This window comes from Columba livia, chromosome 10, assembly GCF_036013475.1.
Source record: "Columba livia isolate bColLiv1 breed racing homer chromosome 10, bColLiv1.pat.W.v2, whole genome shotgun sequence".
Taxonomy (NCBI): Eukaryota; Metazoa; Chordata; class Aves; order Columbiformes; family Columbidae; genus Columba; species Columba livia.
In genome coordinates this window covers 15,725,484-15,869,662 of record NC_088611.1, presented here as the reverse complement: position 1 = coordinate 15,869,662, position 144,179 = coordinate 15,725,484, and the positions used below count along the sequence as shown (strand labels likewise).

The window sequence follows — 144,179 nt, the reverse complement described above, 5'->3', positions numbered from 1 at the left end:
TCAACCACTCCCCTGGGCAGCCTGTTCCAATGCCTGACAACCCGTTCTGTCAAGATGCTTTTCATAATATCCAATCTAATTCTCCCCCATGCAACTTGAGGCCATTTCCTCTTGTCCCACCATTCATTACTTGGGAAAAGAGACCAACCCCCACCACGCTACAACCTCCTTTCAGGTAGTTGTAGAGTGGATAGAAAATTTCTCTCTTATCACTCATTGTCTCATAGGAAAACACTCCAGTTTATGTCCAGGAAGAGTTACTTGGTGACATGGGAATTTGAGTCTGATAGTGTGCGCAACACAAATCCACGTGACAGGGGTTCTCTGTGCGTATGGCTTTGGGCACATGCACATGTTGTCGATGCCCTTTGCATTTAAAATGGAAGCTTGTGAGTGTCCTTCGGACCCAAAGGTGTCGGGCTTCTGGTGGGGATGTGTTGGGCTCAAAGGCCACAACCTGCCTTTGGTAGGAAAACTTTTAGATCCAGGTCCTGTACCTGCGGCAGGTGCTGCTCCACAGGTGGGGGTGCGGAGCTGCCCGGTGCCCTCGCTGCCAACGGCCCGGCCTTTGTAGTACAGCAACTACTGAAACAACCTGCACGAGCGCTGCCAACTGGTGCTATTTGAATGCAAATTACCGTTGGTTCGTTATTATCACATTCTGCTGCAACAAATAATCAAGCACACGTGGCTTGTAGGATCCACCATGGGGCTCGTAATTTGACCGAATGCTTTTCTCAGTGCTTTGGCTCAGAACTGCGTTAGCTGCTGGATTTGTTCCTAGCAAGCAGCATGGGATCTTTGTCATGGAAAAGCAGCATATGCCTGTGTGTTTGTTTGGTTGGGGTTTTGGTGGTTGTTTTGGTGTGGGGTGTGTGTTTGGTTTTTTAATCTAGTTGGTTTGTTTGTTTTTATTCTGGCCCACCAAAATTTAGAGCAGTCTCAGAAACCTTTTTTGAAGTTGTTCAAACTAACCTGGATTCAGACCTTCTGGCAAAGGATGAAAACTGGCCTGATAAATGCAGTAAAAAAGCTTTCTCTGAGCCAACAAGAAATGGCTGGAGTTGACATCTGCAGCCAAGTGGGTACAAAACCTTTGTTCAGCATCAGCAGGGACAGTGTGTTGCCGCTCGGTTTAGGTGCTCTCTGCCAAAGAATGTTTGCACACAAATTCGATTTCAACCACTTTGTAGCAGCGCTTTAGTAACAAGCCCTGCAACACCCCATGTCCCATCCTTCCCTCCCCTGTTCCTGCAGCTTAGTAGTCGGTGTATTGCGGAGTGAGGGGGAAAGTGTCTCTGTGGTGTGGCTGCATCTTGAAATGTGTCTGGTTCTGGCCACCTTGCTGCTGGTGTGAAGTCAGCCTTCCAACATGAAACTGGAGAATGGCATTAGTTCAAGCAACCGCACGAGCTTAAATGATGAGAGAAGAAGGTACAGCTTTGACATGTGGACTATAAATCCAGGGAAAGGTGTCAAGACAGAGGAATGAACGGGTGTTAGCAGTATGGTGTTACTCCCAGGCAGTCAGCAATAGGACAAGGGGGCATGGGCTTAAACTCTGCCAGGGGAAATTTAGGCTGGATATTAGAAAGAAATTCTTTCCAGAGAGAGTGGTCAGGCATTGGAATGGCTGCCCAGGGAGGTGGTGGACTCACTGTCCCTGGAGGTTTTTAAACTGAGATTGGACATGGCACTTAGTGCCATAATCTAGTCAATGGGTTGAACCAAGGGTTGGACTCGATGATCTCTGAGGTCTTTTCCAACCCAGTTGATTCTGTGATTCTGTGTGTCTGGAGTGCCACTCACAGAGTTAAATACATGGAAATCCTGAGATGAAATAAACCAAAGGTAAAACTAACATGCCCAGGGGACAGTGAAAGGTAACTTGAAGTTACTTCAGGGTTTAAAGGAAGCAGAAATCCCATTGCTTCTGATTTGATATGGAAATTGAAGTAGGTGGTTAAAAATGATAGAATAGAAAAAATTGTTGCCTTGACCTGGTCACCTTGGACCCCTCTTTGGAAAAGACTATGTACCAGCTTGCTTTTTCTTCTTTTTTTTTCTTTCAGGAGAGCAGTGTCAGCAGCTGCTCTGGCTGTACTTTGTGTAGCCAGCTGTGCATTTCAGGAGGTGTTGATTTTCCCTACAGCTGTCCAGAATTTTATCCCACTACCTGGCACGACCGAGAGGCCAAACTGCTGCTGAAAGCCTGAAAATTATTCAGGTAAAATTGCTGCAACTTTCTTGCCAGGACTTACCCAAAAATATTTGTCAAGAAGTGCTGCAGGTTCCTCCCAGATCCTGCTTCACAGGGCATGTGTGAGATCAGAAAATGAGCAAGGCAAGGTGGGACCTTTAAAAATTGTCTCTAGTACAATTAACATTTTTTTAGATGACACTGAGATTTTGACGAAGATTCTCACCAGAATTAATGTATTGGAGGCACACTGAAAATGACTTCTCATCTTGCTCCAGTAGAGTATGTGCGTTTCTCTTTTGCATGTCCTGATTTTTCACCTACCTGAGCAGACGACACCAGATCCCGAAATGCTTGGCTCCCACAGGTGAGAATAAAATAAGAAGTGAAAGGTCTACAAATATCTTACAGCACACTAAGAATCTTTAGTAAGACTTTTATTTTCCTCACAAAGTAGACATTTCTGGGTTTTTTCTGTTGCTTTTACCTACACTAACAAGCAGCAAGATTTCTCTTGAGTGACTGAAGCCTATGTTAGGACTAGTTTTCTTAAGTGTCTATTCCTTTCCACTGACAGCTAGATTATATATGGTAATATACAAGCAGAATGGCAATACTGAGAATCATCTCAAAAAACTTTGATATAGTTAATTAAGGCCAGTTCAAGTGTAAATATGTTGGAAAGGAAAATTAATCTGTGCAGCAGAAAAGCAATCTCTCACTTCAGTGACGCCTATGGCCCATAGTGTCTGTAGTATGTATGGTCTTCTGAGATGCTTAACATTTGCATGTATGGAAGGTGGAAAAGATTTTACCAAACGACAGCCAGAACTAAAGTCTTCATAGCTGTTTGTACTTTATCTGATATGGAACAGATCTACAAAAACTGAGAGATTATTGCAGCTCTGAGAAGTCTGAATATTGGCCTAAATTAAAATTAAAAGATTATAAGAAGCGATATGTGTGTGAACGCACAAAACACAGAATCACTAGCTGACCGCATGGAAAGCAAACCAGGGTTCTCTTTTATTACTCACATTATTCTAAAGAAAGTGAAGATCAAATTTTTTTTGTAATTAGTAGTTTGAAATTTAAATCCTTAAACTTCCGTTAAGTAGCTGCCACTTGGAAACAAACCAAAAAACCCATCACAGCTTCTGGTAAGCAGTGAAAGAAAACCAAAATCATCGGGTTGTATTTTAGGTTTCAGAACCGTTCAACAGAGAATATTAATGGACCCTCAATGCTGTGGCTGAGGAGTCTGACCTCAGGCGGGCAGCAGTGACCCAGAGACAGGAGGTGCCCTGTGATGTCCCCGCAAGAGGAGCAGGCAGGTGACATCCAGCTGTTCTGGCTGCTGGGTGGTCGCCTCCAACTGTCAGGGTCACCCTGTGGGCACAGCTACCTGTTGGGGTTACTTCAAGCGCGAGAAGTCGCATTGAATATAGACAGTAAAGGGATCCTGTTGCTAAGTGCCGTGGCATCAAACAGCCAACAGAGCTAAGTCACAGACTTTAGGAGGAAAAAAGAAACTGCAAGCCAAAGCAGAGGGGTGAACAGCTGCGGCCGTAGGCTCTGCTGCGGCCAGAGACCGTGTGTCATCAGCATGGCAGCAGCCGACTTGGAACATTTATTCCTCAGCAGCTGCGAAGACAGAAACCGTAACCCCCTACAGTATTTGATCAATTGTGTCAAACTGCAACAGTATCTTCCACTGCTCCTACCATCGTTTTGACATCTGCAAATCTAACAGAAGTCATTTCAACTGTTAACGCTTTGCTAATGTGCCAACTTTCTTTTCAACAGCTAGCAAAAAGGTAGTTATAAAGGAGAGGCTACTTAAGAGAAAAATGTTCCGAAAGTTGTAGTCCTTACAGTTTTCGTGGTTATGTTACTGCTTCATCCTTATTCCTTCTCCCTCAAGCTGTAATCCTCTTGTAACAAGAATTCGTGCTGGCTGGGCAGCACACTATCTCAACAGAATTTTTTGGCTACTTTACTATTGTGCAACTGATTCCTTTCACCTTTGATTCAAATACAGAATCCTTAAAGAAGCCAGTTCTCTCTGTTCACAGCTCTTGACCCTGCTTTGCTATTAAATATTGAATGCTGTATACACAGTCGAGTAAAGGAACAAAGTATATTACAAGAGATCACCAACTGTATAATACATTTAATAAACGAACTGGGGTCCATACACCAAAAGAGAACATCGTTTACATAATGAGGTGGAAAGTAAAAACTCTACCTCTCTCGCTAGTAGTTTTTTTACCTACAGTATACCAAGTTATACAATATATTTATAGGTTACTTCCAAAATGTTTTAAACATCTAAATTTTGCATTCCCTTGCATTAAAAAAATTACATATTAATTACTCTGGAAAGTTTCTGAACTCTGTTTAGCAGCAAATCTCCTTTCTTGATGGTTTCTTGGTACTGCCAATTCTTGCTATCAGGCCTAGGAATTGTGGGGAAAGAAAAAAAAAGGTTTAGAATTGAGAATACGTTTTACACCAGTGCACTTGTCTAATAAGCGTAATAAATATAAAAATGTATAGAATTCAACAGGGCAGTCACAAACAATTTTGAGGAAGTGATAGCATACCTGTTAGTTTCTACAATCTCATTTACTTTGTCTATTTTGCAATGTAATCGCCCAGCTGCAATAAATCTTGAAAGCTCCCTAAGTAAAGAAGAGAAAAAGGCAGTTAAATCATGTTTCACCAAGGACTTGTCGGCCTACCAGCACTGAACCTGCTGGTACGAAACAACAGTGTCACCACTCTGTATTTCTGAAACAACAGCCTATATATTTTCATAAGGTATCTTATGCATCCTCATCTTATTAAAGCGTGGACATTACACAAAAGAATAATCATTCTAGCGATCTGCATACAAAACCTCTTAGAACCTTCTTCTCAGGCCAAAGTGTCATACTTGAGTTAGTGCAATTTATCACTCAGCTGAGCATCAACTGCTCTTCAAGCTCAGAGGCAGCAGGCATGTCCTGTGCCTATTTGGAATTTGGCCTGAGGTAAATACCTTCATGCCAGTGTGTCCATTAGATAAGTCTCTTAAGAGCTCCCCACTCTCTAGTAGCTCTCAATATGCTGCTTTTTTAATTATCATTATTTTGCTTAATCAGCTGGTGGTCCACAGTATATGACTGATGGTAGAAGAAAACATTACTCTGATCAACAGTAAGACAAGTTACAACTAGTAATAAATGACTGGATGCATAAGAACTATTAATAGTATGACTTTAAAACATTTACCTTTGAATTGAATGGTATTTAGTTTATCTTGAAACCCCTATTAATTAATTTCTGAATATTTCAAGCAGTATTCATATTTCTGTAACACTTTTCTCTGTGGGAAAATCTGAAACCTCTCTATGAAAGAAGAATGACTCTTGTGAAGGCATTTGACACAAACTGTTTCATGTACATAGAGAAAAAGTCAATTTCTCACTCCGAGACAGTTCTCATCATGATCTGAATATGTTTGTTTTACCCTAGAAAAGAATTACAAATTGAGACCACAGTCTATGTTTGATTTAAGTGAAAAGCAGCAGATCCTGTCCACGTACTAGAAAGAAAACAAAACTAAAGGAGGAGACTTTTGGGGTACAGATCCCCAAAGTTGTAATAGTTAAGTTTTTGTATAGTTGTGAATTAAGTCATCCTCCAAAATCCTAAGTTGCATAGCACATGGAGGTCAATAGATAAAGCACTATAAAAAGTTACTAATAAAAGACTACGTTCTCACATGGCATTTATAGTGAAAGATACACTGGAAAAGCTGTCATAAGAAAATGCAATTAAATTATTTTCTTTACTGAAACATAAGGTTCACTTAAATTCAGCCAAGCTCTTCCATAGAAATGTAACTTGGCATGTTTAAAATCAAAGTAGAATATATTCATAACGGGATCATCATAAATAATTACAAGGTGTAAAGTGAGATCTTTATGAACTTAAAAAGCCAAATAACTTACTGATCTATGAATTCTACACTGACTCCAAATGCTTCTGCCATGTATCCCAGTGTCAATGACCGGTAAGACTCTAGGAGCTGGCTATACGCGTGAATCCTCATTTCCCGTACGTAGTATCGATAGTGAGGTGCAAACAGCCAATCCTTTTTCATCTCTTGCTCTACAATAGCTAGGAAAAAAAAGTCAGTAATATCTAAGAAATGTAAAATATCAGTTAAGTAAATGAAACACAGAACACCAGTTAATACGTAATCAGTGTGAACGTAACAGTATTGTATTCTTACATACTTCAGAATCTGAAAGGTATTTTACACTGAAGAGAAATTCGTATAATCCGCATCAGTTCTAGAACCAGAAACAGCAATAACATGCAAACAAGATTGTGGCAAAGCTAATGACCCTGTTTGTCAGCAGCGAATCCTCCTTTCAGGGTGTTGGTTCCCCCTCCTGCTCCTACGCGACCACCTCCCAGAGGGCAAGTGCTGGGATCTGCTGTCCCACAGGAGCAGCGTGGTGCTGGGAACCAGCAGTACTGGGGATGTAACTACTTGAAGAAACATTGTTACCCAAAGCTGCCTAAGGAAATACCATTACCTTTCTGCTACTAGCTCTTAAATTAGTTACAAGCATTTCAAGGCACTGAAATAACTTTTTCTCCTGTTCTCAGCTAGTGAGAGGGTCAGGAATAGAGAAATGTCGCCCTTAGCTCTTAATCTCAGCAGGCCAAACCTACCACAAACTGAAGGGATCTTATTTTCTTGTATTCTAAAATCTCACAGAAGAAAAGCAAGCAGTCTGAGAACTGGCATTTATCTTACAGGTTGAGATTTTGGGGCCTTTAGACTACAGGTCATATAATTTCTATCAAGCATAAAACCCTTTAGAGCTTTCCCATCTGACCTGTCTCTTCAGGTGAGACAATGTTACAAAACCATTTTCAAAATGCCTTCCCACCTAATCAGATGGGACCTTTTGAAAGCTCACTGGATGCAAAGGTTGGTTGGTTTGCTTGAAAAATCAAACAGCTGCAAATTTTAAGTCACTGTTAAAAAAAAAAGAATCTTGTTTTTTTTCCCCTGCATAAAGTAGCTTTAGACTGCAGCTACTCCCTGAAAGTTGTGGATGATTTGAAAGAAATAACTGAAGTACCTGCAATAGTATTGTAGAGAAGAACACAGCCTTACCTAATGACTGGAAAAAAGCAGCGTAACGGCATTCGTACAGCGAAAAGAGATACTGCCGTACAGCTGGCAAACTGTGTAAGACTTCCAGAATCTCTGCTCCTTTAATAACCTGAAAGCAAACAAATGTATTTAAATGGCATCATTTTCAGCCCAGAGATAAAAATGTTAAAGAAAGGCTGTGTCTGTTTGAACCGGTCTTTCCATCTGCTTTCCTTACCTTTTCTCTCAGGTCAGGCCTGTCCAGTGCAATCATGCTGACATAGACTGTATATGTTACAAACGTTTTGTAATCCATAAGTTCATAGGATGTAAACGTTGAAACGGTATCAAGGAAGAGCTCTGCTGCTTGTTTGAAATCACGAATAGCTACACAGTAAAGGCCCTGGTACACTTTGAGACGATTTCTCCTGTCCCAGTCTCCTCCTTCTTCTATTAGACTTAAAACAGAACAAAATGAAATATTTACTTATGTAAATGTGTTATGTAGTAAGTTGTAAGTAAGTAAGTACAGTAAACCAACTGATACCATGTGATTAGAGAAAGAATAACATGTTATGTTACAGTTTGTATATACACCTCTCGGGTAGGAAAGTGGCTTCCTTGGGACAGGAGAGGCCAGACACTTTTGCACAGTGCAAGTTTCAACTGAAAGGAAAAGTTTATAGCAGCTAAGGTTGTGATAACAGTCTTTTGAAATGTGCAGGTAAATAGTACTGTCAACCTCAGCTGTGGCAACATATTTCCACTGCCTATGCTGCTAAAATCTAAGCCATCCAACTAGCAGAACAGAGGAAATTAAAAAGTTGCCACTTTTGCACCGAAACACATGGTGCTGAGAAAGGGCTCTGGCTTCTAAAGGAAAAGATATCACTTCACAGAGCCAGCCGGATGCATTGGGAGCAGCTGGATTCTGCTGCCAATCCTGCACTACGCTTTATTGTACAACCTAATAACAGCCAAAGTTATTTGTCTTCCAACAGTGACAGAACAGAAATGTGGGAGCAGGGGTGTGGGCTAGAAATTAAAATCAAGTCAGCTGCTAGAAAATAGCTGACACAAAATATTACTGTTTGTTTTCTTTTCCCTCTCATATAAAAAAATCCAGAAACAGGAAGCTCTCTTGTACAAGGTAACATGCACCCATCACTCTGTGATTCTGTCTCACAACCAGTCTTAGTCATTTCTTGACAGCAAGGTATTTATCTTCCATCTCTTTTGTTAAACTTTGTCTCGAAAGTGCTTTGGTGCACTCAAAGAACCCAAGCGGTACCTTTTTGCCTTTTCAATGTTCCGTGTGATGAGGTCATTATCCATATAGAACAAGCCAATCCTTAGAAGATAGAACACGATATCCAGACGATGCCCCAGTGCCACAGTTTTGTCATAAGTCTTGCGGAACGCAGTCAGAGCTCCCTCCTAGCAAGACAGCATTTTCTATGGTAAGAATGTTAAAAGCACCCAGAATATTTACAAAATGTCTGTAGTAAGTACACGCATTGTCTTCTGCTGATAGTTGTGACTTCATTAGTTTCTTAGGGAACTTTAACATTATGTATTCTGAGTAATCTCAAAGAATCAGAGTTTAAATAAAGTTAAAAGCACTGATCCTCATATATCTTTTAAATCTAAGGACTATGAAAATGTACTCTGTAATTTCAGTTACACTCTGTAAACAACTTAGAAAAGTCTAAAAACACAAGGAAAGTGAAAAATAACCCTGCAAATAGAAAATATATTTTCTTTCAAGGGCTACTTCCTTTTTTTTTCCCTAGATAACTTATGTTTCAGTAACACCCTCCCCTATTTTCTGCCCATATCTGAATCGTGCCACAGAGAAAACACACTGTAAGTCACCCAGTGCTCACTGGAGCCTGTCCAGGCAAGAGGATTACAATGAAGTGTTTTTAACAGGAGTCTACAAAGCCTCTGCCATGAACCCACCTTGTCCCCAATCCTGCACAGGTACTCAGCTTTGGCCATCATTGCATCCCGGATTTCACTCTCCCCCAAGATCTTTTCTGCATCTTCTAATTCGTTGTCAAGACGTTTCAATTCTTCCTCATTAGCTTTCTTCATTTTGTTCAGCAGATCTGTGTCTATCTGCCATTCCAGAGACTTGCAGAGAGCTTCATAATACGGAGCCATATCTGAAAGAAACACAGGAAGGGTTCTGCGATTAATTGCTGCAACCAGTGCGTGCGTGTTTCTAGAGCAGAGTGCTGAAGGACAACACGACCGACTGTCGATGCCAGCTACATCCCTTCTATGATCAGGTACCTATTAAAACCAGACATGGCAGAGCTGGTGTTTCAGCAGGCCTTGCCTGTGACGCTTCTTTTTGCTGACTCTTTTCTATCTCTGCTTTTTTTCCACCTCTCCCACTTGCACTTCCCTTACTATTTACATGACTCTGAGCACACTGGACCCTGGTGCTCAACTCCTACCTCTTAAAAAGCAGCACTATGTAACAGTGGCTAAAGCTGGGGACATGGCACCACCCTGATGTGTCCAAACCCTCCCTACCCCAAGTGACCCCTAGCACTCCCTGTTCTCCTTTGCTCCATGCCCCTGGGAACTGGGCACACACACAAGATAACAAGTCTGACAAGGGAGCTGGGGCTGTTCAGCCTGGAGAACAGGAGGCTGAGGGGAGATCTTATCACTGTCTACAACTACCTGAAAGGTGTTTGGAGCATGGAGGGGGTTGGTTTCTTCTGCCAAGTAACAAGTGACAGGACAAGAGGAAATGGCCTCAAGTTGCACCAGGGGAGGTTTAGATTGGATATTAGGAAAAATTTCTTCACGGAAAGGGTTGTCAGGCATTGGAACAGGCTGCCCAGGGCAGTGGTGGGGTCAGCATCCCTGAAGGGGTTTAAAACATGCGTAGACGAGGTTCATAGGGACGTGGCTTAGTGCCAGTCTGAGCTTATCGGCTGGACTCGACGACCTCGAGGGTGCCCCCCAACCACAACGATTCTCCGACTCTACAAACACTCCCCCGTTCCACACGGCCCCAGGGATCAACGATCACGGCCAGACCCGCTCCCTGCCTGCACACTCGTGCCTTCGGACAGGCAGAGCCGCCCCAGCTTGGCGGGGGGAGGCCGAGCCCCCTGCCCCGCACACCCGGACACAACCCGCCCCAGAGGCCACACTCACTGTGCAGCCGCACGGCCGCCATCAGCTCTTCGCGCGCCGCGGGGTCGGGCGCGCGGGGCCGGAGGCTGAGGAGGAAGCGGAGCTGGGCGATGCGGAGGTCGGGGTTCTTGGGCAGCCCCTCCTCCTCCAGGTTCTCCAGCGGCATGGTGGCGGCGGGACGGGACGGGGCAGCTCGGCTCCGGTGGCGGCGGCGGCGCGGCCCAGTGACTCAGCCGCGACAGGCGGAAACGGCGGCGCGCTTCCGCCTCGCAGCGCCCCCTGCCGTCCCGGAGGCCCGCATGTGCGGAGGGAGACGCGCATGCGCGGGGCGGTGCCTTCGAGTCTGCGGGGTGGTACGCGCTCTGCGGCGGGCGTGCGCAGTGCGTTCCGTAGGGAGGGTGCGGGCTATAAGGGAGCGATGGCCATAGCTATGGGTCTGAGCGTGATGTGCGGGCTCTGGGCTTGGGCATGCACCGTGTAGGTAGAGAGGCTGTGCACAGCGTGCGGTGTATAGAGGCTGAGCAGGCGGAGGCTCCAGGGGCAGTGCCAGTGCATAGGGCGAGCTATAGGGGCTGCAAACGTGCTGGCGGTAGCGGCTGCATCGGAGTTGTGCGGGCTATAGGAGCTGGGCACACACAGCCTGTGCTATAGGAGCTGGGCACACAGGCTATAGGAACTGGGCACACGCAGCGGGCTGTAGGGGCCGCCCCTGCACAGTGCAGGCTGTAGGGTCCCTGCACGCGCAGTCTATAGGGTGCAGATGCACGGCTCGCTCTCTCCCGCTGCCTCGGGGCGGGCCGGGGAGCGGCGCTCCCTGCCCGGGGGTTCCCCACTGTGTACCCGGGACCGCGCGTTCCTTGCGCAGCTGGTGCGAAATGGCTTTTCGGATGCTTGGTGCGGTGGGCACAAGGCAGGGAGAGATGCTTCAACGGGATCTCAGCTTTCACTGGGGGAAAATAAAACAGTAAAAAAAATTGTAAAAGTAGATCTGTAACCTTCATAGTTGCAGAAAAAAGCTTGCCTGCGTTACCTGAAAGCATACCAGTGGCTCAAAAAGCCAAGAAGACAAGTAAACAGAGCTTTTAAAACCCCATATTTTTATTGTATCTCATGCTTGGGGCAGGGGGGGACTTCTAGCCCACATTGCCATGTATTTTTCGTTTAGTTTCTCTTAACATTTCTCCACCTCTTTATTAACTATCTTTCCTTTTTTCTGACCTCATGCAACACGTGCTGCCAGTACCAGGGGCTGGAGCATGTTCCTGGCAAGTGTTCTCTCTCCCTTGACGATGACAAACCACGACGGGTGGTGGGTGTCAGTGGGGTCAGCTGGTCCCCATGTCACACCCCAGCCCATCAGTTCTGCTCTTGCCCCGCTCACCCTGCCTGAAAATTATCTGTGCCAAATTTTATAGATGGGGCATAAGGGCACAGTATCGGATGTGTCGTCATTAGTTTATGTGCGTGGACTTGTTAAGGTGGGGCAGGCACGGGGCACTTGGCCCCTGCAAAGGGCATTTTTTGGGTGCCCGGGGCCATCCTGTGGGATGCAGGATCCCACCCAGCCAAGCTCCTCCAGATTCTTTTTGGTTTTAAATGTCTTTTGCTGGAACTGGGTTTTAAACACAACACTTTTTTTTGCTGGTGCCTCTATTCTGGGGTTGGGTTTTTCATCTAGGTCATGGGAGAAACTGTTCCCTTGACTGCTTTGGCACAAGTCCAAACAAGTCCCACAATCCTAAGATTGACTTCTTTATATTGGGCATGAATTATTTAGAAGTTTGCTGGAAGGAACAGTTGTCTGCTGCATTTTTGATAAGTGCTAATATTCCTTGTGTTAATTCTGTGTTGCGTGGTTTGGAGTTTTTTTGTTTGGTTTTGGGTTTGTGTGTTAATTTTTTGTTTGGTTGGTTTTTGTTTGGATATGGTTGTGTGGGGTTTTTTTTTTATGTGTGTGGTTTTTTTTCTTCATTTAAATCACCAGCTTGTAGTTTTTCAGTTGCTTTAGGATAAAGGAGAATCTATATTTCAAGTTGGGCGCTGCTTTGTTGCTGTAGGAGCGGTCTTTCTATTTTGTCTTTTGTCTATCTTTTTTTTTAATTTTAGTTTCACTTTTGTATTGATTGCACGATAAGAAATTGCTTTGATGCTTTGCAAAGAACTGCACGTAGACCTTTTGCAGCAGTGTTTATGTTATTTGCCTGTTGGCCTTTGCGTTTGCTCAGAGGCCTATTAACTAGGGGGTTTTATGACAGATACTTTTAGTCCTCTTGCATATTTTTCTTTTGAATCCTGTCCCCAGCTGTATTTTTTGGGCAGCGTGCTCTGGTGCTGTGGTATGCTGTTTATTCTTAGCGTGCCTTGTTTAGGAAGAAAAGGACGGTTGCATTTTTGCTGCTAAGTAAGGCTGATGTTTCATACACTCGGGCACTGTGCACATGGGTGAGCAGCATCTGTGAGCAGACAAGCTGGAATAGATCACAAAAAATGAAGAAGAAAAATAAAATCAGCTGCGACATGCAGTTGGGGGATTGGACTAGATGATCTTTTGAGGTCCCTTCCAATCCCAAACATACTGTGATACTGTGCAGTTATTGCAGCCTGTCTCTCCAGTGCTGGGTGGAAGGTGGAAAGTATGTGCAGCTCCCTTGCAAGTAGATAACTTGGCTGTCACCCTAGCTCTTTTCCTAATTCCTAATAAAGATTGGTTTGCAACCACAACCGGAGGTCTGCCTCTCTTCCAAAATTCGTGTCATTCATAACTGTTGTATCTCTGGCCATTCTTGCTGTCCATAGAAATACCCACGCCCTTTCAACATTGCCGCGTTTTTGGCATCCACAGTTTGTTGTGGTGGTAAAAGCCACAGTTTCATTATGTACTGTGGGAGAAAATGCTTTTCGTTCTCCCATTTCTGGATTTGCCACTTTTTAATTGGCCCCCAAATAAGTTGCTAAGTGTGAGAAGAGAAAGGGAGACGAGTTTTAATTTTCCTCGGTTCAGTTATTGCTAAAATCTTGTGTTTTGTTTTGTAACCATATGAAACACTAGTTAATTAACCCTCCCCCCCAGCATTTATTGTCTGTAAATATTTGCCCACATTTTCATATTTATGTATATTTAAGCAATAACTGGGCGTAAGGGAGCTGGCTACACACAAGTGACCTTCACTGCTAAACATGAAAGGGAATTTGGAGATAAAATTTATATCTCACATATTTATATGAAGAAATAAGTCCTTGTGGTGATCATAATTCTCACGTGGCCTTACAGCATTCAAAAGGATCCAAAGGAATAAACACTTTTTTTTCCATTTCCTTTCAAAATGGACCTCAAATGATTGCTTCCTTCCCTGAAAGATGCGGCAGGGCTGTGAGGAGCCCTGTGGTGCCTCCTGGTAACTCTAATGATGCTCTCACTTGACGAATGACAGTGTGACAGTACAGATATGCTGCAGGTTGTTCTTGTGGCGCATGACACCCTTGAAGTAGCAGCCAGCCCCTCCAGCAGCCAGCAGGAGCTCCTACAGCTCTGCACCCCCTATACACTGACCCCAGGAGTGGCCCTGGTGGCATCCGAGGAGGTCTCCTCTGCCTGATGGTGATTTTGGAGGGGGACAGGTTTGTCAGTGCCTATAGCCATGCAATCAAGCTTAAAAATAGAGAAACATAGTGGTATTTGCTGTTGATAGGACAGTGCTGCCTGTTGTGCAGCTGATGGCTGCATTCTTCTCGTGGTCTGCCCTCTGCTCGTTAAATCAAGGGGTATCGCGGCTCTCTGGTTTTTAAGCAGATCAGACACGTTGAGTTTTTCTCCCCATAGCCAAGGGTTCCCTCTCCCAGGGCATTGCAGGGGACAGTGCACATGGAGAGGTTTGGTTGCTCCTTGTAGTTCGTGGGTGGACACCTCTTGCATGGTCAGTACCCCTGGCAGTCACAGGTGATCTTGGGCACCCCAAGTAATGCCACCCTCCCTGTTATCATTTTTGCATCCGCAGGAGGCCACAGACAGAGCTGGAAGTGCAAATACAGGTTTCCAGACTTCCTCCTTTCCTAGTAGCAGCTGTTACTAAACACTACCCAGAGCAACGTGGCTTTCCATGCCCCTGTGTGAGGTTGGTCACTGTTGTGTCCTGGCCAGTTCAGAGCTGTGCCCAGGCCACCACGATGTTCAGCGAGACGTGTTGGCTGCAGTATGTCTGACTGCAGCTGAGCTACCACGAGGTGACAGTATTTCAGAGCAATAGCTGTGCTGTGTCTCTAACTGCTGGCTGTTTGGTTTGCTGGGTTTTTTTTTCCCCATCGGGCAAAGTGAAGCCCCGATATCACTAAATGCTGACCAGAATCTTTGGGGACTGCCAGCCTTTTGCAGGGACACTGCTGGGACAGACTACCCGAAACCTACCATGTCCCCTTCCCCACCCACTGCTGGGTGTCCCGACCCCTGTTCCCAGCCAGACGCTGACTTGATGTGTGCAGGGGCCACCCACTACGGTAGTGTCAGGATCTGAGCGTTTTGCTTTCAAATGCCATCAGTGGAGCCAGGCACCCCAGCTGTCACTTCCTTCTCTGCTCATCCAGCCCCACCAGATGCAGGGGGTCCTCTTTCCCAAACTGCAAAGGGCAAAGCTCATGTCACATCAAGGGTACATGACACTTGCCAGCAGCAGCATGGCCCCGGATTAGATCCGCGTGCTGCTGTGTGTCTCTGATTTCCCAGTGCAAAAAGCCTGAAGGGTCCTGGGAACTGCTTGGCATATCCATGCTGTAATTAGGAGCTCTTTGTGCACAGCCATCACACTGTGAGCTGCAGGCTCACCTCAGCTATACCAATTATGCTTTCTTACCTTGCCATGTTGCTCAGATGTCTTCAAATCTGATGCATTTGTTTCATTTGCAGGACTGGTTTAACTTAAATTTGGAAAAGATGGCACTTGGGTTATGTCTGGCTTCGTTGTTCATCCTTCAGTAGTGGAAGTGTTGACAGCGATACTCACAGCTGCACTGTATAAACCTACAGGTGCTATGGATTGATTTATTCCCAATAAGCTCCTAGAAGTTATCTGTTTCCAGCAGTAATTATTGTTGCCATAGATATGGCTTTTGCCTCTGGAAGTCTGGCTCTCAGAAATCACAGTCTGTGTTACTGGGAATGAAAGGCACCAAGTCAAGCCCTCTGCCAGCACAGCTCCGCTGGCCAGCTGCACTCATACAAGCCCTGGCACAAGTGTAAGGACAGGTAGAAAATTCCCTTGGAGTGGGATTTTTGCATATCTTGATGTTGTTTCATCACCCTCTCCCTGTTGCTAATTGCATCTGATCAGCCAGGTATCCGTTTCACTGTAATTAGTAGTGTATTTTTGTTTATTCATCTGGATATTTTCAAATCAGTAAATCCTTCCCCACTAGCACATCAGGATGCTTCGGAGGACAGTATTTCACGCAGTCCCCAAACTGAGCCTTTTACAGCGTTAAATCTGTTAAATGGGGTGTTCCAACAAGCGGCCATGTTAGGGGGAGTTTATTACCCTGGGAAGACGGGATGAAACTGCATTGTTAATTAGAGACCTGAAAAGCTGTTAATATCTAAAGGCCATGAGAAATCACACTGACAGGTAGAAAGGGATGGCGAGGGAGCCTCTTCCTTCGCCCCGTACCTGCGGCAGCGCTGGGTGCAGGGAGGGTGATGGCACACTGCCACCTGAAACTGAACTTATTTAATGCTGTTGCTTCAGGAAATCTTGGGGGGAAAGCTCTTTTTTGAACAGGTGAGAATCTGCTTTATTTGGTGCCAAGAAAAGAAGAGACAGCTCCTGAGTGAAACGGCTTGTAATGAGGAGTGGGAGAGATTGCCGCCAACATGGGGAGGTGAAATTCTGTGTTGTGTTTGTGCCGTCATCAAACCAAGAGACACCAAAAAGATGTTTATAGAGATGCATAAACATATACGCATGCAACTGATTTATGCTAGAATCTTTTATTTTGGGTCCTTTATTCCAGCTCCCTTTGTTTCTAACACAGACTGGTGGATCCAGATGTTGAATGGTCTGTACAAAACAGTAGCCTGTGAGCCTGAATTTCAAAGTGCGGTCTATTTACTGCATCTTTTCTCCTAAGTACAGGTTTATTTTCAGAAAATTCATACTCTAGACCAACCCACTGGTGTATTTGTTTCATACACAGCAGAGGCACCCAGGACATAGCCAATGTTTCCCATGACAAAATGGCATGTCACAGCCTGTGCTGAATCTGGCCCTTGCTTCCCCACATGGACCAAAAATACTGATACCTCCTCCAGACTGATGTGACAATTTTTGAGGGGTACCATCTATGCGGTAAGATCTGCTGCTTTTCTAAGGTGTACTATTGCATGTAGAAATCCACAAATCTTTATTAAGGTTTGTCAGCTCCAGCTGTGTGTCTGTATCTGCCTTTGTTTTTTAAGTAATTTGTGATGTACGCATTCACCACACGATTGCTTTTATTGTATGCGGTTCCTTCTGTTGGGCACTTCTCTGTTGACTACAATTACTACTACATCGACTGAAAATGCTCCTGTACTGTATAATTAACTTTATCTGCTTTGCTACAATGCCTCTCACTGGTAATTATACACACTTCAGCTCTTTCACTACGTTTCTAAGACTTTAAGAAGTGCTGATTATTCTTGCCCAGTCTCTGTCCAAACTGGAGGGTTTTTACATGTCTACAATTATATCTCTTTCCTTGCAACAGCCCTGCTGTAATCTAGATATTGATTATAGTACATATACTGTGATCTGTAAATAAACCATCTGTTTGGAATTCACTGGGGTTTACATGTGCTGGTAGCAAAACGTTTATTTAAAACCTCAGGTTGTTGGCCGGTTGATGTGACAGTTATCAGTTTGCTGACATAATTTGAAATGGAGAACAAGGATTTCTGAAATCTTTTAGTCCTCTGAGGAGTTACTCCATTTTCCTCCTCCTTAGTTCAACCTTGTCAGCCTCCCCTGTGGTGCCCTACTCACTTTCGTCCTTTGATTTCTTTTTAAACCTCTTTTTCTAAGGTGATAGTCTCCTGTGATTATACCCTCTGCCCATCAGTCTATGTTTCTGTGCCCTAATGCATTTGAACCCCTTGGCCCACTGGAACCAAATTTGGTAGATGTCGTGAGCTCTCAGTAATGTCCAATTCCTTGAAGTTATGTTAAGATCAGGTAAAGCAGATCCAAAGGACCAACTGTTTTGGCAAACCCACCCTGTCCTGCCCGGCAGCACCTGTATTTCTGTGCTCCATGATAACAATGCCTTTTGCTTAGCTGGTGTTTGGGGAACGTGGCCAGCAGCTGTGTGGGCATTGCAGGGTGCACAGAGGGACGGGAAATATGTGGTGTGAGGCCAATAGGAAGGAAGAGCTGGGAGTATTGTCGTGGTGGGAGTGGGAGTGAAGTGGGGAGAAGGGGTATGAGATTGGTGGGAACTGTGACTGCTCGCAGAGCAGCAGCTGCCACTGTAATTACGAATATTGATGTATACTCCACAGCTTCTTGTCAAACACACAGCCTTCTTTATTTCATTTTTTTTTTTCACTCTTTATAAGAACAAGTTGTTTTCACATTGTGCAAAGAATAGTGCTTAGCAGAGAAGTGTTATATAATTTCTACTGAGATCTCCTAGCAAACCGGGCACAGTTTTATTAACCAAGGGAAGTGGTACTTGATGAAAACACCAGTGTGATGTTTTAACATTGTGCTGTCTCCTAAAATAAACCCAATGGTGGAGCAGATGCAGTCTGAAAATCCTGCTAAGTTCACAGGGCCAGGCACTTCTCTAGAACGTGTGGGAATGTAGCTCTGGCCATTGCTGCAGGCTGTTGGTGTGCCTGGAGAGCATCTACCAAATGCCCGTTGACTTTAGCATCAATTTAACTGAAGAGGCTACTCTTGTTGCCTTTGCCCAAGTGCCCTACGAGTCCCCAAGTGAGTGGAATGTGAGGGTACACGCTCGCAGCACTGAGCTCTACTGCCCGGCGCTGATCTCCCCAAGTGCTGCACTTTAACAGGCAATTTGTTAGCCCAAGAGACTTCAGTTTGAGTGGGAATAGCTGGATTATTACTTTAGGGGGGTTTGTGTCCATTTTAATAAGGATGTGGGAAATTCAAACCTCTCTGTGCAGTGCTGGAGGGCGCTCCTCGGCCAATGGAAACTGCTTTGCCATGGCACAGAGGTATCAGAGTCACTTTGGGAAGCAGAGACTTCTGATACCCAAGTACTGCCAGTATCTATCTTTCTTTTATTTGGAAGACTAACCCTGCTTTCCCAGAACAGGAATATCCTTCATCCGGTAGAGGTGATGAAAACTCTACAGATGATTTACATCTTGTCTCAAGATCAAACCTTCAAAGGTCAGAGAGAACAGTCATAAGCAAGGAAAGCGTGATTTAGCCCTTTATAAATGCTAGTGTTATTAGCGGTATTACGGCAACATAGCTAACTTTTGGTTGCATATTTAATCTTCTTCAGCTGCAATTTGACATTACTGAGTTAAAACCAAACCAAAACAAACACATACACACACAAAAAAAAAAGGGCAAAACCAACAAAACAGTGCAATTAGTTCCTTTTGATGTCTTTCTATGTTGTAGCTGCTCAGAAGTAGAGCAGCCTGTGCCTCGACGGTATTTAATAAATACCCGGTTAGTGCCCTATCAAGCCCCAGCGGGCTGCAGCATCCAGCCTCTGCTGCCGTGGCAGTTGTCTGCCCATCTCCACGGCACAATGCTCTGCAGCTGGAGCTCTGTTTGTCTCTGCTTTTGTAGCTGATTAGAATTACCTCTTAGGTGGGATTATTTTTCCCTTGATTTCCATTTTCTTTCACCTCTCCTTGACTTTCCTCTCCTCATCTCTTGCTCTCTGTACTTTTCTTTTTTTCCCTGCATTACCTCCTCTGGTAGTTGAGATGGTTCTCCCATTGTTGTCTTGTTTTGGAGTTCATTTTGAATTTCTGATCATTATATCTTGCATGGTGTGGATATGACCAGCTTCTAAAATCCTCCCCCACAACTCATATGAACCTGGTGCAATACCAGAGCACTTCTCAGGTACTCACCCTTGAACCAACCTCTTTTTGTCTTGCCTGCTGAGACACACCACTTGGCAGTTACTAGCACATGGACACCATTCACTGTCGCAGGATTAGTCCCATTTATTCAATGCTTATTCCAATGTGGCATAAAAATGGAGTGGGATTATCCTGGCCCCAGCCAGCCCAGTGTTGCTAGCGAGTGACAGTACATCTATTCTGCTGCTTCTTGCATCTTCCTGCTAACATTTTTCCCTGTTGCAACTCAATCCTTTCCTCTCAAAGTGCATAAATTACCCTTTAATGTTTTCGTGGTGTGACCTGCATGACAGTACTTCCATGTCTCATCTGCTTTGCTCTGTGTTCATGCTAACCCTGCTCTGCCATTCCCAGCGCCGTCCTGTGGAGGTTGTACCCGCAGCTCTGCTCCCCGGGCTGGCACCCCTGCTCCTTCCCCTGCAGCTCACATGCATCAGCCCACTGGCAATTTTGGCTGGAAGAATAACTCTGAACATGCCACCATCCGTCTGGCACAGGGAGGTGTTCCTCACAGCAAAGAAAAGGCACTTTGTGTTATGTGTTTTGCTGCCTTTGTGAGCAGAGACAAAGGTGTCCTGGTCTGTGGCCATCGTTGCTGATAATTGCAGAATATCTCCCGTTGGCTGGGGGGTGCACCCCTGCTTTCCACCTATCAGGGCTCTCTGCAGACACGCTGAGCTCACTATTTCATGCATTTTATGATTATTTTAGCTCTCTGGCACCCATCCATTCTGCTGTTGGGTAGCTGGATCTCACCCTCAGTGTGTGTTTTCTGGTCATAGCCATCCTTGGTCAGATGCCATTTAGACACCAGTCCAACTCATCAAACAGCTTGCTTTCCAGCTCAAGGCCTTGGGCTTCAGTCAAGTTAACCTCTAAAAAACCCTCTCATCTTCAGTTTGATCCATAAAGTATTCATTGCATGCTGGCTTCTTTTTTTCACTATTATTTTTCCAGTAGTGTATATATCTATAGTGTGTACTATAGATATGTATCCATGCTGTACTCTACATAGTTACATATATAACTATATATGCTGATGGTACTGTATATATGTAATCATACACACATGCATGAGTTTATCTGTCTATACAAATGAAGGTATGTATGTAATAAATCTTGTAGGAGTCTTCCTTGCATCCATTTTCCTCTCAGAGCTTTTTTCTCCTGGAGTTTCCGCTGAGCCGTAATTTTCTGTTTTGCCCCATTTCGCCCTTTAAAATCTATTTTCCAAGAAAATCTAAAATTGCTAAACTGTTTATTCAATTGACTTTTAATGTTTAGAACCTTCACAAAGCAACAATCCTGCAGCAGCTATTTTCAGCTACCTTTTTCATACCTACTTGTGTTTTGTGCTACTTTCCTGGCAGTTTCCATGACAATTATCCTGAGAATTAGAGGCAGATTTGCCCTTGGTTGGTGTTTTGCAAAGCTGCCCTTGCTCTTGCCCATCTGAGAATCTGACTTTAGAAGTTCATGGTGAATTCAATGTTTTATTTTCATATCTCCTGTGTGTGCCACTAGCACTATAGAGGTGCTGCAAGCTACAGTAATATATATTGCACTCTGCATATTGCCATGGAAATATAATAATTCAGAGGGCAGAGCCATCTCATCCTCAAAAGGAGCAGCATATTCTGGCTGGTGGAAGAGGACACATCACCCGCAGAAGAATAACAGCCCAGTGCAGCCAGGTTTGGTACCTGCTAGAATGAAAGGAGGGTGGGAAGAGCAGGTTTGTGCTGTGTGTGGGTGCTGTTTGGCACAGACCTGAGCCTCTGCCCAGCCACATCCCTCCTGCACACGGTTCTTGACTGCTGCTTTCCTAACTGCAGAGCTGTCCAAACATGAAAAAAAGTATTTTGAATATTTTGAACTGTATATTGCCTATTTAATCATCTTTTAATGCTTTTAGCATTTTCTTGGTGCTTCCTGCTCACTCATTCCCCTTTTTCTGTTTTCTCCATCCCACCTCTAGTGATTCTCAGCCATTCCTGAAGTACCGAGCAGTAATCCTTTCATACATTATCTTTACATATGTCCTTATTATCCTTATCTACTCAGGTTGGTACCTATAACTCTGTGCCTTCTGTATGATCTATTCATAATCATGCCCGCACTTCCTCACCCTTTCTATGCATAGTTTTTTTTTCTTTAGTTGGCCATTTCCTTCTATTTTTCCATGTGCTCCCTCTTTTCTTACCTACTCGCATCCTTCCCTCCCGCCACCCCCAGCTTCCTCTCCTGAATCCACTTAAGTGTAATCTGAAACATGCTCCATGAAAGTGAAAGCCCAGAGAAATATTTGCTCTGGCTCTTGCTAGTGCCTCGCGATGCCAGTGAGCTCTGAGACAGTGGATTCTCAGCCCTACAGTAAAATGAGCTTTTCCCGTAAGTTCAAAATTTGAGCCTTTCTCACAGACTATGGTCAAAATTATTGTCAGCTCAAAAAGTGCCTTTTAACTAAATTCAAAGGAACGCATTCAGAGCAGATTTTTGAATTTCCACCATGATAAAACTAATAACAATTACCAGCCTGGTACTGAAACAGAAAACATCCAGAATGCTACAATATTTGATGTAATATTTTAAGGAACAAACATACCAGATCAGAGAAAAAAGCTTCAAAGTCCAAAGTGATTGTCTCTTAAAGAGTCTTAATTGCTTGTAAGATAAATGGAAATGAAGAATTAGGAAAAAGGAAGAACCTTGCAGATAATCCACATGGAGAATATGATACACTAGATCAAATGAGCCGTGTGTGATTCAGTACTGAATCATCCCAAATTACCAACCTGTCTGCCCAAATGCCACCACCTACCAACCGACTGACTCGGCTCATAGTGTGCGATGGAGACCGAGATGTCCCATTTCACATGACTGTGGGACAATGGATGCTACTACTGGCTACTGAAAGCAGTTCTTCAAAGCTCCTGAGGTGTTTATTTATCTTTGCATTTCGTCTAAGGATGAGATGAGGAAGAGCAACTACAGAGTTTTGCAGCAGTGCTGGGTGAGTTGCTCTGTCCTGTGGGAACAGATTATCCCAGTGCTGGGAAAACCTTTGGGCGCTTGCCAGTGGTGTGTGGCCCTTCTTGGGTGGGGAGGGAGATCTCAGTGATACATGAGATTGAGCTGCACTGTGCATTTTTTTCCAGTTAGCTCAAAAAGTCCATTTCTCCCTCTGGAAGGCTTTTTGTTCTGGAAATAAGTTATTTTAAAATAACCAACCGATTAGCATCTTGACTTGTTCCACTATCTGCTGGAGATGTTCTTCAAGGGTGCACTTTGCTAGTCTGATCCTTGCAATATGTATTGTTCACCATCAGGTCCAGCCCAGCCACACCGGAATTCAGGGTGACATGTCTTATCCGACATGTCTCACCAGAACCCGGAGACCCCCCATTGTGGAAGTTAACCTCACTTTCCCAAGGGTTGCTAGTGTTTGATGGGCTACTGTCGTCATGCTCTGCCGTGTGTCCAACCCCAACACCTTGGATCGAACCTTGGTAAGAGCTGCATTTCCAAAATGCCACGTGCTTGGGGCTGTGCCCAGCAGGATGGCAGCCGATCATGTTGAGATGCCCAGTTGGGCTCCTCCATGTGCAGCGGCCAGTTGCCTCATTTGCATAGTGTCTATTTGCACTGCCAGCCTGGGTGGTGGGATGGGCTGTGAAGAAGTCCAAGGGGTGGCAGGAGAAATTAGAGGAAAGGAGGCAGTGAAGGACCAACTCCTACACTCACCACCACGCCATGCACTGCAGCTTTGCCTCAAAGCATGAGCCAGGGCTGGGCATGAGACCCCTAAAAACAGGGAGGGGGTGAGTGACGTGGAGCAAGAAAGACAAGGAGAAAGCAGGCGGGCTGGTGAGATGGGCCTGGGAAATGCGGCCGGAGCTGGAGCTCCCAAACTGAGTCTTTCCATGCGTAGTTGACTGGCCGTGGTGCGCCGGGAATGTGGATTTTGGGAGTGGTCATGGCTCGCTTCCTCTCAAGCTGGGGTGTTTTTGGCCGGCTGTGGTTTTGGCACACGGTTCCTGTTCCAGCTTCTCCCCAGATGCATGGTTTGGATCTGATCATTCTCTGTGGCACACGGGTCTGTTCCCAAAGTCCCAGGGCTGGGAGGGTATTGTCACCCATGGCTTCCCCAGGATCCATTTCCTATGATGATGGAGCTGAGGTGTGGCTGCTCTCCGATCCCCTTCTGTCATTGTAAGGTATTTTATTCCAAGCTAGACTAACCGTGAAAATGTGCTGGACACTGGAAAGAGATGTCTTGAGCACACAAAGCAGCTTACAAGCCTGAGAAGAGAGGAGGGAATTTTTCATTTGGCAGAACGACACGCATAGCGAGCGCTCTTGTTTTTAATAAGCTCACAAAGCTTTCTTGAAAGCCAGGGATTTTTTTTTTTCCATCCTGAACACATGAGGTATTTTCATTTCATAATGAATGCATGTTATGTCCAACTTCCAGAAAGCCTTTCAAATGAAAAAAAAAATATAGCAAGACTTTTTCAGATGCTAAAGCGAACAGCGTGGAAATAATAATGAAACAAAATACTGGAATATTTGCTCTGTGCTCAGAGATTGTGTGGCATCTTGTGTTGTCTGAAACAGCACCAGATAATAATCATACGTGCAAATCTCTCAGACTGGGGCAACAGGGAGAGGAGCCAATCTCTGTGTCTCCATAGAGCTGGAAGAAATCTCAGATATTTCTGTTTGTCTGCAAAACAGCTGGGGACTTCTCAGACATGAATCTAATTAAGCATATTCCTCGCCACAAACACTTCAAGCCCTATTTCTGAGATCCGAATGTCTTTCCAAAATGAAGCCTTAGGAATATTGCTTTCATACAGCATGTTCTTTTCTTTTTTTCTCTCAGTCTAGGGAAAATTAAATTACAGTTATAGGCTCAGAGCAAAATTTAGTGAAGTCAATAATATTGATTGATATCTGGGTATCAGCAGAATGTCATGCATTAATAATAGCTGAATTTAATCCACAGGCCCAAGAGGGCTCCTGGCAATGATGTGGGTATTGGAATCAGACAGATTGGGATGACATTCAAAATGCCTGATTCCCTCTGCCCAGCGATGGATGTCCTCCCTGCCATGGGTACCAGAGCCCTGTCCTTGCCTCCTGCCCTGCCTTGCCCTGGGTTTGCAGGTGATCAGTTTAGGACCAAGCTTTAAAAACAGAGCTTCTATTTTCTTGGGGGAGAAAATGGCTTAACTGCAGCCTTTTCACTCTGCCTGGGACGTGGAGCAGTACCAGCCTGGCTGTCCAGGTGCAGTGTGAGCAGGGGGGGCTCCAGCCCGCAGCCTGTGCCTGCTCCCCCTGCACTGGGCAGGCTGAGCTCCCTCAGCGGTTTTCGTGGGACAAATTCCCTCTGCGTGGCCCTGTGGGCCACCTGCCCAGCAGGAAACTGTGCCCACATCATCTCCACTGCCCCCTTAACATGACCCCATGGGAGCCCCAGCCCGGCTCTGCAAACCACTGATTTCCAGTCTTGCAGCCAGTTTGTTTTCAATCCTGGGTTTCAAATCAACCCAAAGCAGAAAGAATATATTGCTGCTTGCTTCAGTCTGCTTGTTTTGTTTTGTTTTGTGGCACAGGATTACCACCAACCTCTCTGCTATGTATGAAAGCCCTCTCTGGATTTTTTGCAGATTTAGAGGAAGCTTGTCCTACTGATATTCCAGTGAATGAATTAATCTGAGGAAAATACCTGTATTGATACACTATAGTTTTCATCCTTCTGCCTTTTTTCCTTCCTCTCTTTAATTCCACTCTTGATCCAGTTGATGCCAAGCACAAGGCTGGCAGGAGGCTGGTCCTGGGCTTCAGGTCCCGCTCTCTGATGCAAAGTACAGCCATGGCAAGGCTCATCAGCAAAGCCACATGCCCTAAGACCATCTAACACAACTGGAAAAGAAAGATAAACATTTGCTTGTGTAAGCTTTTCCTTGAGTCTCTTATATGCAAAGTTATTTGTCTGTGCCACTCAGATAGTTTGATTTATATTCATTTGCATACACCAAGGATAGCAAAACCTAGTGAATTCTCCTGATATGTTTTCACTCTTGTAAGAAACATGATGGGAAGTGGAAGATGTGATCATCTCTCTCCCTAGTGGCATCGGTAAATATCACACATATCAGATTAAACCCTTGACATTTTTCCAACAGTGTGAAATTTGCTTGAAGATGTTGGAAAATGAGTTATAGATGTGAAAGCAAGGCTTGCAATATGAATGCAAACATGTTAACCCGAAAACTGGTGTAATTTGCTTTCCCCGATACCCTGGCATGTGGAGCTGGAGGGGCTATGGGGGAGAACTCCCACCACGGCAACTGAGACTGGGGGTGAGCGGGATGTGAGCCGTGAGACAGAAGTGCTGTTTGGCTCCTGAATACTGATGGGCAGCTAAATCCTGCCCAGTGATCCTCAGGGATGTGCCCCAGCAGCAAGGTGCTGTCAGGTGTGTTCCTGCCCCAGGGTCGGGGAGAAAACACCTCCCACAGCACCACAGCCCTCAGGGAGAGCTGCCCAGCAGCTTGGGCATGAAAATACACTTTTCAGTTAGCTGGAAAGACAAAATCCCTTAGGGGTTACTACAGCACAGTCAGCCACCTGCAGAAGATGTCAGGAAAGGTGAAGGTTGAGGATTTGAGGTGGCAGGGTAGAGAGGGCTTAGTCTTTGACCTGAAAGTTAAGGTCAGGACTCTTATATGTCTCATAGTGAAGCTGGATTTAGGTTTTTGACTGCAAAAGCCCTCCAGCAGGTTTTCAGATGCTTCTCCCCCTGGTATGCCACAGCTGAAAGGTGCATTAAGTTAACAATATTGGATTTTTCCATGCTTGCATTTGGGGTCTTTCACATCCTGCTGGTGAAACCCAGTGCTGGTACAGTGAGCACATCTGAGGGAGGCACATCCTGCTCGGTCCCCTTCATCCTCCTCCATGGACGTCTGCAGGGCATCAGTGAGCAGTGGTAGCTGAGAAACACCCAAGAGACAGAAAAAATATTGAACATTTTAAGGAAAAGACTAATTTTAATCCAGAGGAATTGTTGTGGCAATTACACTATTCAGAGTGCTTCTGATGCCTCTTATTACTTTCTTCTGCGTTATCCTCTCACCCCCTTGGAGATGACCAAGACAGAACTTGATTGCAACTGCTGCTTGTGAGTGTGGCGGTTCCTTATGAGCAATTAGGAGTGCAGCATCCGCTGGAGTTGCCATGGAGATGCCAAGGCTGATTGTAAGCCAGGTCAAACCACTCCTGCCGCAGGCGGCAGAGCACTGTTCACCTCTCCCCAGGGACATGGGCTGCTTGGAGAGATGGTTGTTGAGATCAGAGTGTGGACCAGGTGCTGGGCAGCTTGAGAGAGACCCATACACCAGAGTGGTGGAACTGTTGGGAGCAACAGAGATGAGCCGGAGACCTACATCTGCAAATGGAGGTGTCTGGTCTTTCAAAATTTGGCAAGTGTGGTGTACCATGAAGTACAGTATTGCCATAAATTAGCTGAGAACACGTTTCTCTGTGGCAGAGGGAAGGTTGCTGTTGGCAGCAGGTGGCTTGCTTGTATGCAACAGATATTCTGTCTTCACTTTATAAACATCTATCAGATAAAAAGGTGATGTGGTTGACACGCAGCTCATCTATTCTCAGATCTGGCATTTGAGAAAGTAGTTTCACCACTTGGATCTGACTAGAAGCATGTACCATTTCACAGGCAGGAAGGTTCTTCACTCTTAATAAATTTTTGGCTCTGATTTAAATGTAAGATAAGTATATGTCCTCTCTGCCTCAGCTTAAGGCTGCAGTGTGTGCTCAGCCACCACCTGCATTTTATATGCTTAGGTTTTCCCAAAAATCAGACTTGCACCCAGTACTGCTCCATGGTGTGAGGATCCCTCTTCTTCTCTAAGGTCCAATTTTGAGAGAGCCCATCAGACTGCCAGGTCACTGACTGGGGTGTATAAAGTACCATTACTTTATATGTATCTTGCTTTATATATATATATATATATATATATACATATTTATAACTATATATATATATAAATATATATCTATGTCTCCTACTTTATAGATATCCTGTTCTGACACCATGATTGTCTCCCTCAAAATACAAAGTTAGACTGAATTTTTACAGATTTCAGTCATCTGAGGAAAGGTCAAGAATCCTTTTTTCTTTCTTCTTTTGAGAACAGTAATGGAAAAAATATCACCAGATATGGAAACAGGGTCAGAAAGCTGTGGATAAATGGGGCAGAGCATCAAGTGACAGGAGACCTAATTATGTGATTGAAGCTATGGGATGAAATAGGTAAAAATCTCACAGGAACTTATATCTCCTTGTATTTTTTTGCAAGAGCTTGAAATGCTCTTTCTTCTTCTCACCTAAGCCTTTTATAAATCATACGTTTTTAGCTCAAAATCGGAGACAAGGACCAAATGGCCTTGGAATTAATCAGCACATTTCAGTTGCCCAAGAACAGCTGCAGAGGTGTTCGCATTTTCCTCCTCATATTGAGGACTGGGTGACTGCCCTTGGAAATGTGGGTGAAGTCCAGGGAGAGAGTTGGGCTTTTTTCCCCACTTTTTCAAATTGGAGTTTGTAATCACCACCACCACCACATGTTCAATTGTACTTTCTACCATCTACCCACTTCATGTGCTTAATTTAGAAGGACAAAATTATGTAGTACCAAGATATTATATTGTGATGGCTGCTGTCAGTTCACCCTAGCTGCTTGCCCTACCTGGGTGGGATGGGCAGAGTCATGTTTATATGCCTAGTAATGAGAGTTCATGTTTCTGCCCAAGTGTTTGCCCATCCCAAAGTTCAAACTTGCTGGTGCAAGTGGCATTTGGCAGGACAGAAGGGTCAGCCAGCCATAAACCTCAGAAATTCAGGCTTCTGAAAGTGTGAAATACAGGGAACCACAATCTGAGTGAGGGAAATGGGGATCGGGTTGAAGATGTATTGAGCGAATGTCCCCACACCTTGTGCTGCGCTCTGGGAGAAGAATAAGGAGTGTGTGCTCTGCAGGGTTGGGATGCTGCTGCTGGCTGGCAATTCGTCTGCTGGAAAAGTAACAGTGATGCATGAGTGAGAGGAAAATATCAGTTTGCAGGTATGTAGTCCACTCCCACTGTTCATGAGGCTCTTCCTTTCCCAATGCACTATGAATAAATCATGTGGCATGAAAATGAAGGCAATATGGTTATCGGGGCTATTAGACGAAAGCACATTGGGGGCTGATTTAGATCTGGATATTCTGCCTATAGTTTAATGTAGTGGCTATTAGAGAAATTACTTCTCTGGAAGCCCATGCATGCCGCTGGGGAAAGGGTATCTCACCAGTCCTGCCTGGGATGTGCTTATCTTTAAGAAAGAGTGTTGTGGAATGCTGGTGAAACTTGATTACTGCCTTGTCATTCAGAGCTTGAGGGATATACTCATGCTGTTATTATAATATGCTGTTTCCTCACAGTTCCTCATATAAATATGGAGGCTGTGATGCAGAACTGTGTGTGTGTGTGTGCATGTGCAGGAAAGGGAGACCCTTTTGTCTCTGTAAGTGAAAATCCATCTGCTTTCTGTGCTGGAGGTGTTCAGTGCAGAGCAAGTGCTACTGGCTTTGGCTTCCATGGTGAGCAATGGTCAGTGACGGCTGGCACATCCCAGACCTCCCAGTCCTCAGTTGAGCACAGAGCAGGGGCCAGAACTGGAGGTGCATTTTTTATTTTGATGATTGTGCTAAAGCTGTTCAGTCTTTACCTGTTTCATCAGTGAGAAATGGATGAGCAGGAATTTGTTGGGAGAGCTTTTTGCCTTGCCTACTTAGAGTGACAGCCCCCATGCAGGGACCTGGGGGAACATCATGAGCTCTACAGCAGATTGTTGAAAAATCATTTTCTCAGCAGAAATCCCGCTGCTGAGAAAGATTGCTTCATGTGAGCAGATTTGGGCTTGCTAACCAGTGTTTTCTACTTCTGGTCAACCCAAGTCACACAGAGGATGCTCTGGTTGTCTTGCCAAAAGATGGGCTCAGGCCACACCAAGGGAACAATGTTCCTGTGGGCAACAGCCCTTTATATTTTTAGCATGAACTAAATTTCAGACCTCTGGAGTCCATGTGCACAGGGACAACGCCATCATTTTCTCTCTGGAGAGGGGACTTATGTCCTGGAGAGGACCCTGTGCCCAAGCGGTTGGTGCTTAAGCATCCCTGCTCACTGCCTCCAAGCCTTGGCACAAGCTCCCACGCAATTTTCTATTATTTTTGCCCATTCCTTAGCTTGTTCCATTCCTCATCCCAGTTTCCTCCTGTACAAATGATCAAATCCAATACTGCTCACTACCCAGTTATGGAGAACTGAAATATTGCATTGATTTTCAAACTTTGTCACCCGTGAAAAAAAAAAATTACATTATGGAAGGAAAATAAGAATTAAAACTTCATTGAAAGGAAAAATGGTTTTGAATAATTTTCATTTGACTCTTCATGTCTTTAAACTGCCTCAGTATTCCAGTAATAATTTTGGGTTGTTTTGACCTGAAAAAAATCAAAGTCTTTCTTTTCTGACAAGGCTGACAGATGCTTTGACTAATGCTAGCTAAGAATCAGGTCTTTCAGTCTAAGAAATGTTACAACATCATTTGCATACAAACAGGCACCTAGACAAGCACTTGAAAATTTCTTGCACTTGCAAATCTTGACACTTGAGACGAATAAAAGGAATTTTACTCCCTGAGCCCAGCGGATGCTCAGCAATAATGACGATCTCATCAACATTAGTTTGAAACTTCAAATTATGAAAGTGATACTGGGAGATCTTTCTTCCTCCCCCCTTCAGACAGGGTCTCCCGACAATCTCTTGGCTGTTAACAAGCAAGGAGCATTAAAGGCAGCGATCCCTGGGGCTGCAATAAAACCTCCACGGGGAGCAATCCTTGTTTGCTCCAGCTCTCTGTGCATCCAAAATCAACTTCGTCTCTTTGTATCTTTTGCCACAAACGATTACGTTCATAAATATGCAAAGATTTGCTTCCTCTGAGCAAAACCCTCCACTGTCACAACTGGCCAGGTGGGGAAGTCAGGCGTGCAAATTCCGAAATGAACTGCTGGAAGCCGCTGTGTCAGGAGAGGAGGCTGCGGAACAGGGCAGGTGCTCCCTGTTTCCTCCCCTGTAGCTGTGCAAAGAGCGTGATGTGATATGCAAATATATCCCTCGGCATTTTGAAACCTTTTTTAGTAAAAATTCCTGTATATTCGTAAACTGCTCACCAGCCACGTGAGCTGATGAAGGCTGGAGTAGACTGGGGGGGACTTACTATTTTGAAGAGTCATCACATAAGTTGTTCAGCAGCCCTAATCTGACCAGCTGTATCTACTGTCATGGGCCAAGAGCTCTGGAGGCTGCTGCCTCCCAATGCAGATGAGAAATTTTGCTGTTTTGGCTTTTGGTGGTGAGTCAAGGCGAGACTTGACCTGGGCGGATGGGGTAGGGGAGAAGCATCCAGCCTGACGGCAAAAATCTCAGTCAGGCCAATATATTAATGTCCTTTCCAACAGGCACTCATTGGAGCCCTTGTGCATTGAGAATGAGCAGTGATAATTACAGAATTGCAGTGTCTCCAGATGTTTTGTATATGTTTCAGTCTTCATTTATTTGTTTTCTGCGCCGAGTTACTTGGGATACTGAAAAATGTAAATAATGAATATGTGATGAGCAGCAAGAATGGATCTCTGCCCTGCCTCACTCTTCCAAAAAATCTAATTAAACCAAGTACCAAAATAAAAACTGCTTGAGTCTGCTCCAGCACCAGCCATAAAAGAGTACTCAGGAGCAAATAATTGACAATTAAAGCCTGACTTACAGAAAAGAAGTAAAAAAAAATCCTGTATACAGCTGAAGCGAGCTATTTTGAGCAGCAAGGATCTAAGTGAAGATTGTGTTAATGAGAAATGAGCTTTGGCTGGGGCGGGGGCCTGAGTGTGGTCACACCCCGGTGCCAACAAAATTGGCTCAAACCCTAAGCCAGAGCCACTAGTTTAAACCAGAACTGTTTTGGCAGCCTCCCTTGTCCGAGGTTTTCAAGCTCCTTGTTGGTAAAAACGTTGTGGTGGAGGTTTGGAGATGGGGAAACTAAGGCACGGGGCATAAGATGGTTGGCAGCTGAAAGGATCACTGCATCTGGGGTGAGTTGGTTAAAAATCAGGGCATGTGCTAATATATACATTGCCTAATATACACATAGCCTGGCTCAGGGCCAGTGTTCTCCTGGGGGTGATGCTGATATGGGATCCCAGTCTGTATGACTGTGGGTTTGATTGTATGAATTATATGTGTGTGTGTTTAATATATACACACACGTATATATGTGTATGTATGTATATACTGTGATCTGATGTGTGCTCTTCAGAGTTTAATGCTTTATTTAGACTGAACTAACTTGCTCCACAGGGCTTTGTTTATCCATTTTAATAAATCAGCTCTTTCAGCTAAATCTTGCTTTAAGCGTTGATCATATCCAGAGCCTCTAAGAGAGCAGCAGATATAAATATTTGCTTTTACAGCAGGAAAGCTCTCCTGAGAATGCTTTAGCAAATGACCACGGGTTTGCCTAAAACAGGGAAGCTGGAAATTTGCTGAGTTACTAATAATAAGAAGTGAACAAGCAGAAAGGTGGAGCTGTGGATAAGGGGTCTTTGGTCATCAAGCTAAGGGATAGTGTGCGATCAGGTGGGTTCCTGCAAGCTCCCTCCTCTGCTCCTCCCAGGTGAGGATGCAGCCTTGATGCAGATGAAGATGTCTCTGTTACATGGAGGGAGGCACGTAGCACAACGCCAGAGTCCAGGGTTGAGGGACAGAGGCAGCAGACTCAAATAGTATAAACTTGCTCATTATTTTCCCACTCAGAGAGACAGACGGGCATTCTTGCCACTAGAAGTGACTATAAGAGTGTCTTACAGTCCAGCACACAAAATGTCAGCATCTAATAGCAATAAATAAAAGGCTTTTCATTTTATTTCAGTGTTGTAAAATATTGAAATAGCTGTGAAAAATGGGGAGACCTTTCCTAAGGCAGACTCAGGCAGGTGCTAGTGGGACTTTACAAACCATAGCTACCTGTATGGAGAGCCCTCTGGCTGTTTGCTGCCAATTTAAAAAAGAGACAGAAAGGTGCAGTCTCACACTCAGGAAAGCAAAGGGCACTCATAAAATTGTGCTGGTGTGACTCAGAAAATGGATACCTAAGTGTCTGTGTTGGTGAATAATGTGTGGCAATGACATTGGGTTGGTGGCTCTTGGCTTGGGATGACAAGACTCCCACTGAATTAAGATCCGGTCCTTGCAAGAAAAAGAAGTTATTATTTGGTACTGATATGTCACGACTTTTGGATGCTTTTGGAAATGGGACCCAGCTCTTCAGTGACTTGTTCATGGCCCTGAGCATCCTTGGCCACCAATTCCCCTTGTACTCAAACAGGAGATGAATTCCTAAAATATTTTAAGGATCTAGGTTGAAAATGTGTTGCATAAGAAAAAAAAAACAGTCTTTAAAATGAAGTCCTCTGAAATACGTCTTAGCTAATGAGCTTCCCCTGGCCATGGAGGACTGTCAGCTAATAGGTGGCAGATATTCTCCAGGAGAATGAGGATAGCCTAGATTTCAAGAATAGCATAGTTGTATGTAAATGCAAGGAACAGGTTGGTGTGGGTTTTTTTTGTGTTTGTTGTCTGGGTTTTTTTTGAGCCTGAAAGAGCAAAGTTCATCAGACAACAAGGCAGCTCCCAGCCCAGGAGTCCGGACTAGTTGGAAGTCGGGGAAGGCTGGGGAGCAAAGGCAGGAGAGGCAGAGCATTGCCAGGTTTGGTGCTGCTGGCCCTATACTGCACAGGCAGAGATTTTTTTTTGAGATATTAAATTGTGACACCAAATGCACGCCCATTTCACGGCAACCCTCAGCCTTCACCTAACTGCGCTTATCAATTAAACTGCCACACAGTGCTGCTGTCCTTAAGCTGGGCATAGGCACTTCTTCATGAACAACTGGGTTTTCAAAGCCACGGAGCGCTCTGGGCTAGCTCACTCCTGCAAGCGTGGCTGTGGTCATGTAGCCAGAGCCACCTGGGCCATTTGCAAATAATCTGATTTCCAGATCAGGGTGCTTCTCATTATGTCTAACTTCATACTTATTATCTCTACGCCTTTCTGCAGAGGCCCTATTCATCTGATTATTAGTTAGCTGTGTGGCTTTTGGCTTCCCAAAAACCTAGCATCCGTGTGCTGGAAGCTTCACAGCTCCAGCAGCTTTTGGGACAACTTGCTGCCCAGGCTGGGGCATTTTGGGTGTTGCAGGGGCTGTATCGAGCGCGCCAGCCTGCTGGGGTCAGCAGACAAGAAGGATGCTGTGCTCCTGCCCCTGCCAAGCATGCGGTGTGGGTGTTGGCTTTGCAATGGAGGTAACAGCCGCCAAAGAGTTGTGTGTGTGTCTGTGTACTCAGGACCAGCTCCTGGGAGGTGATACAAGCTCCGAGGCTGATTGCTGAAGGCAGACTAAGCCCCTGTGCCTTGCAAAGCCTCAGGCAGCACCGCATGGCTCTTCATGCTGGGATGGCCGGGGTACTGCTGAAGCCAGCCCATCCCCTGCGGTCATGCTGGGTGGGCCTTCCCAAGGACTTTAGAGCAAAAAAAAAGGAAAAAAAAAATCTTTTATGGAAGAAAATTGTGGCAGCAATAGACCTAATCAGATTGCTTTTTTTTTGTTTGGTGGTGTTTTTCTTTTTAGCAACATTATCAGGCTGATTTTGGTAACACAGCTATCTGGGGTGCTAACAAAAAGACTCCCCACTCTCTCAGCCAAACAATGACCCCAGCAATGCACCCAGTCCCCCACCCCCCGCAAACTGGGCCCGCTGACTCTCATCCTGAGCTTCACGTGGTGTCACCTTTATTCGGTGACGTGAAAGAAAAGGGCTGTATGTGTCCCCTGCTGGCACTGGCACACAGTGTGCACAGAGAGGCAAACCAGCGGGGCCAGATGGTGATGGAGCAAAATTTTACAGACTTGTAGCTCCATCACTCAAGTTCAGTGGGTTTGTCAGAAATGGTTAATCATACCTCAAACAAGCTAAGGAAAAGAAAATATAGATAGATAGATAGATAGATAAGTATAAACTCTACATCTCAAAGTGTCTGGGACTTTGGGAGCACCTATAAAAAATTAAAAGGGGTTTGGAAGTTGCATTTGCACTTTTATTGCTGAAATTCATATTGACTTGTTATTTTGCCAGCACTGTCTTTCTTAAAATATGATCCAAGACATTTCTGTAGTGCTGGGGAAGGGCTCAGCTGAGGGGAGCATCGCCTCTTCCCAATTTGTAGCCTGTTTGTTCTGAATTGAGTTGCATTAAACCTGAGTTGCACATTAGCAGTCTGCAATGATACAGAGATGCTTTCTGGTGAGAAACATCAGGTTTTGGAGAGCTGCTTCTCAGAGAGACCATCCTGTGCATGGCGGCACTTGCCCCTGGAATTTAGTACAGAATTGCACAGGAAAAGGTGCAGCAATTCTGTTGCAAGAAGGCTTGTTCTTTGCTGATTGATTGAGGCTCTTGCCATATGAAATGCAGCTCAGCTGTACTGGGGCTGACAGACAACACTCATTGTGCTTTTAATCACTGGAAATGAATTAAATTGTACATATTAAACACCAATTATATAATAACCTGTACTTAGTGTCATACTTATTGCTGAAAGCAATACCCCTACCCTACTTACCAGGTCTGTTTTGGATAACATGGAAAGATCTGTGATCTAAGAAAAAGGCTGTTATTTAAAAATTACAGGTTGAAGTCTCCCCCAGCATTAGCCAGAGGCCCTCCCAGGGATTTTGGCTGAGTTGCGCTGACTTACACCAAGTGACGACTTGGCTTTTCTAACACCAAAATATGGGTGGGGGGGTCACCAACCCCAGGGAATGTGCATAGTGTGCAGGAGATGCTCCTCCATCAACTTTCCCTGCCCACCAAAACCACATCAGGGACAGGGCTGAGCTGGTTCTTGTACTTTCATTGCAAAGACCAGCTAAAGCAAAAATAGAGTTTTCTGCTCACAGTTAACCAAAGTCCTTAAGTGCAAAAACATACACACGAGACTCTGCCCTTTGGATGAATACTTCCATTTATTCCAACTGGAAAAAACATTTTTTTTTTTTTTAAATATACTTAAGTGTCATTCCGTTTTTTGTCGTTGTTTTGTTTTTCTTTTTAAAGGAATAATAATTATCACATTGTCTTTTACAAACAACAAAATAAAATTCCTAGCAATAGTCTGTGGTGTGGAGACATCCTTCTGCAAGACTTTTCTGCATCTGCTGCTTTGAGGAGGTGACGGGATGTCCCATGTGCGCTCAGGGGTGCTGGAACTGCAGCTGGACCCTCCTCCCAGGGTGCAGGGCAGGGGCACCCCGAGGTGCTGGCAGCACGTGGGGTGAGGGCAATGCAGCTGGTTCAGCCTCTCAGCCCTCCTGGAGCTCAAACCCCAGCTTTATCTTAAAACCCCTAGGCGCTAACCCGCACCTTTGGGTGCCAAGTGCCCCTTTTGCAAACCTGCTCCTTCCTGGGAAGCACCAGGAGAAGGCGGCATTGGCTCGCAATCCTCCGGCCATACCTCAGAGGCTTAAAGCATACAGAGAAAAAAACTTACATCCACCATAACACAACACAGCTGGGCCCATTTACAGACCACTCTGGAGTGAGGACATCTCTCCAGGGCAGGATCAGGCCCACAGGGAGCAGTTTGCAGTCGTTCTCCTACGTGTTAGGCAATATTGAGACTTCCACTTGGTAATGAACAGCAGTTAACATAACCCAGGGGACTAGAGCACCATAAGACAAATCTATATTCAAAACAATGTCATGCTGACATCACACAATTGCACCATTTACACTTTTATTTACTCCAAATAATAATTCAACGTTTAGTAACTTCAATGTTCTCTACAGAGGTGTAAAATTCCTTCTCCAGCTTTGGTCATTTACAACGTTGCAGGCATTTGGTAGTTCTGTTCTTTCCTATATTATAATAATTAATAATAATAATAATAATAATAATAACAATAAAAAGTCCATTTTGCAGCTGTCAGGATTCCTATATCTGACAGATGGAGCGTACCTGAAAATCACAGGTGTGAGCAGACTTCAAAATGCCACTGAGGCCTCTTCAAGATTTAATGGATCGGAAAATGGTCTCTTTATTTACCAGGAATGAAACAAACCAAAAAAAGGGTTAAAAAAAACCCCATAACCCTCAAAACAAATGACAATTCAAACTCTCACTGATATACTTAAGAAATGTGATGATGAATTGGAAAGGGGGGGTGGTCCAAAGTACTGTTTGGTTAGCTCTGGTTGAAAACAATTCTGAACGTGCATGCATTTTCCCAGTGACTCCTAAGATATAGAAATTCCTCTGATATAACAAAATACAAAAATATTTTCTCCAAACTCTCATTTACATTGCATTTACAACAATCACGGAAATAACTTAGGCTCCCACACTGTCCAAAAGAGACAAATTACCTACCAACATGGCTAATGGAAAACAAAAATGTGGTGGAAAGCAAAAGCTACTGGCAAACTGATGCTGAGAGTTGACAGTGGTAACCAAAACATATAGACAACCAGAACTCAAAAGGCTGGCAGTATTTGGAAGAAAGAGGAAAAACTACTGGGTAAATATTACAGGCTAAAGTGAAGATTTTTTGTATTATTTTTCTCCAAAGTAAGATGTGCAAAATATATTCACCGTGCCCAGGATTATGACTATTTATAGAAGCCAGTCTACAACCTTCTTAGAAATCCCTATTCTTCAGGTCGTTTCTTTTTGTTACAATAAAAGCGCTTACATGATCTAAAACAGTGCAAGTTTGTGAGTTAATTTACATTCTCCCAAGGTGCCTAACAAGGATGCCATTAGGATATGATACAGTTTTTGCTCTTCTGTCTTTTCCGGCTGTGCAACTGTCCCCTGCCCCCCAGTGTGGAAGACTTGGGCATGCTGTACGAGCCGTACTTGTGCAGGAGCTCCTCGCTGGTCACGTACCGGAGCCGGGCGGGTTGGGGAATCGGCTCCCCAAGAAAATAGCCCTCATTGTCAGACTCCGAAGAGGATGAGCAGGTCGAGCACCAGTCGTATTCGGCAAAGTACGGCCCCCACCTCTCACCCAAGTGGTTCTGCAAGGCGAGATCCGACACTGTCCGGGGACAGTGGCCATAGACGTCCCTGCGGGGACCCTGCTCCACCGTCTCTCTGCAGCTCCTCTGGTGCATGAACTGGTCGTAGTCTTCCCGAGCTCGCAGTGAGGGTCTCTCCTTCAGCCGGTAGCCCTGCTCGCTGGCCAGGTGCAGGGCGTTATCCGACCGGGAACGCCGAGACCGCCGGGGCCGGTGCGGGCGGTAATGCCGGTCATCATCCCGCAGGTTAGTTCGCCGACGCGTGCGCTCGCTCATGGGGGCATGTCTGGAGACCTCCTGCACCCCCAGTTTGCCCCCCGGCACCCCACTACCGTAGTCGAAACTCTGGTGCATCCGCCCGTGCAACGGCCGCTCTCGGTAGCCAAGGGGGCTGGCGAGGTTGTGCAGGTTGGGCTCCATGTCCTGGTACTGCTGCACCGACAGCAGGCTGCGCACTGACTCGGCACTTCGGAACTGCACAGAGGAGTTCAGGGTGCCCATGTTGCTCATCTTCTCCGAGACGTTCATGCCCGAGTCTTTGCTCAGATCAGGCATTGAGAACCTGGAGAGATGCTCCTGGCGTTTGGCTCCACCATCTGCAGAGAGGCCTTTGCAGGGAAAGGGGAAAAGAAGAAAACAAAAGAGAGGTAAGAAGGAGAATCTTCTATCAGCAGAGATGCAGGGAGAAGGCTGGGTTTGGCACAAAACTTATGCTTTAAAAAATAACTCAGTGGTTTAGATGCTGTCCTGAAGAGCCCTTCAAGATGGTGATTTTTTTAATCATATTTTTTTTTTTTAAAGAGCAGGCAGTTCCTACTTTGGGGAAATCACACCAATTTAAGGTGTTTTGAGTTGGACTCCAAGCTGCTTTTCACGACTTCCTTCCCCATATGTCTACACTGTCTGTGACTTGATAGGAATAACTAGTGATGCCAGTGAGAAATTATGCGTCAGAGGTAACCTGAGGCCTCCTGCACACTGAGATAACTAGGGTGCCATGATCCGGCACCCACACCTTGTGCAATGATGACAAGTTTTGAAGGACTGAACAATGTCAGGGGCAGCAGAAAATAGAGCCACTGACTAATTCAGGCTTGTCACCATGCTGCACCACACAGGTCCCCCTGAATGACACCTGCGGAGGGACCAAAGAAGCAGCCTTGGGCATGTGCACGCAGTTGGGTTTCCCAGGAGGCGTGGAAACACCCAAGTCCCAGAGGGTCTGCTGGAGCTCCCCGTATTGAGCAGGACAGCGGGTGGGTCAGGCTATCCCTGCAAATATCAAGAGAGCTGCACGTGGCCAGTAGCCAGGAACATCAGCCCCAGCTTGATGGGCTTCCAAGCTTGAGAAGATGCCCCGCTGGGTCTCTCCTATGAGCCAGCCAACTCTGAGCTCCTGTACGGTGCTTTCCTTCCCCTTCACCCAAGAGCAGAGAAGTGGGGTGTCTGCTCAGCACCTGCTCATCAATGAGAAACTCAACGCACCCCACATTGCCCTAGTCCTTGGCCTGTTTTCTGGGTGTTTCCAACTATTTTCTGAGGATCTCCATGTAGCTTCGACAACTGGCAGCAGTCAGCACTTCCATTGCAAGCTCAGGACAATGTTTCACAAGTTATTTCAAAGGAAATCCATTTCATCCCAAATCAAATGCAGAGTGTTTGCTTTGGCGCTCTTCTCCCCATCCCTCTCTGAGAACCTCCCCGTGCAGACCAAATGCGGGGAGCTGTGCACCATCAGCAAGATTTCAACATGACGCACAGCTCTTATGCAATCAACCAGAATTTATGACTTTGTAAATTAATTTAAAAAAACAACAACCCAACCCACAATTCAAGAATAAACTTCTTTTCCCCTTAACGAAAGCTGCTTACATTCATTGAGAGCTGAGCTCCTTTGACATCAGCCACTGCTTGCCAGACCTGAACAAGGGCTGCTGTCACTAACCCTGCTCACGAGACGCTTCGGGGTTTCTTTGGACTCAGCCGTAAAAATATCAGCAGATCCTACAAAGAAGGGCAAGGTTTTCCAAATCCTCCCCTCAGTGGCACTGGGGAGAGCTTTAGCACTTGAGCACAAGCTGCTGCTGGGTCTCACATGATTTGGCTTTGCTCCCCAAGTCCCAGCTGTCACAGCCATTTATCTCTCCTCACTTGCTTTTCTTTTTCGGGGATGCTTCTGGAGTTTATATTTGCAGAGGAAGGTAAAGCAAAGGCAATCCCTGAATGTTGCAGGAGAAGGGAGAGGCTCAGTTAAAATAAGAGGAAAAGCCACCTTCGGTTTCAAAAAGGACACATTTTTCAAGCTGGCTTCATGTCTTTTTTTTCCCCAAGGCACGGTGATCTCAATCAAGCTAACCCAACCATGCCGACTGCTCTTTGGAAACAGCCCCACACGGGTTCCCTGTCCCCTCTGAGGATCTGCCTGCCTGGGCTCCCCGCTCCCATGACAGGAGTGAGTGATTCCCAGCACACACCACCTCCCCACTGGAGCCACAATCTTCTGCCTTTGATCCCAGTGACACCGTTTGTCACATCAGGCACTGCTTCCCATGTCCCTCCTGTGTCACTGCAGAGGAGCCCAGCAGCCCCCCAGGGAGGGAAAAGCAACTCGGTGACACGTGCAAAGACCTCCCAAAAAGCCAGACTAACAGCAGGACTGCCGATGGAGCTGATCTGAACGTGAATCACAGCCACTGGCAGTCAAATGTGGCCTTAATCAGATCTGTCAGACAATAGCTGACGCCAAAGAAAATGAGCCCTCAGTGACATTTATGCAACCCTTCGTTAAGAGAACCAGCGTGACTCCGCAATAAGAACATGCAACGGCAGAGCTGTGCAGGAACACAGCTCCCAAGGCCGCGGGATGCTTTTGTGGTGTCAGCAGATTGATTTTGGCAGCATCGTTTGAAAGGGGCTGACCTCGTCCCACCTCGCAGGGGCAAGGGGTGAGCCACTGCTTTGCCCCCAGAACGCAGCCAGCCGCATCGGATGGCACCCATGGGCCTCAGCTCCCTCTGCCACAGCCATCTCTCTCCTCTGGTCCTGCATCCAGCAAGAATTAAAATGAGCATCAGGGGAGAGGTTTGCAAGACAGGAAGTATTTTCAAATTAAGCAAGACATTTCTGCATCCTCCACATCATCAGCATTGTGCGCAGCTGCGGTGACCAAGCGGGATGAACTGCAGTGAAACCTGCATTTCTTTTTACTGGGAATAAAGCAAGTTGTGGTAAGTGGGGGGCTCTGGGAAAGGCAGAGCCAGCACTCAACAGGGTTAGCTCATGCAGGATGGGGGTCTCCAGCCCCTTGCCCACAGCTCCAGCAGATGCCATGAGTGTGTTTTCTTTTCCTCTTCAAAAAATGTCGGTCATCACAGGAGGAAGCAATTTCAGACAAGGAGCCTGTGATACATGTACGGCTCATGCTCGGAGTGCAAGGTTTAATCAGTGATTATTAGGTCCGGGGGACATTTCTGGCTGTTAATTCAGCCAGCCTGATTATAATTAAGCACACACATTTTAAGATCTTGAATCGCTGGGAAAATGTGGATTCTAAGAGGAATCTGGCATCTAGTACATACATCACCACCACCAGCACATGCAGCTCAAGGTGTGACGGAGCACACGGCAAAACCACCCCAAGACAAATCAGCTCCATACAACAGAGTGGGAAATGCTCCCTGTTGAGGGGCCAAATGCATCTTTCAAAGCAGATTTGGGAAGCTGCATGTGCATAAGCCTTTTTTTGGGATCCACACTAGCAAGTGACCCAGCAAGCAGCATGGCCAGGGGCCAAGTAAACTTTATCTCGTCACTGAGGAGCAAATCTGTGCTTTTACAGCATCCCTGAAGATACTGAGAGCTCCACATGGTTCTTACAATGCCAAGAGCAGGTAACAGATTGAGGATGCAACCTCTAACCTATGTGAAACACAAAGGTGTCTCCAGGCTTAAATTTACACTTACACCAACGCAATTTGTAAAGTACTGGGAGCAGGGGTTAGGCCCAGATCAGTCTTTCAAAGCTCGCAAAATGATCCTGCTCCTCTCTGCAGGGCCAGAAAGCCTCAGCAAGGTGTAGTAGGAGCAAGCCAGGAATGCTCCAGCTTGACCACAGCAAGTTCAGAGGACAGCAATAACCATTTGTCTAAAAAATATAATCTAGAAAACACAACCTAGGAATAAAGTTTGAAAGAGCAGGTGTTGTTTAGTCTAGAGAAGCTGAAGAGAATATAATAACAGCCTTCAAACATGGAAAAAAATGCTTGCAAAAAGGAGGGAAATACATTATTCTCCAGGTCTGCTGAACGCCTGCAAGGAAAACTTCAGCTTGAAGAAACTCTTCCTGTGCTGTCACTGCAGCAGGTGGCCAGGGCAGCTCAGGGGCTGCCCCACACCCGGTCCCACACTGCCCTGGATGGGACGAAGGTGGCACCGACCCTCCTCTCTTGCCATCATTTGCTACTTCAGAGCTACACCAGTGCATTGAGGCCCAATCTTCTTAAATTACCAGTATTTATTTACAACAGCTGCAGCTCCCTCTTAATGAAGTGTTTCATCTGGGAACACGGCTAATAACCTGATAAAGCCCTAACCCGGAAAAAAGAGCGCACAAGGGGAGACCCCACCATGCAGCGGTGATTTTTTTCTAACAAGGAAACCTGAGAATCTGTTTCCTGAGACCATGCAGGAGAGCGGGAGCCCTGCTCCAGCCCATGGTGTGAGATGGTTGTTACCACATCACCAAGCCCTTCCTGAGGGTGCAAACCCAGGGATGACATGCTGACCCTATGAGACTCTCCTTCTGCAAAACAACGCTCTGAGACACTGAGCACATCCATCCTTGTCTGCCCCAGAGGTACAGGCTCATGCACTGGAAGAGAAGAGATGGCACATGTTGCTGCTGCCAGCGCGGTGCGTCAATCGATGGCCATCCCACCAGATTGGAGCCAGCACCCCAGTGCACGTGGACACAGCAGGTTATTTTGCTGCCGTTCTCCACTGCGTGGGGCTGCCAGGCTCAATATTTCACCCTGGAGCCATGGAAACGCACGCCTTTCGGATGAACACAAGTGAAAGCTGTAGCTTGTCTGCGGGCGTTCAATATAAAACTCAAGCTGGGTACAGCGTCGAGAACACAAAACAGGTTCCTGGTTAACATTAAGGTTTGCTAAGAACATGCTGTACGATGTGCTCTGAAGTCCTTCTCCGCCCATTTTAAGAACCATGTTCATCCCATAAAATATTGCCAAGGGAAATAACAACTGAACAAGCAAAACGACAGCACAAAGATATTCCTCGTGAGCATCACCTCTACAACCTTGCCACAACAAAGCACTCAGAGGCGCTTAAATCTCACCGCGTACTTTGCTAAACCGGGGCGGCAAGTTGCATTAATTATGAATTATTAAATCACTTGGCAAATGACAGCAGAGGGGCCACAGAGAGCATGTACGCTGGCTGCGAGGCTGGGAATGAAGCCCCTCGTGAGAGGAAGCAGCTCCCAGCCCCTATTAAATCAAACTCCCCGCGAAGCTGGGCTAACATGGAGTGATGCCCTGCCACGGTCCGCATCCCACTGCAGAGATAGCATCATCTGCTTCACCATGGTGGGGTAATGCAAAACACCTTGACTTTGGATATTGCAAACAAACAGGGCTATGCTGATGCTTGCTTTTTGCCTTTACAATTATCAGTGTATGCATATACCTGTGCATTGCAGTTTGCACCACCTGAGCCCCATGTAAGTGTCTGCCTGCTCCAAATGCAGCTAGAGAGGCACAGAAGGGGATGGTGCGGCATCTCTTATATCCAGCCCCCCATGCCAGAGCCTTCTCTCTCCCATAGCATCAGGCGGGCATATCCTCACTACCCCTGAAACCAGCTTTATTTCAAGTTCAACTAAAGAACTTAAAAAGAACTTAAGGAGAAACAGCCTGTTCAGGGCTTTGTTTATAGCTCAGCCTCGTCTCACTTCTGTGCGACCTCGGGGCATGCAGAAATAAAGCAGAACCCTTATGTAACTGGAAATTGTGGAAAGCAAACAATTCGGGGGAAAGCAGAGCAATCAGCAAGCGGGTCTCGATGCTCCCAGCCTCCCACGGCATGCCGCTATGAGCCATCCCAAGGGTGCCGGGGTGGATTTCCAACCCGATCAGTCCCCCTATCCAGCTCATTGAAAGAGGTTCCTACTCAGGTGCTGCCTGGGAAAGGGGTTGGATTTTAACCTAGTTTAACCCCCATAATCCCCCTCATCAGCACCACCAGCTCCTACATCCTCTCTGGACAAGGCGCAATGGCCAACAACCCCAAGCTCCTCACTGCCATCCCAAGGGTGTTCAGGAGCTGCTCCCAAGCCCTTGATGCAGCAGAGGCTGTGCCATTGAATTCTTCTTGGAAAATATACCCCAGCCCTGAAAAACAGGGTTTTTAATTCCCCACCCTATCTATGAGACCCTCCTCAGGCGGAGGAAGGAGAGGGGACTAGAGAGAGATGATGCCATCAGGTCACTCAGCAACACAGATGTGCAGAGATCAGTGCTGACCCATCTGTATATTCATAAATTTTCTCTCTCTGGTTTCTGGGAAGTTGTTTACTCCTGGAAAAACAAACTATTTGGGCCTTTGGGCATCTCATAACACAGATGATAGCAGAAATGCGCACCATTCATGTGAAATCATATTCCACCCTGTAGTGGCACCGGTTTAACATCTTTTTTTCCTGGAAAAGTAGTATTTTTTCCTCAAGAATACTTAAAATCTATTTCTCCTTTTGCATATGACAGTGTCACTGTTTAACGTGACTTCTGCCTCCAAAGCACACCTGCTCTCTGCAAATTGCACACAAAGAGACTGGTCTCAGAGGTACATTTACCCGCAGGTACTTTCTTAAGCTCCTGATTTCTCATTCAGCCGCTAGGTACACGCAGCGCCTGCAAAACCTTTTTTAAAGGGTGACACAAGCACAAGAAGAGCAAAGCAGAGCAGAAGTACTGGGAGCAGTGCTGTGATGGACTGAGTATCTTCTGGAAAGTGATTAACCTTTGCTAGGATCAGGCTTCTCCTCATGAGAAAAGCTTCCTGGACAAACTCCATCTTAGCATCATCTTAATTGCTTAATGAAGGGAGTCATAGGGTAAACACTGCTATAGCATCCATTGTTTGGTATTGTTGCTAGTGCCATTAAAAAAAAAAAAAGGTAAAAGCGGCCAAAGGAAATAAAATAGATAATATAAAACCCAGAGAAAAATTAGCTCTCTCTTGGAAAACGCACTAGGAAATATTTTTTGCTCTTTGCTTCTCCAGTTAATGGCCACGTTGGGCAGAAGCAAGAACCAACCTTCAAGAAGATGACACAGCATATTGGATTCTGTCACAGCCCTTGGTTGATGGCAGAGAAGGGATTTTCAAAGAGAAACATGGGAGGAAAGGAGAGATGCCCTCTACCAGCAGGAAACTGCCCTTTACCAGTGGATGTGGTTAAATCACATCAGCACTTGTAGCAATTACACAAGCACAAACCAGAGGATGGCAAAGACACTCCCATCCCATTCAAACCCCCAAACAAAGCACAAGGAGGGTCACACCTCCATCTTCCACTCCAGTAATTTTGCCCATAGTGTCACAAAGGAGCACAGTTCAGCACTTTAAGGATGAGCACCAAAGATTAACACAGTGTCACTTGTCACACCTCTTAACCACCCCAATAGGAACTGCCTTTGAAGTGATTCAGTAGAGCCTAGGTGGTAAAGAGAAAACCTGGGGTCTTGCAGGAGACTTGGGGTCACATAGATCTTGACCAACCCAGTGGGTGACCCCCCCATCTGGCACCGAATGCATTACAAATGTTACAGGGACAACATCTGTTCACAGGAGGCTGCCTGCTGGCCAGAGGACACAGACTACTGCTGAACACCCCATGAGTTATCTGCCTCTACTGACGTCTCTGGCTAATTAGTAGTTAAGTCATAATAGAAACATCACAGCAAAATCTGCTGCCAGAGAGGGACCAGCTTTTAACATGTGCTCTGCAGGTCAGGGACTGTTCGCCCTTCAGCTCCCTATTAAAAAAAAAAAACAAACAAAAAACCAAACAAAAAAATCCCAGTTTTCAGTGATGCCATAAAATGTTATAGGGATGCGGTGTTAATTATTTCACTTTATAAGGTGGAGCAACTCTGCAGCATCAGTAGCTCAAAGGGACCTCGTATGTGGATGCCCAGGATTTCCTTGCAAAGCAGAGCTGGGGTGTGTAGGGTGGAGGGCATGGGGTGAGCTGAACCCCTGGGCTGTGCTGGGGGGAGCTTTGTGGGGGTGTTTGCTGGGCGGCAGGATCAGCTGTAGTGGGGAGTGTGGGAATGGGAAAAGCCGGGCAGTGGGGCACTGTGCCCTGACACCCCTCGTCCAAAAACCCAGTCTCCTGCAGACCTCAGCTAGTTCACCGAATCTCCCTGTCCCCAAAACGCTGCCAATTAAATGGGATGATAATTGTGTCCTCTGTAATTGCACACATGGCCCCGGTGGAGCTGCTTATTGTCCCAAAGTAAGGAAAATTATTAGCTCTTACACGTTAATAAAAATGTTATCACCTCATTCTGCAAAAGAACTGCTTAAATTTGTTGCAAGGTCCATCATGCTGAGCATCTGCTCCAGAAAGCAGGAAAGAAGCAGGTTGTGAAGGCAGGTACTTCCCATAAGGAAATTCATAATTTGGCTACGTATGGAGAATGGATGCCTTTGGAAAATCTCCCTCACAGCATTTTAAAAAGGCATTTCTCAAATAAAAGACAGACTATTTTCACTCTAATATGAAGGCCTTGCCATGTTTCTTGTCTCTTGACCTGTATCCCGAATAAATTGTTACACTTCAGCTCCAAAGCATGCAACAACCCCTTCAATACTCAGGGATTGCTCATCCGACCTCAGTGTTGCTCAAGACTCTTTGTACTGATGAGCATTACACAATACGAGTTTTTAGGAACACAAGCAGCTTTGGAAACATGAGGCTCTGCTTGGGAAAACCTTGTTTTGGAGAGCAATTCCCAATTCCCCCACCGTTTCACATCTATTTTCCCTCCCTGTATATCTGAGGCTGTTCGAGCAAAACCCTCTTGAGCTTGTTGGCTTCTCCTCTTCCCCTGCTCTACCACTCGCTAGTTAGGGAGATCCTGGCTGAACACAGAGATCATTTCACCTCTTGGCACGGGGCTGGCAACTTCCCTAAACAAACACACTGAAACCCAGTCACAGGGTGAGGAGGCACAGGCGTAGCAGAGCAAACCTGTCCGTCCAGGCAGGGCAGAGCACAGAGCTCGGGTTCCTGGTGCTCAGCTCTGTGGGGCCCAGTGATGCTCACCAGTGTATCCCCACCACTGGTGCCAGCATCCCACAGGACACCCTCAGGACTGGGTACCAGACACCTCACAGACTGCTCGCTGCTGGTGACAGCAAGAAAGACAGACTGCATTTTACAGGGGAAAGGCACAGGACATGCCCAAATCCAAACAATGCTTGGCTGGAACGGAAGAAAGCTAGGGAGCGGTGAAGAAAAAGCAAGGCAGTATCTCCGGCAAGCAAACCAGGCTCCCTAGTTTCTTTTTCAAGAAGTTTTCTGCTGAGACTTGGAAGCAAGCGATAGCTGTGCCAGGCGAGTGCAGCTCCAGCACAACTCCAGCAGGCTGCAGCAGGATGGGGTGTGCAGGGGGCTGAGCTGCCCCAGCGCCCGGTTGCAGACATGTCTGCATGCACACCCATCCCCGCAGCCGCAAAATGAAACCCAAACACATTTGGGGTGAGAGGGCTGGGAACTATTACCCTGGGATGCGCTCACAAGAAACAGGCTCAGCCTGATGGGATGAGCATCTCACCTGGCTTTTCCCTGCAGTTTCTACCAGAGGACTGGGGAAGAGGTGAAAAAGAGCCATGCATAGAGAGGGAGGAATTTCTTTTAACTAATCTCGTGCTTAAGGGCTGCATAACGTGCAAGAGGGGTTAACTGTGCCTATTTCAAAGCATTTAAAAAGGGCAGCTGACAGCACTCCTTCAAGTACTGAACACTGGAATGTGCCTCTGCATGAGCAGCTGGCCTTGATTTTGATCCCCTCTTCACAAAAGGGAGGATAAAAGAGCTTGAAAACATTTGTTTTGAGCTACACAGAAAGGCCAGCCATCTTTAAAGCCCTGCATTTGGTAAACAAGCAAGCGGAGTGTGAGGAGGCTGCCAGGCACCCCGGGGCCAGGCGGGCAAGCCTGTGGCATTGAGCAGTGGTCCCCAAGCTGCTGGTCACCCCCATAATGTGCACTGTGTCCTGCTGTGGCACTGACCAGGAGCACAAGGGACCCCCCCACGTGAAGAAGGTCTTGGTGTGGCTGCAGGATGACAGGGGTGATGTGATGTACCTGTTGCGTTGGAGAGTGCAAGGGACTCCATGGAGCCACGGGGTGTCTGCTCAGTGGGTGTCAGGTCCTCGGTGAATTTGAGGGCGTTGATAGGGTGTCGAGTGCGGCACTGTGGCGTCGGCATCCCGCCTTCCTCTTCTTCCTCGTACTTGGGGACTTTGAGACTTCCTCTGGTTTCTGGGAAACTCTGGTTGGACATGTCGCTGTAGCTCTCCTGTGAGCGAAGCCTCCCTGAGTAGTAGTCCTCTCTGCAGTCCTGGATGAAGCTGCCACTGTGGCTCTTCATTGCCAGTGAGGAGCTCCTCTTCGGGTTGCTGTAATGTTTCGCCCATAAATCTGTCTGCGAGCCCGGGACCTGGCTGGGGTTATAGGAGGTCCTTATGTTGCACTGACTGAGAAGCTGCAAAGGGCTTTGGGACTGACTTTGCTCCATTTTGTTCCCGTAGTGATAGAGCTCGTCCCTGCTCCTCCACACGTGATCCCTGTTGAGGCTTGGTGTCTGGCTGGCCAGGCTCAGCAAATCCATTTGCAACGAGAGCGGGTCCACATCAGTGGAGAGGCGGTTGGAGGTGACCTGCAGCTGGTTGCAGGGGCTGCGCGCCCCCTCCTCACCCTTCCCCTTGTTCTTGCCGATCTTGGCACTGCGGCGGGACTCCTTGGCTCGTGCGCTCTGGAAAGCCGAGTCGGAGGAGTCGGAGCCATTGGGGTCATCGCCGACACTGCAGGCCCTGGAGCAGAAGATCTGCCCCTGCTTGGGCAGGAAGGGCCGTCCCAGCAGGGATTTCTTGCACTGGGCGCAGCAGAAGCAGGTCTCAGTGGCGTGCCAGTGCTGGCCATCATATGTCATCTGGCCCTGGTCAATACCTGGAGAGGGAAGGTGCAAAGTGTCAGAGTCAGACCACGTACATCATTTCGCCCTCACCAAGGCTCTCTCTTGAAAGTCCTTCAGCAGGGTTGCTCTGACACATGAAGTTAAACCCTTTTCTAATTCCTTGCAGGCTTCAGGCCTTTGCTTGGGAGTTACTCAATGTTGGGAAAAGCAGCAGAATGGAGCCTCAAGCTATTCTGTATTAAATGGGAATATTTCCGATCGTAAATCAAAGGAATGCAAGAAGTTCTCCATAAAGTCCTTGAAGTCAAAGCAATAATATGCTGCCTATTAAAAAAAAAAAAAAAAAAAAAAGCCTCCAACCAAACCATAGTGAGGCATTTGTGCTGCCTTGGTTAAGTATGTAATGGAGCAGATCGCAACCCTGCCCCTCACTGCTACCACAGCCCCATCTTTATTTTAGCTACTGGGGCCTCTTCTCCAACAGGGAGCGGAAACAGTCAGCCCCAGGGATCTGAGCACACCCCCTCGCCTTGCACCCAGCCACATTTCCCAGCTTGCCCCTTGGGTTAAGTGAGGCAATTGATGCTGAGAGCAGCTCACGGCCACCGGCCAGAGCTGTGGCAGCACATCGCTCTTCGTCAGAGCTGCAAGCAAAGCTCCCAAGGTTTCAATTATAACGTTTATTCGCCTGTTTAAGCTGCCATTCATGGCAAAAGACCCAGTTACCTGAGAAACTGCGAGGCTGGCCGACACGGTGAGTGCTGCATCGCACGTGTGCACGCACGTGCTCGCACCCCCGCCGTGGCCGTGTCACAGGGGGGTCAATGCTGCTGGATAATTTACAAATGAACAGTGCATTAACAGTCCATTTCATTCCAGGCTAAACTTGCTTTAGCCTAATTGTGTGTGTCTTTTTTTTTTCTTCCCTTATAATGAAGGAAATGTTTTTATAGATGGGAGTGCTACACTTGTGGACAAAAGAGACAAGACAGTGGGAGGGATTTTATCAGCTGCTTTTCCAACACCCCAAAGCCATCATACAGAGTAAGCAAACAGCCTCTTTACTCGACCCGCAGCTACCCAACCCAAGCCTTACAAGTCTTAAGCTTGCGTTTACCTCTGATTTACCTGTCCCTTAAGCACAACGCTCAGTGACTACTGTGAGCACCTTGCAGCAAAATGGCTGCGGTTGCTCCTAGAAATGGGCAGATAAATGCCAAAACAGGCACTTTGCCCCAAAAACCTGACAGTCAGCAGGCTCTGGATGGATGGTCAGAGGAAAGGACAGCAGATGGGGGAAGCACAAGAGAAGGAAGCACGCGAGAAGCGTTAACAGCTGCTTCTTCATTGCTCCGCAGCTGAGCTTTTGGGAAGGATGGGCTGCAGGTCACAGCGAACATGTCCTGCAAGTGCTTCAATGAAGCCCCAAGTCTCCCCCCCACCCTGTGCCATCTGGCCACTGCACAAGAGCAAAATGGCTTGTTTTCTTCTTTCCCTGCAGCCTATGAATTATTTGAATGCAAGAGCTCACCTCCACGGACAAAGAGCGAGCTGCCCGCACGCCTGCGAGCAAATGCTCAGCCAAGTGGCAAACAGGCTCGGGGAGAGCAGCGAAGCGGCTTCCCAGCACGCCCAGCTTACCACCCCCAGTGCTGGGGGGACGCCCACAGAATAAAACACATTTTAAATCGCTGTTCTAGGAAAACCGAGACTGACTCTGATGTGTTACTTCTTTCTGCCTGAGAACAGCTATCTGCAGGTTGATTCAAAAAGGCAAACAAAAAGAATAATGATACCTAATGAACTAGGTGGTAGCTCATTAATGCATAAGGATCCTTTGGTAAGTCTGGTTGGGAAGAACTTGTGACTCGAAGAGCCAGGCTGTTTACAGGAAAATGAGATTTAAAGGGAAAAAAAGCATGTGTTACATTAGGCTAGAGAAAGCTTTCACTAGCTGCAACAGCTCCTGAGGTTGCTCTCTGATAGTCCTCCTCTCTATGACCACAAAAAGGGATAACCAGTAGTTTAACCAAACAAATCACTGTGCTAGCTCCTTGGCGAGATGCGAGAGGGGCATGAGCCTCCTCGGATGCTGCAGGGCTGGTGCAGACCCCAGCCACAGGCTGTCCTGTCCGTGGCCCCAGGTCCTTGTCGAAGACTTAAATCACAGAACGCAAAACAACAGCTCTACTTGTCAGAAACACCCTTCCCAGCAGAGGTTTTCCCCACTCCCCTCCCACACGACAGTGGCACGTACCAATGTGCTGGGCGCAGGTGTCGCAGTACTCGGCGTAGAGGGACTCAAAGCAGCTGCAGCAGTAGGGTCTGCCATCCTTCATGATGTACCTCTGCCCCCCCAGCACCGTCTCACATTCAAAGCAGCAGAAGTGCTTCATGTGCCAGTGCCGCCCTTCGGCCTCGGTGCATTCATCGGCAAAAATGATCTGCGGGAGGGAAATACAAACATGGAGCAGAGCTGGTCAGAAGGTAGACCTAGGATGTGGGCACCAACCTTTGTGTCTCCTGCCCATGCACGGCAGCTGTGTCCTATGCTCATATAACCTCCAAATTTTACAGCTAACCCCACCCATCCCGCATGGGAAACTCCCATGGTTCGGCTTGTGGCAGAGGCACCCACCAGTTCTTAAGGAAATCCATTAAAATGTAAATGCCTCAGGATGGCGTTAGTGCACAAAGAGTTAAGGCAGAGCTCCCAGTAATGTGCTCCTAAGCACATCCATCAGCAGGAGGGGTCGATGGGGGTAATAAACACGCTTATATACAACTTATTGATCTGGTGGACTTCTGAAGAACAGAGCAGCCACTTACTAAAACACATTTACCTATCTCTGAAACAGGGACCCAAGTACAAAGGATGATCAAAACCACAAAAAGTGGCAGCTCTCTGGAGGGGAGAGAAGACGGAGCTACCTGGCTCCTCACCATCACCTCTGCCACAGCCCCTGTGCTTATAAACATGACCACGGTCATTAAACCAGTGGGGAAACTGAGGCACAGAACACTGTTAAGAGTGAGCTGGTGAAACAGCCATCTGAAATAGTTCCAGCAGATGCTTTCTTGCTGTCTCTGCTTCCCATTCCCGTACCAGCTCTGCTCCCGAAGCTTTTCCCCTGCAGTTCCTCTTACCCCTAAGTTACTCTTTCTCACAATTAGCACTGGATGTTTCAGGGGAAGACATGCGTGTTAAAGAAGGAGCCGAATGAAAGAATTATATGAGAATTTGCAGGGATAAAAAGTACAGGAAAAAAAATTACCCAGCCTAAGCCACAAGGAAATAGGGTGAGTTGAATGGTTAGGAGTTGTTTTTTTACTGGTAACGTTACAAATTTAATCAGATACATATGTCAATGTTCTTTATATTTGAAGTGCATATAGCCTTGGATTTTTACTATTACACGCTTGCATAGATGGGACGTGGTATTTTATAGTACATATGGTTTTCCACACTATGGTTTTCATAACTTTAAAAGCCAGAACAATTTCCTTCACCAGCCTTTTAAACACAGATTGACACTTGAGAAATGCTCAGAGGCTTCTCTGTATGGTTTTCTGTATTTTTTTTTGTATTCCATTTCTTCAGCTTCCTATAGCTCATTAATCGTCTCTCTTGAAGCCCATTTCAGCTTGGTGTGTACTCAAACACTACTATACTGTAGGGAACACAGCTCTCACCCCACCAGAGGCTTCTTTTGGGGAGACAGAGAAGAGAGGACCATGACACACAGCTGGGCTGAAATCACACAGCACAGAGGGTGAGCTGCTACTGGAAATGCTCATGTAAAACCCTGCCTGCATGTAGGTGAGGATCCTTCTGAGATCAGCCCTAGGTAGACTGCAACTAAAAATCCCTGGGATGCTCATAGAAATCCCAGCAAAAGCTTGTATGAACCCCTGGCAAAGCCAAACCACTGTATTTTGAATGCATGTCTCCATGCAGATGATCCTCCCTGTGCCAACAAACCCAGAACTATCAGGGTGGATGGAAGGGAAACAGAATAATACAATCATTTTGGTTGGAAGAGACCCTCAAAATCATCACATCCAACCATAACCTAACTCTGGCAGTATACTATGTCCCCAAGAACCTCATCTACACATCTTTTAAACCCCTCCAGGGATGCCCTGGGCAGCCTGTTCCAATGCCCAACAACCCTTTCTGTGAAGAAATTTTTCCTAATATCCAATCTAAACCTCCCCTGGTGCAACTTGAGGCCATTTCCTCTTGTCCTATCACTTCGTACTTGGGAGAGGAGACCAATACTTCCATGCTGCAACCTCCTGTCAGGTAGTTGTAGAGAGAGAGGTCTCCCCTTAGGCTCCTTTTCTCCAGGCTGAACCCCCCCCCAGTTCCCTCAGCTGCTCCTCATAAGACTTGTGCTCCAGATCCCCCATTAGCTTTGTTGCCCTTCTCTGAACTCTCTCCAGTACCTCAATGTCTTTCCTGTAGTGAGGGACCCCCCAATTGGCAAGGAGAACCCTCTTGTGCCATCCCCATGAGGGGCATCCACAGTGGGATGGATCTTTTAAGCAGCCAGGAGCCAGGGTGAGCTGGCTCTTACCTCATCACAGGCTGCGCAGCGGGGCTTGAGGCACTCGGCATGGTGCCTGCCGCAGTAGATCTTTCCATCTTGGTAGAAGTAGATCAGGTCAACCAGCAACTCGTTGCAGACGCTGCAGATGAAGCAGGGAGGGTGCCAGCAAACGCCATGCCCTGCTCGCGAGGCGAAGACGGCCATGTCCCCTCCGTTGATCTGGCCACCACACTGTCAGAAAAGTGAGTGTTTCAGCTGGTGTCTAAGCCAGCTGCTTTCGCAACTGGGGCAGAAGACAGTGCTAATTCCCAGCTTCTTTCTGCTATCTCTTTTAAACCCTGTTTTATGGCCAGGATATCAACAGCTTCCCCCCGGCACCAGGTAAAGAGCTGAAGTTACTGCGTCACATCAAATATTTGGGGATGCTCTCAGCACGTGCCCAACAGACCACAGTGCCTGTAGCTGGCAGGGGCAAAGGGTCGGTGCTGCTCCTGTGAGCTTTGCTTAACTTCAGTGATTAAAAAGCCGCCCCACCTGTGTCAGTTCATCAGCTGCTACCTACCTGCTCGCAGATGGCTCCCGTCATGGTTACAGGGAATGGCCGCACATTGCCTCTCCCTAAATTTTCTCTCTTCCTTTGATTGCTGAAGAGTTTGAGCTCCCTCTTCTCCTCTTCATCCAAGGAATTGCAATAGCGGACCTAAAAAACACAGGCGATTCTGGTTGTTAGAGGTATCTCTGGCTCCCCAGCCTGTGAGCTGCAGTCCCACAGGCTCTGCAAACCCCTGCACAGGGGTTACACAAATGGACCTTGTCCTCAGCTTAGGGGAAGCTGGAGAAACATCAACGTCTGGGCTTCAGTCATCCCAGGGCTTGGTCAAAATTTCAAGAAGTAGAGAGGAGAAGAAAAGGCAGAAGGAAGGCTGCTCTCCAAGCACTAGATTTCTAAGAAAGTCTTAAAAGTTGAGTCCTCTGAGTCTCACCCAGATCCAGGAATCATACGGATGGTTTTCCTGCTTTCTCCTTATGTCAGAGGTCTTACTGCAGCTTCAAAATGTTTTATTGATATTTCTAGAGCACAGCCAACTTTCCCTGTACAAATGACAGTGATCCAGCTATGTGGGAGTTCCAACTATTCTTTCAGTGTAGGGTCAAGTTTGCACACTTGCAAAACCTCTGTACTGGAAGGTACTAAGGAAATAAGCAAAATAAAAGGATATAAACAATGGATGACACAATAACCCCAAAGCTTATGAAACTCAGGTTTTCCTCTCTATTTTCATTCCACAGGCTTAGCCCCTGACTGACTGCATCTCAATGGAGAATAACACTGAAGAGCAAAGGTAGCATCAGCGACTGATCCAGCCTCCATGACTTTGGAGAGCAGGCTCAGGAAGCCAAGCAGGGTTATTCACATAAGCAAGAAACACAACTCAAATATACAAAGGAGCAAAACTAAGTGTGAGGGGAAACTGGATACAAAAATTACCAATTTGCAGAAAATACATGCAGGCCTCTAGCTTGTAGTAGCAGCGTTCACGTGCATTTATTCCTATATTTTTCAGCTGTCAGAGGCTGTGGGTTTTCAGTGTCTGCCAGTGAAGGTGGGCGGGCAGGTTGGGGCCCGAGGGCATGAGGGAAGAAGCCCCTTCCCGGTGCCTGAAGCTCCCCTGGCGCTGGCAGCACCGTGCTGTGCCCATGGCACCCAGCCACGCACAGGCAAACTCGTTAAAATTTGACCTAGATCAAACGAGTTACCTGCATGTATTTTTCAGAGTGGCTTCTTCAGAAAGTAGCATGAAAATATATTTTTGTTTACACATGGAAATTTTGCGGGCTACCGGAAGCCGTTGTTCTCACCGGTGAGAACAGGACGTCAAAGACCAGACCCTTTGTGCTGCCTCACATCTTTCTTGAGAGATGTGAGAAGGTTTGTTTGCTCTGACTGGTCTTGACTCAACCTCTGGCTTGCCGAGCATTCCCAGCTCTCAAGGCTTGGCCCCAGTAAACCCCTCCTTGGCACACACACTCCCACTCCCAAGGTGAGTTGGAAGCAGCACTTGGGAAAAGGCTTTTGCAGCTTTGGATCTGGCTCCAGCTGATCTCAACAGCATTTCAAGCCACTTTTCACGTGGCTTTGGCCTCCCAGGGCTGGGAAAGTGCTTTTATTTCAGAGCACCAAAGAAGGATGATTTTTAAAAATTTAACTTTAGAAACAAACAAGTCCCTCCCTGCCTTCAACATAATCCAAGAAGGGAGCAAATAGAGCACTTGAACAGCAACACAACCAAACTCCGAGTAAATCCCCCCAACAAGCAGAAAGGGCCAATGTCCGAGGACACTTTTTGGTTACTAACCTCATTGTCATGTGGCGGCAGCTGATGTAAAAGCTGCTTTATGCGAGATTTTTCTCCTGGGCTGTTGACGTAGGGAACCTTGTCCTCGGGCAGGCAGCTGTAGTACTGGTGCACCTACGGAGCAAGAGAGAGGACTGAAATGGGGCTCCCAGCCCAGCCTGTGCCCCCGTGCCCAGCCAGCAGCCACCCCCCGAGCCAGCAGGCGCTGGGTCTTCCCCTTGATTTCCATCCAGCAGTGAAATGCAGCCATGCGCTGCCTTTACTCCATCAAGAAGGAGAGGAAGCAGCCCTGGCGAGGCAGCGGAGCTCGTTACCGTTTGCTCGGTCAGCCTCCATAGCGTTAGCATGTTTTGCCGGCTGTGGGGATGTGTCGGCACCTGCCTGGGCAGGGGAGGTTAAAAAGTCTGCACCCAGGCAGCCTCCGTGTTGCTGGCTATCTCAGCCTCCACCTCCATCAAAACCTTCCGGGCTTTTTTCTGCAGCAATTTGTGGAAATAAACAGGAGATAAAAATCTGTTGGAAGGCTTTTTTTTTTTTCTCTCTCGTCTCGGAGCGTGTAATTAAAATCAGCTATTAAAAAGGCAGCACGGTGAGGCATGGCATGCCCAGGCGCTGGAGGAGCCCGGAGAGGAAGCACACCCCGAACCCCGGCGTCTCTCCTCCGACTGACACACCTGGGACGTGCACTCAAGGGCCGGGCTGGGCACCGGGATGGGACTTGCTGGATGAGGATCAGCTCCAAAATGGCCACAGTGACGCTGAATGGCTTGGGAAGAAGGTAAAGGTAAAGGGGAAGCTCTTGTTGCTTGGCCGGGATTGGGAGTCTCTGTCACCTGCGATGCCTCTGGATGTTTAGGCAGAAGCAGGGGGCTGGATGGCTTCCTTCAATCTGCGCTCATCTAGAGAGATGCAAACTGTATTCCCAGTGCATGCTGCTTTCTGGTTTTGCCTTGTTGGGATTAAACCCGTGAGATGCTCCTTTGGCTCTCAGACACTGCAGCAATTAGTTTCAGAGGGGCTGCACTGCCTGCAGCTTGCGTGGGGCTTTTCCCAAACAACACTTGTTTTCGCAGTTGCTTCTGATCAGCTTTTTCCCCTCACTGTATGTCTTGGGCTTTGGCCTAGAAAGCACCACCTAGGCTGGCTTTCCCCAGAGAAGCCCTCTGCCCACATAACCCCACAGCATCTGTGGGATGATGAACTTCCGTGGGTCACGGGGAGGGATGCAGACAGAGGCAGGTGATGGGGTTGGCTGGCAGGAGACCCTGCCCACAGGCTCACAGGCTGCTGGGGGTGCTTCATATGTGGTGTTACCTTTAACAGGAAGAAATCACTTTTTATTCCCAAATAAATATCCAAAATGAGCATTATTCAGGAATAATTACTCTGCATTCCGCTCATCCCTGGTCTCACTCAGAGCTACTTGTGAGCAGAACTGCTCCAGTGCTTGCAATTGTTTTTCTTCTCAGTTTATGGTTCCTTCCCAAGACGACCCTAACATCCACCTTTTTCCACCATCAGGTTTTGCAGAGAGATTTTTTTAGGAGATTCCTACCCGTAACTCTGCAGTGCTGATGACAAGGGAACTGCTTGGGTCACAAAGCTGTGGAACATGCTGAGCACATGCCACTGTGAAACCCTAAATTTGTTTTGCTAAGGCACAGCAGAAACAGACCCACCAGCTATGGAAACTGTCAAAGAAAGAAAGGCTGCTAAGGATTTTGTTATGTTAAAAAGAAAACAAACTACATACACTAGAATACTTACTTCGCATTTATAGAGTGTCCTTCATCCAGAGACATCAAAGCACATTAAAAACACTTAAATTCTTATGACATGCTACACAGGAGCAAATATACACACTGGAAAGGACTATTTGTAGCATAATGATGTCAAACGAGCTCCTCAAGTTCACACAGCTAGCCTGCAGCAGAGCCTGCAGCTGAATATCTCCCGGCGATGCCCCAGCTCCCATACCCTTCACCAGGCTGCCAGGCTGCGCCTCCCCGGCCGGTATGGATGCCTGCTGACTTCTCTTGCCAGATTCCCCACGTGCGGGCAAGGCTGCTCACTTTCCCCCATGCTCAAGTTGGTTAGTTTGTGTTTTTATTTCTTGCAATTAAGTTTTTTTGCCCACTGAGTTCTTGAAGTCGGCGGAGACTAGAAATGACTTCTTTTTCTGAAGAGCTGCCAAATTCCATCAGGCTGCTCCAGTCCCTAAAGCAACGAGCTGTGTGATGCTCACCCTGGGTGAAAAGCAGGGATGTGAGCTTTTCCTTCGGCAGCCCAGGCGCTGCCTTCCCAGAGGCCGACACAGTGGGATGTACGTGCCCAGCTCTGCTCCTGCTTCCGCTGGGAAGTTTTCCATTTAGTCTCAGCAAGTCCGCAGGAACTGGCTCCCATTGTACCAGCAACATAGCTCAGCAGGGATGGGCAATTTGGTTTGAAAAGCAAAACAAAATAAATATAACAGGCTCCAACCTGTGTTTTGTTGCCTGAAACAACGTGAAAGGATTTGCTTTCAATCCCCATCAGCCAACGGGACCTTCTGCAGGGGTTTTCACGGAGGGGATGGAGCGGACACAGCTGCCAGTCCTTGCCCAGCACCCGTGGGACATCTCATGGGCTGTAAAACCTTTCCTTCTGCCTGTCAATGGCTTCCTCCGCTGTTTCTTTTACACCCACCTTCCCTTCTGGGGACAAACCAGAACCAGGGTTGGATGTTGTCAAACAGATCCTTTCAACTGGGGTATCACTCCTGTCCCGAGAGGTCCAGCCAGAGTGCAAGACACAGAGCAGAGGGATGCCCCTTGCCTGGGCTGATGTTAATTCAGGCTTGTGCAAATACACTCTCTCATCCATCACCGATTCCCTGTGGGTTGTGTCTGGTTCCCTGGATGGGAGAACAGAGCCCGGGAGGGACAGGGCACAGGCTGACAGCATCCCCCGCCTCTGCGCTCAGCCGGCCGCTGACAGCATTTCCCACCCTGTGAAAGAGCAGCCGGCAGCTGGGCTGGCACAGCCCAGTCGGGGTGCTCAATAAGGAAAAATAAAGAAGGAAACGGGGAATTTGCAGATAAAATTGGCTTTTCAGGCAAGAGGCCTGCAGAAAATGTTAACTCACTGGAAAACTAAAACTGCTCAGTCTGCATTTCATTGTTGTACAAAAGGTCAGGGTTTTTCAAGAAAATAACTCCTCTTCCATCCAGCTCTGGTTCAGAGCATGGAGAAGCCTGTGAAGCCAGTGAGCCTTGCAGGGCCACTGCGGCCAAAGAGCCTGATCCTGACCCCCAGGCACCAGCAGACGGCTCCTCACTGACCTGACAGGCTCTGCAAAATGAGCTGCATCCAGATAATGAAAATGGTGCAGGGCAATGACCCAGGATGGATAACATATCCCTTTTAAATCATGCGAGATCTTCAACTGTTTTATTATTATACACTTCTGCTGCACAACAACGCAGCTCCACATCCTTCTCTTTCCCCTCGCAACAGATCTACTCTGCCCACGATTATCCTGACAAGCATCATTAACACACACAAGCCACTTGTGCGGCCGGGCTCGGTTTCATCCTCAGTTTCCCCACTTGCCCCTCTTCACTCTGACTTCTGCTCACATCTGGACAGGCGAAACCCCAGAGGAATCTGGAAAACATCAGACTGAGTTAAAACAAGGCTTCAGACAATGTCAGGGGCCTTGATGCCACTGGGACGGTCTGGAAGTTAGGCTGGCTGTGGGTGCTGTGTGCCGCAGCACGCTGGCCGGGCAAGCCCCGTCCTGCCCTGGGGAGGTCTCCCAGGCATGGGGATGGGCTCTGTGCCTCAGATATCCATCTTCCCTGGGTGTTATTTTCACCTTCAAAAGGAAAATGTCCAAACGTCAAGTGTTGCTAATGAAAACTGATACACATTTTGGAAATTAACAGCTGCTTGGAGCTAAAAGGGGAGGGGACAAGGAGGGGGGAGATAGAAATTACAAAAGAAAGAAGCCAGGAGAAAGGAAAGAATGCAATGTAAAATGAGGGTAGGAAAAAGCCTTTAAAGTGGAGCCAACTTTATTCAAAGGCATTGAGGAAAATAATTACATTAGTTTACAAATGCCTTTGTGTTCTGCAGTCTTCCTAGGTTTGGGGTGTGTTTCCCATTTAACTCTGACAGTTTACAAACCTACCCTGTCCCTGCTAAGTATAGCCAGGACTGCAGCTTCTCCTGGCAGTCCCAGGGGTGACCAAAGACAAAACCCACACCAGAATCTTTGTGAGGAAAGTTTTATGCCTTCTCCTAGAAGGAAAAGTTAGCAAACAACCTGTGAATTTAAGTCGTTGATGAAGGATCTCTTTGATCAATGAATTAAAGGGGGTGGAGGGGAAATATGTTTCTTATGCCATGAATCGCTGTTGGGAAGCAGCATTCGGTTGTACTCACCCCGAGTACAACACCCCTACCAAAAGCACCCACCAAACCGGGCTGTTTGGGATGACTGTACCGCTGGGATGGACTACAAAGGAGCATGTGGTGTCCTGGCACGGCTCAGCCAATGGGTGCCAACTTGCTCAGCCAAAACAGCCCCAGCACATCCAGCTGGGCAATGTCACCTGGCTTTTGTGAAACCAACAAACTCCAAAACTGGCTGCAAGGCTTTTGCAAAGAGCCCTGTGAGGGCTGTATGTGCCAGCCTGCGTGCAGCAGTGCCTGAACATGGATGTCGCCAAAAAGGGGACCTCAGTGGGTCAGCCACCACTCAGGCACAGCACAGTAAGTCATCACATGCAGTGGAATCCGTTCAAAATCCAGGCACAATGGCATTCTCCGATTTTCCCCTGTGCCCAGGAGAACACCATTGCTTCAGGACCGTGCTGGGGGATTTCACACCCCCAGCAACACACTCCACGTCAACCAGGGATGTACCACACCATTGTGGGGATCTGCCTGCACAATGATGTGCAGGGCAGTGTCTGCTGGAGCACGTGTGCGTGCCGTCGCTTGTGGCCCTGTCCCCTGGCTCGCTGTGTGCGATCTCCCACGAGCTCTGGCTGCAGCGAAAGGAAGGCGGCCAGCGGCTCCAACAAGCCTGTACTGGCCTGGGAGAGCAGGGCTGCTCCTCTGGCTCACTAGCGCTGGCTTTTTAGCCACATGTCAGGCATTAAATGATCTTTTACACCGAATACTTAAAATCAACAGAGAAACTAATCCAATGCCTTTGTATTTCTCTCATTCCTTCTGGCTGCCCTCGGAAAAGCAAAGGGAAAAAAAAACCCAAACGAGCCACACGCAAATAACCCTCTCAACATGTCTGCAAAACGTTGCAAGTGCTCGTACACGTACGCTCACACATGAACTCCACAGATGAGAGCACGTGCAAAACTACGAAATGGGGTCAGTGTGCTTTGGCCCAAGTCTGGCACGTCCTCCTTTTCTGTGGCCGTTAGGATACAAAGCACTTATTTATTTCTTGAATCAAAACAAACCTTGCAGCAAGGCCAGATGCTCCAAAACTGAGAGGAGGGCAGGAACTGCTGGCTAGGGCTGCCAAGTACAGGGATCCAGCTGGGCACACACCCCAGGAGGGGGCCGGGGTCCCCCTGAGACCCCAGAGCCCCAGCTGGCAGAAGACCCTTATCACCCCCAGATCCATGAACGTGCCTCTGTGCCGGCACGCAGTGCTGGGAGGTGGATGCAATCCCCGGCGCCGGGCGGTCCGGCACCCTGCAACGCTGGGTTTGCTCTCGGAAACTCGCTCCCCAGTCGCAGGGACAAAGGCAGGGAACAAAGAAAAAATAATTTCCCTAAGTGCTATTTGTTCTGGCACACTCTGCAGCTCTCTGTGCGCTTCTCTCCCATGGCTAACGGCAGCACAGTCGTTTGAGTGTTGCTGCTCACCAGTTGAGAATGACATCCATTCCTGCCAAGCCTTCGGAGCAGTTCTTGGTCTGTAAGAGATCCTGCGGAAGCATTGCTTCCTGCTGGCATCAAAGAAGAACATTTGAATGAAGGCCATACATCCTCAAGTTTTAGAATTGTGCAAGTGCATGCCATGATTTTTCTTTTTTAAAGAGTAATAGAATTTGGATTGAAAGGAGCCAGAAACAGTGCTTTCAAAATCATCTGAAAGTGGTCTTTGTGCTGCAAGGCACTGACCGGCAGAGCCACTCTCGCACAGCTCTGTGTCCCCTGGAGCAGCAGCAATTATCATAATCATCTGCTGCACTGATCATAGCTGATAATTCCCCTGGGTCTGCCACTTAAAATGCTCTTGTATCTTTAAGTCGTAGGGTAGTGTACTAGAATAACGGTGCAAGGAGGAAAAGCTGCAATTGTACACCAGAATAAAGCTCCAGGACAAGTTAATATTGTGTAGCCTGAGATTTCTCTGTTCCATTTTCCACTCTCTGCTCTTCCCCTGTCTCTTACTTCTGCTGATGACCACACAAACTTAAGAACCAAGCAAACTCCATCAGGTGAGTAGTTTGGTTTCTGTGACCCACCGAAAGCAGACGATTTCCTCCCTGAGAATAAGATTGCTCAAAGATTAAATAATTTTAACAGCTCCCATTGGCTCACCACCACCAGGCAAACACCCCGGGACACAGAAATGGAGCAAAAGCCCAGACGCACAGTTTTGCCACCTTTTTTTTTTCAGCACGGGATACACTCACACCTCCTCCATCCGCTCTGCTTCACGGTGGACCAAATAGCTCCAGGACCTCCTAACCTGCTCCAGCCGTCCCTAAGTCACGTAGCACTGGCATCACACATGGAAAAAGCATTTTGTGTGCAGGATTGCTGCTCTGTCGGCTGGCAAGCATTCGGCATGGTCCGATGCCTGGAGGCTGGATTTAGACAGCTCCAGCCTTGAAATAAGAGCTGCTAACTGCCAGGCTATTTAGATACCAAAAGAGTTCACTGGGGAGGTGATGGACTTACCCTACCTCAAAGTGAAACTGCAGAGCTTTTAAAAACGTGCTGAAATGCAGCTTTTGGGTAAAATACTACAGTGCGTATATGTGCAAGAGGGTAGAGTTAGAGGTGGCTGCAGCTTCTGGCACCGGTGTACATGAGTTACAGCTCTTCTTCAGTGGCCTCAGCTCCCTGTGTGGTGTGCTGGGCTCTCAGGATCAGAACCAGGATTTAGCAAAGAAAGCAGAAATCCTCACAGGGCTTTTGTCCTTCCCCTACCTGGCTATAAGTTTATGTGCTCACCACTACTACACTGGAGCACAGGGCTGTTTTGGTCTGTCTTGTTCCGTCCTTGCTGCACACAAGACTTCAGTCTCCTGAGGAGCGAAACAGTTTGCTGAACTTAGGGGGCTCAAGAAAGGACAAGAAAGTAAAATGCACTTGACTTTGATACACAGGCACAAGTAAGACGTGTCCCCCAGAGACAACTGGCACAGATAATGTACTTTGTATCACACCCAGGTGGTGAAAGTGGGTATCTTTAGGTAAGGTGTAAATGCATGTTCAGTGTAGGTTCATCTTCACTCTCCTTTCCTCAGTTTGTGACCTGAACAGCAACTGATGAAGCCTGGAGGTTTTATAACTCAAGCCCTTGCTATAGGTCTTGCAAAAGATTCCAGAACAGGAATCAACATGTATGTTAGCCCCTGAATAAATTCTCTTTGACAGCTAAGAGTTTCACACCACACTGCAAAGCTCTCAAGGTCCAAGCTATAACGGTCGCCTTAGAGGAAAATGGTCCCTTGAACCTTCGTGCTACTTATTTTAGCTCAGATGAGATTCTTGTAAACTTTGAGGGACTTGATCGGAGCAACTGTGCTGGCAGCATGAGGGATTTACGTTCTTATGGCACACACAAGGGTCTTGAATATCAGCATGCCAGAGCTGTACAAAAAGCTGTTTCGCAGCTGAAGTAGAGCCCCATCTTTTGTCTAATTGGAAATCTGTGTCCATAAGCAGCTGCTCCCATTACTGAGACACAATAAAGACAGAAATCTTCAAAAAATCCCTTGTATTCAGAAATTCAAGCTCATATGCCATAACCCCTTTGGATTTCTCCAAACCACAAGCCTGAAGAATTCAAGGCTCCACATTCACATGTATTTACACATGCCTTGCCTAAAAATGTGAAAAACATATCATGAAAGTTCTTACTTTTAAGCATCTGCCCTCAAACTTATGTCAGTGCAAGGAGGATCAGCTGTCTGACTGCCAGCCCCAGCAGACAAACTGGCTCCCGAAACTGCCTTCCCCCGTCTTCACAGCCAGGCCTGGTCTGGGATTTTGCTTTGCTAAGGACACATTTCTATTGGTGTCTGCGCATTTCAAGACTTTCACACTTATTTCTCTATCTGACCGTCTAACAGTAGGCAAGAAAAAAGACTATTTCTCAAAGACCACGTCCTGACCTTCTGCTTTGCCTCCCCCATTCCCATCTGCATCTTCGAGAAGTCCATCTTTCTGCCATAAGACAACTTCTCATCAAGGTCTGGCCAAAGCAGGATTAGAGCCCATAGAAGCCTCTTGGCCATCCTGTGTAGCCAACTACTATTACAAGAAACCACATTTTCTAATCACTTTGTAATTTATGGCGCTCAGTCTTAGGTTTTTACCTGTCACTTTCCCTGTTGGCAGGTTGCTGCTGAGCCTTACACCTCTGATGGTTTGAAACTTCTTCCAATTTCCTGCCTAAATGCATTGGGAGCCAGTTTATATCTATGTTCTTGTGCCAAAGTTGGAGCTTGAGTAGCTGCTCTTCCGCTTCTAATGCATAGGGAGTTGTCATAACCCTTTGATTTGGTAGGCTGAACAAACCAAGCTCTGCTAGGCTCCTCAGTGAAATAACATTTCCAGTCTCCTTCCAGTTTATACCGCTCACTCTTGAGCAGAGATGTCATAAATTTTAACCAGTTTTCCAGATGAATTTTTACCCTACCTTATGCAGTGGCACTATAACATTTTTTATATTATTATCTTTATCCCTGTGTTATAAAAATTTATAAATATATAATATTTATGTCTGTTATGTAAAGCACTTTGTAGTTATGCACACTCATGAGCCATAATATAAGGAGTAACTTTCAGTTCTGTTCTTCAATGCAATGTCTGGATCATTACCTGTGAACACTGGCCCAATGCTTTTTTTCTCTTCAGTAGTGAGCATTCAGTAACCAACATGATTTTCACACAATTGATATGTATCACAGACCAGCTGATGCCTGAATTAGTGTCCAGAAATCCAGTGAGACAATGTAGGTTTGGGTTGATTCCATTTTAGATTATACTTAGTATTTTAAGCTATGGATTGAAAGGACTCTCCAAATTCTGAAATGACCTATGGAAACTGCCAAAAACTGATGTCATATTTGCTGGCCACCTCCGCCCCCCAAATCCTGTAAATTGCTGCGCTGAGTGAGACGTGAACGCTGTCTCCCAAGAATAGTGAGGTAGGGAGGCTGTCGTCCAAGCATAATAAAAAACTGCATTAGTCTTTCAGGGGACCACTTACCTCCCCAGCTTGTACGCTGCATAGAGATTTTAATAAAGTAGAATATTGCAGAAAAAGTTGTTTCATTTCATCTGTTTCATGTCAAACAAATAACGACAGTGAAACAGTGGAAGGCAGAGAAAAAAATCACCGCCTGCAAATCTGTATTTTCAGCCCAGCCTGACGGCAGTGTCCTCGGGCAGAGCAGAGCCCACCAGCTGTTCCATGGCAGACAATCAGCCTTCCAGAGGCTCCACATCACGTATGCACACCTGACTCATCGACCAGAAAGCCACACGTCTGTCTGCAGCCTTGCACCGCTCCAGCAAGCTGCTGCAGAGGCACCTCCTCACCCTGCGGGAGGCACTGAGCACCCTCCTGCAGCCGGGGCACCCTCCAAACCTGCGACACCTCTGCATGTGGGGACTCCTAGAGAAGTACTGGGTGCTGCTCCTCACCTAGGGACAACCCCCAGCCCTGCATGGTGGCTTTTTCACAGCCCAGAGAAGTCACACCTTGCTTCTGCCTCTTTAGTGGCTTCATCTGATGTGTGAAAGGCCCTGAAAGGGCTGGCAGATGAGCTATGCTGGAAGGATTTCAGTGTCTGTGGGTTTCAATTGCTTTTCATGCCATGGCTGTACTCATCAGTGACTACATCTACCTGGCCATGTGCCACCTGTCACTAAATATCTGTATTTCCACCCAAAGTTATGGGCAAAAAGGCCAGCTTGGGTTCCAGAAGTCATGGACACGCCTGGACAGAAGGTGGTGCTGAGTGCAGATGGCACCAGCGTGGGTATGATCCTCCAGTGGGACTCCCAAAACCCAACTGGTTCGTGTCCCTGCAGCATGAAGGACTAGCAGAGCTGCTTCAGGACCATCTGCACCTCTCCATACACCATGTCTTATACCTCCTGAGAGGCACAAAGGGAACCTCTGACATAAGGAAGGTGACAAAAAACAAGGCTCCTACCTGATTTGCATGGTTGGATGGCACCAAGTGAAACACACAGTACTGCAGAGTTTCAAGCAAGCACTAAGCCAGGCTTGTAAAGACAAGAAGGAAAAAACCCCCCAAACAACTGGATTTTCTCTAATCAGACAGATAATATTTACAGCCTACTGGTGGTGCCAAAATATTTCAGGAAATGCCTAAGCCCTTCTGAATAAAAGCTCAGGAAAACACAATATTTAAGGACAGCAACTACAAGAGTAAGAATGAAAGCTTTCCACCCTCTCCCAGCCTCCTTACACAGTTTAAAGTGATTGCCATAGCAATTATCAAGGCTAAGCTCATTTTGCAATCTCCTCTGCAAATTAAGTTCTGAGTTGAACACATAAAAGATCAGCATAAAAACCAAACAAATCATGTAAACTGCAAGGAGCAGAAATCAGCATGCGCTCTGCACAGACAGCATGCTGAGTTCTAATCCATTCCACCCAACCCCTGTACCAAGAGACTTGAACTTCATTTGAGCAATTCTTTCCAGTAAAGCACAAACATCATCCTTGAACCCAACCGCAAGGACTTTGGCCTGTTTTTTGAGTCATTTACCAGCTTTGACTGTCTGCCCTGGACTTGCCGCAGAGCAGAGTGGTCCAGGGGGACAGAACATGAGCACTGAGCCCCTGGACACACCGGAGCCACCCCACTTTTTACTCATGAAACAGTAATAGGTACGTCTCTATCTGTTCCCTTGCACAACTACAACAAACCCCATCCTCAAACCATTTTATTTCCCTCTTCTCAACCACCAATTCCATCTACAGATAGAGAAAAACACAAGTCCTGCAAGGATCACATCACTGTTTTGTTTCATTAGTGCATTCAGACCAGACCTGTCTCTGCCAGTCTTTATAGTGTACCTAGAAACGGCCACACGCAACAAGTGCTTGCACTCCTAGAAGAAACATCAGGCCAACCAATTTCCAAAAAGCACATTAAAACAATTTATTTCTGGTAACTTGGTGGCATCATCATCATTACCTGCTCAGGCTTCAGGCCAGGGGGGACCCATGCATATTCCTCCAAGGCACAGCCCGAATCGTCATCAGAAGTTGAATTCCTCTGGAAGTCAAACATGAGCTTCGTGACGGTCTTCTCCATCTCCAGAGGCATAACTGTTACGATGTGCTCTTCCTGGGAGCACTTACAGTGAAGACAAATCTTCCTGCAAGGTGAGAAGAGAGGAAAAAGAGGAGATGCCCTGATGAGTTGCACTTTAAAAGCAAAGCGATTCCTGCCAGTCACGGGCCTGCAGATACTGAACTCAACCCTGTTTAGGCTCAGGTATTTTCTAATGCAGGATTTGTCTCTCTTACAAAGAGGAAATAAAAGTCCATATTTGCTGTAACAACATTTGGCAATCAAGCTGAATCAGACTGTTCAGTGGTTGGGGATATGTAATTATTTGTCCCTTACTGCACCGTGAGGAGTATTTCCAGGGGCCAGCACAGGCAAGGGCCACACACCTGCCTGGTGCAGATTGTCGTGCCAGTGGCAATTGCCGAGCACTTACCAAATTTACAACAGTTGAGCACTTGGCTAATACAGAAAATGGTGGATTGACTGGGAAGCTGTGAATGGCAAGTCCATTTAGCATGCTGATAGCATAAATTTGCTTATTAAAGTAGCATAAAAATTGATTATAGTCTGAACATATAAAGCTAAATTAAATTAAGGGAGGCTACAAAAACCACAGTCACACTACAACGGCATCTTAACCACCCAGCTCGATGGCACGCACCGTGCTCAGCGGTACAGCGGCTCACATGTTGCCTGAGAGCTGGATCTGGGAGGAAGAACAACAACTGGAAGAACAACCCACAAGTTGCAGCTTAACAGCCAACAGCTTAATTCACTGCAAATATCACTTCTTAGCATCTCTTCTAAGGGACTGTGGCAGATTTTCTTCATGGACTTGAACGTGAGCACCTACTTTCAGGTCTTCTAGGGCATCAGAGCTTTTTACACTGAGGCTGGTGAAACACTGGCCCAGGTTGCCCAGAGAGGTGGTGGATGCCCCATCCCTGGAGACATCCCAGGACAGGCTGGATGGGGCTCTGAGCAACCTGAGCTGGGTGAAGATGTCCCTGCTCATGGCAGGGGTTGGACTGGGTGAGCTTCGAAGGTCCCTTCACACCCAAACTACCCTATGATTCTATAATCACATTCCTTGGCCAGGGGTAAGAGTGAAAGACTAACCTTGCTGAAAACTTCCTGCAGCCCCTCAAAACGAGGTTAAAGAGAATGCTGATAAATTGTTTTCTATTTCTGAAAATGCAATACTCTTTGAAAATATGGGTCAATCGTACCTATTTTAAAGTAACCACGCAGGTTTCTGAGTTAATTTGCACTAATGAAATGCCACTGACTTCTGTGAAATGAGATATGGTTTCACTTGGGTAGCAGAAGGGACACATCTCAGAAATAATAAGGTACCACACAAAAGACAAAGTTAGTGTTTCCATTGCAGGTTTTTCTCCTATTACATAAGGTAAAGCAGAGAAATTCGGAGGGTGGCAACAGTTAAACATCAGGGGCTCTAATTTTCAAACACCTTTCCTTCTTTTTCAGCACTGCATACAAGCCAGCTAAGCATAGCAGTGCTCAGATCCAGATTCGAGTCTAAATTTCCACTTGGCCATTACAGCACAAAAAATGCACTCTAGAAAAAGTCAAGAGGCTCCGTTAAGTCAAGCCAGGGAGATTTGCCAGATTTTCCCATTTCCTGCTTTTCATCAGATCTAAACCACACGGCGACCCCCACGCACCCCCGGCGTCTGGTTTGCGTCCAGTCAGAGAGTCTCGGCATCGCCTTGGGCTGTTACCTTAAAAAATAATCAAGGCACCATTTCATGTGAATACTTTAATTAATCAGCTACTGTGGAAGGGTGCTCTGCCTCGGCAAAGTCACTGGTCTCTTTGCTGTTTCCATCTAATTTCACGATATGATTAGAAGCAGCTCAATATGCAACATGATGCTAAGAATAATTAATAGCTTCAGAGCCCCCAGATTCGGCACTGGAGACAGTTATCTTAATGGAGTTTAGGACTTTTCAGCCAAATTTTAATTTTCAGGATATCAATCACAAGCTTCAAAGGGAGACAAACCCAACAGTCCACACCTGGATAACAACAACACTGGAAGCATGAGATCTGTCATGGGAAAAAAGCCATCGGGCACATTTTTACCCTCCTCCCCCTCCAGACACGGCCCTTCTAGGAGATGCAGGATGGCAGGAGAACATCGGAGGTCTTGGCTTTTAATAAATGAGAGAAATCAGGCTATCGTGAGGGCTTTCAATAACAGTGTTGAAGAGCTAATGGGTGAGATGTAAGATCAGTTAGACCCCACAGGTAACTCCATGAGACTGCCATCCTGCAGCTCACACCACATACAGCCAGGAGCACGAAGCTGATCTACACCCACCCTCACTCCTGCCCTGTCCCAGCCAAGCAGGTGCTGCTGGTGGGTAGTTTCTCCTGATCAAAAAAGCAAAGGATGGAAAGGACGCAGGTAACCTGTTTGCTCACCGATGATGTCCCCAGGGCAGGTCAATGGGCTCAGTAAAAGCTTTACACCATTAAAAACAGCATCACCAGGCATGGGGTTTCTGTCACCTCTCTGGGCAAAATGTAAAAATTTCAAGATCTTGCCCCTGAGATATTCACTTACTTCCTTTCCCCTCATTAAAAGCAGAAGATTAACAGCTTTAATTACAATTATTTTCTTTACATTAGGATATGTTGTTTCATGGGAACAATACTCCGTGTCCTAGGAGTGTCTTTCCACTCCTATGATATGGTTTCCATGACTTCTTCACATAGGTCTCACTTACTCAACTTTATTTCATCGTCTTCCAGCTCACTATAATTAAAAATAATTCCCTGTAGTAAAAACTTAATATAAAAATGTACATTTCAAATGCAAGATGATATTGAAAAAGCAGTATCCCCCCACTGCATTGAAAGTGGAGTTGCATGAAATGAGATAATGCACATGTCAGCACTCAACTGCATGCATGATGACCAGAGCAACAACGTGCTGTGGGTGCCAACACTACGGTGGAGAACTGGTGGGTGTTGGAGAGGAGCGGGGCCATGGCAGGCAGCTTGTCTGGCTGCTCCCACCAGCAACGCCTTGTTAGTCATTAACGCAGGAATAGCAGCAGAGCCTGGAGATTCTCAGGGCATTGGCATGCTGTACACCAGCATGTATATAGTAATATAGCGTTAGCATACAAAGGGCACTGCAGCCAAAAGCTTGGCTCTGGCCAGACACAAGCCTCATCTAACCACCACCATCACCAAAGCTTCATCAACAATCACTCCTTCATTCCTGAGTCTTTCTGTCCTGCTTTCATCCGAGAGAAGGGTCTGCAATGTCATCTCAGGGAAGTACCTGTCCTGGTGATTAAGAGAGGTCTCCAGCATTGGGGGGACACAGGGTTGGAGATATTTTTGGTACTGTAGCTAAAAGGTGGGGACATCCTGGAGCATTACTTGACTCCAGGAGCTGAAGGCTGGCAAGGAGAAATCTAGTGATGTTGTATTTCCCTGCGAAGCAAGAAGAGCTGACAGTATGACCAGCCTCAGGCATGGATGGTAAATAAAGAGCTGTTAAGCAGCTGTAGCTTGTGGACAGGGACGAAAGGAGAGAGGGAGCCGGTCAGCAGCCCTGCTGCTGTGGGGGGCACGGGCTGGGGAGCACCCGGCAAGGAGCTGCACAAAGCTGCCCCGCAGCGGGGCCAGGGCGGCGGGAAGGGAATGGGGAGAAAAAGAACATTTCCTGGTGTCAGATTTAGCTGGAAAGGAGCCTGCCTTGAATTGACTTCACATGGTACAAAGCAGCAACGGCTCAAAAACAGATTGAAAGATTTGTTCTACTAAAGGCCAGTGCTTCATGTGATGAAGTTACAAGTTGGATGTATTTTATTCTGCAACGTCTGCTTTTACTTGGTACTCTTGGCACGGTGTCCAGTGTTCTCCTCAGAGAAGGCTCTAACCCCCATCCCTGGTCACATCCCCACCCATCTGCTGGTGCTGGGGGAATGGTGCAAACTGGATCCAACACCCCAGGAAGCTCTCAGCCAAGCAAGCCACACAAGCCATCTTTACGGCCAAAAACAAGCACACAAGGGGAATCTGAAGCACACAGGGGGCAACACACCAAGCAGAGAACCTGGCTCCTGACTCCCTCTTGCTTGGGATGCAGAAGCATCCTTCCAGCCCAGATCTACCTACACACAGATCAACGTGAGACCAATTGACCCATGAGGTCTTGGGGACAAGGCAGTGTCTTGTTGTATGCCACGGTTAGCAAAGCACAGTCTCTGTCATCTCTGGAGCCTCCTGCAGCCCTTTCATCATAGCAACAGCACCAACAATAAGTTAAACCACGCTGAAAATACGAGTGCTGTGCAAGAGGCTCTGGAGAGAGCTGCGAGCATGCCCCCTGTTTTTTGAAGTGATATGAGGTCTCACTGCTGTTAAAAACCAGCAACGATGCCAATCTGGGAAAGCACAAGCAGACCCAAAAAGCCAGGGAGGGTGGGATCAGGGGCAGCCTGAAGCCAAGGCAAAGTGGGTCCTCGAAATGGTCTGTGGTCCCAGCAAAGGAGCCTCTCCCAGCAACCAGCCCGCGTGTGTTGGGGTCTGGGGCAGCGCAGGCAGGACCAGGCCCCCTGGGGTTGTGCAGGCAGCAGACCCCTGCCTGCAGGAAAACCTGGACACGGGGCTCTTCTCTTCCAGCCATGGCTGGTGGAAACACAGGACCACCAAACAGCAGACACCACCAAAGCAAAGCCTGCCCAGGCTGGGCACCGTGGGTATTTTGCAAAAGGGCCATGCAAGAGCCCATCCCCTCCTGGGAACAGCAAGAATGAACACAGAGTTTAAAATCATGGCAGAAATGTTAAAATTCCTTTCAGACAAAGAACTCAGTAAACAGCCCTTATCACTCCCCCCTCCCCTGGCGCTGCTTATCTCTGCTTCTCACTTGTTTCTTCTGGGATGGAAATAAATGGGCTGTATCAGGGAGCGGCTCCATCTCCAGACAATGCGAGGAGCAGGAATGTCATGGCCCACGTCGGGCCACGCGATGCCTCTGCTGCACTCTGTAATAAAGGATTTGCATGTATTTGTCTACACATTAACATGCAAGATTTGGAATCCCTCAAAAAGGGATTGTCTGTTCAGCTTGGATGGGGTGTGTGCAAAGGGGCAATTCCCTTCCTGCTTGGCTTAAGATGTGCACGGCAATCTGATTTTTTTCCAGCATTGTGCCATCATCTTGATTGCAATGAGGCTTTTGGGTCAGTCATCAGTCAGTAAATTACTAGACTTCTCAGAACGGCGAGAGGCTGAGGATTTAGTGAAGCTCATGTGACCCCTGAGTCTCTTAACAAGGGCATCTTAATATCCCTGCCTGTTCTCTCCTCCCCTCATTTGAGAGCTAATGAGGCATCTTCCCACCCTGAATGAGCTCCAACTACACAGACCCATTTCTCCAGACCCCATAGGCAAGGCAAACATTTATCTAAACTGAAAAATTAACATAGTCCTTCACTACTGTAGGGAGAGCCCAGCAGCACAGGCACCTCTGCCCCATTTCACAGATGGGGAAACTGAGGCACGGGAGTACCCACAGGCAGCACCCAGCAGTACCTTCCTCACCGACTCCCTGAACATCAGCTTCATCAGAGGACCCCCAAGCTTTTGTGCTCAAACCAGACAGTTGGAGCTGAGACTCTGCCTCCTTATCCAATGTCTCTAACACTGTATTTTGAAACAAATGCTCTCAGTAGCCCCAGGCAGTCACTGCCCATGGCCCCGAGTCCCATGGACCCTACTGACAAAGTGGCATCTCTCTGGACAAAAATTTTTGCGCCTTCACAGCTCTTGCAGTCACTTCAGCTGGAAAACAAAACAAAACAAAACAAAACAACCAGTGGGAATAAATTGCAAAGACTTTGGGTTACCTGGGTTGAAAAGGAATCTTAGTGAAAGCTTTTACCTGCCCAATTGGGGTGCAGGAGGCTAAAGGAAGTGAATTAGATACAGGCATTTACAATAGCAACAATCCAAAGTCTGAGGACCAGGTGCCTTTGGTGGCCTGAAAGGACAGCCAAGGGAGGGCGATGATCACTTAACCCAAGATGCTGTAGGAAGAGTTGGCTTAAAAGATCAAGATCAGGTAGTAGCAACCGAGGAGGTAGCACAGTAATGACAGGAAACCAAGGAAGAGATAAACTATCCAGCAACCAAACTAGTCCTATGGATGCAACTCCCCCAGATCTCAGTGGCCACGGGGCAGCACGTGTGGCCACACATCTCCAGAGGGGTTTGCAGTAGGGGGGAACACTGAGAGGATGAAAGAGTTGCAAGACAGACTCTTCCCCAACTATCTTCTCTTTTCTACCCACTTGACTTGCTCAGGGCAAGTCAGATTTTCAGTGTTGTTTTACTTTTAATCCCCTCTGACCTGCACAGAGCCAACAGCAGCAATTACAAAGGTATCCAGGGTGGCGTTGAAGCTTTTATTGCAAACTCCATTTCCACTCCTGGAAAAATTCTCCTCTCTGGCTGAAGTTGCCCATGCTTGGTCTCAGGCAGGAGACTAATTTTATTTTTAAGACTGCAAAAATCCTTTACCATTGCAAAAGGTTTTTTTGCTTAATTAAGAAAAAAGAAGAAAAAAGAACTATCCCCAGTATTGCCAGTTGCAGCCAAGTATGAGCAAAAGCAGTCTCTGAGGATTTTCCAGTTGGTCTGCCTTCACGGTGGATCAGGACCATCAATCTGAGAAGCAGGTGGAACATCTGGCTGTGGGTCCCCACTGCCCTGTCCCCAAACCGCTGCTTCCCTGTGGCAGGGCCCGGGGCAGCCTCCAGGCTGCTTCCAGTTCTGCTGTCTGTGGTCTGAGGCACCATGTGGCAGACAACAACCGCCAGCGCACAAGGCTGTGCTCCTCCCAGATGAGGCCAAAAATTAGGACAAAACCAACACAGTGTGCAAGAACCCAAATCCTTCATCTGGGCTGTCTTGGTGCCCTTTTAGGCAAACAAGGAACCAGGATCACAGCCCAAAACTGCGGCCAGATCTCTCAGCACCAGTGCAAGATGAATTAAAGCACACCCAACCTTTCCAAGCCAAGGCTAAATCCCACCAGGGGAGCTGGATTTTGGGGAGTCCAGGTGCACCCCAGCACTCTGCAGTGAACACAGGTCTCTGTTTGGGCTCTGGCTTCTCCTTGTCAGCTGGGTAAGAGCCCCCAGGTGCTGAAACACCCTCCTGACCTGACCCACGCTGCCAGGCTGCTCCCGCGAGCTGCAACCCCTGACACGAACCATGAAAATTCTGATGCATAAAGATGAGATGTTTAAATTAATGGATATTAATAACTCGGCAGATCTCAGAAGAACTCCCTATTTGGAGCTCTTAAGATGTTTTGCAGAAGACGCAATATTTTTTTTCACAACAGAGGTTAGACAGAGGTGGGCTAAGTGCTATAGCAATGTGAGCTGCAGATCAAGCAAGGGAGAGAGAAAAAAAGAGGAAAAATAAGGTGCAGTGAGCCCCAGCCTGTTGCCCAGCCACACTACCAGGAAAAAAGGTGTCCAACAGGCTGCTCTGTCACATCCAAGATGACAGAGGCAGCCTGCCAACTCACAGGCTTACCATTCATCTCAACATATTTATGTTAGGGGTTTTTTTCCTTTTTTTCCCCCCTTGATAAAGGTCCAGCTTCTAGCATACAAAAATGATAACAACCACATATTTTTCCCCAGTCATGGAGAAGAAATGCAAACCACTAGTTTCCATGTTGAAGAGAAGAACAGGCTCAATAACAGTGATAACAATGCTGAAGCTCGTGGGCAAACAATGTTTGGAAGGCAGGAGGAGCCACGGGACAGGCAGACCCAGGAGCTGCACACACCCAAGAAGGGTTTGGTGTCCCCTGTGGGTGGACAACCCCAAGGTCCTGAGAGCCCAGCAGGTCAATGGCTGGCAAGGATGGAGCTGGGGAGGCAGCGGAGGAGCAGGCGGCAGCAGGACACTCGCCAAACTCTCCATCTGGGCTGAGGTCAGCAAAAGCCAACGCGCACTTGTGCTGCAAAACCCCTGTCTTACCCCATGGGTTATCTTGTCAGATTTTTAATTTTATCATTTGGTGGCTGTTCAACCTAACAAGATGCAGACCTGTATCACAGGGGGTTTTTCCTCTTCTGGTTCCCAGAGATCTGCCCCATGGCCGTAAATGCTATTTTAAGGGACTTTACCAGTTTGCATTTGCAGCATGACAAGCAGAAAGCACGGAAAGCAGTAAACATGCTGCAGTTCGAGCATCTCGCAGGCCACACATCTTAAAGGAAAAAAGCTGGCTGATAGGCAAAATGCTCGGAAGCAGGATGAGCTAGGCTGAAAACTGTCATTATTTCAAAAGTTGAGGCTTAGACAGTATCCCCTGAGACAGGCAATATCGACCCACTTGTGAAAGCAATCACTGCCAGCCTGATCTGTGTATGTACCGGCTCAGCCCAAGCGAGTCTGCCAACAGCAAGTGCGCAAGGCTGGGTCATTTTGTTAAGCTGAATCTGGCTGGTAGAAAACACGCAATGGGAGAAGATTAAAATAGGAAGCAAAATATAATCTTATTAGCTGCAGATAGTTGTACTTTACAAATCTTTATCACAGGCTCAAGCTGGCATCACTATAAATACAACGCAGTGATGTGAGACATGTAAGTGCTCCCACAGTAGGTGAAATAATCACTGAATAAAAATAAGTCAGATAAGTTACAGGATAAGGGAGTTAAAACTGAAAGGATGACACTGCATCTGGTGCAAATAATTATTTTGGCATTATTCTGTCCAGCGCTAATCCTCAACAGCTCGAAAAGATTCAATCAATGTTCAGCACCGCCAAGGAATCATGACTACAAAACAAAGAGTAACTGGATTAAAATCTTTCCACAGTCACAGGTCACGGCTGTGTCACATCTGCTCAAAATGTTCCTTCAAGGAACAGCAAAAGAGGAAATTTGACTTGAAAAGATTACACTGAAAAACATAACCCCTAGGTTTCAATTCTAGTTTGGTTTATAGTTAGGCATTGTGGCATGAAAAAGAAGGACGTAGAAAGACTATTACTTTAAAACTCTGCATCCTCAGAAAGGCAAACCCACCACAATAACCATCTGAACAGAATGTCCTTATCCACGATGCCAGCCTGCATGCAGTATGCTCAAAAAATGCCCCGAGAGCCCAGGCTTCTGGAAGCTGCATGTACCAGAGCAATAAAATTAACACTGAGCTGAGGGATTTTTGAACACTTATTCCTATTTAAAGCCAACTGAGCCTTCCTGACCATTTTTAAAATGAAAAATCTATTACAGTGGCATCAGCACTTCTCCCCGACTTCCTGCAGCTGCAGAAATGCAATTTAACAATTAACCTTTTACATCCATAAACAGCAAGAACAGCAAAAGCTGGGAAAAAAGCACAGCCCACTCACAGATCATCACCAACAGCACATCGAGCAAAGTTCGCACGCAGCTCCGTGCATCCACAGAATGCTGCTTATTCCTCCTCCTCTCTTCTACTTTCTATCCCTCCTAAAAAAAACACAGGAACTTCAAATTCGCTGGCAAAAGCCAGTTTCTTACCTGTTCCCACCAACGATGGGGGTGACAGTGCAGGAGGGAAAAACCCAGCGGGTCGCTCAGCCGTCCTAGTGGTACCAGTTGCCTTTCGGCGGGTGGGCTGCCGGCAGGACCAGCCCAAGGACCGCAGTGCCATAAAGCATCCCGCTCCCCCGGCACAGCCCACTGCCCCGACACACGCAGCCGGCAGATTTTGTCGGTGCTGTTCAGAGGCGGCACGCACCGACTGCGGTGCGTCACCGAAGAAAACCCGCCAGGGAAAAACGTGCCATTCCTGCCCCGCGTCTGAAGCTTTTGCTTAAATTGCCTGGCTCTGAAATCCAGCTCCGGAGGGTGCCCCCCTCTCTGCTCCCAATCCAAATGAATCCAACAGCTCCCCCCTCAACCTGCCTTTCGCTAAGTGACCCTTGGAGGTGGCAGAAGGATGTCCAATTTGCTCTTCGAGCACAAGGCATTAACGAGGAGCGATGCAGCCCGCGGAGGATAATTGCCGGCGCGGGAGCGGCGCGGGGCTCTGCTGTTGCATTGCTCTCCTCTCCTGCATGCTAATGAGACATGATGTCACCAAGCCAAAGTCACCGCATCCAGACCGCGCCGTGGCCCGGCCACCCGCCCGTTTATTTACATGGAAATCAGCCCGCTCATAGAAATCAATAAACCACGTAGAGGCTGCTTAGGGAAAGGAAGAGGAAAAAAAATTAAAAACTCCTTCTCGCTGGCTCGCATGTGCGTGTTTCAAAGAGTTGGCTCTGCACCAGCAGCCCAAATTGAATGGTGTGAAGACACTAATTATCCTCCTCCAACTATCATCTTATTTGATGCTGACCGAATCCCAACTTGCTGTCAAACTTAAGACACCGCTTCTTAGGTATGCGGGCTATTAAAGCAACGATCTGCTGGCTCTGAGCAACGTATCATTTTTCTCCTGGCTTTCAATGCCCTCTTAATTATTTTCTGCAGTCATTTGCTATGATTCCCCACTGGTTTTCAGGCACAGCATGTTTGTGCACCAGCAGGGCTAAACATTCTGGGAAATACAAGTTATTAGTGTGGCATTTGGGTTGCTGCATATTTTAATACATTTTCTTTCATACAGCCCCGAGAGATGTACAATTCACACCATTTATATGTAGCTCAGGTGAGTGCTGCGAGCCCCAGGAACATGCCACCCCAATGGGGATGCTGAAGCCTCCTTCCCCCTTGTTACCCTTCCCTCAGAAAAGAAAACAAAACACAGAGAAGGAGGTATGCTGCCAAATCTCTTCTGCTGCTCTTAAAACCCATTGCTAGGGAATTAGGCAGTTATAAATGAATCTCTGCTTCAAGTCAACTGGAGGACACTGTGCCTCCTAGCTTTTGCATTTGCAAAAAGTTAGTGAATTTTAAAAACCTAGTTTCTGCGAGCTCAGAAGAATATAGAAAGCAAATAAAACTTGTCCAACATGTAGTGTTTTTGTAGCACACTCCTGACTTTTGGGGCCTGGCTCCAGATTTCAGAGCCCTTGATTTTGGCAATATTAGCTATGTTTACAGAACATAGAAGGATGCAGAAACTACAGCTGTGAGTCCTTCTGCGGTCTCAAAAGCCTTAAATTATTATTATTAAGGCTCATAAATTTGATTTCATTATATGGAATGACACTCAAAATCTCCAGTGGGAGGTCTTCAGCTGGGACAAACCAGTCCAGCTCCTCCTTGGAGCCACCCCAAGTTACCCTGGCCAAGCAGACCAGACCAACAACGTGCAGAGACCTCATCTGCCTCAGACAGAACTTTAGACAAAAGAAAATATTCATGGATGACCACAGATTAAATATTTGAGCACTTGGAGCTCCTTTTTTCAAAATGATGATTTTTTTTTTTTTTTTTTTTTTTTTTTTTAAATTAAAACTGCAGCTGCAAGTCCAAGAGTTGAGCTCTGATCCCAGTATCGCATCCAGACAGGTCACACTTTCCTTCATGAAGGAAAGAATAGCATCACCACTTCTGCTGGGGAACACAGCAGCGCCAATGAAGGTCCCCTCCAACTACACAGAGCAACAGAACTTCTAGGAAAAAAACTCTCCTGACCCTTCCGTTTCCTAAACTGGCACATTCTGTCCCTTCCAGCTTGCATCGTCATTGTGGCCAGGCTGTCAGCTCGCCTCTCTTTGGTTAATGTGTCACAGCCTCAAGATGACATATTTTTCCTCTTAAGTTCAGAACATGTTAATAACAATACAAAGGAAATGAGACAAAACTGAATTGAGCAAAAGCAAATAAAGAAGCCTGCCTATAAAATGATAATGTTGAGCAGGAATGCTGTAGAGCAGAAATTAACCATGTTTACTGTAACAATCTTCTCTGGAAATACATTGCTAAAAGCACATAGCAGTGACTAGGGGCTACAACTGCCAAAAAGAATACATAGTGCTCCATACTGCAGGTCCTGTATGTGCTAATTTTCACCAACACATGAATAAAACACTTGACTTTATCTGCATTAACTTTCAAAGAGCAAAGGCCCTTTAGCTATAAACACTTGGGAGCAAAGTGTCTATTAGTGCTCTGAGTGCCACTTAAGCCAGACCACCAGCTGGCCCTGTGCTCGGGGGAAAGGCTGGCAGGGCAGGAGCCTAAGTGTCCAACCCCACTTCTTGTTCAACATGCTCTGCTTAACTCCATCAACAGCAGCTTTGATCACCCAGCACCATCCCAACACAGGGTGGGGACAGCACCACGCAACCAGGCATCCTACAGCAAAGGTGAGTCCTGCAGCCCGTTCTGCTTGGTTGTCTTGGCCAAGTGGATCATCCCCAAGAAAGGGATCACACCAGAACCTGCAATCTTTTAAGCATAAGTTGATCCACAAAGATAAAATTGGGGTGAGAATCCTAAACCGATGTAAAAGATCAGTAAGACCAATGCTTACAACAGCCGCATGGCTAGCTATGAGCAGAAGAGTTTTATCTCCAAACAGGATGTATAATCGTCATCGCTTCTGGCAGACTTTTTGTTCCAATACTTGCAGACCTAAATATCCACAAAATCCAATCAACAGGCTCTCTGAGACAAGAAATCAGATTAGAAGCTGCCACAGTTGGACACGCAACTGTCTTAGGAAAGTGGAAATGAGCCTTCCAGCTTTGAAAGCTGCCAGTTCGTTGGCAATTACTCCATATTACTGACACCTACTGTGAGGCTTGTGAAAAGGTCATGTGTTGGAATAACTCCAGAAGGTACATAAGATTTCTTGATGGATTCTGCACTTTACGCAGGTGAAACGGGTGTTTCATTAAGCAGCAAGGAGAACGCCGAGCCGGTGAAGCACATTATCAAAGGTCACGTGAAGGACGCCATTACAAGGATGGATGCTGACAACTGCCAGCAAACGCTCTGAATGACCAGAAGTAAAACCCTACCAGCTGAAATAAAGAAAGAGCAACTGGATCAAGAGCAGGAAGCCCTCAGGTGAAGAGGTGTGAGATGGACAACTCCACTTGTAGCCACATCTCTCTGCCCTTTCCTGTTGAATTTGAAGACAAGGACCCAAACTCCGTCAACTTTGAACTTCCTGCCATTTGCACAAACTCATCCCTACAGTGAATTTAACAAATCACTGTAAGAGCCTATGTTTCATAAATGGTCTATTTTATAACCTTGGTGTTTTGATCAGCTGTCAATCAATTGGGCTCCACATGACACTGTTGACTCTCCCAATGACAACAAGCTACATGACACAGCCACACACAGTGACAGCAGACTGGTGGCCTCAAGGTCATCAGGCTACCGACCTGATGAATATCAGATCAAGTTGCCTTTCTGAATTATTTAATGAGCATCATTTGCTGCAGCTTGCCAGGGCAGTGCACAGTGCTGCTACCCGGGATGTCACAGAGGCTCCAGCCTCCACCACCCCGAGAAACGCTGCCCATGGGGATAAAGGCTGAGTCCTGCACCATGTGCACCACCAGCCTGTCTGGGATCAGTGGCATGGCAGGTCCCCCCATCACACTGAGCCCATCCTGGCTCACAGCAAAAGGCACAATAACAGATTACTTTCCTACCGCTCTTTCTACCCACAGAAGTGCAGAACTGGATATTCACAGTGTTTTTTTCCTGCTCCATTCCCACGCTTGCCCCTGTAATTTGCAGTGAAGTGTCTGCTCGTTGAACCAGTGCTCCTGCCCCAGTGTCAGGACAGGCCGTGCCCAGTGTGGTCCCTGGTCTGGGGGGCAGCTGGAGACTGAGCAGGGCAGGGCCATGAGCAGAGCCACCCTCCCACAGCCACCGGGCAGCAATAAGCAGTAGAGGAAGAGCCTGGAGAGAGCACGGCTTTGCAAATGCCAGAGGGAAAGTCAAGCTGATTACAAAAAGCTGTTAGCAATGAGCAGGGAAGAGAGAGGACCCTACATAGCACTGTCTGGCCCCACTCCTACTGGCCAAACGCCTGGCTCTTCAGGAGGTAGATAGGGGTGTCTTATCTCAAAGAAAAATGGGATGGAGGGAAGGGCAGAGAGACCAACATCAGATGCAGATCATTAATCCCAAAAACTTGGCCTCCTCCTCTTTTCCTCAGGGCTGCCATTGGTACCTTCACACAGCTGCTGCCCAAGACCAATTGAGACAGACCCACTCCTACTGTCACCGCTGCTGTCCCCAACTCATTTTCAGCAAAGCCATAGGTAAGGATCCATGCTGTTAGTCTGCAAGGAGGAATTTAGTTTTCAAGACACCATCGAGGCCACCACACTCCGGTGTGACACATCGACCATGGCATAGACAGTGTTTCAATCAATCACTGTACCTCTTTCTCTCTCTTTTTATTTTTTTTTTTTTTAATCACCTTAATGCAAGAAGCTTTAGAGAGCTTAACAACAATAAGGCTTTTCATAGCCTCTGGCTTTAACTCAGCACTATGTTTTTTACTTTTATATGTTTAAATCAAATTTGTAACTGAATGTGAACAACAAACTGGGTGCTCACATAGTTTTCTCCCCTTTGCTAGCCTGATTATATTATCATCTGAAGACTTTTAATAGTGTCCTTTAATGATGTCTACAAAAGCCTCATTAAAGCACTGTATCATAATTTAAGCTAAATAAACTCAACACAGTTATTTTTTTAATGACATATTTTTCTTGGGGCCTTTCCACGAATAATAAAGCATTCATTGAAAATAAGTTAAGAAAGAAACACATAAATCTTCAGCTTATCTGGTGGTATGTTTTCCAAAGATCTAAACCTTTGATCAGCAACAAATTAATTTTCCATTTACACAAAATAGAAGATGTATTTCCAGGATAACCAAGGAATCCTGCAAGCCTGCATTAACATGTGCCTTGGCAGCAGCTCAGGACTCCCTCGCTGCCTGACACTGTCAGGGTTGCTGTCACGTTAGATGATTTTTATTTTATTTTTTGGCTTCAAACCTGTCTAATAGGATGTTTCAGGTCAGTGATTATGCCCTGAGGATTTCTTGCCTTTGCTCATCGAGCTCTCCTCTGCACCAGCCATGCACCACTCAGTGTTGCGCTCCCCCAAAGATCTGCATCCCCTGGAACTCAGGCACAGCGCTCAACTGTCTCTGTGCTCAGAGAAGAGTCTTGGGCCAGCCCAGAGGCCTGTAAAAGTGACATAAATCTGGCTTTTACCTCCCTAAGCCAGGCTGTGCACATCTTCTCAGGCTGCCGGTTGGATTTTGGCATGGTCCTCACCCCGGCTAGCTCTGCACCAGCCCCTGCTCCAAGCCAGGAGTTGCCGGCACATCCTGCAACAGCACAAACCTCCGTCCCAGCTCTCAAAAACCTCTGATGGTTTACACAGCCGTGTGTCTGTTCCCACCCAGGAGAGACATGGCTGGTTGCTCTTCCCCATCTAAGGGAAAAGACGTACTTGCTGCTTCTTCCCAAACTGCATTAAATACAGAGTGGTAACTCCAGCACATTTTTGGACCCACACGATGCTCCTGTGCCATGCTGCACTCGTCTGCGAGGAAATCATGCATGTTGGTTGTGAACAGAATTAGGCTTTCATGATGCCTTGGAGGCTTTTAAATTTCCCAGTGTATTTGCAACCACAGGGAGATTGGCTGCAATCAGGAATGCACTTGGGTCCTCACGCTGGGCTGCCAACAGCCTCCTAACCGCTCACCGGGAAGAAAAGTGCTGAAATAAGTTTTTATTCTGTTTTTTTGATTTAAGTTTTAGGAAAAAAAAAAAAAAAAAAGACAAGTGGCATCTCAATGAAAGCCTGGGTGCTTCCCTGGCCCTCTTAGGACCACGGCCCCATGCCTTGTCTGGAGTACACAGAGCAGGTCAATGTGTCCCAGGCTGTGGCAAGGGTCACAGCCTGGCTGTCCCATGGATGATGCTGGATGGAGCTCCAGTGTCCCCAGGACAGCCTGGCACTGTACACAAGTGACAAGAGATGTTTGCTATTCTTCCCTTTGTTTTAATTAGTAATAACAATTTGTTATCGTGGCTTGACATTTGTTCATACTTAGGAATAAATTGCTTCCTCAAATGATATGCTGAGATTACAACGGGCTTTCTGTGTTTGTGTTGGTTTTAGTAGCTCATAACAAACCATGAAATTCATTACGCTTGCCACAAGCACCCATGAGATGTGCCAAACAGGGTGTGATTTACACACAGCCCAACTCATGGAAATTAAAAGGTTTTAATGTTGCCTGCAAGAAGTCCACGGTTTGAAATTTTACATAGCTGAATTACCAGAAAAACAAATCTTGGGCACAAGCTACTCCATTGTTTTGTCTGCCTAAGGAGCCTGAACATTAAAGTCAGGGTAAAAATAATTCATTAAACATTAATTAATTTAAGCATATAGTTTGAACAGGCTTTTCAGTGATAAGCCTTCTAGCCTGCAAGTTACTTCATTCTATAGAAAGGAAGATATTTAACAGTAAAACTTCCCTGCTACAATATAATTCAGCAGAACATTCTCACTGAAAGAAATCACTGGAAAGCAGCTTGTGCCTCACCACCCTTAATGGGAAAGGGCTGTCAGTCATACCCCAGTCCCATTTCTCCATGCTGTGTCAAGCCTCGTACATCAAACCCAATATACAAATCGCCAGCCCCATCAAGATCATTAGAGCCGCTCAGCCCGTCAGGGAAAGGTCAGCGCATCACCGGCTGATGGCTGCCTGCTCAAAACGCAGCATCAATCACAGCCCTCATCAAAGGCAGCCTTGGCGGCAAGGGTGTGCAGCTGGAAACCTGCATCCCTGCCTCATATAACCTGTCATCCTCTAAACCCGCTTCCCTTATTGTGAAACATGGGCCACACTTTTATCTTATCGTGATCTACAGGGAAATGCAACTAAACCGGTTGCCATACGAACAGGGGGGATCAGGACCTGCGGTGGGGTGATTAAGACCATATCAGAAGAGGGTCAGCCAGAAGCGTGGCCCCTGACTCCAGCACTGACTCCCTCCTCTACAGGGTCCCCGCCTGTCCCTGCTCTCCTGGACGCTCCTGTGCAGGCAGCGTCCCCAGAGCACCTCTCCTTGCTGCACAAGCCCCAGTGCCATGTAACCAGTTACAGCCTCTAGCGAAGGGTCAAAGCCTCAAAGGAGACGCTAGTTGGTGCCACCATAGCCACACTGAGGCATAGCTCACAAACGTTCCCAGACAGGGGACTCCATGGATGCCCTGCATCTGCAGGGACATCAGCATCACTGTGCTGGGCTATTGCTGTCCTCCACCAGCTCGAGCCTCAGGCATGGTGCTCCTAGCTTGTACGGGCCCATGAAGGCATCCTGCTCGCAGCTCAAGCACCAGGAGGGGTGGAGAAACCCAATCGCTCCTGATTAACAGGAGGACACCAGCATTATCAAATGGTATTGCTTTTGTCAGTCATTGCTCGTTAAACATGCTGAAAGCCACAGGCCATTTCTTCCTCTTTTTTTTCCCCACGATGCTGTGCTACACGCAGCATTATCTTCAAAGGGCGAAGCAAACATGTTTGCTAAACATGAGCAGACTAAATACATCAGCCTTTTAGAAGCAATTATTGCTGCTAGAGATTTAGTGAGCCTCATTGTTTCGTGGTTCAGAAAGTATTTTGCTGGCTGCTTTGGAGTGGGCTGTTCCTTCAAAGCGAGAGCCCTGTGACAATGAGTAAGCACTCCCCAGTGAAATAAAAACCAGGTGGGCATCCAAAGCAGTGGTGCTTGCTTTCTGCTGAGTGTTTAACTTACAGTGTCTCCTGGCAACAAAAGAACAGCAATTTGGGGGTCAGCTCAGCTGTTGCCAGAGGCGGTATTGAAGGCAGAGTCGGCCAGACTCCCATGGCAGAGAAGCAAGGACATTTCTGGAAAACAGTGCATGTTCTTTGGGTAGAGCTGGGAACCTTCCTGCAGTGTGCCCAGACTGGAGGGGATTAATCAGATCAGGACTGAGACTGGATGTACTGCTACAGGGCAGAAAACAAAATGTGGAGGTAAAAGACAAAGAAGTAAGCGCTGGACATCATCCTCTTCCCTCCATCCCAAACAGGTTGGGCTGCTCCAGACAAGGGTTGCTCATTTGGCTGAGATCCTTGGAAATGTGGAGTTGCAGAGCCACAGCAACATCTCACCTTTTCGTGGCCTTATTTCAGGGCAAACAGCTCAATCCCCAAAAAATTATTTCTCTGTGCAAACCACGATCACTCCATTGTACCGATGGGGGAAAACAGAGGGGGAGCGCAGTTAGGATCCCTGGGGTACTAAGCCCTTCAAACATGTATCTCAAAAAGATGAGCAACCATGGATGGCCAAACAGACAGATGGGGGAAGGAGAAGGGAAGCTCATGATACCAGTGAGACTATTATAATTAGTTTAATGAGCAGCAATCACAGCTCAACAGCTGCCCTCCCCTCCCTGAGCATCTGCTGCATGCACCAGCACAAACCCATGGCCAAGATGGATTTTGACACTTGCTGTTCTCTGAACAGCTCTGCTTTTTCAAAAAAGTTTTGACTTCGGTAAACTTTTCATTTCACATAAGACAGAGAGGAGAGCATTTTCCTGCTTTCCCAGCCTCTCCAACTTCACCCAAGCAAGCAGCACCCTGTGCTTGCAGAAGGGTCATGAAACTGGGTTTAATTTTGATGTCAGCTATGATTTCACATGTGGCTTAGAACAAAACCTCGTCACCTTTGAGGCAAACCTACCATACTCAACTTTCTGAAGTCCTTGGACCATCAGAGAGGAACCGTTCTATAGAAAATGGCAAAACATGACAAAAATAATTTACTGTGGGCACATATCCATCCTCCTCTGATGGGCATGTGTCCAACACCTTTCTCTGAAGCATCTCTGAGATAAATTCCTTTGAAATACACTTGTTCCCATCCACGCCAGGGTTGCAGAAAGTTGGCAGTGAGCATTTAGCACAGAAAAAATGCCCTACAGCTCAGCAAAATCCAAAGCAGCCCTGGTTTACAAGAGGGGACTTCTTGATAGGAGAATATTATAAAGGATTGGAAAGCAGATACAGAGGCTTAACTAGATTTCTCTCCAAAACACCCTCTAGTACCTTGGGCGGACTGCTGCAGCTTTTCTCATTTTGTGGAGCCCACTGTGAAGGAAAAGAGTGACTTGCTTTATCCATATTGCTTCACCCTCCTCATCACTAACCAGCAGTTTTAGGGGTTGGATCATCATTTGCAGCCAACATATGGCTTGCAAAGTCGCTCATGTGAGAGGCTGTGGGCCCTGTATTGCAAAATATGCTGTGGCTTAGACCAAGACTAATTCTGAATCATTTCTGGTGCTCACACTCCAGGAGGGATTGGTCTTCTTGCTTCCTTTCTGTCAGCCTTTGGTCTAACAGAGGTGGTCAAGGGAAGCAGTCAGATGCTCAGGATATAAGGATATTTTGGCAGTAGTTAAGGATTCAGCTCTCACTGATTTTTAGCGGGTGTTAGACATTGAGAAAGTGTGTAATGTGAAGATGATTGGAGGTGTGAGCTCTAAGCTCTTGATGCAAAAGGCCATTTCTTAAAGGGCTTAAGAAAATGAGAGCATTGAGATAACAAATAAGGACAAGTTTGAAAAGCAGAAAATGCTTACATTGAGGAAATTTAACCCTTTGGTGAAAGAAGCCCAGGCAGACCGGGCAGGAGAGCCCAGGAGTAACTGCAAACAGGCGATGATCTGCGTGAATGTCAACAAACACTGCACCGAAGGGTTGAAAAACAAGACGCATGAATGCAAAACAAAGATTTCTTTAATTTCCCAGTGCAAAGAAACATACTTGTACTTCCCTGACAATCAGCAAGTCAAAGCAACAAGAAGAACAAGAGCTTTTTGCTGTGACTCTGATCCTTCCCAGCTCCCCAGCCGGGACCTGTACCTTCCCCATCGGCACAATGATATGACCGGTTACTCAGTTGAAAGATAAGCAGCAAGTTAATCAAAGCCATCTACATGGGATGCTACAAGGCATTGCTTTGTGTGAAGTGACAAAACATGACACACCAGAGGTTGAGGTGCAGAGAGAAGCAGCAGGGCTCCTTTCTCATGCACAGGGGGGAAAGAGGGATGAGAAAGCAAGGAGGACGGTTATGGTTGAGCATTTCACTTGCCACTCTGCTGTAAGGCACCAGTGGAAATTAATGGGGCTTTCAAGTACATAAATGGATTGCAGAGACATCCGCAGTGAGTCTATTAGCTAATTAGTCAAAATTAGCATTTATTTTATCCAACAGGCATTCAGGTAAAGGAGGTAATTCTCTGATATCTGTTCTTGTCCCTTTTTTGCTTGTTAAAAAGTAGGACAAAGCAGTCTCCCAGTGACACTAACACAAAGATGAGCTTCCTCTCCCACAAGGGAGGTGCCCGCAGGTGCAGTCTGAGGTGGGCATGGTGTTGCTGTGGCGCATGGCACGGGACAGGGCCAGCATGATGGACCTTCAGCCCCAAAGCCCAAATCTGGTGAACCTGAGCAACCAGCAGAGCCTTTGGCACGAGCCCGAGGCTGGTCTCAGGATCACACTACTGAGCTAGAACAAGATATCCCAAAATCTGAGACAAGACACTGTGTCATCTCAAAGGAATACTTAATCCATCAGGCTGCTACTGTTTCAGACCTTCCTCTTGCTGCTGTGGGAAGTCTGACATCCTGTGATCCTCTATCTGAGGATGCCAACAACTGACAAATAAACATATTCCAATCACTTAAGTAGCTTCACTTAACAGCCATAGGAAACCTGTTAGATTTATAACACTAGAGTAATTTGATATCTGCCACGCTGCTAACGAAGCAAGTATTAATACCATTTTATCAATGGTTCTCATCTTCCTGGCATCATTTCACACTCATGGATAACTCACTTCATCACTTGGTACCTACAGCGCATGTTGGACGGGGCCCACAGCCGCAGCCAATTTCCAGCACCCTGAGAACTCAATCTCTGCTAATCCCAGCCCTTTAAAGGAACTCAGACTTGAGTAATCTAAAAAGGAGACACATGAATTCACTTAGGCTTATCTCTCTAATTGCCTGCCTACGAATCAGGGGTCTGGTGTCAGCCACTTGCACTCAAATAAGACACAGCAATATGAAAAATCAGACTTAAAATATTTACTGTGAGCATTTTCAGAACTGTAAGTGAAACTATTGAAATCCTGGTTACTGCTGCAACTCCAGATGCATTGCTAGCTAGAAGGAACACATCAGAGTTACAAAGCAAGCGTTCATGCCCTTCCTCTGCTGCAGCTCTTTCCAGGTCTATGGCTGTGTAACACAGACTTCGATTCTCTCGACAGCTTTCCTGCGCTGCCCGGTGCCAACACAGAGAAAGCGCTAATGAATACTGTCCCATAAATATTTAATGCACATTTTCCTGCGGGTCCTGCTGTGACTAAATAGCCACCTCATTACCCAGGCCCACCTTTCTTTCACTTTTTCATTTTTATCTTTGTGCAAAATACTAAGAGTTGGAATTATACCCATGCAATTGAACTGCTGGAAACATCACTGCATAAACCAACATCAACGGGGCAAAATCCAAACACAAACTTCCAAGGAATGTAAAGAGAAATCTAACCCTGTCAGAGTAAATATTACATCTCAGCTACCTCCTCCCAGGATCTGCAGAGAAAGAAAAGCAGAGGGACAAGCCAGCAACACACTTTCTGTTTGAGTGCTGTTATTTGCCTGGTTTTATTGTCTTTTCCCATTGGATTTGGAGGTTCTGGCCACAATAGGGAATGCTGCATATACCATGTGGGTACCAGCACCTCTGAATACCAACCCAGAGCTGGCTCTGCTCTGATACCAACCCCTGAACAGCTGCAACAGCAGCTCTGCTGCACTCTCCTCATGTGAATCTTGGAGGATGTCCATGACTTGTTCAAGGTTACACAAGCAATCCAAGACAGACATGGAAGGGAACATCGACCACCTAGAGGCGTCACCATCACTGCTCTGGCGCTGCAACATCTGTGATGTTCATCCATGGTGTCCAAAGCACAGCTGGCCACAAGATCCACCACACTTGCATTTGCAAGATCAGCACAACCGTTCAGGAATGCTGATAAAAAAATAATAGGATATTGTCTTCTGAGCCATTACAATTGATATATTCAAGTCCTCCCCACCAGCCCTCAGCTCAGAAGCTATTTTGCAAACCAAACTGCAAGCTGCAATTCTCCTGGGATCACTCAAGACCACGAGAGCAATGCTGAATGCACAGAGTCGGCCAACGCCAGTAGTAGGGCTGGCAGCACCGGGTACGAGGTTCCCAAGTACTGCCAGATGTGGCACATGACATTTCAAGCACTGCCATCCAAGCACATCCCACTTGGAGCAAGTGCTGGTGTGGGAGACACATTTGTGCTGCTCCCCATGTCGCTGCATCCTGGGGTGATGCTCTGGCTTTCACATAGGTTTCTTCTGAGAGGAAAGTCGTACAGTCCAAATTCACACCAAACTGCTAAAAATATAAAAGTCCCAAAGGAATAAAGCTTGTGTATGTCAGAACTTTTGGTAATACCTCCCAAATACATAATTTTCTTGGCACAGATACTAAAATGTAACTGGAGGGCAAGCATTTGGTTCTGTTTTAGCTGGGAGAGTCCCAACTTATGTCTCTCCAGTTTATATATGGAAGCAGGCTCATTATGCAATATGTGTTTCAGCGAGTTCTTCATCAGGGAGGGTGTGAAACTAAGGCTAACGAGGGGAATATCATTAAGAGTAATAAGCAGTACAAAAGCACGAACAAAGATGCTTGTCTGAAGCCCAGGCTGCTGTTACATGCATCACAAGGAGCCTCCAGAGTGAAAAACTCAGGTCTCTCTACTCTGAGATACAGGAGGGACAGCAATAAACTGTGGTATGTGGGCAATACTGGTGAGGAACTGGTGGCAACTGGTGAGGCTGCTTTTGTAGTGCTGTGCAGAGACACTGGGTGGTCAACACAGTATCATGTGCTAATACACGGGAAATTTAAAGGCCACTGAGATTAAAAGATGCTTTTCTCCTCCAAGCTTGGCCCTAGGGCACCACCCCATCCCTGGCCCAGGTAATACACACAAATAAAGCATTCAGAAGACCATTTTGACACATTTTGTTTGTCTGCACAACACTGATGTTAGAAATAAATGTACATCTATACTGTCACATTTAAAGTCCACTTCAGCCAGCAGAGCCAGCCCTCAGGAAGCACCTATGCTCCTCTTTCAGTGCCACATCCGCAAACAACAACAAATTTCCATGACCAGCCTCAAGCGTCTGGCTGGATTTACAGGTCATCAACTCCACGAATGAAGTGATGGTGCCATTTTGCTCAGCCGCTGGAAGTAGCTCTCTTCAAGCCCCCCAAGGCATCTCCACTGGGGAAGGACCAGGCCATAGCAGGCAGGATGCTCCAGCATCACTGGCATCGTCCCCTCGTCACCACAAGAGCACCGTGACCACCCCACGGACCCCTGATGTGGCAGCACTGAGGAATACAGCTCATTTAAGCTCCCTTATTGACCTGAGGCGACAGTTGCCTTTTGGAGAGGAAAAAAAATGTTTTAAAAGGGAAAAAAAACAGGAGCACTTTTCCCCCCCCTCCCCCTCCTCTGGATGAACAAACAGACTCATTTAAGGTGTAAGTAGATCAAGTAGCTAATTAAGGAAATAACCAATAACTTAATCAAGATCATTAGAGGAATCAGCATGTTGCTGCCATTATTTAAATAGTAACAGAGCAAAAACATGCTCGTGCAACTGAAGCCTTCAAAACCTCTTGGCGGCCTGATATACGCACTGAGAGGCTCCCATGTCACCCCACTACTGATGCCAAAACCACTGAGGAAAATACTCAAATCCCCTGTTAATTTCCTGCAGACAGAACATTTAATCATCTCTCAGCCACCACCACAAAAATCCCAAGTGAATGATTCGCATATTGAGAGAAATTTGCTGTAAGAAGCAGCACAGTCTTCTGCCCCAGGGTTGCAGCCCCTGCCTGTTCTCGGCATGGGGGGAACAAGCCCTTTGTGGAAATAAAGTCGAATACGTTGGGCCATATGCGTTTTGCTTTTGGCAACTTTTGCTAACTCTGCTCCTCAGCCAGCTGCTCCCAGGACAGACTCTGCGATTTCTCTAACCCCCCCAAAGGGGTGTTTGCACACCAGCACGACATCTCTCTCTCTAATTACTCCACCAGTTGCACAGATAAAACATCTGCTGGAAGAGGGAAGGAATCCTTAAGCACACAGACAATTTGCACTGCCTAAACAAAGGCAAACAGAGGATGCTGTTAAACATCCCCCCCCAGCAAACCACGCCAGCACCTCTGCCCAGTGCAGGGGTCCGGCAGGCTGCACGCTCCCTGCCTTCTCCGGCAGCAATGAATCCTTGTTTCCAATCATACACAGCTTGCTGTCTCCTTAATTCCTAAAGTATCCAAAAGCAATTGAATTCAGCAAGTTTGAAGTCTTTGTTTCACTTAAAAACCCCTTTGTTTTGCCTCAAAGAAAACTGTTAACACGAATTCAAGAGAAAATGTCCAAAGACAAAAAAAACCCAACACCTCACAGTTAAAAATAACCCTTTATCCTGCACTAAACACAGCTGCCAAAAGTTCAAAATTCACATTTTGTCATTCCACACAAATCCTTGCAGCAGCTGAGAAGACACACAGCACGTTTGGAAACCCGGAGCTGAAGATAAGCTCCAGCCTCCCGCAGGGTTTCACTCTTCAGGGGTTTTTCAATGGAGGAAAAAACAACAGGAGCAGCTCAGGAGCTGGTGAGCGAAGTAGGGTTTGCATCAAGCAAAAGTTTTACTGTGTCCTCTGGGTCAGATATTAGCAGGGGATAAGGCACATCCCTGCTCCGGGGGGCCGGTGGGGTTGTGCCTAGCCCCCCGCAGCCCCTGCCTGCCCCCGGGCTCTGCCTGCAGCGAGAAGCAGTGCTTGCAAAGGCAGGCAGGAATTAGAGCCGAAAAAGAAAATGCTTTTCCAACTCAAACATTTGTACAGCATTAAAGCAGCTTATACTTTCATAGGCTATAAATCGGGCGCAATCACTTACCCAGGCTAAACAGGCATTCACTTCACACGCTGGAAACCTCCTGTGTAATGAGTACGGGCAGAGGGAAGGACGGGCAGCGGCAATGCGAGCGCCTCGGGTGATGGGGACCGTGGAGCATCCTCTGGCAGCGGCGGTGCCCGGTGCCTGCACACCAGCAGCTGCTCGGTCATTTGGGGAGGAAAGGCTCCCCAGCTGCTGCCCCAGCTGGTGGAGTGACGCCGACCGCAGTTTTAGCTTATTGGTGAAAATCGTAAGCCCTAATCCAATCCTGTCCCTTTACCCAAATTTAGCTCTCCATGGAGCCAACTTCCCTTCCAGTTTTGACTAGTGGTATGAAAGCAAAGTTACCTTGCCAATATATAAATCATGTAAAGAGAAGCAATAAAAAAGCCCCATGCTCAATTTGCTTCACCTCTTTTTCCCAAGAGTTTCTTATCTGCTTCGAGGGGACCACAGCCTTGTGAGAGCACTGAAGAAAGCCAGCAGCTCCCAGTGTGTAACACCAGATCAAAAATCAATAAGGTAAATATCAGGATGCCAATAAAACCAGTATTTATCAGAATACCTAATGATACTGTTGACATATCTGGGTCAGGACTGTATCGCATATGGAGAAGGTTTATAGAAACGGTTAGTATGTAGCTCCTGAAGTTACACCAAGTTTCACAAAGTTAACTACTGAATCATAAAGCGTTGCTGGCAAACATTCTGGCTGGTTGACACATACAGTTTTCCTTTTTTTGCAGCCTGGTGCAGACATCAGCTGTACAGACACGGCTCCCTTTGCTGCACACAAACCTAGATGCTTGACCACGGTGTTCACTTCCCAGCGCTCGGGTTAAGGTGGGGGTTGATGGCAGCAGCTCAGAAACTGCAGAGCAACACGGCGGGCAGCTGCCTACTGCAGGCAGCGACCTAGAAACCCTGCCTTCATCTGCAAACAACGGCTGGCCAGGATAAAGCCTCTCGTGCAAATGTGTATTTCTGCACTCGGTTACAGATGTGCAACCCTGGAGCAGCTCCAGAATGTGGGCTGGCGTTTGGGCGAGCTTAGAAAGTGCACACAGATCTACCTCCAAGCAAGGGGGCTTGAGCCAGCGGTATGTGCTCCAGGTGTCCTGGTGGGCAGACGGCAGGATCCAGATGTGGACAAGCTGCTCTGGCCTCTGCAGAAGCCAGCAATTCAATGAGGGCTATTCATGGAGGAGCAAGCAGGGCTTCCAGGAACACAGAGGAAGCATTTCCGAGGGGTATTCCCATTGTAAGTCCAATAAGCCCTTTTACGTTTTAACACACTCCCCCTTACCTCCCAATTGCAAGCTTTAAATATAGAAATAATCAAAATGTTTATTAAAAGAAGAATTTATTTTGAACTTGACAGTGTTGTTCCAAGAACCATCCCACTCTGGAATGGGCCTTTGAGAGCTGGGGCAGACTTGGGGAGGGCTGAGCCTGACTCTCCGGGAACAAAAGCAGCTTACAAACCAGGTTTGCCACGTGAGAGCCTAATTAGAGACCAAGGCCCACACAGCAAACAGACAGACTACAGAGGAAATTGGAGTCTAATTTACATGAAGAACGATTACTTACTGCAACCAATTAGTGTCAAGCTGACTGACAGACTACCCAAAATACATTCTCCCCACCCTTCTCTGCAAGTCTGAGCTTTCCTTGCAGCTCTATTTGACCTGGGTTGTTCGGTAGGTTAGCAGTAGCACCTCACTGCTAGTCATTGGATGGCAAACGAAGACCTTCTGAGCTTCCCTATAGCAAACACAGAGTTAGAGCCACCCATGCGCCACCTGGCACAAGCCTCAGTCGAGCCAGAGATTGCAAGAGTGGAAAGAAGCATCATGTACTTTTCTCCTCCTGGTCATAAATCCTTAAATGACAGCCTAAGGGTCCCAACAAGAAATTAATCATTTATGAGAGGTGTTCTCTCTTTCCCAGACATGCATTCTGCTTGGAGGCTTTCACCCCCAGTTTGGAATTACATAGGAGTCCTGGAGGTAAGGGTTGTGTCCATCTAGCCACCGCCTTTGCAAAGTGCTCAGGCTGCAAATTTTGGGTCCTGACTCACATTGCTGGCCTCCTCCAAAAACTGGTGAACTGACTTTAAGAACTCCTGAAGCGCGCACATGGAACCAACCAAATGCCATTGATCTTCCTTTTATTGTTAAAGAAGAAATGATTCATTCTATCACCATTCTCCCTGTCTCAGGAACACGCTCCTTATTAACAGGACTGTCTTAATTGCTATCCTTTGCTCCAAACCCTGGAATGCACGTGCATTTTGAATGCACAAATGACAACAGAATTTCAATGCAACTTGCTTTATAAACTTCTAAGGACAGTCTCTCTGAGCAGCCTCACTGATTGCTCCTCAGAGACCTCTCATGTATGCATATTCAGACACAAAGGGACTGCATTTTGGATATTTAAGACCAGGCAATCAACCCTTCCTTTGAGAAGCACTAATATAAAGCATACTTAAAGACTTTATGAGTCTTCTGTACTGATGAGATAAACTATTCTTTTAATCTCTGCAGGCTACGTGGATATATGGCATTAAAAAAACCAACAAAAACAAAAACAAAACAAAAAACAAACAAACAAACAAAAACAAAAACAAACAAAAAACCCAAACAAACAAAAAAACCCAACTTATTGTAAAAATAAAACTTGGAGGAAATGCTTTGTGACGTATTTAGTAGCTGTTTGGTAATATCTGGAGACAGCCAGGGCCTCAGGTGGTGTAAAGCATCAGCAGGGATCCTCTGATCTCAGTTCACTTCAAGTCAGTGGTGCTAACCCAATTAACACCGCAGCAGCTCGCTCAAGAGAGGTAAAGCAGGACCACCTCACCTGGGTGTCCTTCAGGTACAGCCACCACGAAGGCTGCAAATCCTGCCCCCTGGCTTGAAATTAAAAGCCCCCATTAATTACCGAGTGGATGCAATGAAAATGTACATGTGCTCACACTCCTCAGAATTAGCCTGTTAATCTGGCGTTTATACTCCTGGAGTTTATCTCTCCCACTTCCCCTTCTCCCCCCGGAACTGACTCGCTGCCACTTTATCTGCAGCTCTTAGGACAACACACTCCTCTTCATCTCTAAACTCCCCTCCAGTCTATACCCGGAACCAGCTCTTCAGAGAGAGGCCTCCACCATCTATAATTCCCATTAATTCCTCTTATGATTAACAGGTCAGCTCACACCACCCTGATGACAGTGGGCTTCGGAAGTGCAACTCTGTCAAAATTATCTGTGCATAAAAGACAATCATTATAGCAGCAAATGCCTCACTGGGACTTTTATCAGCTGCGTGCTTGCTGCTTGCTTTTGGGCTGCTAATGACTTTATAGAGAGCAGGGAAGGCTTCAGCCTCATTGCACTGCCCTGTGGTGTCTGCAGGCAGAGGAACCTCTCCTCTGTGGTGGGAGAGATGTTGATTATAAAGCAGTAAAGGCAATTGCTCCTGGAGGGGGGTAGGAACAGGCAGGAGCACGGGGGGGAATTAGATGAACTTGCTTCTGAGTGTATCCCATTAGTGCTGGGGGCAATTACGCATACTGATCAAGTAGGTGGGCTTCCCAGAGTCCCCCCTGAAATTACTGGTCGGGGAGGGAAGGTGAGAAAAAGAAATAAAAAGGAGAAAAAAATGGAGAAAAATAAAAATAACCCTCAACAATGGCAGCAGACATCATCCCATCTGCCTGGGAGCAGGGCATGGAGGAGCAGCCTCCTTCCCGCTGGCATCCTGGTGCTGCTGGTCACTCAGGGGAGACCCACAGAGATAAAAGGCAGTAAGACCAGTTGTAAAATACTTGTAAAAATGCTAATGGTCTCAGGTCCTTTGAAGCCATCTTGAGTGCTGCTAAATCACTTCTTTTATTTGCTTTCTGGCTGGGATTTGCTTAGGTTCGAGCTCACTGTGTTTATGCTGATACACTGCACATCCTGGTACGCAGGTCAAAGCCGGCATGGACCCACAAGCCAACCCATGCCACAGACATCACTGCCAAGCTCTGCAGCCCATCCTTGCCCTTTTCTTTCCAGATTTTTCACTAGTTGCACAGGAAGAAGAAATCAAGTTAACACCATCTTCCTTTGAATATTCACTAACGGGAGCTATTGTAATAATAAAAACCAGAAGGAAAGGCAAGAACTTTAGTTGTCAGCATCATGCATCCTTATAGTCCTGACCCTGAAACTCCTGACCAAGGTGACACATTATTAAGAAATATCCATATTAATCCCAACTGTAAAGCACTATCTTCAGCCAATTAAACTGCCTGAGCATGAGTGCTCCTGAAGACCTTTGTACTCTATTTTTCCTTTCTTTTCTTTTTTTTTTTTTGTTGTTGTTTTTTTTTTTTTTTGTTTTTGTTTTTGTTTTTGTTTTTTTGTTTTTTAATGCCCTCTTAGGGAAAGGAATAGCTTCTGCAGAGATGAACCGCCCAGATCCTTCCAGCCTTGCCGTATGTGTGTATAAAATGTTCTTGGCGGCTTTCAAACACTGCACATTAATCTGCGCAATGGAGCCTGTCTCCTTCAGCGTTCGGATGATTTCTCTTCGAGGCGGGTAAGAGAGAGCTGTTCCACTTGGCATCACATCCCCTCCCTGCCCCCTTCCAAGCTTTTTTTTTATTATTTTTTTATTGCCAGAATAGCTCACAAGCTATCACCCCAGGCATATGTGAACCTGGACAAGAATATACCGCTGTAGGAGCCTGCAGATATATGAGACAGCCAGGATGCTCAGAAACAGAACTGGAAGATTAAGATTTTAATGCATCAAATTATGAAAAATACCACCACTCCCTTCCTGCAGCTTAGGACATATCCCTTATTTCTCCCTCAGCCACTTCTTTGCCTGTGGCTGAACCTGGAGTGATGGAAACTGTTTCTTGAATTAAGGGCTGCTGGAAGTGAAACTCCAGAGAGGTCTATGGGTGGCGATTACTGCAATTTGTTTCCCAAGCAATGTGAGCCCCACCATCCCACCTCGACGAGCCCCACACACCAATAAATCAGAGCATCCCCACCATGCAAAGGGCTGTCCGGTACAAAGCCAGACATTTTTACACACACTCTGAACTACCCACATGCCACTGAGGCCCAGACTGGTGAATCATTATGTTGCTTCAAGTCATCATTAAACATGAAAATGTTCTGTAGTTGCAGTCAACAGGCTTCCCTAAGGTGGAAACTTCAGCTGCAGCTTTGTCTGTAGCCTTGGGAGCACCCTGGGCAGAGGACAGATGCTCACTGCTGGACTGAGTGGTCCCTTGCCATGAGTCATGGTGGACATTTCCCTTCCTCACCCCACTTTCATCACCTCAGGCACTGCGCTCCATAGAAACACCCAGAGCTTGGGGATTGGAGCAGGAGCAGAGTGAAGAGGGACTGCAGACCTCCTCCACACCTGGTACCAGAAACTGCTTCATCACACCTGGCTTCAGTGTGAAAGGGATGAGCACCTTTCACCTCCACCATGGATGGAGCTTCTCAGGAGGGTGGGTAGATGGATGGGTAGGATAAAAGCTGTCTAACGGTGTAGGAGCACCCAAAATCTGCCACTTACTGGAAACTCAGCCAGGTATCTCAGGCTTCTGCAGCACACCTCATGTTTTGGGAGCCACAACGGGAATGCTGGGCACTTTCCCTTATTTCCAAGCATCCAAAAATCGCTGGTTCCTGGCATTTCTACAACAATTAAGCACACAGTTCTCAACACTGAAAGCCCATAAGACAAAAATCCATACAGAGACTGCTCCCACAAACCAGCTGATACATGCCAGCATCTGTAATCTTGGTACTATCACATCTGCACAACAAATGAGTCCATTTTACCAGGGCACGGTTTTCCTACAACTAAAATGGAAACAAAAATTGGCTTGCGAAGATGAACGATGCCTGTGATAGCTTTTTGCTGCAGTTGATTAAATACAGCACACAACAAAACCATTTTTTCCCCCTTGAACAATAAATTCGATAGTCTAAAATTAAGCCCAGCAGGGTAAGTAAGATCCTATGTTGACTTCAAAAGATACCGTGATTTTTTTTGAGAGCCTGGCTGCACTGTATACACACTTCACAAAATCACCGGAGTACCTCTGGCACCAAATATAAACACAGGGGAAGTTAAAAATCATGTAATGTTTTTATCTCGATATAGCCTATACTACAGAGTACAGCCATGGTTTGCCATTTCATGATAAACCAAATTCTTTGCTTTTAATAATTTTAGTGTGTAACTGTGGATGCGAATGTACGATAGCATCATAAAAAGAAAATGGGAAGAAAAAGACCAATCAAAGAAGTACACTAACCTGAACCACCCGCTCCCCAGCCAAAGGGTATTTGTAGATACCAGAATTACCATTTCTCGTCAAGACAACGGATCCATTTCATGAAAATATAAGAAGCCCTAGAGAAATTCTGATTGATCATTATTAAATGGACAGGCCTCGTACATTTTTTTTCCAGGAAAATGACTGAAGCTTGGCTTTAGCATAATCCTGAAGATTATTTACGTCTTCTGCAGGTTTTTTTCCACTGCTGCTGAATAATCAGGGCTCCTCAGAAAACCATTGCCAGAGAAACATAAATCCTCCTTTTTTTTTTTCTTTTTTTTAACTCCTTTCCTCTCTCTTTCACCTGTTTTTATACATTGTTCCTTGCACAGGAGCAGTAAGGAGGCCAAAAATACTCGTGGCAAGCAGGCATGAGAGAAACCCGGTGAGCCCCGCACCGCAGCACTGCCTGCACAACTGTGAGGCTGCCGGGGCAAATCTCTTGTCTCTGCTGATGTGGGAGCTTGAGTTGCCTTTCAAACACCTTTTTTTGTTTGTTTGTTTCGAGAGAAAGGATGAACAGAGGGAAAAATTGTGGGTCCTCAGAAGTCAATAGGAGAAGGAGGCTCCTCTCCTCTTCAGGAAAGGGCTCCAAAACACTGCAGGTTCCTTCAGTACTGGGATGTTTTGGGGAGGGAATTGCACAGGGGTGCTTCAAGACAAGTACTTTGTGTTCTGCTTCAACACCTCTACAGTTCCAGTCACCCAAACTCCCTTCCTCTCCTGCTTTTGCCCTATCCACTACAAATGGCTGCACACAGGGAATGAAAACAATTAAACACTCTTAAGCAAGAAAGGCTGCTATTGGCATGGTAATGAGGTCATTATGCTCCTTAAAGTGCTATCTAAAAATAAAATTACATCCAGGTATACAGATATCCTGGTTGCACCATCTTAATGCAAATTCTCTAACAGCCTGGTTTGGTCTTGTTGTTTCAAAGCAAACCTGGCCCCATCAGGACAACAACAAGGGCTTGGCTGATCTGCAGGGTCCCAAATTTCAGCTTCCCTCAGGTCAAGGGGAAGCGAAGAGACCTGGAACTCTGCATGGCCAAGGGTCACCTCCAAACACACAGGGCACAGCCAGGCTGAGGGACCTCTGCTCCACAACCAGATGCCACCACAGGTCAGGACCAACCTCTTGTCACACTTCTATGACATACTCCCTGTCATCATTGCGAGGACAGACCCTGCCAAGGTCTAGCCTGGGCGGGATCCCATCTGGTGAGCAGTGTTGGTTTGAATTACACAGCAGCCTGTGCTGCAGAAGGCTCATTTGCAGTAATTAGAAGCATCGTGTGGGCACATGGGAGGACTTCAAAGGACACCGGTAGCCTTGACAGCACAAGTCTCTCTTTTAGTGGTCAAGCAGCAAAATCTCCCCTGTGCCCTTGAGCATCTCTTAATAAAACAAAACTACACAGAATTCTTTTGGAGAAGAACCAGACAGGTCACTGCAAAGCCCACTCCAGGGAATGTTAAAGGTTATATTTTTTATATATCTTTTAACACTTGCAGTTCACATATGCACAGATGTTCCCCACCCAGATGCACAGCCATACACACTGCTTTGCTTCTGCTGGTCTCCCAAACCGAATACAAACAAGGGTTCATGTATATTGAAATCTGTAGGATGCTTAACATTTACTTGGCTTTTGTGTAAACACTTACGTGAATTACACGAGTTTCAGCCAAGAGGCTCGTCACCCCCGCTGTGCCCAGCCATATAATTCATTACAATTAAAAGCAGGGAGCGAGGCAATCAGGATTGCTGGTATAGATTTGCTCTTCCAAATGGTTTCCAATTTGTCTTTGCAGCAGCTCAGCCTCTCCAGGAGAAACCCCACCGGCATTTCCCCCGTGCTCATGGGGATGATGCTCCTGCACCCCAGGGCAGCCCGTGCCCACGAGCTTTGCTGGCTGATGTGCACCCACCCTGCTGAGAAACCCACAGCAAGAAACTGGTATTACCCAAGCACAGCCAAGCCATGGGCAGCGGAGGGGACAGGTGGACCCAGGACATGTAGGTGTCTCAGCCACAGCCTTATCACACCAAATGCTACATCCTCCAGTAATGCCACCAAGCCGGGATATTTTGGGTTGCATGTTTGCTGGTACCATCAAGGTGAGCCCAGCACTCCCTGCAACCCACCTTGCAGGCAGGTGAGTGCTGCCCTCGGTGAAAGTTTTATATATACAGAGCATCACACCCTGACAAAAACACTTTAATAGTAATAATGAGAGAACCTCGCACGTAAGCACCCCAAACTGTAGGGTAGTGTCTATTCAAACTAAAGGAGGGGAGATTCAGGCCAGACACGAGGAAGAAATTTTTTACAATGAAGGTGGTGAAACACTGGCCCAGGTTGTCCAGAGAGGTGGTGGATGAACCATCCCTGGAGACATACCAGGCCAGGCTGGACGGGGCTCTGAGCAACCTGAGCTGGGTGAAGATGGCCCTGCTCATTGGACTGGGTGAGCTTTGAAGGTCCCTTCCAACCCAAAGTATCCTAAGATTCCCCAAGTCTCTGCCTTTCTCACTCAGTATTCATAATATGCTAATCTATTAAACTATCCTACGGAAAGTGCTGCAGCTTACAGTGCTGCAGACAAGCAGTGTTATCATTTGGTATTTCTTCCTTTGTTATTACAGTGAATCTTCCTACATCTCTGAAAATAATCCAATTATTGCTTACCACTGGTAAGGTCACTGTTGCTTTGAACAGAGATTTGGATAATACTCTGATTACTCTTAAGCAAATATTGCTGGGACTTGGGCAGAAATTTCAGAGAGATTGAAAATCCATTTTACTGGAAAACACAGATGGAAAAATATTCACACTCTAGAGGATATAAACGACAAAAAAAGGTATCATTCCTCTGCCTTATTAGAAAAATATTGGTTTCTCTGAAATCAACAGCATATATATATTCAGCTATTAAAACAATATATAATTTCACATATCATATAACCTTCAAAATATGGCAATCATCGAGTCTTTATTAAATGTTCTCATATAGGCTCCAAAAGGTATTGAACTACTTAAGTGCAATATATGGAAAACAACAGAAGGCTTGTATCACTTGTGGAAATAAAAGAGCTCCCAGAGAAAAACAGATATCAAAGATCAATCTGTAATAAGGCAAAGGGAGTTAACGTCCCTTACAGCAGCCTGAGAGATAATTTTTCTGCATTGAGCCAACTAGATAACAGCAAAATCACATAAAATACAGATGATACCAAGAAAAGGTGTCTATCATATTTCTTTTGGTGCAATTAATCATGGGTTCTTTACTGTCAGACCATCTTTAGGTAATGGTAAAAAAAGGGAAAAAAATACCCAACCTTTCCCCCCTCTTTAAAGAGAATTAATCATATTGTCACCAAAAGATGGTTTTTCTGACATCACTTTTCTTGTACTGGCCAACGGATATTAAAAACAAAACACTGCTAGGGCTTGCTGTCCTTCTGCTGAAAAAGTGGAAGGATGCTTAGAATTAACCCCTGAGTGTCCTACCAGCTGGGAACAAGCATGTCTCAGTGATACCACCACAAAATCCACACCGGTATCTCTGGACTGGGGGAAAGATGACAAACTCCAATAGCTCTGGAGGCAGCCAGGGCTGCCTGACCCATGGATGACTTTGGCTTCTCCTCCTCCTCTGCCCTCTGAAAGCATGTCGCTGGCCAAAGAGTTTTCTCCCAACACCCCGACATACATCTCTGCCCCAGGGCTGGGATCTGTACCAGGATGCTGGCTGAACACTCGCTCAGCCTTGGTGGGTTTGGCACAGCGACAGCCCTATGCCCTTTCCCCTCACGCTTTTAGGCTCATGAGGTTTCCAATGCTGCAGGCAGATGACGCCAGGGCAGGATGTCAGAGCTGCTGATATTGTGGTGCTGCACGAGTCACCCCCACTGGGGAGCTGGGACAGCTGGTGACATGCCACCAGGGATGGGGATGGGTGAGCAGACACAGTGCTGCGCCGTCTCTCTCCTAGGAAACCCGCTCTGCCTTCCTCAGACGCACCAAGATCCCAAGGGGATCGGCAAGAGTGGAAATCGCATCAAGAAAACCTATTTAAAGCAATACCCCGCTACCATGCAGCAAAGGCAAAATGTGAGCATGCCTCAGCCCTCCCGATGACTCTGCTCACTGCAGGGAGATGCCTGCGGGAGATGTACAGCACCAACCACACAGCAGCACCATTGCAAAGCCCAACCCTGCCTTTGCCTCCTCTGTTCCCATTTAGGACAAGAAGAGCGAGAGGCTTGGAGAGGAGGGGACCACTGCCGGGCAGCCTCTGCCTAGAAAGGATACCCAGGGGCTAAGGTTGCCCAGGGGATGAGCGAGACCCCGTTCGAGGCTTGTTACCCACTGATGGCTAACAAGGCACTGCAGGATGCCCACACACCTCTCAGCATTGGCCTCACACCTCTCTCCCCCCAGCCAGGAGGCAGTGAGCAGCAGCACGGGGCTTCAGGCACATTTGGCAGCAGGAGGTGATGCTCTCATCCATACACTTAAGATGTTTTCTATCTTGAAACCTAGTCCCGGTGCCTTTCTCTTGTTTGCTTCTTAATGCTTTACTCATTAATGCCTGCAACCCACAGACACCTGCACATTTTAATTGCTTCTGGATTGCCTTGATTAGGCAGCTTCTAGGGAACTTGGACTCTTCTCTCAAGAGGTATCAAAGAGACTGGCCATAATCTATTTGTGCTACACCAGATTGCCAGGCTTTATTTCTTCTTGTATATACACAACAGGTAGGGCTTGGGCTCTGCTTAGACCTTCCTCGAGCATCTCTGGTGCTGTGAAATCAGAGTACAAAGGATACAAAGCACGGTCTAACAGCAACCGCACTCCCACTGGGCTAAAGACTTGTGCCTTGTGTGATTATTCTTACAAAAATATAAATTGCCACCTAGTCCTTTATTTTTTTGATTAATAACTATATTTGCCTTTTTTTTTTTTTTCAGCATGTGATTTTTTGTTCTTTTTTGGGGGGGTAGAAAAAGCAGCAGCCTGAAAAACTGCAAACTGAATATTTAACAAATAAACTCTATTTGTGACTTAGGAAGAACATTTGCTATTTTAAGCATATTAGCTTGTTAGGAAAAATACAGTCAGTTTTGTGCTCTCCATTAATAGTTCTAAAACGCAGCACACAGGAAAGCCCTTGGGACAGGATTTTTAAAACCAACCTGCGAGCTGCAGAATAACCTCCAGGTTAAAAGTGCATTAAGATAATTATACTCAAAACATCCCTGTCACCAGGCAGCGTCTTGTACAGTGAGCAAACTCCTGAAGGTGGGCCAGCACAAAAGGCATCCGCCTTCCCAAATCCACGTCCAGGGATGGGTTTTGCTCACTAGCTCCAGGAACAAGTTATCCTGCCTGCCTCGCTGGGACCAGCACCAGCACAAGGACTCAGGACCCACGGCTGCGGGATGCAGGATGTGGGTGCTGCTGGGGAGCCCAGCACACCAAAATGCACAGGTGGCTCCTAGCAGCATCCCCCTTCCAAAAATGGGTGAAACAGGCTGAGAGCTACAAAGTGATAGATGGATCTGAGATAAGTGAACAGATGTAGGAGGAACAGATGTAGGCGGAGAGGAGAGGGCAAAACGCAGAGCCAGGAGAGGCAGGGCAAACCACAGAGCCAGGTAGCATGCAGTGCCCGTGATTATCCTGGCACAGCACAACCTTGATGCTTGCCTGGTTTTCAAGGAAAACAAAACAAAACAAAACTTCAACTGGCAGACCCCTTTCTAATGAGGTTTCCACAGATTCTGGAGGAGTATCAAAAGTATATTTGTCTTTAATATTGTCAGTTGACAAACAGCACCTGAGAGTGCTGACTGGGCACAACACATCCCAAATAAACTTTAGAATCAGGAGGACTAAGAGAGGATCATTGTTTGCATTTGCACTTCTGCTTTTATAACCAGGACTGCTTAAATGAAAGGAGTCCAGGGAGGCCCGTAGCACAAAGAGAAACCAGTACAGGTGAATTTAATGCAGAAACCCAAGATGGCTCATTAGTGCTGAAGTAAGTGTTGTCACAGAGCTCATGTCTGCACCAAAGCACAAACCTGGTGTAATTGAGTCCAGCTACTTAACTGACAGTGAGTGAGAATTTACCACAGGGCTGTGAGACGAGAGCCCAACACAGACCCTGTTCTGCAGGTACCACAGGGAGGAGACAGTGGCTCTTGGCCACAGATGCGGCCCAGGGTCACACAGCATCACCGTGCAGACCTGACACAGCATGAAACAGCCAGTAAACACTGTGTATGGTGGTTTTTCACAGATCTGGTCAAATAACCAGTTGCAAAGAACAAATGCACATTGAGGTAACACCACTCACACTATCGAGGTTCTCATCAGGGACAACGATTTCATGAATCACTGCTGAAGCCAACTTTAAAATGATACCGATGTTAGGAATCCCAGGCGTCCCATTTGGTGCTCATATAACATATGGCACATGTGAATTTTATAGCTTTTGTATTAATCTACCCAGAATGCCATCACTTTGCAAGATTTCATGAAATATTAAAATTACTGAGGATAATTTATTTTACAACTCTAGGCAAAGGCCCTGGGAATGACGAGAACCTCCCCATTAAGCTCACACAGGTCTGCAACTCACAGATCTAATATCTTGCATCTGTTCACTGAGAGAAAGACACGATGTCATTCAACTTGGTTATTTGATGGATCAGCCTGAATTTGCTTATTAAGGTTTCTACAATCCATTATCACTGCAGGAAACAGAGGGAGGGATGATAGACTAAGCATGCTTATCAATCCATGTGAAGTCCAGAGAGACACTCAAAACAAATCTCTACAGCCACTGCAGGAAAGTGCTGGGCATCTATCGACAGCCCAGCTGTGAATTGCACGGTTGGCCTTTAAAAACACAACAGAAGGCTATGACATATAAGGACAGTATAGAAAAAGACTGAATTTTCATCTCTTATGATAAATATAGTACTGCTAGAAGCTTTTCTAAAGGACTCTGGTCACTTGCGTGCAAAACAGTATTTAAGATATCAGCAGGTGGCCAAAACACTCGTGAATCAACTCACAAATCCAAGCAGTAATGGATGGTATTAGAAAGCAGCCAGGGCCAAGATATTCCCTGCTATAATGATTACTGTACAAGGCAGAGATTTCTGCAATATGTATCAGGAAGATTTGAAGCCAACAGCTGCTGGGAACTTTGAACAACCACAGAATTCAATAGTAAATCTCTGGTGAATGGTTAACACCTTGCAAATCTCTTTTCAAGTGCAGGGAATGGTATAAAACTAGTAGCCTCTTGCAAAACTATGTGCTCACAAGATATAAAGTCAATATTTCCACCAACTAATCACAAAAAAAGAAGGGGTCACACAAGGTCCTTTAGTCCAGCGTCAATGCCCCAAGGGGCAGGACCACTGACCATGTGGGTAATCATGCACGTTTTGGACCTTGGTGATGTCCATGCACATAAGAGGCGGCAGCGGAAGAAATAACTGCAGTGTCACATTGTCATGCACTGGTGTGTGACAACCCGGGTTGTGCTGACATCTGAACAGTTAGTAATTCCTGTACCTTGAACACAGCACACACAAACTCTGAAAAACTTATTATTTTCTTATTTCTTATTGCAAATTGGGCTTATTGAAATCCTCCAAGCCTCGTGAACAAAGTAATCATCTTATTAAATATGAACTGAAGGGAATGGGTGGAGATGAATCTGCTTAAATGAGCATACAATTGGTAGTTACTGAGCATGTAATTATGAAAACTTGAGTCTGTATCTACAGAGATGTTTCCCATTAAAAAACAGCTTGGTAATACCAAATACTCTTGGACTACTTCTCTGCAATGTAAAAAATCATGTGCAACAGTACATTCTACTTCCAAGATGCTATAAACATGAATAGCAGGAAACCCATATTCTGAAAAAGGAGTTTTAAAGTTTGTGTTATTGACCAAATGTCTGCACTGCAACCAAATGCCCAAATAGCACCATTAATGAAACAGCCATCATCTGTCCAACACCAGCCCACAGTCAAAATCATGAATGATAAGGGCAATGATGATAAATGAAGTTGGCTCGACAATGGCCGAGCTCTGAATTACCCTCTGATTCTATTATTTCCAGCTCCTGCAGCACATATGCTAAATACACTGAGAAGATATCGTGGTGACATGTGGAACTGTGCATCGATTTCAAAGGTATGTGGATTCACATAAACAGAGTGTGAGTATGTGCTCGCTCCCGCCGAGACACTCATTTATTCCTCATATGCAATTTTGGGTGGGAATGGCCTCCTCAGCATCGCTGCTTGGTTCATCCGTAATTAACATCTGGATGCCAAAAGAGAACGAAAGCTGACATAAGACCTGAGTCTTCCAAAATTTTGTGAGCTCTCTGAATCCTTGAAAACTAGACATGGAATTAAATAAGATCTCTCTCAACCTGTAGAGGAGAATTTTCATTTTCAGTTTAAACATGTGCTAAATTGTAGAGACACACTGGCCCAGGGTGTTGACCCAACCTCTCAGCCGATGAGGGATGACCCAGGAGATGGCACTGCAGAAACACCAGGAGATCTTGCTTTAACTCTTCTTTTCTGGGAAATGTTCAAGTGGAAACAGTCCTATTAAATTAAGGAGGGCTGGAGAATAACAAAACAGGGGGGGAAAAAAAAAGCAACCAAAAAAGCGCAAGCTTTCATATACCACCAAAACCCGACATGGATGCAGATGGCCATCGCAGCTCAGCTGCCTTCCTCCCACTGGTGTTCCCCTGTGGGACACTCATTGGAAAAACATCCTTTGAGGGATAAATCAAGCCCTTGTTCATCCCATCCCATCCCATCCCAACCTGAGGCCCCACTCTCTCCCCAGGGCAATTCCAGTGCTCAGCTGGCTGGGATGCAAAATTTTAACTGGAACCAAAGAATCCTGAATTGGCTTCATGATTTTGTTTCTGGAAACGGCAGAGCAGCTCCGTCCTTCCCTGTTAGACAGCCCCGTGCTCCTCGTGTATGGTTTCATTGAGTCTCCTTGCTTTTACAGGTCCACCAGACATAAGTAACAGCAGGAAATGGACAAACACACCTGGTAAAAGTCATTAAAATACCTGTAACATTCCCTTAAACATTCATTGCTGTGCTTTACTGGACAACACCACATGCTTTCTGCATGCTAAGCTCTCTGGCAAAGGAAATAATTCCGGTCTTTCCATGCTTTAACCCACAGAAAATCCACCTGGATCCACGTGCCACCATGACCATGCTTACAATGCTCCAAAATTATAGTTTTTGTTTTCTTTTCTTTTTCAGAGTTCCTGGTTTAAAGGTTTATTGACCTAAAATCAAAGTTTCAGCCATGACCTTCACGGTGCAAGAGCTCTCAAACCCACATTATGCACCAGTGAGGTGTGATTATCTGTTGGTATAACTGAGACGCGAGCAGACGTGATCCCTGCTAACACCTTGGGGAGATGCGAGGCTGCAGCTGGGGGACAGTTTGCTTTCAAGTAGCTGTGGGTGGCGAAATGGTCACAAAGCGATGGCAGGTAGGGAGACAGGCAGACACCTCCCCGGCTCATCCCCAGCCACGCTTCAGTGCCGAGGACTTAGGGACAGACTCCATCGTCCATACACACGCTTTGGGTTTGCAATCTAACCAAATGCCTCAGCAGACTCTGTTTTCACCCATGTTCTTAAAACCACGACTGAAAGAGCACTTCAGCTTATTCTGAGCAGATTTGCCTTTCCGGTATTAGATGGAATGTCAACACAGGTCTTTGAGATACGTTTTCTCCTCAAAAAAAATTAACCCTAGTACTTTGGGCAACTTACATTTCAATTAACAATAGTACCACTCTATGAATAAACCCATTGTCACATACTGAAACCCAAAGTTACCTACAAGAGGGGTTTCAGCAAGTGAGGAAAACAAAGCCTCACCCGCTGTTAGCAGAAGGATGCTCCATCTTTACCTTCCCAGATGCTCTGGACATTTGGCATCACAACCACAACACAATAATTCAATATACATATTATTTATATATATATAAAATATATATTTTATATATATAAAATTTATATTTCTATCTATATGTATCTATATATAGATAGAGATATATATATAAATGGTCTGCATCTCCAAAGGGACAGGACTGTAGACCACTCATCAACAGCAAAGTTTGTGTGTGCCATTTTCCACACAATTCATGTTTCCAATCTGCCTAGTATAACTGTCTCGGGTGATTAATTACAAGAACTGAAAATCTTCCCAAAAGACTGAAGCTGTACCATTGAATTTGTGAATACCTTGGGCTACATGGAAGGCTGTTGATGTTAATACAGGGAATATGTTTGATGCAAATGAAAAAAGAAAAAAATACTCATTACAGAGTTTCTTGTAATGACAGTGCTCAAATATAACCACAGCAGTCTGCTTTTGATTAGAGTTAGCCAATTAGGTCTGCCGTTATTATTTGTTGTTTCTATGGTTCCTTGGGTGCGCATCACTCTTCTCAGACAACATGGAGAAAGGCTCAAATGCTTCTTCACTGAAGTAACAAATCCTGCTGGATTTCAGTGAGGTTGAGCCCACGTGCCACTTTGCCCTCCTCCCAGCTATGACACAGATTTCTGTATGGGTTTCTCTTCCTTTTTGGAGCAAGAGTGGGGTTCCCTTACACATCCACCCACACAGGGAACTTCCCATGTTCTCCTATCCACTTCAAGCAGAAAACAGTCCTGTTTTTATTATGCCTGGAAAAAAGTCATTCTCACTTTAAGGCGAATCGTTTGGGGTTCATTTAAATCAGTACAGTGCCACGGATGCAAAAAAGAGCCCAGATTAGCAGCTCAAATGAAGCGCATGGTCCCCATCCAGCTGTCTCCAAAGTACATCTTCTACCCTGCTGGCTGGCAGAGACACCTTCAGCCATCACACAGCAACACTTTTCTTCAGACTCCCCATCCTGAGGCTTATTTTGATTTTTTTTTTTTATGAAAACCAAACCAAACCAAACCAAACCCTCCAGCAATCTGTCAGGTCAGAGGGTTAGAAAATGGGAGTCCAACTTTAATTAGCCGATGGTGGTTAACGGCCCCATAAGTATGTTGCATGCCCAGATTTGCGACCTCAGTTCCCTGGCATGCACTTTCATTTGGCTGCAAGAGATGACACCAACCACACAAAAGCGGCTGCACAGCTACAGGGTCAGTTTGTGCAGTATTAACAAAGCAATATAGATGATAAAAAAATACAGCCGGTGCCTGGATATACTGTATGCTTGGGGGAATGGGACTCATATTAAACAGCAAAACAGTAATCTATTGTGCAGGATGCACATATGAAAGAAAGGTTTCCAGATGGGACCAAAGCACTTGTAAACAGAGATTGTGTAAAGCTCTCTTTTTAAATAAAATAGAATAATAATAGTATATACACATATAGTATATACAAAGTACACATATATATTGCTTGCATTTTTTCCAATGACAGTTTATAACAGTTGCCCTTTAATTTGGGACTCTTTTGTACCTGGATTTCTTTTTTAATGTTAGGGTACAAAATGTACTTTCTACCTTAGAAGAGGAGAATTTAAATGAGAATTGCCACACCTTGCTTTTGCCCCATCGAATTCTTCTCCCAGCTCTGGATGGTTGGGATGGATTGCAAGACTGGAGATCAGACAGCAAAAATACACGTAAAGTTGTTTTAATTTTTATAGTACTTCCATGTGCAGTACATAAAACCCTTTTCAGAGTAAACAAACTGACTGCAGAGCTGGAGGGGGTGATAATCAGGATACACAGATCTCAATAAATACATCAAACCATAAAACTGTCAGACTTGGCTCTTTCCTTTGCTATTTGAAAGGTACTGAACAATGCTTGAAATTAATAAAAATATCATTTAGAAAGGCCATATAGTAACAAGGCCAGTAATAATTCATGTGAGCAAAGCATCCCAGTAGAAACTGGCACTTGTGTGTTGGAGGAACTGATCTTGAGAGAAAAATGCTGTTCTCCACCCCTCTGTAAATGTTATTAAAAACTTGTTTAGTTGCCATTGACATATTGTTCCTAAAGCTGTTGAAAAATTTCCCGTTTGCCAATGATTTAATGAAATGTTCACCCTGGGTCGAAATTCCCTCCAGAAGCTCCCTTGGGTTCCCATGGGCAGGTCACTGAGTCCCTCTGGCTCTTCCAGTCCCTGGACACCGGACCAGAGGTGGAGGGGAACCAGGACACTCAACAGACAGAAAACTATTTGACTTATTATTACAACTCCAGGATTTGACTTCTACTCCATTTCTCACATCCATTTGCCAAATCCAGCTATTTGTTTATCTGTTTCATTTAAACATTATTTTCCTCTTTGATATAAACAGTTTATCGCTGAAGAGCTACTCTACACCAAACGAGGGCTGTAAGCAATATTCCACCCTCTTACTTATGTAAATACCGTTTATTAATGGCAGGCACAAAGTGCAATGCCTGAACTGAGGCCCTTGAAGCTTTGCACTCACGCTTTGGCAGAAAATTTGAGAAATGTGGGAAGGTTTGATGGGGTATAAATCAGAAGGAACCCCACATTGCTACCAGGGAGCTGCCAGAGCTCTGGGCACCTCACCACGTCAGCCAGGGCTCGCTGTGCACCAAAACCACCCAAAAATGCAAAGCCATTTTCTGTAAGTCCCAACCCATTCTAAAAAGGCACATTTTTCTGAGTGGAAACGTCAGATTGTGGTAAAGTCAGGACAGCTTTTTGCTTTGTGCCACCATTTTACCCCAAAGTCAGATGGAGCCTTGCAAGAGGAGTCAACTGAAATTACAGCTAAAATATTATGGCAACTGACTTGTACCGCAGATCAGCTGCTGAGGTGATGAAAAGGAATGTTTCCCAGTAAAATGGTATTTCCTGGATGACTGACCAGGCAACTGACAGAAGTTTGGTACCAAAAAAATAAAAACCCATGGGAAAAATTATTTCAAATCCTGTTTAATTCCCATTTGTATCACTAATGACTCCAAACTCTTTCACTATTCATCTGTGTTCCTACTTCTGTTTATCAAACATTTCAATAAAGAGCTTGTTTTGTGTGTGTTTTTCCTGTTTATTTCTACTTCCTATCTACAGATTTCAGACTTCAGCTCTGAACGTTGGCTCCACTTTGCTTCTTTTCATCTTCCATGCAAGCAGCCTTGGAGCAGATGGAAATAGGGGAACCTCTCCTCCACCTGTCCCTGGGCAGAGCCTGAAGTAGGGTGCAACTCTCTGCATAAACACCCTGTCAGTCACTTCGTTACAGAGGCTGGGTGCAAGCTAATTAACTGGGTGTATCTGTTCCTCTGTACTGTATTTCTTCAATGCAGATTCCCCAGAAAGGCTGGCTGCCTCGCAGTTACAACATTTAGATGTTATAAGTTCATGATCCAGAATCAGTAAATATGATGCAATTATAAAAATAAGTTGATGTGGCAAATCAACTTAAAGGGTCCTTGAGAGAAAAAGCACTTCTAAATAAAATGCCTCATAAAAATGCACGTAATAGCATCCTGCCTACAGCACAGCCAACAACCCGGGATCACATTTTCTTTCACACTGGACATCTCATTCTGCCTCTCCCATCACAACTGTGTATCAGGGCTTCACAGCCCAGGACCTGCTCCCTCTTCCCAAACCGCTTTGGCAAGACCAGACCCGGCACCCAGCAGCACACAGCCATTAGGAAGATGGACAGGATGGGTCTTCTGTCATGCTTCTTACTGTTTCCCAGGGTTTACTTTTGATTATACTGTTACGTTAATTCTCCTAAAACCCTACAGTAATCGCTCTTAATCCAGCTGCTAGGATCCCAGCATTTGTTACCTTGCCATTTACTCTAAGGTGTGAAGCTGCTTTATCCCACTGGAGTCACAGACAGATGAATTTCTAATTGCAGAACCATTCCCAGGTTCCTTGTTTCTACTTGCAAACCAATTTCCTCATGGGAGACAAAAAAAACCTTTGCACAAAACCCCTGCACTTTCACACAGTCAGCACATTTTATTGGCTCTCCTGGCAGCTCACAAAAGCACTGACCACCAGGTTTACTGCCTGCCTGCCAGACTAGACAAGAGAGGACAGGTCTGTTTGTCAGTGGCTTCTTCCTTTTTTGGAGGTCTCAAGAAATTTGGGTGGGCAAATCTCTACTCTCATCAGAGGGTTTCTATGAATCACAGTGTCTCACTCACAGTTTGAGGTCACCAAGACCTGTTTTTGGTTGCAAGACCATCACATCAGGATGCTCTGCCCTACATCTCCAACAGCGGGTGCAGAGGCTGAAGGAAGGGCATCTACACCTAAGGAGAAAGCCCAGCTGTGAACCAGGCACCATACAATCATGTGGCCAGGGTGATATCCCTGCCCTTCAGACCTCACAATCCTCTTTAGGAGAGAACAGGTTTATCATATTTGGTTGCGAAGCATAACCCAAGAAAGCAAAAGCAGCTAGAAGCGCTCCTCCCTTTCACTTGTACCAGCATCATCTAGCATTGCCCTGTGAGCACCATGAGGAGCCTGACCTCGCTGGAGCCAAGATTACACCCTCCTTGCCCACAATTCACCCCCAGGAAGAGCTGGCAGAGTGAGTGCAGGGAGACACACTGCTACCAGAGTACCTGCACAGCCATGTCAGTTGGGTTGAAATGTGACGCCTGGGGGTGTCCAGGGGCAGATGTTGCAGCAAAGCAGAATGTCCAGGGTCTCCTGGTGGAGAATTGCCCCTGTTGCCTCTCCCCAGGCTCCTCACCCACCTCAGCCCCTGGTGCTCTCCTCCTCCTCTTCATACCAAGGACTGGGGACATCTCTCTCCTGGCTCCCAAAGTGATGAAACAAACTGGCTGAGCATTTGGGCAGAGAGCTAACCCAGCGTTCATGCCAATGTGTGCCAGATACCATGGCAACTGGTGCGCTGAGCTAATTATGTCCAGCCACCATGCTTAATAATGAGGCATTATATCACCTCATTAGAAAGCCTTCACCTGGCTCAATCCCTGCTCCCCGTGCTGCCTGCAAAGGGAAGGGATTGCTTCAGCCATCCCTCTGCAGGGCCTTTCCCACCCCATCCTTCCAGCAAAAAGGGCTTTTCAGTGACAGGTACCCCATCAGGCGATGGAGCTGGCTCTGACAAACTCTCCACTGCTCTTCTAGGAATAAAAACAAAACAAAACATGCCACGAGAAAAAGAGAAATGGGCTAACTGGAGGGCTGATGCTTCCCCTTGCATCCAGCATGGCTCCTTTGCCCCGCTCCATCTTCTGCTTTGGGTATCTCAGCAAAGCATCCCAGACTCTGCCCCAGCTGCCAGCCACTGGTACCTGTGCAAGACGCTGCTCAGTCAACCTGGCCAGCACCATTGCTGCGGGTCCCTGTGTGTGGTCCCTGTTTAAGCACCATCTGTCTCGAGTTTAGCACAACAACGCTGCAGCCCCAGCAATTAAAACAGGCTGCTGGAATTAAATCCTGAATAAATGCGAAGTAAAGTAAATGATAAGCAGTGAAGATAAATAGCATGGGGATAGGTCTGAAGCGGGGGTGGGAGTTGGAGGGGCTGGGGCACCAGGGGAGGCAAGGGCACATATCTCAAACTGACCCCAGGTAGAGCCAGTCCCCTCCCTATCCCTTAGACAGGTGACAGTGACATCAGGACATCACTCACTGTCTGTCTTTAATGTAGACTTAGCTGTTCATTGACTGCTGTGTTGCACCTCACTACACCAGTATCACACCAGGGAGAAAGCAGCAGAACGTTACAGGTGGAAATGCAATTTATTGCAGATCCTTGAGTTAGGGGAAAAGCACTGTCAAAATGCAAATCCCTGTCCATTCAATAGCAGAACAAATTGAAAGGCTGAAATAAATGCCAGATCCACAGGGTATCCCGTGCATGTTCTCCTCTCTTCACTGATCACCAACAAGAAAGGAAGCAGCATCACAAGGCAATTTAAAAACAACACAACCACACATGGGCACACCATGAACATGCAGCCCTGGCCTTTGCCATGTAGCAGAAGTGACCAGAGCAAAACAAGATGAAACAATGTCCTCCAAATGTAAATAGGGAGTGGACCATCTGTGACAGGTTGGGAGATGAAATTCCCAGCATTTGATGTGGTTTCCAGAAACCCTTGATAAAATCCAATGTACAGCTGACCACAATTATTTTCTCCTGCTTAAAAAACAAAAACAAACATGCAGAAAAAACAGTTTCCTCCATGGCCCTGTGAAGTCTTGAACAGAAAAGTAAAATATGATTAAAACAAGCAGAGAGTGGCTCAGGCTTACAGAGCCAGAAATAAACAGATTATGTTATGCAGCTATTGCAAAGCATTGGGCAACAGACTGACTTACCATTGCCCCGCCATCGCTCTGCCCCTGCAAAGTCAGTGTCATCTGAAAAATATTAACTGCCATGTGCTAAAAAGCCTGCAGAAGAGCACACTGCAGTCTGTACTGTAGAGCCCTAAGGCTGCTGGCTCCCCGGCTACCCCTCTGTGCTCCCAACCCTCTGCGTGCAAATGTCAAGAAAACTCTGGTATGCTGCTGGTTGCTTCAGCGTGCAAGGACACACATACACACAGGCACACAATAGTTAATATTGCACGAACATTTAAAGCATGGATTTCCCATATACATCAACACCCTGAGCCACTCAGTGCTTGGAAACTTTGTGGTAACAGGAACAATCTCTGCAAGCAACGAGCAGTGGGGAAACAGCATTGGGAAGCAACAAATTTGCCAAAGGACCACAGGACTTATTCCCAGATGGTGTAATTGGAGCAAGCCAGAGATAAACCCGATGGTCTTTACTCAAGTGAGTCTCCTCTGGCAGCTGGCAGGACATCCTGTGCCAGCAGGTGGAAAAAAGCCTAAAGCACCCACCCTAACTGGTATCCTTCCCATTCCAACTCTGTTGTACCAGAGAACAGGGTTGGATGCTCCCAGTGCCCACATTCAGCCCAGCTGAGTGTGACAGCCTGTTTCATACACCGAGCCCTGCAAGTCCTGCCTGCTCTCCCAGTACTACATCTGTCAAGGATTTTAGGAACTGCAGGAGCTCTATAGATGCTCTCAAAGGAGCAGCCCTGCACCATACTCCTGGTGCACCAGCTCACCCCATGGTCTGCCCACCCTATGGGCAGGACAGGACACAGACCCTTGTAGTGCGCACTGATCCCACTGGAGATGTCCCACTGGCTCGAGTGGGAACGGGACCACATCCTAACCCAAGGGATGCAGGTGGAAGCTGCTCAGTGGGGATGGTTTAGATAAACATCATACAAAATAGCCAAATCCTGATTCCTGTGCAGAAATGTATCTGCTTGTATTTACCACCCACATACTATTTTATTAAGACATAATCTCAAACAAGAATTGTTGCCATTGCTGAAGTTTATTTTAACATATGGCTAACTGAGGCTAAGAAAAACATGTAAAATACATTTTAACGTGTTATTCTTGCCTAATGGTTTTTATAATTTTTTTAATACCCAATATATATTTATACATTCCAAACACTGAGGGGGGCGTGTATGTTAAAAAATTATATCAGTCACATGGTGACTGCTCAATGAAAAAAAGTACTGTGGTTCCTTTGTATTAGTCCAAAGCCACTAGCACTGTTCTAATTTTCAATAGGCAAAAGGTAATTTGTGGTTCCATAAATTCTGTTCAAGACATGGTAATTCTTACCTGGTCACAGCTGTCACACACTGATACGCTATACCATAGTGACAGGTTTTTAAAAGCAGAGATGGATGTCTTGTAAAAATCCCAAGGCATGTAAAAGGCAGGTAAAAAAATCTTTCAGTCCAGAAAAAGCCCAGTTGAAGTCCTGGCTGGGTTTAGCTGCTTTTGCTACGGTTCAACAAGGTACTTAAACACACACCTAATATTAAGCACAGAAGTAGGCTCTGCTGCCTTTGATAAACCATTCATGTATGTAACTTTGGGAACATAATTTGCAACACGAACACTGATATCAGGACACCATTAACTGGAAACCACTTGCAGAATGAGCATCCCTGGGGTCTCCAGCTCCCTCATTCCATTTGCACTCAGGCACGGTGTGGGCGCCCATCCTGCTCCTGCAAACAGGAACGCCATTTGCCTCCCTGCTCCCAAATTATTCTTCCAGGCCTTAGAGGAATGTCTGATGGTGCTGAACACCCCACAAAAGCGAAGTGCAACAACACATCACACTGACCACCCTTGGGCTGATGAGGATAGAAAGGCATTTCCAGACGAAAGCAGCCCCCCCTGTCCATGTTGTTCAGGGCCACTCACCCTGTCAGAGGAGCATCCTGAGGAGGGACTGGTGTGTCCCACCCAGTCAGAGGTTTGTCTGTGCCTCCATGGGATGCAGCCCGTGGAGACAGACCACCAAGCAGCCCAAGCTTCCCCAGCTGAAGCAGCTGGGTTGCTGTGGCCCTCCAACCCTTCACAGTTTGGTTTCTCATCCGTACGATGTATCTACTGACCCAACCAGAGGTGGCAAACATAGGATCACAGAATTATTTGGGTTGGAAAAGACCCTTAAGATCATTGAATCCAACTGTAAATCTAAAACAATGGGTCTTGCTCACACAACAAGAACATGCCAGCTGTTCCCAGGTGAAAGACAAGCTCGCAGCTCCTGAGCAGCCATACCCAGGGTTGGAAAAAGCCCTTGTTACAAGCACGGATGAGTTACACCAAAACACCCCCTCAATAGTCCATGCTTTTCATGCTTGGAGGGATACAGCCCTAAATGTATTTATCCTTATGTGAAAGCCCACTCTGCAGAATTTAATTGGATATATTCAAAAATATCAGCTTTGTTTCTTCACCAATAAACCAGAAAGCCACTCTCTCACATGTTTATTTGAAATAGGGATTTAGCAAGTATTAAATGCTCTCCTCTTAGCTACGGTTCCAGGCCAGGATTTAAGTATCTGTGTTACAAGACGAATTTGATTTTTAAACCGCAGTAAGCACATTCTAAAAATGGAATAAAATAATCAATTCCATGTGCAAATCTCTGCCCCTCCAGTAACCCTCCTGACCCAAATACAACTGATGCTCTGACCTGCACAGGATGGTCCCCTCGCAGTCTACTTAAAGAAAAAGAATCCAGAACGCCAAGACAGAAAACCCTCCCCAGTTTTTGCAGCTTTCAGCTGATGTCCCTCAAAGAACACAGCGATGGGGAGGATGAACTCTGAGACCACTTGCAAAGGCCACTGCACACACAGAGCATTGTTTATACAGTATTTACATATTGACTCGCAGCCTGTTTCGATGCAAACCGTAACGCCACTTGACTGCTGTCTGCAAAATGAGCAAATTCCAGCAAATCTGGCAAAACACTTAAGCCACTGCTTAACTTCCAGCCCAGCGGCTGCTCAATGGGACTATTCATGGGCATGCACAGACTTTAGCCCTTCGCACACTGAGAGGTGCTGAGCTCTTTTCCTGGCTGCAATCTGGAGCTCTCAGCAGGAGATATTTTCACCTCTGTCCTCTGGCTTTATCTCCTCTCTTCATGCTGCACATGATGCAACAGCAAACAAGCAAAACAAAACAAAAAGCAAAATCATACAGAATGTGGTGACTTTGATTTGTTTTCAGTGTTAGCCTGAAAGCAGCCATGGTTCAGCACAAGTAATGGGCAGCAAAGCTAATCCCAGCTTGGCTCACCATTACAGACATAGTACTACGAGTATTTTGTATATTCCTGGGAAACCATTTGCATGGAAAACACTCAAGATTAACCCTACGTCGGGTATGGGGTTATCATTTTATGATATGTCTTTTTTATTTCTGTTTTTCTAAGAGAAAAAGAAGAATTATAGCTTTCTACATCCAGTGAATCAAACTCCTTATAATTAGGGCTGCTGGTTTCCATGGTAACAAGGATCCAACTCCATTTTATGTGAAATAAAAAAGAAAAAAAACCCACGTAGCTCCACTCCAGCTGTCGGTGTGGTCTGGGCACTGCAAGCCAGCAAAGGGATGGTGCTGTGGACGTGGTGGAGCTTGGCAGCGCTCAGCAGACCCACTCTGATCCCAGAGCCACCGTGCCAGAGGAGGGATGTGCACTGAAACACCGCATCTCCATCTGGCCAAAATCATGGACATGGGCAAGAGGTAGACAGAGACCTCTCCACCCTTCGTCCTGGTGCCCAAGTCCCCTTGCCCCAAGACATCACCACCACTGCTCTTTCAGCAAGACCAGAATCGCCCACACCCTTCCCCAAGGGTCACAGCCTCCTCTGTGATGACTTCACCTCTAATAACAACTTCCAGGGCCCCATGGACTCCAGAGGAAAATAAACTCAAGTTATTTTTTCCTTTTACAGTGTTCTTATTTTAAGAATTTGATGTGGGTGTAAAAAGAAAAAGGACACACCTATCGTAGCTGGAATAAAGCGCTGTGGGTATGATGTGACTCTGGCAAATACAAAAGTGAATCACACAAGTATCCGCACTGACTCTCTAAAGCAGCAATTTGCCTGGGCCAGGCTTCCGTAACAGATGTTGCCATTGATATATGTAATTTTGTGTTGCTTTTCCAAACATATAAGAAAAAAAAAACAACCCAGCAATATAATAATCCTCATTGGCACACCAGCACTGCTCTGCACATACACGTCTGTAATGCTGAAGAGGAACACGTGAAAAATGAGATGCACAACGAATGCCTGCTGGTGCGGAGCGGCAGGAGCTCAGCAGCATTGCTGCCGGCAGGCAGCTGCCTGTCTGCTGAGGATGCAGGTCCCCACAGCCCCAGCATCGCTGCACACCTCAGTCTGGGGAAAAGAAGGAGGATTCTACAGAAAGTGGGGGATAACTGACCACAAGGACATGGTCTCAGTGCCACACCGCTCGCGGTCTGCCGTGAACTCTATGAAAGCCACGTGCAATGAGAGATCAATGTCGGCATCGACTTTCTCCATCAGCTTGTGGCAGATAATGACAGCGTTGCCCGCCCCTGATTTGATTTCACAAATCAATAGTGAGCGCTTAAGAAGGGAGGTGGCTGGAAAAGACTTTGGCGTAGATTTCCAAGGAGAAGAAAGGGAATTTTCTGTTAAAATTTCAATACTGACATTTTGGACAAACAAGCCCTTTTCTTGGAGATGTGACATGCACATGGGACATGGGACTCAAAGCTTCCCTGGGCTGGGCCAGACTCTTGCAGCCCTTGTTATGTTGTGTTCCAGTGCCAGATGTCAGGTCAGAGTTGTTCATGCAGTCCAAAAGCCTGGGTACATCCAAAACCATCTGTGCGGACAGGGTGTTTCTTGAAAAAAAACAGACAAAAAACAACCCTACCAAAACCAAAAATAATTATTTGTACAAGACTGGACAGGGGGTTGTTTACTTCTGCTCAAGAATGCCTCTGACTTTCAAATGCTTTCCAAGAAAAACTTTTTCCTTTTTTCCAGTTTACCTTCAACTAAATATGTTTTTCCCTATCAATTAGGAATCTTAATTACAGATACACTATGAGACAACCAGTTTGGCTGTAGTAAATCTGCTACCGCTACTACGCTATAAGCCAAAAGGACACAGATACAACTTGCTTGAGCTTCCATGTGCTGCTTTGAGAAGAAGCATGGCCATCCACATGGCCCCGGTGCTGGCACAGACCTGTGAGCAGCCTGGGAAGGTCATTCCCTCTCATTTCTCAGTTTCCCCACCTGAGGATGGTGTGATTTCACTGATGGAAGCTGAACAGTTCCAAAGAAACTGACGGAAGGTGTAGCCCCAACGCAGGGGCAATGAGCCACGGCAAGTGGTGCTGCAGATGCCAAAAATCCACATGGGCTCCGAGGGAAAACAGACACTTCATGGGACAAAAAGCCACCTGGGGACACTGAGTATCTAGAAATGATGTCTGGCTTAGAAAGTCCCCGAGCTGGAAATACTTTGAGTGTGGGAGAGCATTGGAGAGATGTTCAGGCTGTTCTCTTCCTGGCACTGACACAAACCCACCCATTTACCTGACTCACCTTTTCCTCTCTGCTCTCAGGTTCTGCTCAGCTTTGTGTTCCAAGAACCAGAGCATCTTGCAAACCACCAAATTACTGATGTTTGTTTTTTTAGTAGAATGAATAGAAACACTACCTTTGACTAGTCATCCCTTTTGCTTCCAGACACTCATCAGACCTGTTTTTTCTCCCCAAGCTTTAGCCGGTTACAAAAGCACCAAGGAATTTTTGCCAAGGAAGTTTTTCAAACTAAGCTTAACATTAAATAAAACTCAAATTCACGGGACAGTAGACATAAACCCAGCAGGGACATAATGTGGCACGAGGCGTTTGCAAAATCCACTTTGGAAACCCACAGAGGTGCTCACAAAGATATCTACCCCAATCAAAGTGATTTATGTTTTTCACGAATGAGCAATTCACTTACTAGGAAAGAGATAAATTTGATTTTTAATTTGATCTCCCTCAAAACAATATTTTCTTGTTGCTATGACAGCTGAAAGGAAAACCTCCTACCTTGGTGACAGCCAGCTAAGGGCACTGCCGCACATCCCCAGCAGCAGTAGCTTGGGGAGGGAATGCAACCACGTGCATAATTTTTGGCTCTCGGTATCTTTGATTTGATGGGGATTTTTAAAAAGGACAGACTGAAGCCAAGGACTAGAAAGCCTCTTTGGAGAGGCTGAGGAGAAATAGCTACAAAACATGGGAGCCTCATAACACCCATGGGACTAGGGACATGCCAAAGCCCTGGGGATCCTTCCAGGGACCCCCCTGGGTTTCACACCAGGCTGCAGGGACCAGCAGCCCCGCACCATAACCCGAGCTGCATCTCTAATCCAGGATGCACAACTCTGAGAGAAGAAAAAAAGACATCTGCTGACCATCAGTAGATATGGCAAAAGTCCAACAACAGTAACAGAAAGGGCTTAAATACATAACTGTTTCTTCTCCTTACACCCCTCCATGGCTACCAGGCTCACAGTACTGAAGAAATGCCCTGATGAATAAGTATCTTCTTTCCCTTAGCAACAGTTAGCAACAGAGTCAAGTTTTTCCTTGCTCGAAACAAACACATCTCCAGCTAACACAGACGATTTAAACGGCAATAAATATAGGATGTGGGTGTAATCAAAAATCACTGAAACACAAGTCACACTTTTTAGCCTGGGTATTTTAAAGCACAGGCAGAGCTGCCAATGATCTGTAGAAAGAGAGTGGAGAGGGCCAAAGGGGAAAGCAAAAACACAGCAAGATTTCTCCTGAACAAAGCCCAGCTCAGGAACAGCAATGATACCCTGATATTTGCCTTCAGCCCTTAGTACAGCTTGAATATGTGCATCAGATTTCTCTCTCTACAAACTGCAAAGGTCACATATAGTCAAAAATCTGTTAAATGCATAACCCCAGCACACAGCAAACGTATTCTTTTCACAGCTCTATTCCTTTAACAGTTCATTTAAGACGTCTGCCTTGCATTTTTCCATTTGGCGTTGGGAAAATGTTTTCTTTCACCTGGCATAGAGCCCGATTCAACAGAAAAGGAAAGCCCTCCCCGTTTCCATGGGGCCCTGCAGTATAAGGCACAGGATTAATTTTACCCTTAACTGGGCACCTTCTGGCTCTGTCACCAGGTATTTTGTCCCCTTCCCTTTTGCCCAGGCTCTTTTCCTCCCCTCATAATTTAGAGAAAGAGTTACTCTTTTGTCAGTTCATGTTGCCCTTTCCCTGATGCTCCCAGCAAGAGCAATTCCCTACCACCACCTCTGTTCCTCCAAGTATCATCACCACTGGTGCCCGTGCGAGCCCTCTCCCCATCCCACCTCTCCAAGCCTTGGAACCAAGGAAAGCAAACCCCTGAGGCCACCATCACAGCAAAGCACTGCAAGACATGGGTCCAGCCGGGTTTTCTGGTCACACCTCCACTGCTCTTCACCAAGAGAAATATTCCCCATTTCCATACGAATCGCAATGCCTTAAAAAACAGCAACAGGAATCACAGCTAGACCATAGAATTAGCCTGGTTTCTACCCAAAGCCAAGCAAAGCCAAATATCATGACTTGCAGAGCAAAATCACAGGGTAGTCCTGCTGATAATACGCTGCTGGAGGTTAATGGGAGAGCCCAGCAGTTGAATGGGGAAAACTGGCTCTTTGGGATGCCTGGCTCCTGGGGATACTGAGGGGATGGCAGGGAGATGGTGATGGAACCAGGCAGCTCCAAGGCACCCAGATTTTGTCTCTCTAGAGACCCAGAGAGCTAACAGCATTTGGTTCCTGCTGAGTTTTTCAGGCTAAAAGATTGTTTCAGTTTTATTTAATTATGGATTATTTTTTTTTTTAATTGAAGCTGGAAATGGCAGAAGGCAGCTCCGCAGCTGAGGAAACCCAGCTACCCGACTGACATTGTGTAATGCCACATCCCCTTCTTCACCCTGTTCTATTCCAATAATTGGAAAGTCTCGAGTGCTTTTGTCTAAATAGTATCGACTTCGGAGCAGAAGTCCTCAACTTGGTGATGAATTGAGGGCTGATTCCCACCCCATCCACGGTCAGGATGAGACGCTGTGCTGTAACACACGTCACAAGGCCGTGTTGTACAGATTTGTAGCTAAAATGACTCGGTAGAATGACGCCAGCTGTGCCGACTGAGAATTGGGCTACTTTATGTTTATCTATAATATGTAGATATTTAAATCCCTAAGCCTGAAGTAAAATAATTTAGAAGCTCCAGCTATAAAAGATCTGCTCCCAAATCCTCATTGCTTTTCAATCCTAGTCTCCAACACATTATGTTCTTTCTGCCTTTAATGTGCCCTTAAGGTGGGGATTAGGTAGGCATCTGATTATGTCTTTTATGTTTATAGCAATTCATTTCCAAACCTTTACAAAGTTTAATTAAATGCTACATCTTTACTGCCTCATCCTGAATTGATAGAAAGCAGCAGAGAAAAATGTGTCCTCAAACAAAATTTACATTTCTAAAGCACCTTTTTCTGTGCAAGCACCTTGAGGCTACTGCATGAAATCATCCTGAGCTGCCTTAAGATGTATCAGTGCAGACATCAAAGCAGCTCTAATACTGAGCCTCACGCAGACCCGCAGACAGCTGAGATCACTATGTTCGCAAGCAAGAAATAAAACAGCTCCTGCCAAAACCAACCATCAATTCCCTCAAAAGGTGGCTGTGGGGAAAGCAAGAACAGCAGCCAAACTCCAGCAGAAATAAACAACCTTCACCTTGGAGAAAGCTCGCAGGTAGGGGCCCAGTAGCCAAAAGCATGGCAGTCAGCACAGCACCTCATCTAGCCCCACAGCCTATTTTTTTGAGCATCACTATCCATGAGAGGAGACACTGCCATGTTCCCATGAAGCTGAAGGGGAGCTGAGCATCCCCAGCAAGGAGGATAGCTCAACACAAACAGCTCTTCAGAGCTGGGAACGACCAAGCCATCTCCAAAGGTAACACTCCTCAACCATAAAGACTTCCAGCGATTGGGAAATGTAATGCCATTTCTTTAAAATCTGGACCCTTAGAGTTGGTTGCAGTTGGGGTCACACCAACCCTGGCTCAGTGACAGGCCACGCACCAGCATACATCATTGTTTTGCAGAGAGGACACAGTCCAAAATTTACTTCTGCTCAGCATTTAGGAGCTGAGAAACTGAATTTGAAGCCAAGTTTTAACTGCAGGTTGGAAATCGGGATTTTGCCCCATTTTAAAGTCTGGGAACAGCAGAAACCATTCTCAGGAACTCTCGGATCAAAAATACATGGATCTCATAAGATTAGATGAGCTCTGCAGCTTTGCCCTTTGGGGCCAAGACAGAAGAATGATATCAAATTTTTATCAGCTAAAAAATTCAAGCCTAGCTTGAACACCACCACATCTCTGCAGTCCATCGGAATAAATTCAAACTGCAGTGGTAGAATACTAAAAAGATTTAGTTAAAAAAATCTCACAGCTCGGGTAGCATCAAGGCCAAAGCTGCAGACAGTTCTTTTCACAGACATATAAAATGTTGAATCGGTAGCAAGATCCCTGTTTTCTGCTTTCCTGCAGCTCTTTGCCTGTCCCTTCAATGATATGAAGGAGTTGAGCCTCCTAGGATGCTGTGCCTCATTTGCTGCATCCCCAACCTATGGGCTTCAGGGCAGCACAGGGAGATGAGATCTTTGCAGGTATGGACGGTGCATGAAATCCACCCAAACTGGCCACCTGAGCTCCCTGTGCCACAGGCCACTTCAAGCTCTTTAGACAGCTTAGGGGGGATTTAAATCATTGATCAGCCTTGCAGTTGCCCTCTGTGCTGGGCTGAAATTTCACTCGGGTCACCGTGGTTAGAAACCCCACGAGTGCCCTCACCATCCTGCTGCTGCAAACTCATCCATCACACACATCCAAACAGCTTAACTTTTCCTGGATCACACAAAGGTACTTCCCAGCGAGAACCACCGTCAGGCCAAATTTTGGCCTTCTGGCTGCAGTTGTTGCCATTGAAGAGCATTAAGAAGATGTAAAGCTGTACTTTACCTTGCCTAAAAAGCCCTGCAAAGGCCAGACGTTTTTCATTCAAAGGCTGTCATCACAGGTTTTGCACTGAAGATCACTTTCCAGGTCCCTGGGAAAATCATGGCACATCTCCCAATGACTTCCCCAGGGCCAGGATTTCACCCCAAACTTAGAAGAGCTCAGGCCAAAAAGAAAGTTTAGCCAGTTCCTGCGTGTGCTCAAAGAAAGCGTCTGGAGCGGAAAGCCAGCATTTCACAGCACTAGCAGCCCTGCAAAATTTTACAAGACACAACCCTCACGTTAGAGGATCCATTTCTTTCTTCATAAAATATACTAGGCCTTTCCACAAAGTCCTTTTATTGGTCCATTTGGCTACTTGCTCCTTTTATGAACTACTTGAGCTCCTGGATCATCTGGAAAAGCCCAGGAAGACAGGGAAGCTGAGCCACGATGACATGCTTGCCATCCATAATAACCCTCTCGGCCACCATGGCTTGGGCAACGCACACAAAAGTTCAGAAGATAAAAGCCAGCAGATGGCCCAGCTACATTTCATCACCTGAAAGGAAGCACACAGCATCTTTTTAACCTGTTTCTTCTTACTTTCTACAAGGTTTTGGACAGAAATACCCCCAAACCAGGTACTTTTTACCTCAGCCCCAAATCCACTTGGCAGCTAACAAGAGGTTAAGACTGGGCATTTTCTTCTTTTTTACCAGTCTTCTCTACCCCTTCCATGGGGGTCCTTTAATGGCTACAGTTAAAGAGCAATCTTGCATGGAGGTCCACATGCTAACATAACAACATATTTTAACTGTGTATTTAAGTAGTTCCATTTCTATTGACATTGGCTAAGGTGAGTCCTAAGGCTCGTCGGTCTCCAGCACAACCATGAGCACAGACTTTCAAGCAACGCATTGCCAAATCTCCTTTAATGACGACAACCTCCTGCAAAACATTTTATAACCAACATTCCCCAAGGAGCTGGGTGCCTGAAGCACTCAGTGTGCTAAGGTCAGAGCTTTATGCTACAGTCAGTGCTGAAAAAAGACCAGCAAAGCCTTACAAGAGAGGAAAAACCAAGCAGAAACATGCCTGGCTCCACACATCTGCTCCTGTCCCAAGAACTGGAGCTGGTGGGGCAGAGCTGGGGTCCTGCAGTCTCAGCTATGGTGTTGCATCTTGCTTTTGGTCCCAAATCCAGAGCTGCAAGAGTTCATTCCCAGTTGTGTTCCCCCAACATCTCCCACCCCATCAACTCAGGTGGGAGCATTTAACTGGTGGTGGCAGCACTCAGCTGTTCTCACAGCTCCAAAATGTGCAACACAAGAATCACCATAATGGCACAAAACACTCCATCCCAGAGCCCAGGTCCGGCAAGATCTCCAGAAAAGCAATTATCTGGGCAGATCAATATAACAGCATTTTTATCCCAGTAAGAAGGTGCTTTACAGCATGCAGGCCAGCTTATACCCTTGAAATTATTCACGTATTTCATGTCTTAGCTGTTCCAAGCTCTTGTGAAATAACCAGACAAAGGTGAACTCTGGTTGCAACAATCCTGTGGAGAGGCTATTTTAAGCCCTATAACAAGGAGCTCTGCTGCCCTCCCAAATAGCAGGGGCTATTTTAAAAATCCGTACTGTTGTAATCTTGGATTACTCCCTACCACCCAAATCCATTTCATTTTAATTAGCAGCCATTATTATAAGGCCCCTCCAACATTTCCATATTTCTCTGATCATTACAGTCCACAGATTCTCAGTAGCAAAATCTACCCAGCTGTGTATTTTGCATAAACTGGTTATCTTGAACCACATGCCCTCTCACTCTTTTTACCAGCCCCATATTTTACACATCAGTGTTGACACTTGCAGCCCCTTGCGGGAGTAATGCTTTGAGAGATTCAGATTAAGTAGCTGGGGGAGACAGAAGAAATCTGAATTCCTCTTGAATTAATGACTAAAATCTGAAAATTCAGCATGGCATCTTACGGTTTCACAAGGAAACACATCACCCAAAGCGTGGCACAAAATCCAGCTGCCCTGGATATTTTAACAGTGCTACGGCAAAGTCAAAAACTGAACATGGACTTGGCATTGGGATTCTCTATTCCTTCTTGAAAGAAACACCAATAGAAGCTCAACGAAAAACATGTTTTGGTAATTTCTGTGCAATTAGCTACAGGCAAGAAAAAAAAAAAAGTCATCAATTTCTGTTGGAAAAACCTTAACACACAAGGTGAGGTCCCAGTTTCCATGACTGACCCTGGGCAACAAAGCACACATCTTCATACCTGCAGAGTGAGACCACAGCACTGCAAACTGCAGCACAAAACCCCCCGGCTGCCAGATGTGCTGCCTCTTTTCTAGAAGGAAGGACTCATCATTTTGCATATCCTGATATTAGCCACCTTTCAAGACCCTTCCTTAACTTGGCATAGTCCCCAGCATCATAAGATGGCTCCAGACTTCACATCTTTGCAAGGAAAATGAAGATTGCAACCCTTCACGAGTTGGGGCCTCTTCGTTTTCCCCTCTCGGCATGCTTCAGTCCCCACCGAAGCTCAGCGTAACACCAGGCTGAGCATTAATCAACACAACATGCGCTTCATCCAACTTCAGCAACCACTGCGAATATTTGAGTTTTATATTATGTGCTGGGATTATTTTTATATATATATGCCACCCTGTATCTTTTTATATACACACTCATACACGTATATAAGCAAACACACACACAGAGTATTTCATTTCTGCAAAATATAATTTAAGCACAGTGATTTTTTATTTCCCTTCAGGCAGCTCCAAGGAGCAGCCTCCCATCTTGGTGATGGTGAGTGCCCTCTGCTGTACAAGGAGACAAATGCTCCTTTGTTTGAAAAGAAGATTTAGTAATTTTTTTATAACTTTACTTCAGACAAAATATTTATTAAAATTACGTTTGATCATTTTGAGCACAACACGCAATACAAATGCCACCAGATCCCCCCTGTCAAGCTGAAAGATTCAATGCCTCTTACAGGTTGCATCAGCAGAAAGTAAATAGTTTGGGCTTGAACTGCACAGGGTATGGTGTGAAAATGTTTTATTTATATGTTTGAAAACAGCAAAGGGAAATTAGAACAAACAATATAGCTTTATGATTCAGGCATTTATCAGATAGCCTTCACACTTCAGCAGATCGCAGATATTAGAAGTACAAGCTGAAACTGTCACATGGTAACACAAAATCATTTTTCTTTTGTAAGGCAGCTACTGGAAAGAAAATAATATTAAAACATATTCAAATACATGTATTTGAAACTGCTATATCTTGTAATAAATTATGCCTTCAATATTAAAAATCTGAGCTACACTGCACAAACCCGACTTAAGAATATTAACTTTTATTGTCTTCTCACGTCCCAGCTCTCCTCAAATCTGACATTTAAAGGGGCTGCATTTCCAGCACGTGGCCTTTATGGCACTGAATGCAGATTTAATATGGCACAGTCGCAGCTCTGTGATGAACATTCCCATTTGTTTGGCAGGCAAGAATAGAAAGGTAGTCAGCCTTGTCCCTGCCCCAATGCCACTTCTTCAAATGCTGTATAGTATTAAACAAAAGCCCGACTTCTGTAGAGTTGTGGGGTTTGCAAAAACAGGGATTGAATCAACTGCCAGGTGTCAGGGTAGGTTACAAGATGAGCCCAGCAGCATCTCTGCAAAGGGGTCCATCCACCTCTACCCAAGGCAGACAGGTCAAAGACCAACCAGGTCTTCACCCATGGACCAAACCCTGCCATGATGAGCACCCGACAGCTCAGGGAGGACAGAGCAGTGCCACGTGATATGCAAACATCAAAATCCCAGTTACTGGCATCATGAGGTAGTTTTTCCCTTCTGCTTCATGCTCCTGCAGAAGGAGACATCTTTTTTTAACCTGTCTCTGTGCAACACCTCGGCTCCACAAGTAGGGTCCATCTGCTCCACAAAGCTATGTGTGCAAACCACTGTATTGCCATGGGAGGGGGTCGGAGCACCCGTGGGTGCTGCCTGCAGTGATGCCCAGGCCCCTGGGTGCTCCCATGCAGCCGCCCCATCCGATGATGAGTTGGCTACCGACTGAGACAGCCACACCGGCACAACTGGTTCCCCATCCCTTCCAGTGACTCACTGCAAAACCTCCAGCATTTGTATTCACTTCATGGCTTGGATTTCCTAGAGGAGGCAGTACCCAGGAAAACAACCCTCCTCTTACATCCTCCTGTAAATGTGTCCATGTGAAGCTGAACAAAAATATTCCAGCTTATCTTTTTAAACGAAATCTTTTACCAGAATTTTTTCCCAACAAAATGTTGGTATTTTTTATAACTTTTCATCTTGCTGTTCTCAGGGATTCTTGTCCTAGATTCCCCAACTTGGTTGAAGGCCAAGCATCACTAGCTGAGCCAGAGGGAACATAAAAGCATCCTTCTAAGACGCTATAGAAAGGGAAGAATTGGACCCTGGGAGCCAATTCACTTTCATGCCTTGGGTATTTAAGGATCAAACACTCATTTGTGAGCTGACAGGAGGTAAAAAGGTGGCTTTGAGACTTAACAGTGTCTAAAGAAGCCTCTGAAAGCATCTTTTAACCAACTAGAGTGAAAGAGAAAACCAGGAGCAGCGATGCACCCTGGAGTGTGGCTGCCAGGCCCCTGAGGACAGCCGGTGGAGGGGACAGCCAGGCTCACCAGCCACTGCTGGTGGCACCACGGACACGGAGCGCTTGCAACCACTGCTCCGCTTGCAAAGCAAACAGCTGAAGGCAAGGAAACAGGAACCACCCAAGACACGCTGGGGAGGTTTCCTATGGTTACTGCTGCCATGGAAATATTTTTTTTGTTGGCTTGATCTAAATGATATCTGGCTCCTCAGCTGCAGTACACTTCCCGCAAGGTTGGGTTGGGTCCTTAGACCTGTATCCTGCTACTGAGGAGCAACCACATTGAGCACTGGCCGCCTCCAAGTGACCTGGAGCATCTCAAGCCTGAGCCGCTCAGGGCCTTCCTCCCGGCTCCCCCAGGGCCCATGGCTCGGTTTCAAGGAGAAGAGGAGGAGGGAAGAAAGCGGGACAGGGGAAAGGAGCAGGGGGGGAAGACATCTTTTACTAATAACTCACAGCTGTGGCCAAGCAGCTCCCATTTCAGCTGCCAGGAGCTGCAGCCGACGGGAAGCGCTGGGACGAGCGCTCCTTCTCTCCCCAACAGTCTCCAGAGCAAGAGAAACCCCTTGCAGGGAGAAGGACTCTCCTCCATCCATCCACAGCCTCTGCATAGGGATTTCAATAATAGTATTTATATACTCTCCTTATCAGCAAGAGCAGCCATTATGTCTTTTATCACCATGGCAGTAGCATCTGCACGAGGGCAATTGATAGGGGATGAAATATTTGCTGTGATGGCTGAGCACAAAGTGCCTCCCTCTGCGTTAAGAATAATAATTGTAATACTTAGCTCTCTAAGTGTTAAGCTCTGACATCAGGGCCCTGTGGAGAGCAAAAAGCAGCACACAGAAGAAAAAATGGCCTCTCCAGCAGCAGAAAGGAGCACCCTGAATTTTATAGACATCTCTCAGCCTTAGTATCGGTGAACCTGAGAAAGGCTCTGGCCATCGGCCGCCTCGGGGCTGCACTGATGCTTGCATGGAGCCTGCAAGAACAGAACAGCCCACAAGAAAAAGGCTCTTTACAGCCATACTCACAAGGCTTACCCAGAAAATTAGTCTTCGTCGCACCAGACAATTCTGCTAATGTTACAAATTCCTCCAACATTACATAGTGACCACAGAGATGCTGTGTGCGCAGAGAAGAGTCCCCAGCCCGTCTTTCCCTCACCATGGCTGGGAGATTATTCATCAGAGAAAAAGAGCAAATTTCCAAATGAGCATCGTGAATTGCAAAACCATCTGCCAAAGGTCTCAGCTGATACTATCAGCCATCCTTAAGCTCGGTGATAGACTTACAAGCCAGACAATGAAAATGCAATTGATTATTTGAAGAGTGACTCACTGGTGTAACAAGGATGGATTACTAGGCGGGGCAGGGGAAGAATGTCTTTGAAAAAAAAAAAAAAAATAAAAGACTGCAGATCGACTTTTTAAAGACAAACAGAAAGGGAACAAAACCCAAGAAAAACTCTTGAAAGCACTGAACAGATCGCGACAGGGGAGAGCAACAAAGAGGAGGGCAGCACTCGGCAGGCGTCGGCCAAATAGCTACACCCCGTCCCCCTCCAGCTGAGGATCTCGGGTACCAGCATTTATGCACTCCATGTGCTTTTCTTTCCAAACTGGTGGATGGGAGCTTTTTCTTTCATGCTGCCCTGTGCTTGCGACAAAGGCCTGTTGCAAACCCTCTATTAAAGGAGTAGGAGTTTTGCCTCCCCGCCGAACACGTGCTGTACGCCCGGGCAGGTGATGGCAGCCGTGGGTGGCACCACCAGGGCTCTGTGGGATGCAGGGCTTGGTGGGATCAGTGGGATGCATCCTGCAGGAAAAATGGACTCTGCACAAAGGTCTCTTGTGGGGCCAGCAACGAGCACCAAGAGGGCTGAAGCTGTGGCAGGGCAGCAAAACCCAATAAGATGGAGATGCTGAGGGTGGGGATGACAGCCTGGCTTTGTGTGCCGTGAGACCAATGCAACCCTTCATCCACACCTCCTCTGTCTCCTTGCACCAGCTCAGCAGAGATTTCAATATCCAATTAAACTCATTACCCTGGGCTTGAGAGGGATGCACGGGGTGCACAGGACCTTCTGTATCCATCAGCCCTGACCTGTTACATCAGTTCACCACGTCCCACTAAATCACACCCTACAAGGCACCTCAGTCCGTTACCACAACCCCCAGCACCAACAGCTTTTTACTTGAAGGAGGTCCCCACTGAGAATCCATCCCACTTCTGAGGTCTGTGGGTCTGTCTTGGCCAATTCCATCCCGAAAAGCTTGGTGGGGTAGCTGTGCTTTGCATGGTGTCCAGCAGCACAGCCCCACAGCTGAAGCACTTGCTGGCCACCGTTCTGCCTTCGGGATGGCAAACCCCACTCACTCACACCAGGCAGGTAATATTTCACTCTTAGTATACCAAGAAGCAGCTGTAGAAATCCTTCCAAAAAATACAGTGTGAAAAAAGCCTCACCAACTTTTAAAAATGTTTGTTTAGTCTAGAAGTAAAATATCAGGTAAAGTCAGAATTCAGGGTTTGCCCATTGTGACCCCTCCATCATTGCTGTCATTCACAATCACTCTAGAAACAGAATAAACCCCCCAAACTAGCTCCAAACCCACAACAGCTTTTTAGTGGTTTTTCACCCCATTCATAAAAGTACAATTACAGAAGATTGCTTTGAAACAGACAAAAAATGTACCCACACTGCCCTTTCTCTAGGAGAAATTCTGCTTTTTTGGCTTTTGCCAGCAGCTCAGCTGCAAGGGAGCTGGGCAGAGCCCGGCAGCAGAGCAACTCCAGTTACAGCAGCTGCAGACTAGGGCTCTGTGTTCGGCTGAAATTTAATCACGAAGTGTCTCAAACTCCTTTGAGTTCTTGCAATACAATCCTGAGTGGCTTGTAAAGGACTTCAAACAGGCTCCCTGGGCTTGCCCGGATACAAGTACATACCTCACCTGCTCTTTTGTATATCACATACAAAAAATTAAAGAATTTATTTTGGGCTTTTTGCCAGGGACAACACTGCCTCCAACATTGCAAAGCTCTGTTAAAGTGGATATCGTGTCTCCCAGCCAACACAAACAGGATACCTTATCAGTCTCGTCTGTTTTAAGTGCTGTTTCAGCAGCAGGGCATGAAGATGAGGAAGGGACAGGCCAAAAAACTGGTTGGGAGTTCCTTAAACGCAATTCTGTGCTTGATATTTATGAAAAGACAAGATTGTCCCAGGGTAGGACGAAGCTGGTCCCTACACTACAAGCCACCCAAACTCCCACCCTGATGGCTCGGCTGCCTCTCAGCAGAGATGCTGTTGGAATGGTGGTAGCACCGCAAACCATCACTAGTTACCCTGCTCTTTTCTTCCTGCCACAGGGCTTGAAAACTCAAAGAAAAACGTAGACCCTGATTTTTCAAACACTCACACAAGTGCCTAATCTTGCAGATATGAGTAAATAGGACACCTGAAGTCATTTATGCCAAGCAAAGTGCATGCACCAGAGCTGAGCTTCAGTGCACACAGCGGCCACCCATCCCAAACCACCTGGGACGCAGAGGTTGAAGGACACTGACTTTGACAATGAGTAACCTGGCAGGGAATGACTTTTACTTTCTGAATTGCTGATGAAACAAACATACAAACCACACAAAAATAACACAAACAAAAACGGCAACCAGCATGAAAAACAAGCTAACCATGCCAGCCCTTTTGTGAAAGGCTTTACAATAAGCAGACAAAACCTACTTTTCTTTTTTTGCATCCCCTCCAACAGCATTTTCAGAGACAAGTAATTCCCATCCACCCCTGGGGACAGGCACAGGTCCCCTGGGGACCACAGTCCACTTGGCCCCTCTGCAGTCCCTCAGGGACTCACCTCCAGAGCAGCGGGATGGACCACAACGGGACGGACCGCACCAGCCAAGTTTTGCCTATTTCAGTAGGTTCCCCGTTGCAAAATGAATAATGTAGTAAAACCCACCAGGTCCGGCACAGGTCGCCACAGCAGCACTGTGAGCAGAAGCCCATTCTAGATATGGTATTGCTATTCTCACATCTCCAAAGCCTTTCAAATAAACATGCAAGGAAGTGTGGAATATCTGAATCCCAAAGGAGAGGCACAAGGCATGTTATTCATGAAAGGGAAAAGCTGGGAGTGTGTGTGCAAGATACATAACCTATAAAAAATGCTGAAAACATATGGAAGCAATAATCTGTACTTTTTTTTTTTTTTTTGGAAAGTAGAAACAAATGCTTCAGAATTTGATGTTATTCGTTCACGTGCTGTGTTACAAATATTATTTTTCTGCTCTCTGGATGAGGCACTGGGCAGAGACCCTAAGGTGCCCCAGGATGCGCATCCGTGTCTGCTGGATGTCCCTCCTTGCAGGCTGGGCCAGCGCCAGGCGAACACCAACTGAGGCTGCAAACATACGGAGAATTTTGCATTGCTCACCACACTTGAGCAGATAATGTCCAGAGCACCAGGCGCTGGACAAACACGCAAAGAAAATAAACATCCACTGTCACTAGCAACTCCCTGCCTACAGACAACAAGGCAGAGGTAGGAGTTGAAAAGCGACCTATCCACCATCACCCGGCAACCACAAAATCTCTTGGCTTCTGGTCAACCTCCTCATTTACCAGGTCACCAGCTCATGACACACATCTTTTTCCTTGTCCATCAGCTGAGCTTTTTCTATAGGTTTTTCTGATCGAGTGGTCAACCACAACCCTGTGGGCTGATCCTGGTATCATCTGGGATCTCCGGATGGTCTCTCCTGAGAAGCTGAAAAGTCTGTCCTTGCAGATGCTTCCACATCTGACGAGGCAAGATGAGATCAGAGTTATGGAAACAAATAAATGATCAAAACAATTGTATGCACCAAAACTTCACTTGTTAATATGGAATATTACTGAATATTAAGTTAACCATGATGTATATTTACCTTGGACGATAAGGGCCAGGCACTACATTCTGTACAAACACATGCCACCAATATTAAGACTGTGTTGTGTGACAGCAATACATGAAGAGAATCAGATCTACTCTGTACCAAAACATGATTTTGAGGGGCAAAGGTTACACAGCACATGCAAGAAAAAAAGAGACCCCAAGAAAAGATGTAAAATGTTATCTCACACTGAAACTACAACCCCAGTAAGCCAGTCTTTATGTCATGTTTATTACTGTTATTTAAATGCTTCTGCAAGCCACAAGAATAACTATGGCAACAAAGACTTCTCCAATGGTTTTCAGACACTATTTTAAAAATTATCTTATCTGCCACAGCTTCTGAATGCCTTCCCTCTGAAATCAGCCACACGCCAATGCCTCTGCAGGCTTTGCAAACCAGGCAGTACATCCCCCCTCCTCAAACCAGAGCTCAAACACCATCTTAAGATTTAGGTGTCCTGCATTTACAGTTTAGCTAGTGTTTTTGGAGGAGAAAGTAGGGAGCAGGGAACAGAAAGGTCTGTTGAACTGCAAGAGTATCGGTTTTTGCAAGACTTTCTCAAGGAAAAAACAAACCATACTTCTGTGTGCTAAACACATGCCAATCTCCCAACACGAAGGATCCGCTATTTTAAATACAGTACTAAGGCTTCAATTTGACTTCGCCAGAGAAAATACGAAATTAGTTCTTCACAGTAGGCTTAACAGCAGCAAAAGCCACTCGCTGCCTTCCCAGAGCTGCCAACCATTTGTCACCTTTAAGGTTTGCATATTCACACTAATTGCACCAGGACTAGGTTATAAATTCCCTTCCCTTCCCTCCTCCCAGACCACCTCCCTCGCAGGCTTTTCTCTCCAAGACATTATGCAAAAGACACTCCTAATGGCTATTCATCCACCAAACTCCAGTGACAGCTTTATTTAATGCCAAAGCTTGTTAACAAGCTGAATTGCACACAGTTTAATGTCATGCAGATCTGATTAGAAAACAGCAACTGGGCTCCTAAGGAGTTGGGAGATTTTTATTGAATTTGATTTCACTTTTTCCACACAAAGCCAGCTTTCAAGTATCGACCTGTATTAATGAGGACTTGGTTATGTACAACCAATTTCCATTCTTCAGACCGCAGCCCACACAGGTGAACTTTTCAGTCCTTACGTACTTTACTGACGTCCTACCATAAAATAAAGCGATGTGATTAGAGGAAGGAGTCATTTTGCTGTTCAGGCCATGGGAAACTGGGGGTTACACCAGTTATAAGCTGATAGCCACGTCCTCACAGACTTCATGCCCAAAGATGATGGAACTCAATCTTCAGTCTTTCCAGACAAACCACTTATTTCCTCCTCTGCAGGGCTAAATGATTTAAAATTGAAAATTGAATTTCTGCCTTACAGGAAGAGGCAAAAGTCTGTGGCACACAGGAGGTCAAAGAGCTTCAAGGGGTAAGACGGAGGTGGTGGGGTCCAGTTTAACTGTATCTGTAACACAGCGAATTTTCAGTTCCTTGCTTCCCCCCCCAAGTAGTATTAAATAAGCCAACATTTTTACAAGATAATGCACCCACTACCTTGAATTTGAGATTACAATTTCAGAGCAAAGTTAAGAAGATTCAAAGACAAACTCTAAAACCAGAGACATTTTCTAATTACTTATCAATCCTCTTTCATCTTCTTTTTGCACATCACCTACAGTACACAGGCTGGTTTTATTCTGAAAACAGTTTCGCAGTATGTAATTTATTTTTGAGTGGCTTCCCTGGCTCAGGAAGTATGCATGTGCTTCCAGGAATGACAAATTCAACCAACACTCAAAGCCAACTCCCCATCTGAGAAAAGTGGCTTTTAAGGGAACGTACAGAAATCTTTGGCATCTAACAAAGCAATTTGCCTGCTTGATGGAATAGCTGCACAGATCACGTCTAAAATCACAGGTAACCAGAAAATACACAGTCCTGCATAATTACATATACGACAATGCCTGCATCACCAATGGTTTCAGTGCCTGCAAGCTTATGAATTCCTTCTCCCTACAGCATATCACCAGTTCCCATATTTGAAGCAAAAGAGTCCCATTTACATTTATCAGAAAACTCTGCTATTAAAGGATTATAAGAAGGCTCACAAATCTCTAGTGGTTCATTGATCTGGGTTTGTATCCTTAACTTGCAGATTTCCTCGAAAACCCTTGTTTTTTGTCCAATCTCACTCTGCACATCAAGGTACCTCTGAGCATACCCAGCAGGCACTGGCTATGCAGAGGGCACGGGCTCTGGAGCACATTCTCAACCTATGAAACTACCATTAAAATTTGCCTGCTTACATGTTCCTGGCATTAACAGACCACTCACTAGTAAAAAATGAATGTGCTTGCTCTCTATTGTGTTCTGGCAAATAGGTTGCCTTTGTTTTAATTGCCTAATTACTCTTCTATCAAGGCAATTAAATGTGAATGCATATGCGGGAGGGCTCTCAGCTTGTCCAGTCCCCCATGCAAACTAAGTTGGTGTAAGGATGCACACTCTGAGCACACAAGCTGCAATGCCTCTGGGGGATGACCCCCACCCTTACCCACTTAGCCCTCATCCTTCTCCTGCCCCACGGGAGGTAACCCCTTCCTTCCCAAGAAAAGGCTGCTGGAACAATCCACATGGTTTTAGAAAAACTCCTTGCCTGTGTACAGGGTCTCTCAGAAAAGGGCAGCCAGGAGACAGCTACGGGTGGTCCCGGCAGGCTGGACCCTCATGCTCCCCTCCTCTGGCTCACAGGGCTTTGCAGGATCTGGCACAAGGTGCTGGTGCAGAGGGCACAACTGAACAGATCCATGACACCACCTCTCATCTGACACTCCCCAGATAGCTGGGTGCCTCTTCTGATGGGCCATTTGGCCTTCAAAGGGATGCTATCGAAATTCGCTTAATTTTTCAAAAGCCGTTGAATAGTTGCACCCTCTGACATAACAAAACTCAAACTACAGCACCTCATAAGTCCTTGGAGCAGAGGAGAAATATCTTTGGTGACAACCCTTTTTCTTCACATCCTACAGCTGAAACTTGCAGTTTTAAGCATGATGAAGTGCCTCTGTGACAACACCTGCTACCCCAAACTTCAGCTGCAAGAAAACCTGGGACAGCTCAGGAAAGCCTTTATAAGCCCTGAAAAGAAGACAATTCAGGGTGACCTTATAAATCTAGTAATGCACACGTGGCAGATTCAGATTATTGGGAGGGTGTCAGGAGACCGCAGCTCCTGCTGCCTGGGAGAAGGAGACACCTTCACCTTCTGAAGGTCTGAGGAGGGCCACAGTGCACTTGGATGTGTCACCAGCACCTGCGGAGGGCCAGACTAAAGGACCACGGCAAGCCCCACAGTGAGCCCCACCTGCTGCCACACATCCCTTGGGGCAGACCTCAGCCCACAGATCCCATCCCACTGCACCCTGGATCAAATGCCACCTGGAAGGACTAAGGTTGAAGCTTAAGGTACAATTCAACATGAATAAATCAGTCCCTCTCCTCACTCTGAACCTGTGCTTAATCTGCTGAGATGCCACTCTGAGAAGTAGGGCAGAAGCCGGGAGGAGCGCTGAGTGCGGCAGGTGCTGGAAAAAAAGGGTATAACTATAAAACAAAGTTAAAAGGTCACCAAGAGCTCCCTGGCCTACTAAGTCTGTACACCAGTTCCTGGAGCCCACAGCCCAGATTTAATATTGCCAAGTCCCATATCGCCCATGAGCAGGAACTCATTTCTAGATAGCACACACTGGGGGAGGAGAAGGGGCTGATGCAGCAAGAGGCCAGGGCTTGCTGTGCCCCGTAGGCACCAGCACTGTTTTGTAAAGAGACACCACAGAAATGGCCAAAAATACTTGTTCATTCTTACACACACCTCATCCATTTTAATAGCTAAATCTCTGCTTGGCATCATTGAGAGAGGAAAAACCCCATTGCGGGGTCACGGAGGCAGATGAGAGTTTCACACAGCAGATTCCCTTCTGCTCTGATCCCTCCTTCCCACCCCAGACTGTCCCCACCAGGTGAGGGTGGCTTCAGCCCCCAGCAGGACCAGGGGCAACAGGATGAGCCCCTGACCGCGGCAGGGAGCAGATCGGCTGCGAGGTGGTAATTAGCAAACCAGTTACCCCAGTCCCAGGTCTAGATCCTGCTGCACCCCACACCAGCACTAGGCACAGGCTCAGCTACATGCTGTTCAGTGAGTCTACCCAACTCACCCGTGTCTCTAGAACCACCAGCTAGGGTGGGCAACACGTTTAAGACTAACACAAGTATTCCCCAAAAAGCCACAATTGCATCCCAGATGCACACAGAGCTGGGAGGGAGCCACAAAACCTTGCAAAGGGAGATCCGGAGGGAAATCTCTCCGGGTCCTGCTGCCTTCGGGAGGACAGGGCAGGGGACGGGGCAGTGGGACAGGGGTCTCGCCGGGCCTTACCTCCACTTGTGCAGGGCGAAGCCGGGACACTGGTCCCCGCAGGTGTTGCAGGGCTGGCCCCTCTCCGGCTCCCCCGACGCCGTCAGCTGCAACAAACCGCAGAGGTCAGTCCCGGCCCCCCAGCTGTGAGCCGGGGGATGCCTCAGGGGCATGCCCGGGAAAAGGGGCGGACTTGTAGGGAAAGTGGGTATCCGCACGGCTGGGAAGAAAGGGAAGGAGTACGGCGGGGCTGGAGGGGGGACGCCCCCGGAGGAAGGGACGCTTGGGGGTGGCGGCGGGGACACACACACACCGCACCGGCGGCGCCGCCGGAGCGGGCGGCGGGATGGAGCCACAGGTTGGAGCGGAGCGGGGGTGCGCACCGGGCCAGGGGTGAAGGGAACCCCCCCCCAACACTCACCGACCGGCCGGAGAGCCGCTTGCGGGAGCCACGGGCGAACATGGCAGCGCCACGCTCCGCGGAGCCGAGCGGAGCCCAGCCCGAATGCGCGGCAGCGGTCGCCCCCCCTCGGCGGCCGCCCCTCCACGGCGCTCCCGCCCCTTCACCCCGCCCCTCGGCCCGGCAGGCACCGCCCCGGGAGGGCCCGAACACCCCCCCGCTCCGGCTCGTCCCGGGCCGGTGGCTCCCTCTGCTCCATTGCACCACAGCGCCTGCTGTCATCACTCCGCTTCAGAGTTAACGACCCTCCTCGGGACCTTGCCTGTGCCGGCTGTTGTCCCACCGCACTCGGGAACGCAGCGCTCGGCCGGCTCTGCCCGGCAGTGCAGTGCACTCGTAGGCTGGATTTACCGCTCTGAGCACGTTACAGCCTGTGCTGTGCGGGGGCTTCTACTGGCATAGGCAAAGACAGGGAGCAAACATCCCGGGTTCCTGCTGGACTTCTGTTCCCCTCCTCGTGGAGAACAGATTTAGTCCACAAACAGCGTGCAGGAGAGACGTAGCCACGTGAAATTTGCAGATCGAGATGCTGGTCCGGAACACAAAGCACCTATTACCCCCCTGGAGCTCACGGTTCTCTCAGAGCTACGTGTGGGCCAGCGGGACTGGGAGCCGTGGGTCAGCCCACGCATCAGCCTGCTCTTGTCATTTATACAATGCACTACAAAGGGATCCCCCACAGCCAACAACCAGTTCGTACCCCTGCGGGTTTGCAACCAAACAGCACATCTGGTGCAAGGCAGAGCAGAATGAAACACGGGGAGAAGGGGGAGCAGCGAACGCGCTTCACAGAGCACAGGGGTCCTCCGAAACATGTCCCCAGTGGGGATGGAGCAGCTTTGCCATTAGCATTTCACAGCTTCACCCCGTGTTTGTTTGCAGATCGTGTCATCTCCTTCCCCTCCTTTCTTGCCTCTTTGTTCCTTTGCCTTGCTGCCTCACAGCTGGTTAAAGCCATAACGCTTTGATAATTTTTTTTTTTTTCATTTAATCAGTTCTTGTTTTTGTCAAATTTTAACTCATATCTTCCCCTCTAGGAGACTGAAGTGAGTCTGGGAGCTGTGTGGTAGCATTTTGAAGAGTGTCAGGCAAAAAGTTTTGGGGAGATTGTCACTCTTCCACAAATGTTGGGCTTTCTTACAGAAAAAAAAAACAAAAAAACAATCAGGGAATTTTAAAATGGTGAACATTTTATTTTTCACAGGCTTTCTTCATGTCAGTGGGAAAATATTGACATCCCTCCCTGTTCTGTTCTTCTGTGGTTGCTATTTTTACTCTTCCAAAACCCTTCTGCTTCCCTCCATTGCTCCCTTCTGCCAAATTTCCTCATAATTTTCCTTCTCAGTTTCTCTCCCAGTCTCCAGCTCATACGGTGGTGCTTGGATATGTTAGAAACTCTCAAGGGAGGAGATGATCTCTTCAAATATACACACGTTTCATCACATCGTGGGCAACTGGTTGCAGACTGGGGTTTGACCTCATATTGAAACATCCCTACCTATAAGCTACAGCTTATATCTATTATCAGATACAGTAGTATCAGGGGTACTGAGTTACTGTTATCTCTGCTGAAGGTCAACAGGATTTCAGGGAACTATGATAACATTGTGCAAGAGAGGGCCTGAAAATCTTCAGCACTTTGGGCATCTTGCATAAGATCCAGAATATTTTAAACTCCAATTAAAACTACTGAAATAAAAGCATTATTGGATACAGGACTTATAACAAGATTCAACGTGCTGTGGGAAATGCTTTAAAGGTGACCTGCAAATCCTTTTTAATTGCTTCACTGTTGCAAGCGATGCTGTGTGTCCTCAATAACAGGGCTGGTGAGGACATCTCCTATAAGTTTAAAACAGCAAAAGTAAGTCAAAGTTGGAGGGTAAATTCCTCGGAGGTGTGGCTGTGCTGAATCACGGCTCCAGCCTTCTGATGAAGAGACAGGTCCCAAATTGCTTCTTAAAACAAGGCAGGTTGGACCCCTCCCTCCATCCCAAGCTGTCCATGGGGCCACCAAACTTGCCTGCCAGCCTGCACGGCTTGTGTCTTATGGCCCCGTTTCAGCAGGTGCTGCAGATGCTGGTGGGCAGCTCCTCAATACACAGGCAAAAGGCAGGGAAGGCTCTGAGCATCCAGACTTGCACCTGTGTGTTTGAAAGGAGAGGGAAGATGAAGGCTCAGTGCAGTAGTACAGAAGATGCAGATAAGAAGAGTGCTTACTGCTTCTGTTCTGCTGTGCCTGCGGGGATCTGGGGAAATCACATACACCCAGAGCCATAAAGATATCCAGGTACCAAAGACCCCAATGGAGTCAGGTCCTTAGTGACTCCCAGGCATCTCAATATCTCAGAGGGGCAGCAGTTTCCCCCTGGCCCAAGACTTGCAGGGCAAATGAAGGGCTAGTCAGGAGGACTTGATCCGTATTTTTGAGATGCTCAGATGCTGCATCCACACAAAGAAACAGCCAGGCCAGAACATTATTTCTGGCATGTATTTGGGAAAGGGAGGGAAGACATTATCTCACTGGCCTGAATGCTCCTCTTCACTTTCCGCCCCCAGAAAAGCTGCCAAGAGTAAAGATCTCTCAGGAAATAAACTCCCACTCCCTCGTTCTCACCATGTTCAAAGGGGATGATGCACACATCCTGGCATGGCTGGGCAGGCAGGGGACAGCAACACAGCTCCAGCTCTACCTGTGCTACCATGAGAGTTACTTTCAAAAGGGGTTTTTGTATTTTTGTTTTTAGAAACATCTAGATCTTCCTCTTGAGAGGAGACAGACTCAGCTTGGAGGTGGAGGGTGTCAGATACTGCTGTCAAATAGGCTCAGAAACAGAGATGCACGGATAATATACGCCAGACAGTTTGTCTGACAAATTATTGTTTCTGCTGTCACTTAAATTGTTCCGTACATCATCATCTCCTCCCATTTCTGTTTCAACCAAACCTGCCTAGAGATGACACTTCTTCCAGCCCTTCTCATGACTAAACCAGTTTAAAACTCAGTTTGCTCCATTTGAGCACTGTGAGATGGACTTCTTTCCCTTTGGAAGTAATGGATGGTTGAAAGAAGGGCAATGACAGGGATGTTGTTCTTTTTCTGCTCCCTGTTGTGCTTGATACTACAAAAATAATTATTATTAAAATCAAAGAGCTCAGGAAAAGGCAAAATACAGCTCCTGTGTTAGGTTTAAGGTACAGATTAGGTGGTGCTGGTGCTGACATGAGATCAGTGGAGGAAACCAGCCCTGGCTGCTGGGCAGGCATGGTGGTGGCCACAGTGAACTGTTGCCACTGCATCAGCAGGTCACGAGCCCTGCAGAACATCTCAGTCCAGCACGCACATTGTGCTGTTTTTCCTGGTCAGATAAGCAAATTGAGCCTCTGGCAGCAGAAGGTGGAAAGAAGAAATCCATGTGGCTACAGAGCTGTTCTGCTTGCCTAGTCCCATGGTATGTGCCCAACCTCACAGCTCTACTGAGTTTCACCTTGCACCCTGCCCCACCACTGCACATGAAGGAGAGATGCTGTTAGTGCTCTGCTCACCTGCTGACCTCCATGAACTTTGGGACACCAGCTTGAGCAAATAGCAGGAGTGAAGTCACTGTGTCCAAGACCAGCAGGCAGCTCTTATCACCTGGGAAGAGGAGCTGCAGGTCCTACAGCAGTAGCTGCAACCTGAGGATGGGAAATAGTGGGAAAAAATGTGCAGCCAAAAACCATAGAGTCTGTTCGACCAGCTCTGGCCCAGCTCTTCTGGATGGGAGTTAGCTGGCAGACACAACACTTCTGTGTACAGAGCCAGGAAAATTTGCTAGTCTTTCCAGGAAAGTGCCCCCAGCTCTTCTATCCTGCAAACCATGCCTTGTGTTAGGAAATAATCTCCAAAATACCCATTGAAAACTCTTAGCATCCACGCATCAGCTCTGACACTGCTGTGCCTCCTACAGTCCAGCTCTGGCCATCAGCACTGGAGCAGTGGTACCACCCACAGAAAATGTTGGAGTAGGGCAGAAAGCAACTCTCGTTTTGTCAGCTGGACCCATGTGTTTCTCACTCTGCCAT

The 144,179-nt window shown here is 46.5% G+C and overlaps 2 protein-coding genes and 1 long non-coding RNA gene across 6 annotated transcripts; 1 reads left to right on the top strand and 2 right to left on the bottom strand.

Annotated features, from left to right (window-relative positions):
• Positions 1 to 4,358: 4,358 nt before the first annotated feature.
• PSMD6 (proteasome 26S subunit, non-ATPase 6) lies at positions 4,359 to 10,782 on the bottom strand. The gene is made up of 8 exons (XM_065075549.1): positions 10,542 to 10,782; positions 9,324 to 9,529; positions 8,653 to 8,798; positions 7,600 to 7,819; positions 7,383 to 7,491; positions 6,199 to 6,367; positions 4,807 to 4,884; positions 4,359 to 4,659 (listed from the first exon to the last, which is right to left on the bottom strand). The coding sequence occupies exons 1-8, from the start codon at positions 10,684 to 10,686 to the stop codon at positions 4,563 to 4,565; spliced, it is 1,170 nt and encodes a 389-aa protein (XP_064931621.1). The 5' UTR covers positions 10,687 to 10,782; the 3' UTR covers positions 4,359 to 4,562.
• A 25,030-nt stretch (positions 10,783 to 35,812) lies between these two features.
• On the bottom strand, positions 35,813 to 140,221 carry PRICKLE2 (prickle planar cell polarity protein 2). Of its 4 annotated transcripts, XM_065075529.1 has the most exons (9): positions 140,076 to 140,221; positions 139,676 to 139,761; positions 67,456 to 67,639; positions 56,024 to 56,137; positions 54,229 to 54,366; positions 53,694 to 53,897; positions 51,371 to 51,557; positions 48,282 to 49,145; positions 35,813 to 38,494 (listed from the first exon to the last, which is right to left on the bottom strand). In XM_065075529.1, the coding sequence occupies exons 1-9, from the start codon at positions 140,115 to 140,117 to the stop codon at positions 37,626 to 37,628; spliced, it is 2,688 nt and encodes an 895-aa protein (XP_064931601.1). In that variant the 5' UTR covers positions 140,118 to 140,221; the 3' UTR covers positions 35,813 to 37,625. The 4 variants fall into 4 exon arrangements, with proteins under 4 accessions (XP_064931601.1, XP_005510667.2, XP_021154243.2 ...); XM_005510610.4 differs by lacking the exons at positions 139,676 to 139,761; positions 140,076 to 140,221 and adding an exon at positions 92,657 to 92,850; XM_021298568.2 differs by lacking the exons at positions 139,676 to 139,761; positions 140,076 to 140,221 and adding an exon at positions 77,138 to 80,712.
• LOC135580469 (uncharacterized) lies at positions 56,662 to 62,371 on the top strand. The gene is made up of 2 exons (XR_010475124.1): positions 56,662 to 56,801; positions 57,545 to 62,371. It is a non-coding gene; the product is annotated as an uncharacterized LOC135580469 (long non-coding RNA).
• Positions 140,222 to 144,179: the final 3,958 nt, after the last annotated feature.

What these genes read in the sequence shown, in the direction of transcription:
- PSMD6 (XM_065075549.1), bottom strand. Translation starts at nt 10,686, where the DNA reads ATGCCGCTGGAGAACCTGGAGGAGGAGGGGCTGCCCAAGAACCCCGAC. An exon ending in AACATTGAAAAGGCAAAAAG is followed by an intron (nt 7,820 to 8,652) that starts GTACCGCTTGGG and finishes TTCTGTTTTAAG; the next exon opens with TCTAATAGAAGAAGGAGGAG. An exon ending in GAGATTGTAGAAACTAACAG is followed by an intron (nt 4,660 to 4,806) that starts GTATGCTATCAC and finishes CACAATTCCTAG; the next exon opens with GCCTGATAGCAAGAATTGGC.
- PRICKLE2 (XM_065075529.1), bottom strand. Translation starts at nt 140,117, where the DNA reads ATGTTCGCCCGTGGCTCCCGCAAGCGGCTCTCCGGCCGGTCG. An exon ending in GCTGCGCAGCCTGTGATGAG is followed by an intron (nt 51,558 to 53,693) that starts GTAAGAGCCAGC and finishes TCCCTCCCGCAG; the next exon opens with ATCATTTTTGCCGATGAATG. An exon ending in CACCTGCGCCCAGCACATTG is followed by an intron (nt 49,146 to 51,370) that starts GTACGTGCCACT and finishes TTCCCTCTCCAG; the next exon opens with GTATTGACCAGGGCCAGATG.